Raw genomic sequence first — 144,179 nt, 5'->3', positions numbered from 1 at the left:
CGCAGGCCTGGATAGTGTCCCCGCTATTGTTCTGAAGAGGTGTTCTTTAACGCTGGTAAAACCATTGCGTAAGCTTTTTCATCAGTCCTATTTTACAGGTCTATTTCCGAGTCCCTAAAAAAGTCGTCTCTTCTTCCTAGATCATAGAAACGATGATTAATTGTCTCTTAATAACTGTTAGTATGGCCTTTGTAGCAAAAGATTCACTGGTGATCTCTTGGTTTATCTCACCGAACAGTGAAACAAATTTGTATATCGTTTTGGAGAAAGTAAGATTATTGTTGTTGATATTTCAAACGCATTTCAAATAGTTTTTCAATTCAAGTTGTATTGGCGGGTTTAAATTTGGTATACACAAAATAAACGTTGGTGTGCCACAGGGCCCCGTTTTGTCTCCGCCGATTTTCTTTACTTTTATACATAGAAGATATTTTGTCTAAAATTTTTAACACACTAAATTGTTTCGCTGATGACAGCAATTTTCATATTCATTTGTAGATTTTCATCCTTCTTCTTCAAATGCGAACTACCAACGGCGGAATATAATAAACTAATTGAATTCTTATCTTGAATGCATTGTCAGATTAGGAATAAAAACACGCGTAGAACTTGCTTTGATCAATTTTATGATCACATCTGGCAGTTGTGTACAGCCGGGACCATTATACGTGCTCTAGGCCGGCAAGGAATATTCTCCCTTGCAACAACCTCGAGCTTGGCACCCGGCCAGACTTCTGGCAATCCATTGACAGGAGCCCTGTACAGATCGAAAAATCTCTGATCACCACAGGCGATGAGATTGATATGATTTTGGTACCATTCTGCGTCGGCTGTGTCTGGGAGAGTTGAGAGTTCGATTCCCACCTAATACATTTTTTTTATAAACTTAATTTTTGTTCTTCTTTAAATCACTTTTATCAAAATTAAGTAACTTATTTTCTACTTGAGCGTAGAACTTATCCAGTTGTAGAAGCTGAGGAGTAAGGTCAAGGGTTCTCAAGAACTTTGCCCAGATGAGTCATGAAACCAAAGGACGTTCATATAGTCTACCCCTACACAATCTGTACCCCTCCCACATAAGCACGCCACACAAACCCCCGCTAAAATCAACAATTCACATCCCCCCTTGTAATGGCGGAAAAGCTATCCAGCGTTCCTCTCTCCGATGTGCCTTCTCACCCTACGTAACATAGCTTATCTGCTAACTATATTCCCCTACATATCAGCAATATGTTCATAACATCGTCTGACTTCTCACCCCATTTCTTCCTTCCTACTTCCTAACATTTCTATTGGGCTGGATATAAGGTGCCAGTGCCAATAATCCGCCAGGATGGGGCTCAATTAAAAATGAAGACGGACCTTCATTTTTTCGCAACTCGTGGACCAATAAATAAACAAAACAAACAAACAAAAAAAGAAGAAAATGTTGCGACCGGTACCTTCTCTAAAGCTGCGAGAATCCTGAAGGCCTCTGGAGGCTAGAGGAATACTGATTAAATGGTCAAAAAGTGTTCTTACTGCAGCCGGTCAGCCGGTAAAGTGAAGTTTGGCCAGGTGCGAAACACGAGCTTGTTGCTAAGGAAGACAACCCTACTAGACCGGCAGCCCGCATTTGGTATCCTCCTGGTATCGAAGATCTTCTCGAAATGATCAAGGTTAGCAATCTATCCCAGCTAAAGGCTTGATTCAATATGGGTAAGAGACGATCATCTTTCATATCTATAAAAAAAGGCGAACTCGCGGTTGGAAGGCCTGGGATGTCGTCTCCCCTCCCACCAGAGGTTGGTGATATACCATGGCTTCTCCGATCACGACTCGACCTTCTACAAATGTCGACAACAGTCAGACCTCTATGAATACTGAGGACTACATTGCTATGGTTCTTCTGAGAGAGGACGAACTACTCGGTTCATCCTTAGACTCAGGAGATCAAAACAGGACCGTGGTGAAGGTTGATCTGCCTAATTGTAGCCAAAATCTCCAACACTCCATTAAGGCCTCAGCCTCTCTTCTTCTTCGTCTGGCCAAAAACGGGGAAGATATTTTCCTGATCCAAGAGCCAAGGATTGTGAGATCCAATGTTCGAAGACTCTAGACTCCTGGGTACTACACACTAAAGTTGAACCTTGCATTCGAGTAGCTAAGCTGGAAACAGTCAAAGAAAATACTGTCGGGTGTAGGGGCGTATATTGGCCCTCTTCCTGGTAAGTGCCTTGAACTTGTTAATAAAGTCAATGACCTCACCTTAGCTATGAATAAATCGTTAGAAATTGCTTGATCCCTTATAATTATAAGAGGAAAGAGAAAACCACAATGGTGGCCCTCAGAGCTCTTTAATCGAGCCAAAGCCACAAGACTTGCTTCTCACCGGGATTCGTACAAAGAAGGCACTAAGGAAATTTAAGATATATTGCTAGCGGTCCTTCTGGGGTACAATAGAAGAAACGGTCGAGGACTCTAGGCTACGAAAAATTCTTTTAACTAATTTAGCGATGACAAGCTGTCTGAAATATGCAGATGGCTTCTGGACAACTTGTAACAATCAAATTCGGTCAAGTTCCAATGTAACATATCCACATAGTCTGATCACAAGAAACAAGCTACAATGGACTTGCAACAGCTTCCAACCATTTAAGTCTGCAGGACCCGATGGCATAATACCTGCCGAATTACAAAAAGCCTCAGACGTTATTGCATCAAAATTTGAAGCAATTTTTAACAGCTGTCTATATCTGGTCAATATTCCCTCGGCATGGAGAGAAGTTACAGTCGTTTTTATATCCAAAGCAGGTAAATTCTCGCAAGGCAACCCTAAAGATATACGACCTATAAGTCTATCATCATTCCTTCTTAAAACCTTAGAAAGTTTGATTGATATCCATTTAACGGCAAGTGTTGATACAAGGCGCAGGTAAATCGGTGGAAATGCCGTTACACATTCTAGTAAGCACCATCTAACCCCCTCTATCATATAGTTCACTATGGATTTTTACCCCGCATCGAAGGTGCTTTTAATGCAGAAAACTCAACTCAAAATTTACTTCTTCTGCTAGAAGATTCGTTAGGAAAGGGTCACCATAAAAGGTGGTGTTCTATTCTCTCTCCTCTGGATCTAGTGGTAAATGAAAACCTGATTGGGGTAGAATCGGCTAAGGTAATAATTGACTACCATATTTTTGATAGTCAAATTTGAATTTCACTATCACCCATGGTTATTATTTTAGAAAAAATAACTACGTTCAACTTGCCTACACATAAGCGGATAGCTTCGCACGACCCCATCTGCGGCACTTGATACCATGCTTTACCTAATACCTCTTGATATACTTAGCAAAGAAATAGCTGCAAACTCTTCTATTCGGGTTAACAACAACATTGGCAACTCCGGAATTCTTTAGTATTTAGAATCAATTTCAAAGCACGCAGATGCATCATCCCCCAACTACATTTCGACAGAAACTCAAAAATTCATTAGGCTAATCGATTTTGCTGCGCGGCGAAACGTCATGGCGGACGAAACAAATTCTACAGACCAATCTACCGTCAACTAGATTGAATATTTTGCGATCGCTGCTAGATTGTTTGGGTTATCAACAGTAAATATGTTTGTATCAGAGATTTGTTGGTGCTTTGCAACTGATTTCTTTTTAAGTGGTCAAGAAATAACCTTGAAGCACGACCTTCAACCTGAAGGACTAGGCTCTCAATTTCAACTCCAAGGGCTGGCTCCCGCCGTCCGTATCCGAGTTTTGTTCGAGCTTTGCAACTAACTTTTTTTATGTGGTCAGGAAGTAACCTTGATGAACAACCTTCAACCTGAAGTACCTTCAAAGAAGACCTTAACCGCATCAAATACATAGGAATCATTCTTCTTAACATTACTTACAGAATCTTCTCTGCCGTAATATGCGAACGTCTAAGGCCCATCGTCAGCAATCTAATTGGTCCGTATGGTTTTAGACCAGAAATGTCCACAGTCCATCAAATATTCACATAACGGCAGAACCTTCAAAAAAACTGAAGAACATCAAATCGACACTCAACATCTCTTAATCGATTTCAAAGCAGCATATGACAGAACAGTGTAGATATAATGTGATGCGCTGTCATGACATCGTTCCTGAAAGATCCATGTTTATTACTTTTTTCTTGAGCTCCAATTTCTGATTAATGTGTGATGTATGAGATTATGTCAACGATTTTCTTGCATATTTCCTTTTTTTCTATCTTTTTACTTATAGGATTTCGTATTTCATCTCGTCCACCTTGGAACACAAATTAACAAAAAACTTCTAATGATTTTTTTTTTGGCTTGGATGTATTTGAATAGGATTACCCTTATTTGATTTGTGTGTTCGTTAAGACTGCGGAACCTGTTAATGTAGACTCAGCGACCTCTCCATGGTTCGAATTACACTTACAGACGGGGTTAGCGGGATATTCGCACGCTGGCTTGCTCAAATTCTTTGAGATCAATATTTACTTGTTGTCATAAAAACCCGACTGATTCCTTTTCGTTTCATTTTAACCAACTTCTTTTTTGTTTCAGTTTTCGTTAAATTGTTACTAAATGTATTTCAGTTTTTTTTTCCATGTTAGGCTCGTAGATATTGAGTTTCATGGAATCAACTTTCTAAAATCGGTCAACATCGATCCGGTTTACAGAAAAACCCTTGGCTACTTCAAGATTCTTCTCCAATATCTTGATCTGGACTTCTTTTTGTCCCCTGTTGTTTCAATTGGAATAGGATTGCGCAATTTATATAACTTTCTGTATTTAATTATCTCATAAAAGTTATTTAAACTCACATGTTTGTTTCAGGAAAAATCTGAACGAATGAAAGTTCCATTGATTCCGTGAACGATCGATTCTCAAAATTCAATTTTATCGAATTCAACTAACTTTCTATGGAAAACGAATCTCAAAATAAGCATTCATAACTTTCATTTATTATTTTCGACTGTAAATACTTTTTGGTTAAATTTTTATTTTTATATAACATTCGGCCCTATCGAGGTTCGGCGTAAGTAATCGTGTCTTCCCATCTAGTGCTTATCTTCTAATTCTACAATTCTTTATCTTCTTATTCTCTTCCAGAAAAACTTTTGCTTAAATAAAAATGCATTTCCTTTTGTCTTGGAACATATTTAACACAAATACAAAAGAAATAAGTTTCCGCAACAAGAACCTGTCGGAGCGCTTCAGAGAAATATTAGTTTGTATCTATCGAAAATAAAACCATTACAAGGTAATAATCGCAAAGCATCGCATTTAATTAGCATGCAATGAATCGGAGAGAATTTCCGAGGAGAACTACCTCGAAGCAAAATGTCTTCGATTCGTAGGAAATCGAAGAAAATCGCTCCGACCGACGGTTACCTCAATAAGGCCGATTAACTTATCATCTTTATTAAGTTGCATGTTAGGAAGTTGTTGAAATCTTTATCTTTATAGGATGGTTTGTTTATCAACGTTAACTCTTGCCAACCAATTTTTAAGAAGAATAGTATACTTTTCTACTTTACTTTACTTTTCCGCCTAACTAACGTTTTTTTTAAAAAAGTACGGACCGATTACGCCTCCGGCTAACCCAAAATCCACACCAAACGACGCTAACAAACGGCGCACAGGGGCCCGTATATGTAAAACTGCTTGCAATATTCATTTTTCCAGTGGGTCTAACTGCAAAACTTTTTAGCTAACTGGTTTCACATTTTGTTCAATTTGGGTTATTGGTGTGATTTATAGAGTAGGCCAAAGTTGAAGATTTTTTATGATGATCATTTTTTTTCTTAACTTTGAATGTAAAAACTTGAAAAAGGGCTTCGAAATGCTTTTCGTTTTTGTTTTCATAATATGCGGTGCCATTATTTTGATCGATAAATAAAAAAAAAAAAAAACAATTTTTATTTAATGTTTTTTGAAAAACTCCTTTTTGCACACTTTTTCGACTTCAAATTGTAATTCAAAAGATCAACAGCTTCATTTTGCATCGAACTGAGCTAGGGAGATTTGAATTGATGAAGTCAGTAATTTTTTCCTCTCTTTTTCCATGGAAAATTCTTTGGAAGTACGATTTCTCCGTTTTGTATGTGGTGGATTAAAAAAAGATGATTTTATGTAATAAATATCACCTTACATAGTCTAGTCGCTCAAGGTGCTGTGTTCTCTACTCTGTAATTTATGTGCTGAGTAGAATGTTACAATTAAATTGGGTGGCGCAAAAGTCCGTTGTGATCTGTGAGCGAGTACTTTTGTCAGGAATGAAAGGGTCCTACAATTTTAGGCCGAATCCGAACGGCTAGTTTTGAGAAAGCATTTTTTCATGACAAGTATTACTCTTGAAGGATTTGCCAATTCCTCGCAAGAGGCAGTACCTGCGAAAATTATTTTTTTTTAAATTAAGGTGACACAGGCAGGGATTGAGTCTTGAACCGATCTTAAAGCTAGACAAAAATTCATAAATCTAGCCTAATTATCCATAACTTACAACTAACTTAATGGTCCCATACGGACACTCTAAGCTAAACTATAACACTAACTACTAATGACTTTCGGCCCTAAGATCTATTTTACTTCAATTTAAATTTTATTTATTTTGTTTTTATTAGAAAATTTTGAAAAAAAACTAATATCAAGATCTTTTTTTATTTTTACTTAAAAACTACTTAAAATAAGGTCCTTACGATAAAACTTAAAGCTAACTTAAACTACCTATTCTACCTATAAACTTCTTAAAACTAGAACAACCACAGCAGCAAATCTAACTATCTAACATTTTTGTTTTTCATATTTTTTGTCTTTTTTTAAATTTTTTTTTTTGTATTAAATGTTTTTTTTTATTTTTTTTTGTTTTGTATTTTTTTTTCTATTTCTTTTTGTGCCACCATGCCTATTCTACTTAAAACTAAACCCTAAAACTATAAAATAAGTATGTAGCCGGCCAAGGCTTAACACCAAATCCCGACTACCCACTATCAAGTGCGGATTGAAGCCACCAAAACTGGTTCTCCTGCTTCACCCTATCAGTTCGGTCTCGTTCGGACACAACCCTACTGAACCGAAGAAGCTCTGCTTCGCCTTGTGCCATGACGTCCGGATTGTATGGGAGTCGCCTATCCACGGTTCGTCGTCTGACATGGTAGATTAATGGAACTGCCAATCTATCCTGTATCAGACCGCATTTGTCTAAAAAGAGGAATGCCTCTGGTGGAATGAAGCCGATCAAGCGTGCACTTTAAAAATATTCGTCGTTCGGATAGAACACCCCGAAAGTTAAATTGTTGGTCGAAGACATAGCACTTGCAATGTGACCTCGAACGAGTTTTATCACGAAATTGTCAATTCTGTTGATTCGAGCCCCGTTGTATAGGACCTCGTTGGAATAGTAATGCACATAAGAAGATTCGGCTGTTCTATATAAGTCGGTACAGCGTCGTAAACACTGCCGCTCGAATACCCAAAACTTCTCCATCTGGGAAGGGTCAACGTTGAACCACACAGGACAACCATAAACGATCATTGGCCGTATGAGGGCCATGTAGCAAATTACCTTAACTCTGGGGTCAAGACGACTGCTAAAAAACAGCCGTTTCGTCAGAGCGAAGGCTCCTCTGGCCCTGGTCAGAGCAGAATTTATATGTCTGTCGAAATATAAACACTGATCTAACCAGATACCGAGGTACTTCGCTACACTTTTGTTCGCTAATGGATGCCCGTGAAGATCAACGATGACCATCTTGCGCCAATTCTTGCCACGTATCCCTAGCCAACGGAGTCAGGAACAGAATCGTATCCGACTTCTGGACATTTATTTTCAGTTTCCAATCGTCGCAATATCGCTGAAATGAAATGAAATTGGGCCTAGTGACTTACAACTCTTAACCATTCGTGTGTGCGAGTACTGTTGTCAGGAATGGAAGGGACAACAATTTTAGGCCGAATCCGAACGGCTAGTATGTGAAAGCACTTTTTCATGATAAGAATTATTCTTGAAGGATTTGTCAATTCCTCGCAAGAGGCAGTAAACGCAAAAATTAATTTTTTTAAATTAATATCACTGTATCTTGTCGAAATCACGCTGCAAGAGAATTCTAATAACCTCAACCTTTCGGGCCGTTCTGTACGCAATTAGATCGTCGGGGTACGCAATTGCTTTGTAAGACTACCTATCAGATAGCTGGTGTAAATGCTAAAGAGAATCGGCAAGTTCACCGCTCCCTGTTGAAGACCATTTTTAATTGAGAATGTTGTGGTAGAAGTTACATTGCCACTTTTGACAACAAACTTTCTACCGTTAAGCATATCATAAAGTATTTACAATAATGGCTTGCTTATGCCAAGCCTGCTCAGTTTTAGGTAAAGACCCTCTAACCTGTGCATTGTTGTTTTGATTTATTCCATTGGATATCAGAAACGAGTTTAGACGCAGCATGAATTGTGTCATGACCCGCCTTGAACTCGAACTGTTTATCCGGAATTATTTTGTTGTCCGCAGCCCACTTAGTCAGAGCCCTATTAATGATTTTTTCGAAAACTTTGCTGATGCTCGGAAGAAGACTTATCGACCGAAGATTTGACGGGTTGGAGTTGTCCTTTCCCTTTTTCGGGAGAGGATGAACCACAGCGGTCTTCCAATGTACTGGATAATATGCATTATTCAGGGCATTATTGAAGAGTGTGGTGTGAATGGGAACTTCCTTCATCGGTAAATGTCTTAGTACAACGTTGGATATACCATCGACACCTGCTGACTTTTTGTTTTTTATTGAATTAAAGATGAGCTGAAGCTCAACCTTCGTTACTAACAAGGGACTTGGTCCCATTTGCTCGGAGTCCAACTCACTAACCATCATGCCACGGGTACTACTGAGTAGAATGCAATGTATTTAAAAAAGGTTAATCATTTTTGTTTTATTTTTATTACCTAAGATTTTCAAGAGTTTTAAAAATAATTTTTTTAATCCTGTAATAAAATTTGTAATAATGCATTTGTTCATTATGCTCCAATATGTTAAAGAGACTAGTGACATCATAAATACCACAGTCAATAATCAAGAAGAAGACAAATAGCAGATATTCAACCAACAATATATAAACCTAATGAAGAAACAACTATAACTGTGAATCACGAGTTCTTTTTAACTATGATAGACGGCAAAGTATTAAACGTATTAACGGAAACGAAGTCTACGCGGTCATGTCCGATATACAAAAGGGCACAAAAGAACTTCAATTAAGATGAATCAATTGAGGACAATCATAATTACGAATATGGAATCTCTCCACTGCATGCTAGAATCATGTGCATGGAATTTATTTTGAAGCTTGTTCAGCAAGAGAAGGTGCTGATGAATCCAATTGGATTGGGACTAAGGAGGCGGACAAAAAGAAAACAAGAGATCCAAAGGAGTTTTTGCGATGAGCTTTGACTAACTGTGAATAAACCTAAGCAATGGTTTGGAAACACTTATGACGGAAACACAGCAAGAAGATTTGAAAGCCACAATTTGTATTACCTTAAAAATTTCCTTTAAGATAAAAAATGAAGCAATATCTTTATTCGTTTGGGAGATATGATTCTTGCAACCAAAAAAGTCAAAACGGGCCACTGTGCGCCGTCGTCTATGGTCATGAACTTTGAGCTCCTGGTTCAGTTGGTTCTTCGACACGATGAAATCTGCCAGAGGCCGAGTTCTTGTGACCGTGAGGAATAGACCGCCTCGGGTTCTGCTGGACACTTTCACCGACCGCTGCGATGTTCTCAGCCGATCTTGCGTTCCCTTAACGTACGGGTGTTGGCTGATTGCTTACTGAACCGGTGGCCTCGAACTTGGCCACCAAACGTTAAAAAGTTGACTGTGAAGGGCCACCACGTCTACCGTAAAATGTTCGCAATGCGCGCAACGTTTGTGCTAAAGAACACTCATTTTGATAATAAAGTTTTATCATTTGAACGTGCTGTGCAATCATGTTACTTGCCATGATTATTTGGCATAAACAACTGAATAATAAATAAAAGATTTGACAGATGTCACCAAAACATAAATGGCCGCCAATTTAAAAACCCTATATGTCCTTACTATTGGTCCAAACTCTGTTTTAACTTTATATATTCCTCTTTTCTTTTATTTTCTTTTCTTTCTTTTCCGTTCTCTTTTCTTGGAATCTACACTTAGTTTGTGTTCACTCAGTATGTCCTAGTAAAGTGTAGAAATATTCATGAAATGTATGTAAATAATGTGATACTTTCGGATAATCTAACTCAAATTTTTCAATTCATTTATTTTAGTTTTATATTTATTTATTGCCGTACCACTAAAAGATTTTGCTATTTTAGCTCCTATTTCTATAATTTTCCTCTCATTTATAAGTTGTGGACTAAGTTTTGAACTTCAATTTATTTATAAATTTGGCATATTTTAAGCGTTAAATTAATAACAATAATAATGCATACAAAATTAAAATGAGTACAAAATAAAAAAGGATACAAACAAAACAAAAACAAATTTTAATATGATATATAATCTTATCTTAATATACACAGCTGGTCAAAAAAGGTAGGTGTGAGAACATTTTTGATATCCAATGTTGAGTTGTTGCTGATCAGCGGTTGTTTTGAATGCATTAAAACCATTCTTTAAGACCGAACGGTTATTCTCTCTATGAGAATGCCAAGCTTTTTGCATTTTAGTAATGTAATGCTAAGCAGCTCAATTATTTGTGTTGCAATAAGATTTTGTGTGTTCTAGGAGTTGGCCATACAAATATGTGTCCACTGCTCGCCAGGAGAAAGGAAATTAGTTCGTAGACTTAGAGATTTATTACGGAGGCCCAAGGCAGATCTCAAAATAATTTTAAAAAAATCTCTCAAGCCCAGAAGAGTACGCGAAGAGGCCGGCCGAAAAAACATCAGCTACCACTGACCGCCGCATACTACTTTTAGCTAAATATAATCCTTTTATTTCGTCAAGGAATATAGGTGTACAAATTGATAATTCGGTCAGTGCACGCTCGGTCCGAAGAAAGCTTCAGAACTCAAATCTCCCAGGAAGGCTTACAATATAAGGTCCACAAAAGAATTTGCCTTGAGCCATGCTAATTGGAACGGACCAGAGGGCATATAAAAATGTTGAAATATCCTGTGGAGTATTGAAACAAAAGTAAATATGTTTGTATTCCGGGCGCAATGTATGGTGCAAAAGATAGGGACTATCACCCCCGCTATACACAGAAAACTATAAAATAATAATAATGGAATATAAAAGTGTCATCTTAACAAAATGTGGATGTAGGGATATTTTGGAAGATGTCATGCTACCGTTTTCTATGGAAAGCGTGCAGCTGCGATGTCTCTTCCAGCAAGACAACGGTCCGAAATACTGAAAGATTGGTTTCGAGAGAAAAAAGTACGCATTGTCCCATGGCCAATTCAATCCCATTAAAAACTTGTGGAATGATCTCAAGCGTGAATTAGAGGGTCAATATTACACTAATGGAAACCAATTGTGGGAAGCGCTTCAAAGAGAATGCTATGCCATACACCAGCAAACATGCCTAAAGTTAATAGAGTCAATGCAGCGACGACTCAAAATAGTTTTGGATAATGAAGGATATTCCACTTATTACAGTAAGTAAAACAAAATTGTGATAAGATACAGAAATTGTTATTAAATATTAAAAACTATAATATTAATACTTTAGCAAAACGCGCCAAGTTTTTTTTGGGCGAAGTGAAAAAAACTCAATCGACCGTTTTGGTGCTATATTATCTATAATTGTTATATTTCAAGCATTAAAGTGTTTTTTATTTAATTAATATAAGAGATTTAAAAATATCTACGTAAAATTATTATTTAACATAAAAAGAGGTTGGGATGCGACCCACACAGGTAACTTCCAATCCCGTCTGTCGATATGTCTTGCTTAAAAGTTTGTAGGTTTTCGTGTTTTGTTAAAAAAGTTATAAGTTAAATTATTCTAAAAAAAAATAAAAAAAAAAACCTAACAATATTTTGCATATGATAACATAGCTTGATATCAAAATCTATTTTTGTTAACGAGATTTTTAGTCGTTAACCAATTTTAGTAGCATTTGCGTACTTTTTTTTGAAAATTTTCATTTTTTATGACAAAAACTGACTGCTGGATTTTTTTTGAATTATTGAATGTCGAAAACAACATTTTTTGTGAAATAAAATAAGTTTGATGCCAATATTTTTAAGTATTGGTCGAAAATCAATGTTTACCAACTTTTTTAGGTTTTTAATTTTTATACAAAAAAAACTGTCAATTTGATTTTTCTAAAAACTTTACCAGATGTTAAAAACGTTATTTTTCGTTCCACAAAATTGTTTTAGAGATAAAATCATTTTTTTTTTCGAAAAATTTGGTAGGTGACAAATATATAGTATAATTTTTCTGTTTTTTCTGTTTATTTGATGGGCATGTTACGTGTCAGTTAAACTTTGTAGTGTGTAGACACATAAGAAATCATTATTGACTATAAATGTGACAATAATATTGTTGTAAGTAATTAATGTATTGTTAATATTTTTGTAAACATTTCTTAACATTATTTATCAATGCCAATATAGAAACCATTTGTTCACCTGATTATGTCCATATACATGGACGAAACGTAGTGACAAAAAGAAAATATTTGTTTCATTTGACCTGAAGCCCATTTAATAACAACAATATAGCAACAAAAAGGTCACCAACATCAAAATATATTTTAATATTCGTCAAAGGATAAACAAGGTGATTGAGATATTCTTTGATATATCCACAAAATTGTTTGCTAATTCCGATACAAAGAGGACGGAAAGATTAACTGCACAAGCCATGGCGTGTTATTTGTTGGGCTTAATTGCATAAAGAATGCAACTGACGAAATCACAAGGTTTTTTATTATCTTTTATTTTATATTAATTATAATTGATTTTTGTTTGTTTTTAATATTAAAACGAAATTATGTTTTAAATATAAAGAGCAATTTGAAAAAAGTTCGTTTTTAGTGTACTGAAAGGTTTTGCACGAACCGAGAATTGTCGGTAAGTATAAGCTGACGGCTTCAGATTTCAGGTGTGGTGAAGAGCGTAGATTGTCGGTAGTGATGTCGAGAATATGTCGGTTTTACACTAAAATAAAACCGATATTATTTGCCGCAAACCACACAGCGTCGTTGTTGAAGAAGCTGATGTATACTCGCCTTTAATTATTACCAATCTTACTAATTCTGTTGTAATATCTGAAGCATAGACGGAGCTGCTGTAGATGTCAAACTCACCAGCTGCGCCATCGCGGCAATTTCCTCATAGTGTCTTCACCAGCAAGGAACTTGCTCCGACGCTGTGTGTTTTGCGGCAAATAATATCGGTTTTATTTTAGTGTAAAACCGACATATTATTTACCTACCGAAACACACAGCGTCGTTGTTGAAGACCTGTCTGTTATCTGCTGGTGTTTGCCCACAACGCTATGATGAATGTTTTTTTTTTTTTTTTTTATTTTTATAAATAATTCAACTAATTACAAATAAAGAAATTCATTTTTAATAACATAAAAGTCTCCGTGACTATCATATAACATAACTTAAAATTTTATAATTATATTGGCTTAAAGTTTTTAAAAAGAAAAGTTGAACTTAGGTTAGTATTTGAACTTATCTCTCTGCAGTAATGCTTTCGGAACGTATTCTCAGTACTCCAGTTTCCTCTTGATAAAATTTCATCTAATGGTTGGTTCTCTAGCCAACCCAATGAAGCAACCGCTGCTCTGAAACTTCCTGGAGGAGCACCAACGCCCGCATCTTTTAAGACAGTGCGAATCCAGCTTCCAATTACTGTTCTTGATGCCGGCTTTACCGGTCCATGAATGGTTATGAACAAGCTATCTAAGTTGCTCTGGAGAGCCCTCCTAGCTTGAGAGAGTCTAATCAACTGTTTTATCCAAAAAACAGGACAGACATTCTTATTTTCATGGCAAATTAACTGCCAACTAGACTGCCTGTGTCTGGCTGAATCAGTCTTGGATCCGAATGAGGGATGCAAAATTATATTGCCATCATTCTCTATGTAGTTATCGCATGATATTTTCAAAAGTGTGAGGTCATGAACTCTTCTACCTGACGCTAAGAGTAGAATGGAAGCTGTTCGCCTCGAGGCCTCAAATAAGTTTTCATTTTTAAACTCATTCTCTGCTAACCAATTAAACACGCACCTTGGATCCCAAATGGGTGGTTTCTCGGAAGGTGGTTGAGAAGAACAGATAGCTCTTAAAATACGCCGTACAAAAAAGTCTTTTGTTAGACTATCAACTAACGCTGGATCACAAAAGGTTGCAATCGCAGACTTGTGCACAAGGATAGTACTGGAAGCAAATTTATCCTTTAGGTAAAGATTGGCCAAATATCTCGCTAAGCTAGAACCCTTAGGGGATCTAGGATTGATCCCAACCTTTTCGCACCAAAGAAGCCATCTCTTGATAGCAGGAGAATAGGTTTTAAGTGTAGAATCTCTCCATCCTTTACTCAATAAATTCTTTTCTTCGGAAGTCCAATCTACTAGCTGGCCTCCCCAGCCCCAACTATCCATACTTTCAGGGTTAAATTGTCTACCTGCGAGGGAGGCTGGCCAGTTGTTACATCTATTAACACCTTCCGCAGGTTTTGAATTACAAAGGGGGGCTCCAGCGCTCGAGCTCTGAGGTCGGACATCCAGAAGGTCTGGTCCCATTCTGGTGACACAATTAGGTACTTCCCGTGAGATCGGTTCAAGTGTGCTAGAACCCTCGGCATTAAGTTGGGCGGTGGGAAAATCCAACCTAGGCAATAATCCCAACTCCGGCTGAAAGCATTTATGTAAGCTGCGGCCTGATCTTTGCAGTCTATTGATACATAGTTGTCGAGAACTTTTGCTTCTTTTGAAGCAAAGAGATCTATCTCTGGAATTCCCCATTTTTTGAAAACTTCCGCAGTTGCTTGGGGTAGAAGATGCCATTCCGGCGTCGGGCGACCTCTTGACAATCTGTCGGCTATTCCGTTGTATCTTCCCGGAAGATAAAATGCGGATATTGTTATATTGAGCCGATCGACAAGCTGAAGGAGTTGGTATGTTAAACTTAAAAGGTTCACTGATCTTGTGCCTCCTTCTTTCCGTATGTAAGCAATCAAAGTTCGATTGTCTGACTGCAGAAGAATATGTGCGTCTTTCAGAACTGATGCCCTCTTGTCTATTGCCATGAAAACTGCGTACATTTCCTTTAAATTGCAATGCCATTTTTTCTGATCTTTCGACCACTGACCTGATAAGACTGTTTCGTTCAGATGAGCACCCCATCCTGTATCTGAAGCATCCGTTGCCAGAAAATGTGTCACTTCTTTTTTGTGTATTAACTCGTCCTTCGTTAACGCTTGGAGCCACCAATCTATCTCTTTCAGAGCCCTCCGAGGGATGATGAGTTTTTGTCTCGGACGTTTGTCGTACTGCCTTGAAAAAATCTGAAGGTAACGAGAATGGAGTCGACCTCTGGGCACTACAAAACTGGCGAAATTTAATTGGCCCAGTATCTGCTGCAACCGATGCAGATTGCAAAACTTTAAATTTGACATTACCTGAAGGGAAGATCGAATCTTCTCCACCTTTTTTGCTGGTAGGAACATAATGTTTTTGAAAGTGTTCCAAGTAATTCCAAGGTACTCCAATTCTTGACTTGGAATAAGGACTGATTTTTTGAAATTTATCTCCCAGCCAAGTTCCTCTAGAATTCGAACGGTTTCCGCAACCTGTGTTTCTAGTATGGAGGGGTCCTGATTTACTAAAAGGAAGTCGTCCAAATAAACTAACACTCGCATACCTCTTTTGCGTAGGATCTCCGCGATCCAGCAAGTTAGTGCTGAAAACACTCTTGGAGCCGAAGCAAGGCCAAACGGCAGACAAGTAAGTTGAAGGAGCTCTTCCTTGTACATTAATCTTAAGAAACGTCGAAGGCTCTCTGCTATTGGCACATGGAAATATGCTTGAGAAATATCCACTTTTATCATCCAATCTCTTGGTTGCAAAAACTCTGGAATCGCTGAGTGAGAAATTAGTTTGAATGTTTTTACATTCACGTAACAATTTAGGGCTCGCAAGTCGAAAATCGGACGAAGACCTCCATCCGACTTCCTTATTAAGAACATTTTTGAAAGGAAACTTGGTCCAACTTCCGAAGGGGGTTCTAAGATTTTCAGTTTTTTCATCTCTGTAATCTGCATGTCCATTTTGTCTGAAAATGCTGTTGCAAACTTGATCCGAGTAGCTCTTGAAGGGTATGTTAAATGGGGTTTTTTGCAAAACGGGATTCTTGTTCCTGAAATAGTTTTTAAAATAAAAGAGTTTGCACCCAAATCCTTCCAGCTTTCTTGGTAAGCTTGCAACTGACCCCCTCTGAAAGTTGAACCTGAATCATTTATTGTCTCTGTCGTGTTCTTTGGAACGAAAGGAAGAATTAAACTTTTTACCTTGGCCCTTATTTGAGTTGTTTACTTTCTGGTCTTTATGATTATACTTGTAATGCTTTCGAGAACCCACTCTACTATCAACTGCGTTTCTTCTACTCTGGATGTGGACTAGCTTTGGAGTAAAAGTTTTCTTTTCTCTAACGTGAGACGAAACACTAAGCCATGACTGCACTCCCCCCAATGATTGTATTAAGGAAGACAATTCCTGTTTATCGAAAAGGTTCTCAGCACTAGGATTTACACCTCTAAGGGCAACTTGGACGCCCAATCAATAATAGACTGCAACCCGGACTTGAGTAATGACTTTTGTTCCAATAATGCATTTGACAATGCGGCCATTACTTGTTCTGTTGAAGCGAGGTAATCTTTTCCCTTATTTAGGGTACATAACTCATCGTTCACTTTTAGTTCCACAAAACCCGGGGTCGCAGCTAATGATTTCATAGCTTTAGAATACCTGACGCTCCTCCATGTAGGCAAACCAAAGTGCTGCAATTGCACTAACTCTTTCAGATTTTCTTGTTTAGCTGGCTGAACTAAATTAGAATCGCATTCCGTATGCAACTCACCCAGGTCTAAAGTTCTCCGTGAACTTTCTGGATTATATAAAAAGGAGGAGGTACTCGGCTGGTTGGGTGTCATAATGTCCTGTGGTAAAAGCATACTTACATACTGCGAAAGCTGACAAACCTGGTCCGTTAGATCATTTACCCGTTGATCCATAGAAGAAACATGTTTGGACATGTTTTTCTTTCTTTTATTTGGAGGAGGTGAAGCGACGCCTTCACTTTCGGAAGAAGATGGTGACGATTCCGACGAGTCGCTCCTTTTTCTCGAATGCTCGTCATCACTAATTTTATCTTTAGCTTCGCTCATAATAAATGATAATTTAAACTTGAAAATAATTTTAAAAAATCTGCACTGATCTTATCACAACCGTACAGTTATCGAGTACACAACGCTATGAGGAAATTGCCGCGATGGCGCAGCTGGTGAGTTTGACATCTACAGCAGCTCCGTCTATGCTTCAGATATTACAACAGAATTAGTAAGATTGGTAATAATTAAAGGCGAGTATACATCAGCTTCTTCAACAACGACGCTGTGTGTTTCGGTAGGTAAATAATATGTAAGTTAAAAATAGAATCCAAAACAAAAAGCATGCTCATGAGAAAGTTATCCATTTAAAGACGAATAAGTAATATACAATACATATGGGTGATTACACAAAAGTTGGGTAACTTTTGACGATATTTTGTTTACGATATTTATTAAATCGAACTTCTACAAACTTGGGTGTATTTGATGGCTAATCTAATTAATATATTGTTCCAAATCGTGCCAGTCACTTTTTTGAGTACATTGTAAGATATTTAAAAATTTCAGAGTTTGACTGCCAGGGGATTGACGAGGTAACATAGTACTGATAAAATACACAATTTTGCAAGTATTATAATGAAATTTAATACAAATTATTAAAAATCTTTAAGGATTTAATAATGACCAATGTGTTTTAAAAGTATAATATTCACTTAGTAACAATTAAAAATAATTATTAATATGTAATACTGGGAGAAAATACTATATCAGTTTTCAAAACAGACTTTTGACATTTAACGTAACGTTATTCACTTATCTTTTACTACTTTCACATAGTTTTACTAAATATTTCTAAGTAATCAACAAACAATATAAAAAAAATTTAACAATATTCATCTTAAAAGTACTAATGATCATGAAATGAAGAACAATGACAATATACCTGACACAGAACTGACGCCAACGGACTGACGAAAAAGACAAATTTTGAGAATATAATCAGGACTAATGTTTTTCTTTTTTTAATTTCGAATATCAAAAACTTAATTTTAACAAATCATAGTCTAATATGTAAAATTAAAAATAAATATGTACCTGACACAGAACTGACGCCAACGGACTGACGAAAAAGACACATTTTGAGATTATAATCAGGACTAATGTTTTTTTTTGTAACTTCGAATATCAAAAAACTACATTTTAACAAATCATAGTCTAATATGTAAAAATAAAAATAAACTTTAGATTAACAAAAAAATTACGACTCATCATAGGACTGACAAGTTGACTGGCTTATCACGTGCATAGATAACAAACATAACCCAAACTCTGGTACAGTTATGGTTGCCGTCAAATTGTGCTACCCGCAACTAACTTTATTACCAACATTAAAATTCAAAGTGCGATTTGACGTTTAGTCGGCGATATTTCGCACGAATTTCAAATTTAAATAACACAAAACAGACTGCCGAATAAAACTGAACACAATTTTTTTTTTTAAATAAAGTGGAGAACACTGCATTATAAAAGTTGTAATATATATTTACCTATATACATACATCACAGATTGTAGTAAATTAATAAGTTTTCTCAAATAAATAAAAATGTTTAATAGACAGTCATTTATTTGTTGGTTTTCGAGGTTGTGACATGCCAAAGGATTGACGTTTTAAGAACTGTTTTTTTTTTTTAAATAATTTGTATTAAAAATGAAGAACTAAAATTGGGTGACTTAATAAAGGTCTTTCTATTATTTTAAAATAAATTGTAATATTAATCAAATATAATAAGACTTTGTATATATTGGTCGGTGACATCGGGTTATCCAACTTTTACCCATGTTTTTAACTGAGGACATAAGGTAACCTAAGCTAACTTAGTAAGATTATTTCAAATTTAACCCAATGATATGAAGTCCTATTGTTTTGTCCGGCATTGTACGTCGTCTCTGTTTTGTATAACTCGCGCTTAAAGCATTCTGAAGATACATCTAAAATATCATCTTAATATCTATGTAAGCTACTAGTTTGCTTGATAAGATTTAATTGATTGTAGATATAAAGTTCACTTGATTAGACGAACACATTTTTTTTTTACATAAATTTGATTTTTTTAAGTGTGTGCAAGAATTATCAAGCAATTGTATTTATAAGAAGGCTTATTAAGTTCTCAAACAAAAAAAAAACACCAACAAATGGTAGGTGAGTGTTGTAATAAAAAGGGCAGTTTTTTTATTCACATGATTAGACGCACAATTGGTTAATTTTTTGCGATTTGTTACGTGGATTTGAGTTAGCTTCAAAGTTTAAGTATTTTAGAGTATTTAATATTATTTTTAATAGAAAATGGGGAAAATAAAGTTTTAACCGCGGAAGGAAAAGGAAAAATTGACGTGTTCCATTCCGAAGGGTTTTCTATGAGAAGTATTGCCAAAAAAATAGTTCGAAGTGACCACGTAGAGTGCTGCCTTGGAAGAGTGCTGAATTCGCGAAATGTCGTTTTTTTTGTCATATGATGTAAAAAAAGAGAAAAAGTTTTTGACATATTACCATTCGAGGGAAGTTAGAGGAATGGTTTGGGGAGACATTTCGTACTACGGAAAGTTCAATTTGGTGTCCGTTACCAACAAAATAACGGAAATTTCCTACAAAGCTCTTTTTGAATCAGCCTTCCCCGCTATGTTCGGACCTATACCCTAGATTTTTCAACAAGATAATGCGCCAATCCACAACGCTCGTTTTTTTTCAAACCTTTCTTGCCGCCGTGGAATTGTTGTCATAGCCACCTTAATCACCTGACCTCAATATAAATGAAAATGTTTGGGTATGGTTCACGCGTAAACTTTACTTTATTTTTACTACCATTTTACAGGTGCGTCTAATCATATGAACAAAAAATGCACTTTTTCTTAAAATACTGGCAGGAAATAGAAAAATGTACCGTTAATTTACACTAACTAAAATTTTGTTGAGAACTTAATAAGCTTTCTAATTAATGCAATAGCTTGATGATTCTTGCACGCAATTATAAAAAATTAACTGTATGTAAAAAAATGTATGCCTCTAAGTGAAGAGAACTGTACATGTACATTGTACATACAGTTGTGTTCATAAAAATAGCAGTGCTCTCCAAATAAAACAAAAAGGCCTTCAATATCAACGTTATAATATATTTCATAAAATTTCTAATAACAAGCTAAAATATTTTATTTATAAAAACAGAAAATAAATATCATCGATTTTTTACCGTTAGCTTTGTCACAGTAAAAACCGTTTTAAAATATATGGCTGCTCATAAAAATAGCAGTGCATGACAAAGTACTGGATCTATTACGTAAGAAGTAAGAAAAACTGTAATAAGTTATATAAAAGTATACAAATAATGTTAGCTTACAATTAGTACTATGTTGCATAACCATTGTTTTTTATGATGCTTCGCATCTACGTGGCATCAATTCCACGAAACACGCACTGCTTCTCACAATTCTTTCGAATTCTTTGATTTTGCTTTACGAATTGCGTTCTTAACATCCCCCCCCCCCCCCAAATTTTCGATGGGGTTAAGGTCGGGGGATTGAGTAGGCCACTCCATAACGGATAATTTCTTCTGCGCAAGACATGATTTTGCATTTTTTGACGTATGCTTTGGGTCATAATCGTGTTGGTATACCCAAACCAACGGCATTTCGTCTTCAGCATAGGGTAACATAACCTCCTCGAGAATTTTCACATAGTCGGTTGCATAAATAGGCTCCACCCCGTAGTATTAAAAGCAAGCCCATATCATAATTTTTCCTCCACCATGCCTTACTGTTTTTATAGTGTACCGTGGATCGATTTCTACATTTTAGGGTCTTGTCACGTATTCCCGACGATCGTTGGACCCCAAAAAGGACGACTTTGCTTTCATCGCTAAACAGAACATTCCTCCATTTCTCTTTTGCCTAATCTCTATGCGCTTTAAAAAACTCCATTCTCCTGGCTACATGCCGTTTCGTCAAGAATGGTACCTTGCGTGGACTTTGGGCTGGTAACTTCGCTTATAAAAGACGTCTTCGTATTGTGACAGCGTTAACAGACAGTTGAAGTGAATTTCTTATTTTCCTAGAGCCTATGAACGGGTTCTGTTTTGCTATCTGAATATTTTTTTGTCAGTTCTTTCAGTAGTCATCCTTTTTCAGCCTAGCGTTTTCGGTTTATTTTGCCATTTTAAGGCGTTACTGACCATTTTTGGTGAGCAGCCTGGGATGTCCTGAATATTTTGGTACATTTTCCCTCCCAATGCAGTTTTCTAATAAGTTTTCGAATTTGTTTAGTGCAGTGTCTTGACCGTCTTTGATTGTTTATTTTTGAGCTATTATTTATTAATTTTTTTATATGCTAGTATGTTTAAAATACTTAAAACTTTATATAGTAAAATATTCACTTAACGAAAAATAAAAAAAATTGAATTTTTAACACTTTTTAATTATAAAATCAAAAGCACTGCTATTTTTATGAACACTCTATATCCAGAGAGTTTGAAATAATGGGTGTTCACCGGGAAAAGTAGGGTATAACTTCAAGCTAAAAGTCTCCAATATGAAAACGAAAGACCGTTAGATGCGAGTAACATGGTATTTTGTTTGTAAGAATTTCCGTTATTTAAATAATTGACAATCTAATAAAATGTGACCAGCACTGCTATTTTTATGAACACAACTGTACATATATGCATAGATATATAAATTTTGTTAAGGGGTTTTTAAAATTCGAATCAACTGCGTGAGCCTCTGCAAGAGAGCACCTATAAATAAAAGACGTTTTGTTATTTTTTAATTATATTTTATTCAAAGTCAGAGCTTCAGACCCCTTACGGATGGGGGGGGGGGGGGGTTAAATTGTACGCACGAATGACTGTTGCTGGGCACGATATACTATAAACCAAAAGATTTGAGACACATCGATCCCTTTCTAAAAACTTTATTGCTAACGCAGCATTTTGACTGCGTATGATTAGATTCTTACACAAGTGCTGAGTTAAATGTCTTTCTCATATCATCTTCTGTAAACATTGAAGCTGTGGCAAAATGTTTAATTATTGAATTTGAATTCTAGATTTTGTGTGGGCTTTTGTTCATTTATTATTTGTTGGAGCACAAGTGGGTGTCGATATAATATATAAATATATTTAGTGTCACATTTCCCGTAGTAGTTTATTTGAATTTCATTTACCAGGGAGTTTTGTATTTATTTTATTATTGTTTATTTATCTGTTGACATTTGCTATTACTTTTATATTAGATAAATATAAGATATTGTTAAGCAGTACATTTTATCTTAGAAATTACAAATATTTTTAACATCTGTAAGAAAAATGTATAGCAACTGATACTTTAAAGATGATTTGATAGTTGACTTTATTTTCTTCCATTTGTGTAACAGATGGTTTATAGTTGTTTCTATCTACCTTTTATTTTATTTGTAGATATTAGTCCAGCAGTACCATATGTTTTACAGATGATTTAAAGGTTATTCCATCTTTCTTTTATTTTATCACCTGTCTGTCTTTTTTTCCTTTATTTTGCAGGTTTTACTTGTACTGGTTTTTACACTATTCATTCAACATTTGTCCTCCTTTTTATTATTCATCTCTTCGTTTGTTTTTAGGGAACCCGTTTTCGACTGCTTCAGATATGGGTTTGTTCACCAGTTAATAAAAAAGTTATTTTATTCTCCCAATTAAAAGACAAATTTAAAAATTTACAATTTTTTATTTAAATTTATTCATTTTGTTTTTCACTTTAATTAAGTTTCTGTTCCCTTACCGTGTTGGTCGCAAGATACCAAAGACTGTATGAAATGTTATTTTGAAATGATCAAGATCGGAGTATTGTAAGCTTATTCATACCATCGCTAATAACCTGATAACAACACCAGCATGCTCCAACAGGAATGCTGGTGGCAGTAGTAAAAAAAGTACGTCTCAGCATATTTACTAACTTTTGGTCAAGAGTGTTTTGACGAAAACAGTAATTCACCAGAGAGAAAATATTGTGTTTTTGAAATTTTAAGATTCTTTCATCGTGTTTTTTAAATACCTTGTAGTTATTTATAAAATGTTTTTGAAGCGACACAAGCTATCCAATGTGCAAATTTCGCATTTTCTTATGATTTCAGAAAGAAAATACGCAAAGCGCATAGTTTGTTATTTGCTATGTTTTTTTTTAAATGTATATAGACGGAAGGAGTTATAATTGATATTTTAGCTTTTTATATCATTACATTGCTTTTAATTAACGTGAAAGTGAATAAAATTGTTTACGGAACATTATAAATAGAGTCTGTGCAGAGGGAGCACAAAATAGAAAAAAAAAACACACCAATATTTATTTCTTTTGGCACTTCCTTACTTCTCTATCTTCACTAAAAGATTCTAACTGCCGAATGTATGTTCTCCGTTTTAAATTTTGTGATGCAGCTTATTCATTTGCCAATAAAAAACGACTTATGAATATATGACTAAATTGAAATATATCGATATAATAATAACTTTTTTGCTCATAAATATTGTATTAAACCTCAAACCAGTTTATGAGTTATGTATAAATATATTAAAAACGGCTCACCTTATAGTAAACGTCAGGGACATACTGCTTATCTGTAGATTCACGTATATATCCGAGTTCGGGTGCATCTTTAGTTGGTACTAAACAATCATCTCTTACTAAAGCCATACATTGGGCAGAAACAGCGTAGCCTTCCATGTGTACTTGTTTTGAATGATCACCTTTTTTATGGCAAAAAAATTAATTACTATAACATCATTTACTTAAGCGGTTTCATACAATCTTATTACCTGTAACACAAATAGTTATAAACTTTGATCCAAAAACACCATTTGACGAATATTTGCAAGGATTTGGATGATTATTCTGCAACTGGCCAGCCATTATGCATTCTTGTGCTGTAAGAAAGTGAGTCTCAATGCCTCGAATATGTTTTACAGTACCAACTGCAGGATCTTCGGCTATAAGATCAGTAAAAATCCAACCAATCTAAATAACACATATTGTCACTATGATTTTTCATTATTATTTTATTTAAAGATAATTACTTTTTGTAATCCCAAAGCTTTGGCAACAGCATCAACGTCCTCCATACTTTCATCCTTCAGTAACTTAATGGAGTTCCTAGTCGATTCTTGAGGTGGTTCGTAAATAGCAGCTACTTTTGCTCTTATACCGAGGGGCACATCAGTGTGAGATTCATAAATACCATATAAAAACCCCATTCTCTGATGGCCAGTGGAACGCCAATAATTAAGAAAACGCTCTACAATTGTTGTGTTTTCAAACATTACATTGTCAACATGACGATAAATTTGCCTATTCAAAGTAATAGCTGATGGCTGACATTTTGAACAGATTCCTTTAGGCCAAGGCGGATGTTCCCTACAACCTGGTTTTATTTTACAACTTATATCATCAATAGTAATGTATTTTCCGCGATCAACCCCAGACGTCTGCTTTCTGATATATGAATGAAAAGACAAATGTTTGATGTTTTGTTCTTTAAGGTATGTATCATCGTATGGTTCTATTGGAGAACAGTGTACACAACATCCATTCATATTATGGCGACATCTATTGAAAATTAAACATAAAGTTACTTACTTGTTAATAATTATTAATTTGGCTTACAATTTACTGTCGCGACCACGTTGTATTCTACCATCTTCTTTAGCTAGTGTAAGATCAACATCATCTTCTTTTATTTCGACGTTCTTTTTTGGATTTAATGTTGCATTAGAATTGTTTCCATCATTAAAAGTTTGAGGCGGGGTGCTTGTACTGGATCTCTATTAATTTGTACAATTAAATTGAGTTTTTTTTACAGTATTCTAGAACCTACCCTTGTTGTCCCAGCCATTGGTTTCAGGTAAATCATGTCACCATGATTAAAATTGAATAAACTAATTGTTTGTGAGAGATTGGAACTTAACTGGAACAGTAAAACACTTTATTTAAAATAAAAAAGACTATTAAAAATACTAACCTCTTTGGTAAAGTTTCGTTCTTTAAAGAGACCAAATTCTGCATCAATTCCCATCGATTTTTGTATCGTTTCGTAAAGATCTTTTATAGTGGTATCCATTCCAATTTCAAATCTTTTTATTCCTTCTGGTGATTGCACCCGAATCAGCTTTAAAAATAAATTTAATGGTGTATTTAAAAAAAAAATGATCAGACTAGTCTATACATTTTCAAAATCATTGTGTATTAATTATGACATGTGGTACTAAATATACTTGTATGAATAAGCAACCAAGCTTAACAAGTAAAAAAAGAGATCCACACTTGCAGATTCCCATTGACACCCGGTACAAATTTTCAAATGTTTTTTATTTTGTATTACATTTGTATTAACAGAATCTTATTAAGATGTTTTAAGCTAGAGAAAAATTCATACAATTAACGTACTGAACCATAACTGACCAATACGGAAACTCTAAGTCAAACTTCAAACTATCTGAAATTTCTAATCTAAGACTCCTAAGTCGTTTTAGCAAGCTTGAAGGTAAAAAAACAGGCAGAGAAGGGATATAATATCCCATGTTGGAAAATCTCCCGTCTGCTATAACCAGACTGTTAGAAATAAGCTACACTAATTCCACTGCTAAAACCATACAAAAACATAAACAACGTTAATGGTTATAGACCCATCTCACTAATCTCATGTATGGCTAAGATTCTTGGCCTGGGGTCTTGGCTCAAAAAGTTTGTTGTGTTTCGCTGAAACTAATAATATTATTAGCCTCGATCAAGTTGCGTTTAAGGCCCAAAGAGGTTGCATTGACGCTTTGCTTCACATCGACCATGCCATTTCAAATGCTCTTTTAACCAAAAAACATATTTTCATACTATCTCTTGATTTCGAAAAAGCTTTCGATCGTATAGGTCCACATATTATATTATTTTATATTATTAAATAAGTACATAAAGTGGGGTGTTGTAAGCAGAATATACGTATATAAAATCATTTTTAACAAACTTAAAATTTGTATTAAAAACCAATAACGTCTACTCTTCCAGCTACCCACTTTATAACGGTATTCCCCAGGGATCACCTCTCTCGGTAATACTGTTTCTTATTGCCTTCGATGATATGAACGCAATATTTAGCTTTTCAGCTTTTAGATCATTGCAGCTATGCAGATGATATTTATATTTTATGCAAAACTAATGACCTAAATAAATGTAAATGTTTATTTCAAATCGCATTAGAAGATATAATTGAATGGTCAAAAAAACCAGGTGCAAAATTTTTAATTAAAAAATGTAAACTGCTTCATGTATGTCGCAAACATAATTGTCAACAACCTAACCTTACATAAGCAGCACTATGACAAATAATGTTAGTAACTTAAGTATTTTAGGATTGATATGTAACTGTAAATATTCTTGGAAATAATATTGTTTAGATCTTAAGAAATCCCTAGCTGCACGAACTAATATAATAAGATATTTAGCAACAAATAAAAGCAATCTACATATTAACACCCTTTAAAACATAACCAAAACTTTAGTTCGAAGTAAAATTGATTATGGGCTGTTTATATATGGTCACTGCCAAGAGTATGCTTTAAACATAAAACTCATCTACCACACAGCAGCTAGAAGAAGCATGAACACCTTACCAACAACTGCAACAAAAATATCCTCACTGAAGCAGGCCTCCCCAGCATCGAAGTACGAAGAGACGCACTAACTTTAAGAATACCAAAACACGACATCAGAAAAACAACGAATCAAAAACTAACTAAACGTATTCCATCCACCATCGGTACAATTCTTAAAGAATCAAGGCTTAACAATCTGCCAACCAAAAGAGAACGACTCATCGCCCCACGCTACCCGCCATGGTTCATCAATCCTGAATCGCTGATATTGGATCTAACAAAATATAAAAAATTAAAAACAGCAAACAGCACATATCGTCAACTTTATTTAATATCGCCTCTGACTTAAGATCTGACGGATGGAGATTTATCTTCACCGATGGCTCTAAAGCTCCGGACACCACATCTTATGCGGTGACTGATGAAAACGGATCAACTATAAGCATTGGTATTCTCCCAGACTTTGCCTCGGGCTTTACAGCAGAAGTATTTGCCATACTTCAAGCTACTAAAGCTGCAGCCAATCTTTCTGATAAATGCATTATATGCTTCGACATATCCAGCTCACGTCGGATTCTTGGGGTATTCTGTAAGCAAATTCCAAAACCCTTGATAGCAATTACGTGGTAGATATCTTCAAAATGCAATAAAAATAGAATTATCCAGCCAAACAGACGCCCCAGAGAATTTATAGAGGAATACATTAACGATATCCACACAACAAAAGGACCACAAAGTAAACAAATCAAGGAAAAGGAGTGCAGCAAGCGAAATAACCCTGAGAGAATAAGAGATATTTAAAATTCTTTGTGCTACATTTTTACGACAAATAGAAATTCATTGAAGAAATTTATATTATTTAGTTCTTACTTTTGGTGTCGTTTAAACTTTGTAAGTAATCGCTCTCGATTCTTCAATTTTTGTAGATATGTAAACTTATAAGATGTCTTCGGTCCTTTTTTTTTGTATTTGGATGAGACATCTGCATATGATTATTTGTGCTAATAGTGTATTTATCAAGGTCAGAAGTCAATAGGGTTTCTGCCGAAATTCGCGAGAAGTTGACAGTCTGTTTAGATATCGGCTACTACATATAAGGGAAACAACAGAAAATAATGTTCTTATTCACTGAAAATTTAAACTAAATAAAATTGAAGAATGGTTTGGTGTATAGACCATGTTGTGGCAAGAGCTTAAAAGCAACATCATTCCTGATATATGTATGTGTATGGCGAGGTATGGTGGGTAAAGTATAATTACACCAAGCTATACACATGAATACTAAATTTGACAGGATTAAAATCCTCACATACATTGGTGACAAAACAGCTGGCCTGTTAGAAACAGTAGGGATGTAAGCGGCTAAAAAACTCGCTCTTAGCCAATGAATATTGTAATAATTAGACACAAATCTAAGATAATTCACTGTAAAAGGTTAATTTAAAAATTAATTTAAAGTACAACAACACTACTAGTATTTGTAGTGATTTTGAATTGATCCGAGCCCTAATAATCAAAACAATAATCTAAAAACCATATTTAATTGCATGCTTGCATACGAATCATAAAGAACTTAAATAAAATCAGCACTCTTTTAAATATACTGAATAATTAAATAAATATATAGGCATTTCCACAGAATCTTTCATTTTCAACAATTGAAATATTTTTTTTTTTATTTTGAGGCACATCTATAAACAAACATTTTCTTGGTTGTTTATCATCTAAATAACAAGAAAATACTTGCGTGATTCATTTTGAAACATCGTTAATAAATATCTTCAGTTCTGTGCAGTGCAGTGGACACGTGTACATTCAATGAAAAACCCTCATTTCATACAAAAATTTGATCGTACAAACTTTGAAACTTAAAAATTTCGATCAACGGCTTTTTCTTACTATTGATTATTCGTAAAATTATCATTCACAATCATTTATTTTTCTGTAAGATCTTATCGATAGGTGTGCCGCTAAAAAAATCACATATTCTATACCAATCACGTTTTCAATTTTAAGCTTTAAAATGACAATATTTATTTTTAAATAGAGGCACATGATCCAATTAAATTTTAATTGATTTATTGATTGATAGAGAATAATTTAAGCCTATAAAATACTACCAGAATTGATCGTTGAGAAAGTTATATAGAGAAAAAGATCAGATTTTAATATTTGTAAAAACGGAGGTACTCTAGTTTAATTGCTTTGTACTATTTTTTAAATGGTAGCACACCTTTGTTTCGAGGTTTTTCTATCAGTGTATATTATAAATAATTATAAGTTAATGATGTTAAGTTGGGTCAAAGGTCGTTGAAATGTTTTTTGTTTATAAAACTTAATAAATTTGCATCTGGTACGCTTGAAATTTGCAATATTTAAGCCTATTTTTTATTAATTTTAATTAAAAATTTTAATCCAATAAAGTCAAAAGTAGGTTATATAATTGAAATAAGTCATGATACGAAAATCTATCCACTTAGAAAGTGCCAATTTCATTTCTAAGGCTTAATATACTGCGGTAACATGAAAGTTAAAAATACTGTGGAAATGCCCATATAATAAATAATAAAAATTGTGTTGTAAGCATTATTTAATTTGAATTTTAAAACTAAGCAATTTGTTAATTTGTATATATATAAAGATAGAAGTTACTTACAACATAGTATGCACACAAATAAAAGAAACAATCAAAGTCGAAATAAAACAAAAACTGAATAATAAGGGGATAATTATAGCTATCATTGGTTTTTATCATTGAAACCAATTATGGAATTTTTTTGGCAGGTCCTTTATAGGCGTCAATTATAGCTATCATTGGTTTTCAATTTTAAAACCAATCCACCAAAAATGTTTACTGACAAAAATCTGTCATTACAATTATGTGAAAGAAAGTTTCTCAAAAAAAAAAGATTTTTCTGATTTCCGATCGATCAGTATATAATTTGCGTTTCTAATGAATGAAGGGTCAAATGGTCATTCAACAAATTTGACGGATTGATAGTTTATAACTATGAAATGGAAAACAATATAAACAACAAAAATCAAATTCTCGCAAGAGGCAGTACCCGTGAAAATACTTTAGATGCCACAGGCAGGGCTTGAACCCAATACCTCTAGCATTACTCCAAGGGTACTTAACCTGCACATTATTCGAATTAATATTTATACGGTTATTCTGGAAAAATACCTATATACTTCATGCAAAGGACTCGAAAAGGGTTAATTTGATTACGCCTTTTCGTGGAATTGTCAAGATGTTAATCACGTGCACGAGATTGATATTTTTCAAGTAAGAATTTTTTTCATAGGCTTCTATTCCATTCGATTTGCTTGCATTTATTGAATCAACCATACTAGAATATTTGACCATAAGAGCTTTGATAAATCTGTTTAACAATTATCAAACGTTTGAGAATGAAAAAATAGCTAAATTAAATACTTTGTTCTACAAACTAACAAGAATTGAGTTTATATCGTTTGAAAATGAGGTTTCGAAAATTGCAATTAAAAATTGAGTGCGGAACAAATCGACAAAGAATATTATTTAATCCTTTTTAGAAAAATTGTGAAGAATATTTCTTTAATTGAAACTAATCAATTTAATTTTAAAAGAGAAAACAGAACAAATAAAAATAAATGTTTGCGTAGTTATATGATCATTTTTCATAACATTTAACAAAAAAATCCTTTAATCGAGTTAACGAAATCATCCACAACTGGTCCATCCACATTCGTTCTCCGATTCAAAAATTTAAACATTTTACACAACAGTTTAATTCATTCTAATGTAACGTTATTTAAGAAGTCTGAGATATCTTCAATTTCCTGAATATTAAATATGTATAAATGAGGCAATTCATTATTTATATTTGAACTTTCACTCTTTTGCTAAATTCTATTCTTTTTTTTATTATATTTTCCCTTACGAAACTTAATGTAACACGATTACTTATGTGCGTTATTTTTTGAAAAGTAATTTATTTACCGAATTTTTAAATAGTAAACAAATCCGATGACGAAAAAATGCGTAAACAACATTGCGTTTTTTGTAAAGCATTGTTTCCAAATCAACAATCGTCATCATTATATCTTAGCTAAACAGCTCGCAATGCTTTCTAAAACTACACTGCAAATGGAAATTACTTAATAATTTTTAACGTTTTGCTTTCTAATATATTGTGCAACGTAAAAGAAAAAAACTTAAAAATAACAGAAAAGCTTTTCATGAGCAACTTCTGTCATTGTAATGTTTGCCAATTTTACCAAATGTAGCGAACATTGTAATTGGTAAATAGTGGCAGAATTATCGAAAATTTTGAACAGCTACTAACAAATATTTGTAATGTAGCGTTCGAATTAATCAGCAACAAAGTGATTATTACATGGTGGAGTGACGTGTTTTACGGACGTCAACCGATCATAAAAATAACTTAGTTGTTGGTTCCTTCCTAATGATGAAAGAGAGAAATAATGCCAAAGAGTATTGAGCATTGACTGAGCTGCTTATTGACTAGATGCACTACGCATCGCATGACAGAATCTCTCAGTGCCAGGTCCTCTCAGTGCAAGTGTTATGTTAATATCAATTTCAAATACAGACAAGTATTTTTGTTAGCTTAAAAAAGTTAGGTTATGTTAATTCCATTTCTTTCTGCTTTTCTCTTTTAAAGATTTTTTCAAACAACAAAAATAAAGTTAACTAGTATGTAGTCTAATAAAGAGGATGCAAGTATGATAACACGAAAAACCAGGGCCGGACAAGGTAAATGAAAATGCACAGGGCACTGCATACTATACACATATGTATCTACTCTTTCAAAAGGTCTTGTTTATCTTCCTATTCACACCTACGAGTACACTGCCGCAGTAAAAAAATTGCAATTAAATTGTTTCTTCTATATTTAATATTCCAATTATGATTATTTTCTTGGAGTGAGGCTAACACATACATATTTAAAGTTGTTAAAGGATAATTTGATTCTTAGAAAAACAAATAATTTTGCTGATAGAGAATAATTATGTGGTATGCATTTGATAGTAAAGAATTTATTTACGTAGTGCACAAAATTTAATGAGACACAAGTATTTATCTTTAATAAATACTTTAAATATTAAATATTATTGGGTTCGCAACACACACAAATTATTTTTTTTTTAAGATAAAATACATTTTAATTTTCCATGGTTCATGGAAGACAATTTCTTGATGTACGAATGTCATCATTAGTAAAAGAAGGTTTTTTTCTGTTTTATCACAACATTTTAAACATTCAAGAATCAAGTATTATTATAACAATGACCGGTATTCTATATTGAAAAAAGGAAGGATATTCTATTAATGTTTGGATGAATTTCTGACCCATTAATTTTGTTCCTTATTCGATCTAGATAATGTTTTTAATAAGAGTTTTATAAATTATTTTCGCAACAATTATTGTGATGCAAAATTTAAAGAGATACATCAGTTTTTAAAAAGTTGTAACATTTATATATGTTATCATTTTATATGCGGTTGTTGTTATTTTTGTATGTCTTAAACGCTCATAAAGGCTTCTTTTTGTAATTTCTTTGAGATCATAATTATTTATCTCAGATCCTTGCACGTTGCATAGAAGCATTGGTAATCTGCAATAAAATACAGATTTTAATAATTTTTTGTTTGAAAATTCAAAGAATTTAAATGAACAAAAAGCTTTATATTAAACCGTATAGGTTTCTTCTTGATTTTGATTGTTGTGTTTTGACTGTTAAAAGTAGGTCTTAATTATCTCGAATTGAATGCTGTGAAATTTGTTGTTAATAAACTGAAGTTCTATAGATCTATTTACATATATATGTAACTATATATATATGCATAGATATGTGGATGATACTTTTGCAGTAGTTTGAAAGACCGAAACTGAACAAGTACTTGAGTTTATCAACAACAGATTTCACAGCATTCAATTTACTCATGAGAAAGAAGATCAAGCACATGACATGGGAATTTCAAAAAAATATACAGGAAATTTACATCGACAGATCGCTACATAACTATAAATTTCTATTGCCTATATAGCCAAAAACTTTCTGCTTTTCATTCAATGGGCATAGATTAGCCCTCTCCCTTTATCATTTGATATTTATATGTAAGAGTACCAACCAATGTTACACATGGGTAATGTTAATTGGTATGAAAAGTCTATAGTAGAACATTGAGTCAAAAAATATTCAATAAGGCTAAAACGAAACATTATTAGTACATTTTTTGATCAAAAATATGCACACATAAACACCGATGTCACCAACAAAGTTATACATATCTTTCAAAAAGCTGAGAGAAACATAGTTTAAACCAATAACATCAAACCTAAGTGAAGTTTGGGTTCAACTAAAGACAACTAATCGATGCAGTGGCATTTAGGAAATCTCTTGCACCAACTGTGACAAAAAATATATTGGAAAACGAAGAAAGCGACTAAAAAAAGATTTAACGAACATTTTAGACCAACAAAAAGAAAGAGGCAGAGAAAGTAATTGCAGCCCACATTTATGATCCAAATAATGAAGATCCACACACCATTACATCTTTTGACAATAATTGCAGACTATTAAAAAAAGCAAACCAAACTCATAAACTGGACGCATATGAATTAAGACATATTCACTTAAACTAGAATGTAATGGATTTAGAACCTAGACCAGTTAACTCTAATTTGCTCAATATGATTAAGGAATAAGAGAAATATTTAATATATAACTATTTTAATGTAATTTTTATCCTACCTAATCTTAATTTTTTAATTTTCAACTCAAAAAGTTCCCGGTAGACGGCAGAATAGCCATGACCGTATTCTTTAATGAACTTTATACAAAATTAAATTAAAAAAATAAAGAAGTTATAATAATATTAATAATAATAAAAATAATAATAATAATAATAATAATAATAAAATAATAATAATAATCTAAACTGAGTTCGTAATTAAAACTTTCGAAATACTGCCAAAATTGCATTCATAAAAGTAAACAAATAGCATAAGGCCTGCAGGAGTATGTCAACAGTTGTTAGTAGTAAAACTACAATTAATTCGCGGTTAAGATGACATTTGTTTTAAATGTCTTCGAATTGAAAATGGTGACATTTTTCGACGTTTCAAGATTTTAAACAAAGATTTTTAGAGAAATGTCTGTGTGTACCTGTGTAAGTACTTTCGTACGCCCATACGTTCGTACATATGTCCAAATGTCGGAATGCCCTATGAGTACCTTTTGCTCTATGTCCGTTTTCCGGATGTTCCAAGACATGATGAAAATCAAAACCCTTTTGATATTTATTTTAAGTAAATATTTACAATGAATATTGCACAATATAAAAAATTGTATCGTCTGTGTGTACAATTGCACAATATTTTTTCATTGAATTTTGAAATTTTAAGAGTAAGAACCTCCGCGGGCAAAACTGACGTTGAAAAAACACTGCAGATTTTGTGGAATATAAAGACCAAATACTATGCATCGAATTTCGAAAAAAAAAATCAAAAATAAAAACAATGACATTTTTGATCTCCAGATAGTAATGAGACAGTGTACAAGCTTGTGCGGAAAAACGCATTTTTGAAATTGGTTGATTGATTTTTGATAAAACTTAAAACGGAAAAGAAATAACGGAGCAATACAAAAATATTTTTTTTTATATTAAAAGATGAATAAAAAAATGTTAGTGAAAATTTAAAAAATGTATCGGTTTGTTTTTGAGAAGATTTGAATTTTCTATTCTTGACCAATAAATTTGTATGGAGACTTGGCCAACAAATTTGTTTGGGACTAATGTTATCTGTAGTCTTTAAAAAAATGAAAAAAAACGTCTAACGCGAATCGGCTCAAACCGTTATTTCAAAATTTGAAGTCAATCGACCGAATAGTTTGGGCTGTAGGGGAGAGAAAGACAGACGGAATCGGGGGACCCACTTTTGTATACTTCTGTATTATTTTAAGGTGATGTTTGATTAAAATAGCGAGTTGAACTTTTTTTACGAATGCAATACTTGCCTTATACATATTCCTATGTCGCAAGTAAAAAGTGAACAGTATGAAAAACATACTTTCAAAATACAGTGAAAGAAATCTCGAAGCTGATAAACAGCAAGTACTACAAAAATGTAAATTCTTCCGCACCAATTATAAAAAAGAATTTAAACAAAATTTGGATTCTGAAAAAAGGAGTGCAGTTGACATAGTGTTATTTTGCCGCGATAACGCGATGCAGTTTCTTAAAAACTTACGTTGCAAAGCAGCATCTATAAAGAAAGGATCACTCAGCATGTTTTCTACACGACACAAGTGTCAGCTTTCAACTAAATTATTGCATAAAATATTGAACCGTCTGGCGCGCATAGCCAATAATATTGTGCACTGTTTGCACAATTATTTTGTGCGTGTAAGGATCTATAACCTATGTCGTACTAAAAGTTTCATAGGTATTCAACAAAATTTTACTTTTCTTCAGTTTTTAACTTTTTGTCGGTTTCTTCCACAAAGTTAAGAACAATAAGCTTTAAAATATTTTGTTAATAGCCATTATTTAAACGTATGGAATCAAAAGCTTCTAACAAATAATTTATGTGGCTCAGTTTGTCAACGTTTTTTTTTATCAATTAATTTTAATGAAAGTATGATGAATTTACGCATGCAGACCTAATTGTGTTTATAAACTTTTCGAGTAGATTTTCTTCAGGCTATTGGCAACAAAGCCGGCAATTACGAACGCAGCCATAATTATCCAAATCCAAAGAAAAAAACAAGCAAGTACCAACGATTTCGCTTTAAAATATTTTCTTTGTTCAAGCCAATAGAAATAATACATGCAACTCATTAACAATAATTTGGCAGGTCTTTAAGTGACTTTTACCATTGATAATTATTTTCAAAGTAAAAAAGCGGCTCAATCTTTTATATTGCATTGTTTCCAGCAAAAACACATTTTATACCTTAAATTAAATATTTTGTATGGATATACCGGCATTATATAAGAAATACTCCGATAATTCAAATTCTGAAACATTGCAGCATTTACTAATATAAATTTATCTGGATAGAAAAGCAGATTTCAGCAACGCAAAGGAAAAAAGTAGATTCAATGAATAAGTAAATATGGTAGTAGATCAGAAAGTGCATTTGTTTTTATTTAATATTTTTCATTAGTTAAAAAAAAAAAAAAAACAATTCTTGGACTTAAAATTGATCCAAGACATGTTTGTTTGATTTGCGACAGCTCAAGTAATAGACAAATAAAATATATATAATCATTTCATGCAAAACAAAAATATATATCGTTGCTCTAATGGACTGAATACTGAACAGCCGGTCGTTGTCGATGAATATGCAGATATTACAAATCTAGACAAACTCAAACTTACAATTTTATCAGATGTTTGCGACATACTACAGCTCGCTTGGTTCAGTTCAGATTTAATTAATGTTAATTTAACGTAAATGGAATATTTTTGTTTTAACTTAAAAAATTTTGCTCTTTATACAAAATTTTAGGAAAAGTTATTTTTCTACACTGATGAATTGACTCGGGCGGACATGAATTAACAGAACACAGCTGAAAAGCAGACAATTGCCTTTCAATCACAACCTGTCAAACTCCTTAAAAAATATTGAATTCATTAAAGCGCCATCTAGCTTATCGTAGTGAAATGAGTAAGGTCGTATGCACATTGCTACAACAAAGTTAAACCTAAGTTTGGTGCAATGAGACGATTCTCACTTAAAATTAATTGCAATAATGTACTGTACTTTTTTTTAATAAATTGCTGAAGAGTCATTACTTTGGCTCAACTTTCCATTACCGCAGCACGAATCTCGACTCGCCGTTTTTTTATTTGATAGATTTACGCAAATAAATAATAATTATAACAATATTAGAGCGAGGAAACATTTATTTCTATTTTAAATTAATTTTCAAAGTTCACTTTTTTACATACAAAACACGCAAAAAGATTTGACATTTCAGTGTTGCCATATTTGTTTTTTTTTGTTGGGTATTTCTTCGATTTTAATGATCAAATACAAAAAAGTAATATTAATTCCGAAAAAGAAAATATTTTTTTCTATGACTTAAGGGGTTTTCCTCGCTTTAATATTTAAAACATGTTCTATTGAAACCCCTTCCTAACTGTAAATAAAAATCAGAAGGAAATTCGTTCTGCGGTAATGGAAAGTCACCCCATTACTTTTTCTTTTCTTAAGCTTAGAAAATCTTAGGCATTCTTAACCTTAACTTTTGCAGCAAATCGAAACATTTTTGCATTTGCTTGAATTTAAGTATCACCTCAAGGAACATCTGCGAAATAAATATTGATATAAGTTTTATATAAGTTGTTGGTAAACAACACTTACCTACTAGGATAGTTATTGACTTAAACGCAAACGAAAATGGTAAGCAAAGAAATAAAGGTGCAAAATATATGACATTGTTTTATTTATTTAAAGTATCATTTTATTATCAAATTTTATTATCAAAGAAACGAAAAGCAGAGAGTAGCCCAGAGGCTGTTATAAAATGTCAGCAAACAGGTGCAAAAACCAGATACTGCAACAATAATGAGAGCATCCAATAAAGAAATAAGAGATTTACCCCAAAATAAGCCTCACGTTAAAGGTACCAGACAAACTGCCCCACCTCCAATTATGATTTCCGGTTTGGCAATGTTTGGCGAGCTAAAGAGCATAGTAGAAAAATGCACGAATAAGGCATGTAAATATACATCATACAATAAAGACAATTGGAAAGTCATTGTTGAAGACGCCGATGCGTATAGATCTGTCACTGAAGAATTGAACAAATATCGTACGAAAATAAAGCTACAAGATCGATAAAAGTAGTAGCAAGAGGCATTCACTCTTCATGTGTTGCCAAAGAAATTGTCGAAAACCTTATACAAAAAGGCTTTCAAGCTCTCGATGCCAATAATCTTATTAAAAATGAGATAGTAAAAGACTCCACTGGGGTATCAACGACAAAAAAGAGATCTCTACCTTTATTTATGCTCACGTTTGAAAATAAAGAAAGTCTCGATAAGATTTACAGTATTAAATCAATTATGGGCATAGTGTTCAAAATTGAACCACTGCGAAAGTCGAAAACTGTTCCACAATGTAAGCGCTGTCGAGCCTTTGGGCATACACAAAAATACTGCAATCGCGAGTTCGCTTGTGTTAAATGCGAAGGCAGACATGCAACTAAAAACTGTCCCATGGGCAGAGAACAGAAAGCGAAATGTGTTAATTGTCAAGGCAATCATCCTGCAAGTTACAGAGGATGTCTAGTAGCAAAAAAGTTCCAAGACACAAAAAGAAAAAACAAAACTGGGAACAAGTTTAGAAACTCAACCATCACAAAACCAGTAGTTGAAAGCAAAAAAGTAACGGTCGATAACATTACTAAAAATCAACCGGGAAAAGCAATTGCACTAAGCAAAAGTGATGAAAATAAATGCTATTCCCAGATTGTAAAAAATGTGCGGAAGAATGAGGAAACTTCTATAAAAGAAATGCTGGAACTCATCCTGAAAAGGATTGACCAACAAGATTTAAACATAAAACAGCTAAGCGAAGAAGTCGCTCTTAAAAAACAATGATGGACAGAACACTCAAAATCGCAACATGGAATGCAAACGGTCTTTTACAGCATGTATCAGAACTAAAGATCTTTTTAGACATAGAGCATATAGACATTTGTTTGGTGTCCGAAACCCACCTCGCTATTGAACAAAGTCTTGGTAATAAATTACCAAACTATACATGTTATCACGCTCCGCACCCAGCTGACAAAGCTAGGGGAGGATCAGCAATTCTTATAAAAAAGTGCTTAACACACTGTGAAGAACCAAAGTTTACTGAAGAAAACATGCAAGTAACAACAATTAGTATTGGTATAACAAAGAAAGAATTCAAAATAGCAGCTATATACTGCCCTCCGAGGCGCTCTCCAACTGAAGAAGACTATGCAGAACTCCTACATTTGTTAGGACATAACTTCCTTGTTGGTGGCGACTTCAATGCTTAACACACCCAATGGGGATCTAGGCTCATAACAACAAAAGGTAAACGGCTATACCAATCAGGCCGAAAATACAACTGCGAATTTTATTCTTCTGGTTCGCCAACATATTGGCCATCTGATACTAACAAAATACCAGACCTTATAGACTTTTTCGTAGTTAAAGGTATTAAACGAAATCATATAAGTGTCGAAGGTAATTACGATTTATCATCAGATCATACTCCAGTAATTTTATCACTGAGCGAAACAGAAATAGAAAAAAGTAATCCCAAGCTCGTGAATAACAGAACAAACTGGAACGAATTCAGAGAAAACTTGAAAATTTTATAAACCTAAGATCCCCTATGCAAACAATTGAACAAATTGATCATGAAGTAGAACAATTTATTGCTGATGTGCAGCAGGCTGCAGAAGAAAGTACTCCAACTATTTCGAATGCGAGAGAAAAAGAAATAAAATATCCTATCGAAATAAAGGAGTTGATATTGGAAAAAAGAAGAGCTAGAAGAAAATGGCAATCCACGAGATTCCCAGATGATAAGGTAGTTTTTACCCGTCTTAACAACGAATTAAAAAAAGAATCTGTGAGTTTAAAAATGATTCACTAAGTAGATTCCTGAAAAGTCTGACGACGGATGCTTCTACAGAATACTCCTTATGGAAAGCAGCTAAGCGCCTAAAAAGACCTCAGACACAAGACCCGCCGATAAAATCTCAAAATGGTAAATGGATCGGAAACCCGAAACAAAAGGCTGATCTCTTCGCTGAACATCTCGCGAATGTTTTCAAGCCATTCCCAGCAAGCACAGCTACAGATCCCTTACAGTTTGTTGACAGAAACGACGAATGTGAAATACCTTTTGTCACGCTCAAAGAAGTAAGAAGCATGTGTCAACATAAGTTGTCCAGCAAAAAATCACCAGGGTACGATCTTATAACTGCTCAGGTTCTGAAATAAATGCCTCTTATAGCCTTCAAGAAACTCCAATTTATAATAAACGCATGCCTTAAACTAAGATATGTGCCACATCATTGGAAAATTGCAGAAGTCATTGTTATACCTAAACAAGGTAAGCCACCAACAGAAGTTACATCTTACAGACCAATATCGCTTATACCAATCATGGCAAAAGTTTTTGAAAAACTGCTACTGAGAAGGCTTAGCACAATAATTGAAGAAAGAAGACTAATTCCGAGCCATCAGTTTGGATTTAGAAATAATCATTCCACGATAGACCAAGTGCATCGAATTACGGATGTTGTGGAAAAGGCACTTGAAGAAAAACAAGTATGCTCGTCTGTATTCTTAGATGTTGCTCAAGCTTTTGACAAGGTTTGGCACTTGGGACTTGAGTACAAACTGCATTGGGACTTCCCCAGGCAGTACTACGAAATACTGAAATCCTACGTTACGAACCGACTCTTTAGAGTACGGTACGACCAAAATTACTCGGAACTTATGAAAATTGAAGCCGGTGTACCACAAGGAAGTGTCCTAGGACCAACCCTGTATCTGTTATATACAAGGGATATTCCAGTGGACATCAACCCTATCATGGCCACCTTTGCTGATGATACTGCAATATTGGTGCCAGATAAATCCGTTACGAAGGCTACACAAAAATTGCAAAATGCAGTCGATAAAGTTAGTGATTGGACACACAAATGGCGTATCAAATTAAACGAAACAAAATCGACGCATATAAACTTTACAAACAAAAACATAAACAATGTTCCAATTTTTATAAACAGTACATAAGTACCTTACTCCAATACCGCCAAATACCTTGGAATGAATTTGGATGCAAAGCTTAAATGGAAAGAACACATCAAAAAGAAAAGAGAAGAACTAAAGTTGAAGTACAGAAAAATGTACTGGTTAATAGGAAAGAACCCTGACCTATCTATCCAGAACAAACTAAAGTTATATAAGCAAGTATTGAAACCCGTTTGGACATATGGCATCCAACTATGGGGCTGTACAAAGAAAACAAATGCTGAACCCATCCAAAAATTCCAAAGCAAGGTCCTTCGTGGAATAATAAATGCCCCTTGGTATATAAGAAATAGCGATCTACATCGTGACCTTCAAATTGAAATGGTTACAGAAGTGGTTAAGAAACACGCTGTATCACACAATCAGCGACTGCAAAGTCATACTAACTCTGAAATGGAGACCGTATTAAATGTACGAGACAATGTTGGGAGATTAAGAAGAACCAAGCCTCATGAGCTGATGGGCTAAAAGCTACGGGAAAGTGTTATAACCTTAAACTTCCCCCAATGCGATTTAAAAATTAAGAAATAAAAATCATTTGTCGATCTTTCATAGATTGGTCCTGATTCACCGGTGGTTTTAGTGCGGTAAGAGTCCCACACTACTCGGTACCGATTCTTACATCGGATAAAAAAAAAAAAAATTATTATCAAGTTTGTATAACATAATTTATTAAGATATACCTACTGAACAAAAATTATAAAAGATTTTGTATGCTCTGGCCTACTATATACCGTTCATGGTCATTAGATGGACTTAATTCTGATTTTATGTTTTTATATTAGTTTTTACACACAAAATATTTTCAATTTAATTAAAAGGCATTTTTAGATAGATAGATAGTTTATTGATTTTGTTTAAATTTTACAATGGTTTGTTACCGCACATTTTACAATATAGTGATTTGATACAATGTATCTTTCAGCTAAAATAGTATGTATATAAGTTTTCTAAATTTTCAATAAGGTTTACATAATTATAATTTTAATTTTGACCGGAGAAAAAAACAATAAAAACCTCCATTTAATGTAAGAATATAATAAAATCATTAAGCTAATGACTAGTAAGGGTATGAAATCTATCAGGTTAACAGATGAACCAATAAATGAATAAATGATAGTTTGTTAGCAATAAATATGAATAAATATTTTAAAAATTACATACAAAATGTAAATAATTGAATAAATAGAATAAAATAATATAAATAAATAAATAATTTAAACAAAAATAATAAGTAAATAAATAAATAAATAAATAAATAAATATATAAGTAACTGAATAAATAATAATAAAATAAAATAAATAAGCAAAACAAAAATTAACAAATAAATAAATAAGTAACTAAATAAATAATAATAAAATAAAATAAATAAGCAAAACAAAAATTAACAAATAAATAAATAAATAAATAAATATATCACAGGTAAAAAAAAAATTCAAAAAAATAGAATTTTTAAATTGGATTATTAAGTTCACTAACCAAATTGTTCTCAGCAAGATCAAGTCGATCAAAGAATTTTGTTGTTAGTTTAATGATTCTATCTTCGATCAATTCGACATTCGCCTTTACGTGGAGATCTAAGGTGGAATGATGCCAGGGTAGATTGAGCATCATTTTTAAAAATGTTATTTTGAGCGATTTATAGTTTTTTTATATGAGTTTTAGCTGCGCTTTTCCATACTGGACAACCGTACAAAAGAATTGCCTGAAATATAACCTTACAAATTATCGTTTTATTCTCGATTGAAAGTAAAGACTTCCTATTAATGAAAGGGAACAGCAGTTTGGTTGCTATCTTGACTTTTTTTTAGTGATTGTGAAATATGGTGATTGAATGTTAATTTAGAATCAAGGAAGATACCGAGATATTTCACTTGATTGTCCCAAGAAACCGCTCTACCCAAAATTTGCAAATTATTGCTTGGGAGATAACAAGCTTTTCTTTTTCTTGTGAAAAAGATGGCTTGTAGCTTGTCAAGTTAAGTTTGATTTTCCATCGATTGTAATATTGGTATAATATTCTCATCGCATTATTTAAGTTCGTCTCAATGTTGAGACCAAACGTATGCGAAGAAAGTATTGCAGTGTAGTCAGCAAAAATTGCTGCTTCACAGGATGGTAATTTGGGAAAGTCAGAGGTATACAGGTTATACAAGGTCGGTCCAAGGACAGATCCTTGAGGGACACCAAAATCAAAATGTATTTTTTCCGAGACACTACTGTTTACATGTACCATAAAACATCTATTTGAAAGGAAACTTTGAACAATTTTACACAGATAAGGTGGAAAATTGAGGGAAATCATTTTATAAATAATCGCATTGTGCCAAACTGAGTCGAACGCTTTTTCGATGTCTAACAATATCATTCCAGTAGACATACCTTGGGAGCGATTGCTTTTAATTAAATTACTTATACGAAGCACTTGATGAGATGTACTGTGGTATCTCCTGAAACCAAATTGTTCATTTGGATATAAGTTGTTATCAGTTATTGTTTTAGCAATTTTGTTTTTAATTATTTTCTCATATATTTTGCTGATATTGCTGAGTAAACTGATTGGTCTATAACTTTCAGTCCTAACAGAGTTTTTGCCGGCTTTGAGAATTGGTATTACCTTACCTATTTTCCAAGTAGTAGGAAAGTATTGCATTTTCAAGCAAGCATTTATGACGAATGTAAGGAAGAATATTCCGATTTTCGGCAACCTTTTTAAATATAGATTTTTAATTTGATCGAGCCCACTAGACTTCCTTGTTTTAAGTGTGTGAACAACTGCAGCTACTTTTTCTTGAGTTACGAACATGTTTTGTGGTGTGTCAAAAATCATCTGGTTTAAGTTTTGAATAGTTGTATCTACCATAAATTCACATGATAGTTTGTTATGAATTCGAATTTAAAGATGACGAAACTCATTTATTTATTAACAGAGGATATTAACATATTATGCAAAATATCGGTATTGGTTATGATGCGGGACATTTTTCTGGAAACCCCATTTCGAACAATTTTGTAATGCTTTTGACGGGCTTCTAAGACATCTTTCGAAAGCTGTTTGATAGCCATTGGCAAACAGTCTATTATGTCAGCTCTGTGCACTTGTGGGTATACCAGATATATTTTAATCTTGAAACAATCGAAAAACATTCAACCAACTCCGTATCGAAGTCTATTATTCGAGCGGTTTTTGCTGAATCTTTGAAAAATGGTCGGACCGTGTTTCCGTTTTTTTTAGAAAATCAACTAAATTTCCAAGCTCAGTTCTTATTGCATCCTGCAAAAGTTCTTTCTTTTGTTTGACTGACAGTTTTTTTTTTCAATTTTGTACGATATACGAGTATGCAAAAGATCTTCCATAAATCGTATTTGCACGTGAAGGGTTTGCAATCCAAACGAATAAGAACAAGATTATTCATATCTTTAGGCGAAGCTTAGTAATTTTTCGTTTGTTAGTTTTATTGTTTTGTCCACCTTTTATAAGTGTTTGTCTAGTTTCTTTTGTTTGGTGGAGCCCTACTTTGTCTGTAGTTTTCAGTCTGGTATCTTACAGCAAATACATCAGCATTTCAGTAGCCAACAACAATATTCGACGCTGTAAGGACTTTTCAAATTAAAAGGCTTATTACCTCTGGGATTATTGGTTTGATGTCCACAAGCTTTTTGGAGTTCAAATTACCAGCCATACAAAATTAGTTTTTATCCAAGCCCAGTTTTAGTTCCCTGAAAAGAGTCGCGAGCTCTTAAACAAAGTGAGTAACCTGCGGAGCTTTAACCGCATAAACTGAAATCATGTACACTCGCTTTCGGTTTGTATAACTTTATTACTTATGCCTTTTTGTGTGAAGATGATGACACTGCCCCTTGAGTGGAGTAAGGCTTGGCTTTTCTTATACGATATTATAATTTTAATGAGTCATTTAATGTTTGTGGTTTAGCTTGGTTTCTTTGGCATAAACTAATCAGGACTTAGGTCTTTCAACATTTGAAACAGATTTGCTTTTCATTAAGTTTACATTTACAGCTAGATGATGCTTCTTCGGGGGAGCACCCATCATCATTTCAATTCCTCCACGCTAGACACCAAAGAGCAGAGATTATCTACTCTTCTGCATTGCTCCTCTATCTCATTTTGCAGTCGTATTAGCTTACCTTGAATGTTTTACAACAAAGCTACAATGTGTGGCTGCACCTCTGGTGCTAAGGTAAACTGTGAGGTAACAGTTGGTGCAGTTTTTTGTCTCATATTTCTATTTCCTGACAAAATAGTCATGAAAGAAATGTTAGGATCTACAAATGTTCTATCAGAATTCGTCGTACTGTTCGTCTTTCTTCGGCTCATTTCCCCAAAGGACACACTTAAGCTGGGTTAAATTCTCTTACATTTCACAACTTATACTCTCACTCATTGTGAGCTTTTAACGTAGCGCAACTTCATATTTCACTTGGCTTCGGTATGGCCGAATCTTTAGCATTTCGTTCATTGAAGAATTTCGCCGTACCTATTTAGTTTTTCCCGGTACACTGCTTGATATACCTAGTGTAATATGCCTCAGACTTTCAAACTTGCGTTGACGCGATGATGAGATTAAGGAAATTAGTAGCCTGTAAAGCTCTCGACTGGAATCCACTGTAATAAAGAGCTTGACCCCGTTAAATTCAAGATTGTCACTGGCTTGTCGAAGAGCGCCTCCAGTTCTGTGCAGGAACTTTTGAGGTGTGAAAGTAAGTAAGTAAGAAAGTTTTTAGAATCACCTTATGCTGTGGCTGTTTCTAGTGGTGGTGCTGCTGCTGTTGTTGTTTCTGCTGCTGATTTTGCTTCTTCTGCTGTTGCTTTTGTCGTGATTGTTGTTGTTGCTTTTTCACTTGAGCCTAAGTCGTTGGGCTCTAAAAATTGGGCCTGTTCACGGTGGTGTAACCTTCTCATTTTGCTCTGCTCCTGCTTTGCTGCTGTTCCTGTGGTTTTTGTTTTTTTCTGTGCGCTTTTTGCTTTATTTTGAGGTGGCTGAAAAGAGGCCCTTTTTTTCCTAGAAATTTTTTAAGATTTTCACAAACTGGATAATAGCTGCTTATTTACGTTGCTGGTCCTTCTCGAAAATTTTTGGTCTACCCTTAACTCCTTGTCGATCGGCTGCTCTGATAGCAATGCGAATTTGTTGCTTTCGAAGAACTTAGTAAAACATATCATGCATTCTTTAAACCCTTTCTTTCCCATGTTAGTTATATATATTAATAATGTTGAATGTCATTTAATTTAAGAAAATATGCCTTTTATTAATATTATTAATTAAACAAATTAAACTTCTACAAACAATATAAAAACAATAATTGATAAAGTGTTTTTTTTTATACAAAAAATTATATGCATAAAAATACAAACAAAACCCTTGAAAACCAACAAAAATGTGTTTTATAGTAAATTACGGGAAAACCGTTATTCGCATTTTTAAAAATTATTTATTCTAGTTATTGAAAAACATAAAAATGAAGCATCGTTTCCAGATGGACAATGTTTGGACTAATTTATGAAAGGATAAGACAAATCATAAAAACAGGTATTATTCCAAAAGAAAGTGGAAGGTAGAAAATTTACTCTGAAGTGTTTTGGTTTAAAATTACTTAGGAGCTTATTGTTGTCTCCTGTGGGGTATAGTACACCCTGTATATTTGATTTGTTATTATTTTTCTTTTTGTTGAGACTGTGTTTTCATAATTTTCTAAAAATAAATACACTTATTTTAAATACTCTTAGGAGCTGAGATTTGTCTTTCTTTTTCATACTGTTTCACAAATTATCTGAATTGAAAACGAATTAAAATACCTCTTGGTTATTTAATCCAAAGTAAATTAAATACACAAAAGAGTTCTGTTCTTGTTATTAAATTATCTTTACAAACATATTCTAATTATTTATCAATTTCGTATTTATATATTTATATTTTTCAAAATAATACTTGAAGTAAAGGATACGTAAAGTATCTTGACTTTATTTTTATCATCATATACATCTAAAAATAGATTGTAAGTATTATGGAGATACTTTTAACTGAATATTTCAATTTTTTTCGTAAAAATTTAGACAAAATGTCTGAAAGCAATATTGAAATGGATAATGGAAGCACATCACAAAAGAACACCGGAGAACCTTCAATCGTATACAAAAACATTGATGTGAGTGCCTTTTTAAATTAATTAACTTAAAAAGTACGCTTGAAAATACATTAATTTGAATTATTAATTGTTAATTCGAGTATATAGTTGTTTCCAAATGAGGAATCGCTCTCAAAAGCTTCCTTTATACGGGAATTATTTCCCAAGTAGCACAAAATTACTTAATGAAGTATTCAAAACTTCTAGAACGTTACTTTCACTCTTCTTTAAAAAACGATTTACGTTCCTCTTAATTACGGAAAGGAAAAAATGAGTAGTCCGATAGAAGGAACTAAGCAGATGAAATGTTTCTTAAGATCAAACTATTTCAGTATTAAATATTTTCTTAAATATTTGTTTGTTTTTTATTTAAGCAGTATGAAATTTTAAAAAAAATCAAGATTTAAGAAAATGATTTTTAAGACTACTGTTAAAAAATGGTACAGGGAGCCAAGTCCCGGAAACATAGTCTGAGGGACTAAGTTCCCACTCAGTGAGACCGAAATCCACTTTAGCAATGTTTCCTTAGTTCTCAAGCTAGGTGAGATCTTATTTCCGCAAAAAAGATGAGGTTTTAGTTAGCTCTGAAAGAGAAATTAATTTAATGGAATGTACTTGCTACTTTATTAAACGAATAAAAAGCAATGTCATTCTGTGAAACTTTACCCCAAATTTTATTAACAAAAAAGATTAAATTATGAGCTAAAGGTATAATGTACCTATGTACATGTATATGTACATACATATGTACAATGTACATACATATGTACAGATTTCAAAAAAATTATTTTTTTATGAACATTTGTGTAAACACAACAAAAATCAAAAATAATATAAAAAATATTTACAATTCAAATTACAGAAAACTAAAAAAAATACAATTTGAAAAAGAAACAACATTGAAAAACGAAATTATTTACAAAAACACTTTCGAAAATAAAAAAAAAAATTTCACAGATCATGACGAGGTGACGTGGTAGTAAAAAAATGTCGCGAATATTATAAAAACAAATCTTACACAATGGGACTTTGTTAATATTAAGTTTGAAAAAGACAATCATGTTATGAAAAAAACTATGTTATTAAATTTACATCTAGGAGATACCAACAGGTTCTGCATAAGTGAAATGGGTTATAAATAATTGCATTATGGCCACACGACACTGCGCACTGTCTTCACAAAATGCACTCTACACATAAATCAACCGCACGCATTAGAGTAGGGATGTCGAAAATATCCCTACATCAGAGTTTAAAAAATATAATAATTGTTATCACAATTTGTAAGCTTTTGTTGGAAATTAGTTCCCTGTTCATATTTTTAATTATTTTCAAAGTTCCCATAAGAAAGTGGAGTTGATTCTCTTCTAGTGTAGGAACAAAGATCACTTTTCTAAAAAAGATTTTTTTCTCACTGAGTGGGAACTAAGTCCTTTAAGTGGACTAGGTTCTCGGAGAATTAGTTCCCTGCACCATTTCAAATTAAATTAATCATTTAAAAATAGTTTTGTATACAAAAGTTTTTGAAAGATCGTACTTGTAAGCTTCTGCACGGCAATATTTGCAATCCCCATCCAAGTGGTGCATTTTTTATACTCTTTTTTAATTGTTTGTTATTTGATATTAGGAAATACCAATGCTTGTTTTTATAATTTATTCGAAAATTTTTGGCCTCATCTTAGCGGTTAGCATCATCTGCCAATACCCTAACAAAAGGATTATTTTTTTAAACTCAACAAAAGACCACTTGCAGAAAATAAATCAGCTAATAAAAAAATGTCTTGTTTAAAAATTATGGACTTCAAATAATCAAATCGAAAACTTAAGTCATGAGAAATAACACAAAATAAGATAGTTAGACGAAAAAAATTGAGTACGTAAAAGATTGTATACATATATTTGGCGCGTTCACAAATAGCTGGAGGCCTAAACATATTTAACAATTAGACCAAAGTACAGACAGAATGAAATATGTACATACATATATCATCGAATCTGCTATTCTACAGATCCTTATTTACGGACTACAAGCAATGAATTTGACTACAAAAACACTTGACCAGCTTTACCCAACGTTCCTCTTCCTCCGCCCTTCTACCGGTTTCCTCATCTCTCATTTTTAATGCAAAATCTAGAGATTCATTTTTTTAATCTATTTGACAAGTTTTATTTAAGATTCCAGTTTATCATATTTGTAGTCTAACAATCTTACATTTTAAATTTAATTGAAAAAAAAGGAGTAATTAATCAAAACCTACTCATGTTTTATGATCTCGAACTAGGTTCCTTGAACAGTCGGTCGGTGGTACCTTCTTAGATTTTCTTTCCTTGCTTCCTTATTCAAAGGTGGATAATTTTGAAAAAAGGTACCTACTTACCGACATATCTCAATAAACCACCCAAACAGGATTTTCCAGCCTTTGTCTAGTTTCACACCTACTAGATTACGCATTATTAACATTAATGTTATAAAAACGCAATTCACTTGTTGCAAACGTCTTCGGATGCGAATCGGATTCAATTTGTGATTTGGGTGTCAGCCATAATTCCTCTCTTCCTGATAAAAAGGAGAATATGTTATCATTAAGCTTACCCCTGTAGAGGGGGAGCGAGGTAGCATTGCATATGTCACAATATAAACAACTGCAGTAGTGCAGTGCAGTAGCAGTTGAGTCGTCGTCGTCGTCGGTCTTGTCCTAGTTGGTGTTGTTTTTTTGTTTGGTTTGTTTTGTTTTTTATATGTAATTCATTTTTTATTATTTTAATTATTAAAATACAGCCCATTCGGTTATACAACTAATTTGTGAGGAGAAATGATTAAAAAAAAGGGAAATATCTAAATCGCTAAGAGCTTTTAGTTATGATCAATGAACTTTGTTCTTAATGTAAAATATTGGCTTACCAACAAATCAACTAAAACAAAACGAGATCTAAAATTGAGCTGCAGCAATTAAAACTAATTCCCTAAGAGCCCGTTCACACAATTCGATATTTTCACCGTATCGCACATTTTCTCGATTCGGTGTCTTTCGGTTAGAGTGTTCAGACGGTACCGTAATTTAACCGTACACCTTACTCAACCCTACACCGTACTCGGTTTTCAATTACATTATTAAATTGTAAAACACAAAAATGTCTATTTACTAGCAATAAATTATTCGACAGTAGCCCAGGCGAAAAATGACGCACTATCGGTCAAAATATCGAATCGTCTGAACGCACTGTCTATATATTCATTGCCACCATAAGCCGAATCGGTTTTTTTACCGTACGACCGAAAACGATTTGCAGTGACAAAACCGAATGAGAAAATTGACCTAATCGGTAATTTTACCGTATACAATTAAATGCCGTATCGTGAGCATATTCTCATTTAAATTAGATTGACACTAAGTTACACAGTAAAATCGACGATACGCAAAACCGCCGATTCGGGATCGTGTGAACGGGCTCTAACATTGCACTTAACGGCACGCCGTTGATTTGCTTTGTCAGTAACTTTGATAGTATTCGTGCATTCACCTCAATACACCGTTGTCCGCAATACGATAACCACCGATCGTGGAAACTTATGATTTTATGCTATTAGACAATGATGTTTGGATTGCAGTACTGTTAATAACCTGGTTGAACTTTTGGGTGATTTCCTTCGTTATTCTAAGGATTGTTTTACGACTATGTCGTTCTTGTTTTTAAGCACTTCATCCCAATCTGCTGCGTCAGGGTTACCGGCCAACCACTTCCATGCAGAACCGATCCAATTGATCGACCTTTGCCTTCTATGGGCGTTGTCTTTAAGCATATCGATTCGTTCGTGTAGCTGGGTAAGGTATTAGCGTGCGACGATTTTATTTTTCAGGCAGCTTGATTACAGCTGTGACAGCTTTTGCTCTCGTCAGAGAACTTAAATAAAACTACCGTTTTTCAATATTTAATATAGCCATTACTTAAAGCATCATACCCCTTACCACTGTTGGGGCGTAGACTTTAGCTATACGTCGTATCTTTCTTCAGATTAAACTAAGAATCAAGATTTTCGATACACCATTGCAGAGGGCACAAAGTACTTGTTCACAATTTATTTATCTTTCTTCATATTTGGTTGAATTTAAAGTCAAGATTTTATGTGGGTATTTCGTTACCGATCACACAAGTGGGCTCAGATATAACATGTATATTTGTATATCATTTTTTTATTTTATTTCGTATCTGTTTCACGTTTTTATTACATTAAATTGCATTAATCAAGTAAGTGTTTTTTATTTGGGATTATTATCTTTGGCTACCATCTCCTTCCGATACAGCGGCTTATGTTTATCCTGCATCCTCTTGAAGATTGTGTGTGGCTATGTCAACTTTTTTGAGCTTTTTCGGGATAGATTTCTTCTTATTATACCATTGTTTTTTTATTTAAATTTGTTTCTATATTCTTTCTAAGCTCCTGATTTACTTTTATTCTATAATTGGACATTTTCTGCTAATTAACCCTGGAACTTCTGTAAAAAAAACACGTCAGCCTGTGACAGAGTAAATATTATTATTGTATCGATCCACAGATATATTTATCAGCTCCCTTAGTTTAAGTTTTTTAAACTCAGCTCTTAAACTCAGAATGGAATCTTTCAACTTGGCCGTTAACCTTGTTTCGATTAAAGGGTGTTGGGTACATTTTTATATCGAGCATTTTGATAAAGCTAATTATTATAGGGCTGAGAAAACTTTTTTCATTGTGTGTAACTAATATCCTTGGGACTGTGAAATAGTAAAGTACTTTTATCACTTTATCCCTTAGATATAGAGAGGATTTGTTCTTAATGTGAAATAATTTAGCAACCTTGGAAAATTTGTTGATACAAGATATACAGTTTTCACCCTGGATTTCCATAATATCCATGTGCAATATTTTACAAGGATAAGAGGGATTAGAAATAGGAATAGTATGCTGAACTATTGGGGTCGATCGTACTTATTGTTAAGGCAAATGTCACAGGACCTTACATAGCGTGTTACTAAGCTATTCATTTTCGGGAAGTAGTATTATTCAAAGAGTTGTTCCTTGTTCTCTCGAGCATTTCTATGTGCTCGCCTATGCTCCTTATTAATGAGTTCCCAGACTCGATTCTCGTCCGTGACATCTTCCACCATTCTTTGTGTTATCTTAATGCCTGAATAGGTTTCTAAATGGACCTTCTGAAGCAGTTCCATGCAGAGTTCTGGAATTTTTATATAATTAACTATATTGGGCCTTAGTTTGGCCTTGAGGACGGCTGTTAGGGCAACTATATCTAAATATGGGTTGAAAAGTAGTGTGTTATGTAACCGGGTCGAATCAACTTTGTTATCTTAAGCCTTGATAATTATTTGGTTTCGATAAACATTCAGAGGTGCTTCCACTTCAATATGAGTAACCAGATCCGTTAAATCCTGCTTTGCTCTGTGCATTGTTTCACTTGCCGATACAGTTGAAGCCGATTCTTCTTGTGATCCTAAAGAGGAAACCTGTTCCAAAGCCGTATTAGTTTTGGATTTACCATCAGTGAAGGTTTGTTCGAAAGTTGTTTCTGTTTAGGATGTGTTGTGTAACGCGTTCACTTCATATTCTTTTTCAGCTTTTGCTGAGACCGTCGAGTGGTCGTTAACAATATTAAGTTTCGCTAGTGCATCTGCTATCACATTTGATCTTCCTGGCTTGTAAATTAATTCACAATTATACTCCTTTGGAGGTTGGTGGTCGGTGAATATTTGTATTTGTTTTGCACCATATAAATAAGATCATAGGTTATCTAGTGCCCAAACTATCTTGAACATTTCTTTCTATGAAATGGGTCTTTTTAATGTAGGTATGGTTTAAGAACATCATCAATTGTGCGTTGGAAATGGCTGGAGCGTTTTTGAGACCGAATGGCAATCTCAAGAACTCATACTTTTCATTCATGGTGGAAAAGGCTGTCTTAGGAATGCCTGGGGGTTTCATTGAGTTTTGTTAAAATTTTGAAATCAAGTCTAGAAATTTTAAATATTTAGTGTTTCCCAGCCTAGCGATGGAAGCGTTTATATCGGGTATGGGATACGCGTCCGTAGTCGATGACCATTCGATATTGTTTTTCACCGTTAGCTTTTGGATTTTTAGGAACGACCCAGAGTAGGGAATTGTAGGGACATTTGGAGGGTCTTAGAATCCCTTTCTCTAGGTGATTCTTAATTTCTTCCTCTACGAAAGGTCGTAGGGATGTTGGATACTGATAGCTTCTCGTGTATATGGGTTTGTCCATTCTAGTTCTGATTTCTTCATGAATCTATTATTTCATTAATACTAATCAGTCTAAAGAGCGATTCGTGCTTATCTATTAGTTCCTGCAATTCCTGCCTAACGTCGTCAGAAAGATCCGCATTAAGAACAACGTTGACTTGTCTTGATATCTTTAAGTTCGGTTTAATGGTATGAAGGTTGTTTTTTGCTTTCAATAACAGCCTCCAATTGTTTCAACGTATCATCTTCAATGATTCTAAAAGGTTTTTGTAGTGTTTTGTTGGCCCCTGTATCAATATTCAGGCAGCTTACTAATTTCTCTAAGATCAGCTTCCGTCTTTGGGTGACTAAACTCGAAATAGTTAGCGAAAGAAGGTACGGCTGGGAAGGCTGTCGAAGTTGCTTTCCCTTCCACAACTGGAACTCCCCTCTCGAACCCCTTCAGTTGAGCTATCAATCTGCTCACCGCTCAGGACAATTCAACAATTTCTTAAGCAATTCAGTCTATGTCAAACAATATTTTCTTTCACGTTTTATTTAAAGACATATATTAATAAAGGCTTACCTTAACAGACACCAGGTACGCACAAACTATTTTTTTTTTTAAGAAAAGGAAATTATTATCTTATGTTTTCTTCTTCCTTTTTTTATATATATATTTTAATTTAATAATTTGGTTTTCTTTTTGCACACTTACACACAGCACAATATGTATGAGTATTTTCCAACATACACAAATTTGCAATTTACCTAGGTAAAGGTAAACACCCTTTATTTTCGTGTATGAAATTTTTTCACGTACTCCAATTTCAATTTTTATTTTCATATCAAGGTGAAAGGTAGTACCCGTGGCATGATGGTTATTGCGTTGGACTGTCATGCCAGAGGTCTTGGATTCGATCCCTGCCTGTGCCATCTAAAGTTTTTCACGGGTGCTGCGTCTGGCGAGGGATTGACAAATTCTCCAAGAGTAATTCTTGTCTTGTCGGCATATAAACTCTAGGCCCTCTCCATCCCTGACAGCAGTACTCGCACACAGGAATGATTGAGAGTTGTTAGTCACTAGGCCCTGGTTCTCTACGGTCTGTCGCGCTACCTAATTTATTTATTTATTTTTAACAATATGAAAACCCTTCATTTTTATGTATGACATTTTTTCACATACACCAATTACAATTTTCTTATATATAAAAATGAATCGCAAAATGTTTTGGTTACCGCATAACTCAACAACGCCTGGACCAATTTGGCCAACTCTTTTTTTTAAATGTTCGTTTAAGTTCAAGGATGGTTTTTACTGCGAGAAAAATTCCAATAACTGCGGGAAAAAAGCATAAAAACAGCACTTTTCTTTTTTCCAACTAAAACGCTTTCTAACTAAAACGTAGTCGGCTTAAAGAATTCGACTTAAAGTCATATCAAATTAAAAAAAAAGAAGAAAAAAGTGTTGACGTCGATTTGCTGTTGTTTTTCTTTCAGCAAAATGCTGAAATTGGTAATTGCAAATTTCCTATAGACATGCTGACTGGCTGCATTAACTTTCCTCAAAGTTTTTGGCAGTTAACGCAATCAAAAGACGAACTTATTCAGAAGATGTTTCCAGATGTTTCTCAAAATTACGGAAACCATGATTAGTTGAGCGAACGAGCTATATTGGCTTCAAAAAACATACATACATGTAAATGAATTGAATTTCAAAATTCAAGAAAAAATTACAGGTGAATCGAGGATATATAATTCAGTTGATTCGGCTACTAGCCAAGATGATGACATTTATCCACCGGAATTTTTAAACTATGTGGAGTTGCCAGCATTGCCACCTCACAATCTTCAATTAAAGGTTAGATCAATAGATATAATGTTGCGAAAAATCAACCAACCACGTCTTTGCATTTGTACATGGATAGTGATAAAAAAAATTTACTAAACATCGCGAGGAAAGTATAAAGGAGAGGTTCTTCTTATACCGCACATCCCAATGATTCCGACTGATGTGCCATTTGAGTTTAAACGACTACAGTTTCCAGTGCGGCTTGCTTTTGCTATGACCATAAACAAGTCCCAGGAACAATCATTAAGTGTTTTTGGTAGTAATCTAGAAAACCCATGTTTCTCACATGGTAAATTGTATGTTACCTGTTCCCGTGTTAGAAAACCATCAGATTTATTTTCCTATGCGCCAAGTAATCAAACAAAAAACATCGTATATCACATGGCACTATAATGATAATAAAATAGATTTCTGTTAATAATAAAATATGATTCACATGATTAGCAGTAAAGCGATTACTTACTTTTAAATCATTGTATATGTTTCATTTCATTATTTTTTTTATTCACAACGCCCTATCACTAGTGTGACGGTGCTATTCAGGAGAATGTTTAGCCATGTCTATAAATTAAGGTCAAAACCTTTATTTAAATTAAAATTTAATATCAATTTTTTTTTTTTAATTTTTCATGAAAAGTTTTTCTCAATCACACAATGAACATAATTTTGTTTTCTTCTTATTTTACCTTTCATTTAGTTTTTCTCAATTCTTTCTATATTATAAGCAATATCTTCTGTTAAAGACAAGTACAAAGTTTTAGTTGTAGTACTTCCCAAGGCCGACCGAATAATAGGATTTCCAAGGAATCGTGTTGCGTGGGAGGTGTCGTTTTATTCCCGCTTAGCCGCAAGCAGCCTTCTAATGGAACGATCACCATCACCGTCGTATCCTTTAGCCATACAAATTATCCCCATGTTTTCCTGAAGGGTTGGCCCAATGGTTCGACTTACTTTTCGAATAAAATACTTATTTCGTTTTAATCGTTATAATTATAATTCTTTATTGTACTTGATATAAAATTGAACTGCCACACTTAAAATAAATTCCCTAACACTGCACCTAACGGCGTGCGTATTCATGCATTCACATCAATGCACCGTTGTCTGTAAAACAATACCCACAATCGTGGGAACTTATGATTTTATGTTGTTATGCTGATTTGGCTAGTGACGGTCGCACTAAGCTAACTCGAATAAGCTGACAACTATATTAACATTGGTCAAATTATTTCGTTCAAAGATAGAGAAATAAAATACATAAGACATCGAATGAAAAACGCATGGAAACAATTCTGGAACATTAAGCATCTTCTTAATTTAAATATTTTAAACAAAACAAGTCCTACCAATGCCAAATTTGGTAAATTACTAAAAATGCTGAAACGGAGGTCAAACCGTTTAAAAGAGCAATTTTAAACGTTCGCATCTACCAACAAATCAACCATACGTCCTTAAAACTGCAAACTAATTTTAAAGATGTACGTTTTATAATTCGAAAACTTAAATGGGAATGGGAGGCACATAATATGTATTATGCACCTCTCTGATGACCGTTGGACGAAGCTGTCTACGGAATGGGTACCACTAGATGCAAAGAGTAATGTAGGAGGACAACTCAAACGGGCCGCATGTACACTTTACTGGCGAGAACAACTTGAACGAAAAGATGGAAGATCTTGGGACAGGCTTATGCTGAAACAACCTAATATGAAAAGAAATTAAAAAGAACACAAAACATTATGTAAAAACATTTAAAAACATTATAAACAGTTATTTTCTAATTCACACATATACATAAATATACTTACCCCTGTAATGGTACGAGTTCGATAACTTGGGTGCCAAGATTTTGAAAAGGAATTGTGTAGAAGGGTTAAAACAAGCACTTTTCACTATCGGAGGGGGCGTCTATCTCTCCCCGTTTAGGAGGTAAGGGCTCTTAAAGAAGAAATTAAGTAAATTGAAAAAAAATTTAAAAACAATGGCAACGCTTACAATAAAGTATTATACTGCATTTGAAAGCCAGAAGATTTTTCTATAATCCACTATTTAAGTTAAATTACTCATGTCAGTGGTTTTTGAGAAATTTCTATTCAAAGTCCAAATTTTCATGAAAAACTTGAGGAAAAAGTTTAGACCCATTGTTTTTAAAGTTTTGAAACGGAATTGTAAATTAGCATAAATTTGCACCATGCAAATATCAATTGTGAATCGAACACAAAAAAACCGCATGGTTCTATATCTTCTAGTTTTTGATAAAATCGAAAATTACCAAAACTACTTTTTTATGTTTTTTGATGGTGATAACTACAAAATCCCGTTAATTAATTAATAAGTAAATAAAGCATAAAATAATGTACCTACTAATCCTGGTTAACCAAAAACACATGAGCTCAATTGTTGTACACACTATGTATGCAAAGAAAAACCGTGCCCAATGTCTACAACGATTAAGCTTGTATGTATATGAATGTGTCAGGTGGAGGGAAGGGAGAGAAATTTTACCTATTTCACTCTGTTATCACTTTTCTATTTGCCAATTCCTTGTTTACACGGCGCCGGCGTGGAATTAACTACGTATTGATTTAATTAAATTAAGAAGAGAAAGGGGCCGGTCTATTATGTTCCAAGTATTTGGTTTATTTTGTTTTAAAATTATACAATCAACGATAATAATAGAAACGTACACAACTACATTGGGGACGAGACTCAAAGAATTTATGAATGCTAGAAAAAAATCATCCGCACTTTTTCAAGAACTACGAAACTGTTAGATGAACTGAGGCATTGGGAGCAGAAGTGGCGTAACCCCAGATTGCAATAATTGAGAAAACCACGGTTAAAAAAATTAAAGAAAATCATTTGTTTATTATCGGGTTTCTATTAAAAATAACGGCTAATACACTTTGGCTATAACATATCTGGTGGAATATCTTCTATCTTAGATCTTAATCTTGTCTGTAAATGTGTGATGTACTGGATTTTATGTAGCTTACATCACTTCTGCTTTCTAGATACAGAAATAATTTTAAAAAAGTAAGTTGGTTACACCAATAATTAAAAATACAAGTTATTACATTTTTTTATTATAACTTTCTAAGTACAAAATAGTTACAAGTTTTAAGTTAAGACTGCTATGAAACTATCACTCTGCATCCTCATCTACGTATTCAACTAAGCTAACGTCTCTGTCTGTAGAAACAATTGTCAAGTTCTTATAAAAGTCCTGGTAACTCGGGGGGATACAATTTAATAAATGGAGTTAATCTTTCTTTTTCGCTTCACTTACGATATTTCCTTTTGGAAACAGAAAATCGAGATCTGTGGTTAATGCAGATGTTCTTTTTGTCACAGTTTTAAAAAGCACGTCTTCGCTATTGCTGTTCTTCTTAGATTTATTAAAGGGGGTCTCTTTCAAAAATTGAAGCTATTCCAATTTCCCTTTTTTAACATTAATCTTTGGATTTGTTATATTTTTGTAAAATTTTTTCGTTCAAAACATCAAATATCAATCCATAACCATAATTTCAAATGGATCCTTCTTTCTTGCCGTTGCTATAACCTTGCTTATACCAGTCCATAGGGCCAAAAATGCCTTTTAAATATTTATTTTGCTTTTGGATAAGACCAAAGTCTTGATCACAAGGTAAGTAAGAGAAGCCAATCAATAGAAATTTGTTATCAATTTTATTCACAAGTCACTATGCGAAACAATATATCGGCACAAAACTCAAATCTTAATATTCCTGTTTTGCCCACCCCACTGGTCAGTGTACATAGTTTAATTTGAGATACTCACAAAATGTTTAATATAATACAATAAGCCTCTCCCAGTTTCTCGGGGACCTCTTGATTCCACCGACTCAAACACCCCTTGAAATGACTGGAGTTGGTAAGGTTTTCATCAGAGTATATCTAATTATTAGATTTACTCTGGTTTTCATAAGATCATCTTTAATGCCATTTCTAGCCGACTCCACTTTTCTAAGATGCAGTTCATGTTTGATTTAGCTTACTGTACATTTTTGGTGCAAAATGGCGTATGTGTTTGGAATTGACTAATTAAAAAAAATGCATAATGCAGAAGTTGCGTAAGCGCGTTACGCCATTTCTGTCCTACGAGAAATTGCGCGCAGAAACAATGTTTCAACAATTTTGTGTAAGTTTATAAACAAATATGAGTTAAGCCACTTCTGCATAGAAAGAAAATTTAATTTTGGTCATGTTAGTGTAATAAACTCAAAATTAAAAAAAAAATGATGGTTACGCCACTACTGCTGTCAATGCCTAAACTTAGAAGACGGTAAGTTTGTGCAAATTGCAAGTACAAACAATTATCTCGAAATCACGAAGACTTTGTTGGAGAAACACTATAAACAGTCAGAGAGCAGAATTATTTACTCCCAACTCAATCAATCTCTTAATGAATAATTATTTTCAAGATACTCCCCATTTAAAAAAAGAGGGTGGGATGTGACCCACACTGATAACTTCCCATCCCGTCTGTCGATTTGTCTTGCTTAACAGTTTGTCTATATGTACTCGTATCAATTTTTACCAAATTTGCGTACTTTTTTTTATGAAAAACGGACTGTTGGATTTTTATATAAAAAATACTGAATATCGAAAACAATATTTTCTGTGAAATAAAATAAGTTTGAAGCCAATATTTTTAATTTTTGAAAAGCTATTTGAGTCCAAAGTAAATTTTTACCAAGTTTTAGTATTGTTTTTTTTTCGAGTTTTATTTTTTGTAAAAAAAAACTTTCAATTCGATTTTTTTCAAAATTTTATCGAATGTTGAAAACAATATTTCTTATAAGAAAAAATTAGTTTGAAGCCAATAGCTACAATTTTTGAAAAGATATTTGAGTCGAAAATCAATTTTTCCCATCTTTTGTTAATTTTTTTATGTTTTTAATTTTTTGTACAAAAACTGTGAATTTGATTTTTCAAAATTTTACTGAATGTCGAAAACAATATTTTTCATAAGATAAAATTAGTTTGAAGCCAATAGCTACAATTTTTGAAAAGATATTTGAGTCGAAAATCAATTTTTACCAACTTTTATATATTTTTTTTTAGGTTTTTTTTTGTAAAAAACTGTCGATTCGATTTTTCTGAAACTTTGTCCTAATGTTGAAAACAATATTTCTTATAAGCAAAAATTAATAAGAAGCTATTATCTCAAATTTTTGAAAAGATATTTGAGTCGAAAATCATTTTTTACCAACTTTTGTCAATTTTTTCGGTTTTTAATTTTTTGTAAAAAAACTGTCAATTCAATTTTTCTCAAAATTTATAAGATAAATTAAGATTGAAGCCCAAATTTCAAGTTTGTGAAAAGATATTTGCATCGATATTCAATTTTTACCAATTTTGAGTAATGTTTTTTTTTATTTTTATTTTTTATAAAAAAACTGTCAATTAGATTTTTCTCAAAATTTGATCAGATGTCAAAAACATTATTCTTCGTTGCACAAAATTGTTTTGGAGATGAAATCATATTAAAGTCTTAAAATTTTGGAGGTGACAAATTTTTTTTTAGTTTTTTCGATTTATAAAAAAAACCGTTAAATTGAATTTTTCCAAAAAATAAACTTGTTTAGTATCACATTACAGTTTATTATATAAAATTTAATTCAAGTCTCTAGCGTTTTTGGTTCGTAAGATATTTAGGGTTAACCAAAATGTTCACCTTTTTTCAAACTGCTATGGTAAAAAAACACACCCACGCAATTGTCCTGAGAGCCCTTTCTGCATCTTTCTGCCTTATTATCTGTATAACAAAATTTATTTGAACCCGATATCGCTTCTATTTCTTGAGCTATGGAGGACGAAAAAAACGTCGCGAACGTACAGACGTACGAACGTACGTACACACGCACGCACAGAATTCTTTCTAAAAATCTTTTATTTCGACTGTATGGACCTTGAAACGTCGAGAAATGTCAAAATTTTCAATTTGACAAATCGGACCCATTACAATAACTTCCTAAGGGAAGTTAATAAAATTATCAGTTATATTAAAATCCAGATATGAACTTCGGCACTTAAAGGGAAGTTCATACTACGAACATTTCTAGCAATTCTATTGTTAAGTATAAAAATACCAACGACAGCATTGAAATGTCCAGTTCTTTCCTTTTACATGTAATGCTCCTTGTTTGTTTACCCCGCAATTCGAAGTATCAACAGCTTTATCAATTAGTTGATTCAACTGTTTTTGCAAACTTTGAATGATAGTCGTAATAGATAGTGGGTGACGACGACGAATAACAAGGCTAATCAGCCAAATTATTGCACTTCACATAAAAATAATAAATTCCTTTATTTTTATTAAGAACTTTGATTGAGCTTTAATTTGCATTGTATTGTATTGTATGACAGTTAACATAACACATCGTGGAGTCAATCATGTAATCGCATAATTGGGAGCATTTTCCGCTCTCACTCATTTTGATTATTGCCTTTTGTGGTTGTAAAATTAATTTTAAATATTAATTTAATGCCAAGTATACAAAGAAAATGTAAGTTTACTTCTAGTTCATACACAAACCACTTGTCAGATGAGTTGTTAAATACTAATGACATGTGTCATGTTACTATGTTCTTATATTTAAGGTGGTCAAAAAATTTTGTTTTCATAATTATCTCAAAGTGTATGCAATATATATATATGTAATATGAAGCTGGCTCCCGCCAACCCTCCTGCTTGGCACACTATAGGATTTGGAGTAGGTGCGAGGTTGAGTGTATGCAAAGTTGCCTTGCATTAATGACAAACCACACCGTTGAAAGTGAAATGAAACCTATTTAGCTTTATTTCACTTTACCACGGTACCACAAAATCTAAATCATAATCTAAAAAATAAAAAACAATAAAAGGCATTTGAGATACCACAGAAAGAGCCAACGTTTTTCTTCCGCCATCTTGATTAAAAAATGGCGTTTCGATAGCTTAAGAACTATTTGACAACAAAAACAGCGTTATTAAAATATCATTAATTAGATGTACTGCTTGAAGGATGCCCTAAGATCATGTTGTGAAAAAATACATTTCGTGAGAATCAGTAAATAAAAATAAAATAAATTATTTATTTCAAGATTTAAGGGTTTGCCAAGGGGTATCGGAATTTTTTTCTTTACTAATAAGGAACATTCCTTTCGACATAAAACAAAAAAATCCTTTTTTGTGTAGAATTAGATGAGCTCAATGTGTACCAAACAACTTTTTCAAAAAAAATATACTTTTTAAGTTGTCTGCAAAATATTGTACTTGAGCCCCTTTAGCCTTTTCTAAAATTTGTTTGCTCCGGTCCAAAAGAAAAGAAATTTTAAGTAATTTTTTGGGATGTATAAGTTAGCTTTCCACTAGTATTTAGTTTTATCGGACTACCAATTAATTTAATAAAAATGGCCGTAGTGCCTTAATAGTACCTGAAATATTGGCGTCCATTGCTTAAAAAATTGTTGACATAAAGCAATAACATACACAAACAGTATGATTTTAGTTTTTCTACAAGCGTACAAATAACAATCTGATTAATAATAACAAAATATATACCGTTAAAAAATTCAGATATTTTTATAAATGTAAAAAACCTTTTTTTTTGTCAGGTCAAAACAGAGTTGGAAAGTCTTGTTAAACTTCTAGATGGAAAAATATACAAAGAAGAGGAAATTGCTATGGAAGAATTACATCAATATTTGATCGAAGATGATGGCTGTTGGGCGCTGAGTGATAACTTTTTAAATTTTGTTGGTAAGAATATAACAAATACATATTAGATCGAAATCAAATAGAAGATATTATTTACCTCAGGTCGAATCTTTAAAGATATGTCATTTTCTCCGGAAACTAGAATTCATTTAATAAGAGCTCTAGCATGTGCTGCTCTCAACGATGATATTATTATTTTGTTACACCAAGATAGAAAGGAACACACATTGATGAACTTCGCAAATGATTTTGACAAACAAAGTCCTGATGAACAACGAGCTTGGGGAACTTTTGTATAACTTTAATTTAATAAAAAAAAATAAGTAATGCCTTTATTTCTTATATTTTAGATGTGCAATTTGTTTGAAAATCCAAGTTCATCTGAGTGGCTTTTATATATATCTGAATGGCAATACAATAACCAGAATATTTCGAATTTAACAGTAACAACAAAAGTGACAGTTCATTGTTTGCTTTCGAATTGCCCTACTCTCAAAGATATTGGAACATCGATTTTGTTTAATTTAGCCATAAAAGACGTTAAAACAGTGGTATGTTTATTATAAACACAATTTCTTTTAAATTACTTTTCCAAATAAATACTAACGTGAATAATACTTATGCATAGTACTTATACTCTTTATTAATTAATCGAAGCTGTTAAAGAACATAGTTTTAAATTTAATGAATTTTAGGTTAAATTATAGGTTCTACTTATGCAAAAGTAAAATTTATTAAATATTGAAATTATCTGATTGAGGGATTTGCTTCGTAGTTTGATCAATAAATACTAGTTTATGGCACAATTATTGCTTAAGGGTTATACTTGTAGGACTCAAGCTAAATGCTAACTGTCTTAACTTACTTACTTACTTCAGGTGGAACTACAGTCCGGAGCGGAGCTGGGCCTCAACCAACACGCGTCTCGAGCCAGCACGGTCCCTAGCTAGCTGTGTCCAGTTTCGAACGCCAAGTTGGTTGAGGTCTTTACCCACCTGAGTGCGCCACCTGAGTCACGGTCTTCCTCTTCTGTGCCGCCGTCCTTTGGGATTTGATTCGAAGATCTTCCGGGCTGGAGCGTTTATGTCCATTCGCTCTACATGACCCAGCCATCTAAGCCGTTGGACTTTAATTCTGCTAACAAGGTCAGCGTGGCTGTACAGCCCGTACAGTTCGTCGTTATGTCTTCTCCTCCATTCTCCATCTATGCGTACGGGACCAAAAATCACCCGAAGAATTTTTGTCTCGAAGCATCCTAAGACGTTCTTATCTTCCTTTGACAGGGTCTGCACTGCTCATAAGTCTTGCCCAAGAGCTCGAAGAATATGTCTTTGGTGTCTTCATCTTTCTCCTCTGTTGGGCCGTGCGCGCATATTATGCTTATGTTGGTGAATTTAGCCTTGATGCGGATTGTCTTTATTGCGCTCGCTCACAATGTTAAAAGTCAAGACTTTTTGCCTGAGTCTAGTTCCAACAACAAATCCACACCCTAATAGACGCTGTCTTTGTTCTCGCTAGCAGTTTTCGTAGTATACATCGCAACATTCCACGTACAGATCTGGAGTCCTCTTGAATGCACATTGGACCATAAATAATTTCAACTTTAAAACAAAATTATAATACGTCTTATGATTACTGAGTGTTGGAATTGGAAGGTTTATTAAAGCGTGTCTTTGAGGGTAAGAGGTAATTGTATGTTCATGTGACCATAAAGAAATACGAATGCAAAAACGCATAAATTTTCTCCGAACTGCTTCAAGTCTTGTTATATGAACGGAGTAGTAAGGTAAGGACACTTCATAATTACATTCAAGTATTGGTCTTACAAATGAAACAGTGAAAAGCTTTAGAATTTAATGGCTACGAAAATTGCGACGGAATTTTGTATGGATCTTAAGAGCTTATTAGACTTTATTTTTTAGTTTAAATGCTCATTAAAAGTTAACTTGGGATCAAGAATAAACTCTAGTAAAAAAAGAAACTTTACTAAAAGGAAATGTATCAAATGTATAATTATAATCATAGGGAACCTTTTTGGGTGTACAAATTATGATTTTACACTTGTTAACATTTATAAGAAGACGATTTTTATTGTATCAATCTCTAACTATTAACAAGTCTTCTTGCAAAAGTGAACAATCAGAAGGAGATTTGATACTTTTCAAAAGCTTAATATACTCGTACTCGGAATATATAAAAACGGAGGTATTTTTTATGATTGAATACAAGAAATAAAATTGGAAAAACGGCGAGATCCAACTAAAATAAATTGTTGTTAAAACATTGGTTTTTAGCTTTAAAATTATTTTACTATGACAACACTTGTCGAAGGCTTTACTAAAATCAGTAAAACAAAATAGGCTGAACTTATGGTGATTATCACCTTGTTATGCACAGGCCTACTAGATATTCTTTCAAGATATTATGAAAAAGTGAACTATTTAAGGACTCGTTAAAGGGAACATATAACGGATATGATAAATAACCAACACATTTTTTTAAAAATAGAGGATGGTACACCATCATTGTCTGAACTAAAACACTCATCCAATTTTATGACATTTAGAAATATTTTGAAATTAGTTGAATTCAATTGAGCAAAACTTACTTCAGAAGAAGAAGAGTATATTGTCATCGTTGTATCTATAAAAGCTTCTTTGAAGAAGTTTGCGATAACCTTAGGCTCATTATTAGTTGATTAGATTTCAGATCAATTTATATGTAAGAAAAGAATTTAAATACTCTGTGAATAGTGATTTTAGAACTACAAAATTTTCATAATCTGAATATCCAAAGTATTGAAAGCCCTCCTCTTTTTCCACTGTTTGTTAGAAAATATTAAGTTGAGAGGATGGTCGGGTTCCATGGCTGATAATTTTTGTTTTGCTGGAATTAATTTTCAACTGTAGCTGTATGCAATCTTAGGGTAGCTATTATTAAGTGGTGGTCACGGGCAAGCCCCATGTCGGCGCCTCTTTTGTTTCGGACATTCAAGGGACTGCTTCTAAAGTGTCGACTAATCGCAAAGTGGTTAATTTGGTTCGAAGACGCTTGCTTGTCCGTCGACACCCAGCTTATTTTATGACACGGGTTGTGTTCAAATATTGTGCCACCAATCACAAGGCCATTGGCGTTGCAAAAGTTAATTATCATTCTCACAATTATCTGCAACTGCCGACTCCGTGAACACACAAATTTTCTCTCTAATTGTAGGAATTTGGCATGGTGCTGACCTTCACTTTCTGCGTCCAGAAGCGTCCTCACATTTCAAGAACCAATCTTTGTCCGGATACAATAGCCAAAAGCCGTCAACGAGCTATCATTAATTATCTGAGGTGGAGTTTCGGTTTCCATAGCGGAATGGAGTTCAGTTACGAAGAGCGATAATCTCCGTAACCTATCCTGAAGAGTCAGGAAACTTCGCATTTGCAATTTTAGCTAACTTATGTATAAAAAAATATATAAATAATTGACCGGGAGCCACTACGAGGCAAGCGCTTTGAATAAGCGAATTTGGAATGTCTTGCCAAGCTCTATTTTTAGGAATTCAAAATCAATGTACACCGACACCTTCTATCCAAACCTTCCCTCTTTTCCTAAAGCTCACACAGTGTCTTTGGCATATTAAAGGCTTTCAAAACCTATTTAGTGTTCATATCAAATCGATAAAAATTTCAGAATTCCTTCAAATGATAAAAATCGAAATGCATTAAAAACTCAAATAACTGTTTTTTTAGGGAAAAATAGAAATAAGATCTGTTTAGTATTTACAGAGAACATTGGTGTGTTGGTACATAAATCCACCATTTATGCAAAACATCAAACGGTTCAATAGACCATATCTCGGGTTTGCGGTAGTTTTTATACCTGTTACCATAAAATGAAATTATATTGTAGTCATAAGCTTTTGTTTGGTAGATATTTGAATTCTGTTAGTACTATGATAACATCAGTATTTACTTGACTTTATTAGATTGAATTGGAACTGGTTTAAAGAAATATTATTCCTTTCAGGTCTTCGATGACGTTGCTGTAGAACTGACGATGGCAATTCTTCAATTTTTCAATAGTAACCCCAGTGAAGTGCTAGTATACAGAGCACTCCGTGCCTTGGTTCGATTTATGGAAGTAAGTATCAAATACATAATTTAAATAATACATGTTTATTATAATTTTGACAGTAAATAACTGCATGAATGGACTTCTATTTAATTCGACAAGTTTATAAGACAAAACATAACCAGGTTCAAGTTTAGTATTTTGCCATCGAAGGTCGAAGATATGAGATAAAATATTTCTTAATTGCAATTATTTTAAATTACGAGTAAAATGCACTAATAGTTATTTAATACAATTTGAATTGCTTGAAATAGATTAGAGTGATTAGATTTTAATTAAAAATGTAAAACAGTTACATTGATATTTATGTTTAGTTAATTCATCAATTTATTTTTAAATGAGTGTCAGCTTTAAGAAAACTAATGGGATAGGTGAAGCAAAGAAGTACTTCCTATTTTCAGAAGACCGAAAACTAACTGTCAGTCGGCACGAGTAAATTAAGTGTTGAACTTTCGGTTTTGTGGTTATGGTTTTGAATAGATATGCTTTATATTTAATAAAGGGATGTGTATCCCTTTGGGATACTCTTAGGGTCAGATATGTGATCGTGGTGGTGTTGCGATTTATTTAAAAGATAGTTTATGTAAAATAAGATTCTACTCATCACCTAGTATTTCTAGTATCTGTTGTTAGAAACTGCTTACAGGCTAAACAAAAATGTCCCATTTACATTCATATGTATATTATTGTGTGGTAACTTAAACACTCTGATAATTTTACTTCTATTTATTAACATTTAGTTAACTCACCCGTACCTACTCATTTTACGCATTCATTAAGCATTTTTTTGGAGATCTTCAAGGACTTGGTCTTGTGTTATAATCTTTTTTGTCTACCTTTTCCATTTCAGAATTCAAAACCGTTTAGGAAGTCCTACAATTTGATTCTGAGATTCTAAAAACAGACAGATTAAGCAGCATATTTGTTTTTTACATGGAGAAGTTGAAAACATATCAGGTCCATACAATACACAGTTAGGTTAGGTTTGGTTAAGGTGGCTTTTGACCGGAAAACCAACACCACACTGAGACCAATATTTGTTTCGTTGTGGTGCGACATGGATCTTAAGATCTGCCTTACTCGTTGAACTAGCTTTTGAGACAATAGATGTCAGAATTGCTAAGATCACAAGGATTGTTTTAGTAACAGTCTCCAAGGTGGAGGGCGTCTTCTTTTAACTCCTCTTCTTCTTCATCCATTCAGCTTGTTGAAAATAGAGTATAAGAATATCAATAAATATCATATGAAGCTTGTTCTGGATTTTCCATTACAACGTCCATGAAGCTCAGTTGTAACTTTCCATTGGCCATATGCCAATTTTCCACAGAGATTGTGCCATCAATATCGTGCGTGTCGATTATGCGACTACGATCTTATCTTTCACAATATCACTAAAAGACTGTTTTACTTCACTGGAATACGATTACGTTAAGCATATTTGGGCATTTAGGTGGTGGAGTTTTGCTCTTCAGGTTGTTGAAAAGGGACTCCACCTTCTCTTTAAGCTTTTTGAACTCCAGATACCTGTACCCCTCTCTTTATTCATTTTCTTTTTCTAGCATTCAATAAAATTAAATTTGTTATGATTGTGAAACAAGCTTTCAAAATTTTAGTTTACCCATCTTTTCTTAGTTAAAGCATTAGAACAAATTTGCTGCTATATTAGTTTGAAACTTAGCTCTTAGGGAAATTAGTTAGGATGTCTTGAAGTAGTTAATATTTCAAAAATACAATAAAACAATTTTGAGAATTGAGTTAGGTATTTGATATTTATGGGATAAAATACAATATAAATTGCGATCTCAAGGAAACCTAGCCTGAGATCCAATTAGCGCTGTAGTGCGCCGTTTTGATACAATAAAATGAATAAAATGCAATAGGAATAGCATTAATTATGCACGAAAACACAATTAAAACAATTACAAATTACAATAATAAGAATATGAATTTAAAAAATACTGAAATTGGAAGTAATGCTGTGCACAAACCCAAAACTCAAGACCAATGAGACATGTCCATCCATTTCTTTTCCTATCCATCCTTTATTTAATGTCAGAAAATGTAAGTTTAATTGCTAACCAACACTATTAATTATAATTTGTGCTACTTTTTCTCGGGCAAACGGCTACTTTCAATATTGTGGTTAAAAACGTTTCTTATGCATCAACGATTTGCCAGCCCAGGTATAGTCACTAAAATAATTTAAAAAAATGCGAATTGAAAAACTATTTGAATTCTACAGATTTGCGGTATTTTGCTTGGTTGTTGGAAATGTCAACAAAAAAAAAAAAACAAAAAAAAATCGACAAAATTTTAAAGGGCATTCAATTACCTATAGAAATATATACACATTAATTCTTTTAATTCAACGATTGAGATGTTTTGACTCTAAACATTGAATTAAAATAAAAACAGCAAAGATACACAATTCGAGTTTTAATTTTTAAGATAATTTAACATTTCGAACAATATTTCAAAGGTTGTATTTGAAAATAAAAACAGTCTTAAACCCAAATTTAATGTTTTGGATTCTTTCTCTTGTTTCTATACCATTTTATCTTATTCCGATTTTACTATAACAATGTTTAAATTGTTATATATTTACTAAATTAAATTTATATTTTTTTTAAAGGTTTCAAAAGACGTGGGTTCGTTTATTCAAATGATTGGACCTCATCCAAAAACCTTCTTAGGAATGAGCGAGCGTATCGACGAGTTGGTGAATTTAGTTATTTCAAAGATTCCTGTTTAAGAATGAATAAACTGTAAAATATGTTAAGTTTACTATATTAAATTGTTTTGGCATTTCTCTTAGTTGTGTTTTTTTAATAATCATTAATAACTTGTTTGTAATATTTATATAAAGCGTCCTAATCCAAGCACTTTTTAACACTTTATGTATAACTTAATTACCAGGAAACTTGACCAGGAAAATTCAATATACAATAGGGTACACCATCTAACGTTATTTTTTAATCTAGTGCTTATTTCGTGAATATTAACACTAACCTCATGTCTGATTTGACAAATAATTAGTTTTATCCTTCCACTGAACGTCTATGTTTGTGTATATGCTAAATGCTCGAACAACACTGGGAAATATTGCTTGCGATCGACTTAGAGAAGTTGCCGATTTTGCCAAAAAGTCATCTTTTCAGATGAAGCTCATTTTGATCTTGGATGGTATGTAATCAAGCAAAATTGTCGAATTTAAGGGACACAGAAAACAGGACGGCGTTACGTGCCACCAAGCCAATGCTACACTCGATGTTTTGCGTCCTTTAAAAAAAAAGTTATTTATAAGCTCTTATAACCGTCAACGATGGATTTATCTAAAAACTGCATACAAAAATAAGATATTCAAAAAATTTAATTTATGAGGAGATATGTACATTTGTCGGATTTTTTAGACTTTCCACTGCGTTGGTCTTTCGAACAAACATATAAGAGCACCAACTTTGGAGTCGTGCAAACCTTATAATTTATATCATTTGTATAAGTTTATGCAACTTTTAGAGAATTAGTACAGTCACATGTTATATATAAACGATGAAAACAATTTTAAAATTTAAATATCACATTTCGATTGATAATCACTTAGTTTATATGTACATGTCCCAAAGATTGGAGCAATCAATTAAATTTTGTTTAGTTTTTGAAAAGCATGCTGTCGTTTGTGCATTGTTCATTACAATAGTTTTTAGAAAAGCGTATCGCTTGTATTTTTAATATTTTTATATATGTAGTTGGCCCACAAACTATAGAATCTGAAAATACTTATTATGTATACAGTTCGATTGATATAATCAGTTAGTTTACATAATATGTACATATGTGCCAACATTTTATTTTGCTAATATTTGATCCTGGAAATCGTTGGTAAATTTCTTAAAATAACTTTTCATCGCAATAATTTTAAGAAAATTATCTTCCTTGAAGTTTTAATGTTTATTTTTTTAAATTTTGATAAAATGAAAATTGGCCATTTTGATGTTTGTATTAGATGCAATTTAAACCATTTAACAGCAGCTGGCCCAAAAACTTTTGGTAAATACTTATGTATATATGCATACATGTATATATATACATATATGTTTTTATATAAAAATGCAACTCGACTCGATAAATCGAGAAAACAAACACAAATTTCTTTGAAAGTTTAAAGTTTCTTTGAAAGTTTAAATACTAATATTTGCGCATTTTAAACATCACTTTTGATTGTAAAAGTTTGTATAAAATGTTGTTTCTTGTATTTTGTATTATTTTTTTTAAATTTTGGGACATCAGTTAGCCTGCTGAAATGAAAACTCGTTTATTTTGTTTGGAGATACTTTTATTAATGATTTGAGAAATCACGTTTGTATAAGTGCTTACATACAAACGTTTTATAAATAAATGTTAATTCACCAATCAATACCGCGTTGAAAAGCATGAGCTTTATACCCTTTGCGCTAGGCAGCAACATAATCTTGAGTAAAGATATTATTATCTTATCATCATCACTTTTCAACCTGAACAGATCTTATTAGTTATTCTTATTATTATATCAACACAAGACGAACAAACCCTTCCGATATAATGTACCAGACGATTCAAAACTAAACCAAAATAAACAAAACAAACAAAGATACCACGTAGCGACGATCATAAACAAGCAAGGAAGAAATATCATCAGCACTCTATCCTACACATCTCAAACCAAAAAGTATAAAAGAGAAAGCCACAATGCCACGGAAAAAATTGTTTTATTAACAAATTAAACCAACCAAAATCCTCACGCGCTGAAAATTTTCGAAAAAAGTAGAATCAGTAATTGAGATCCTGCCAAACATAAGATGTCAAAGTATTCAGAAAGCTTACGTTAGTTGACGTGAAGCCATTAACAATTCCATGTCATTATATACACCAGATAGTAAGAGATATTTTGCAGCATGAACTGAGGAAAAAAATGTTTGATGCAGCTAAAGATATTTCAACAAATCACGGTACCGTCCTTAATCTAAATGCCATTTTATTAAGATGAGATTTCGGTTATGCAGACAAAAGACCTCTACATATCATCGAACTAGAACTCAGACAGGGAAATAACTCTGTATTAGAATACTAAAATTTTCTATTTGTCCTTAAGACCTACAAAGCGATTTAGATAAAGCACAAGACCTCGATTCTCACGAATTATAAACAGAAAAAAAGAGAAGAGATTATTTCTCATGATATTTCTTTTTATATTACTTAAATGACTACCGTCTGTTGGAAGCATCGATTCGTTTGAAGTAATTTTCAGCCATAACTTGACGAATGTTGGTTTTTAGGTGCTCAAGAGTTAAATATTTATCTGCATAAACACGTTCTTTCACGTGGCCAATTTATATCGCCACGACGAGAAATTACGCCACCAGGAAATGTCTCTTAATATAATATTCGCTCGAGTTGTGTGGCACGTGACACTGTCTTGTTGATATCACATATTCTAAAAATAGTATTCTTCAATAGCAGGCAAAACAAAAGTCGGTAATCATATGACCATAACGCTTCGAATTGACGGTGATACTCGTTTCATTGTCGTTTTCGAAGAAGTAAGGTCCAATCACACCTCCGGAAAGTAGAGCGCACCAAACTGTGACTTTTTGTGGATGTAATGGCGTTTCTTCAAGTACTTGAGGATTCTCAGAACCCCAAATACTTCAATTTTTTCCACTAACATACCCACCGAGTGAGAAATGTGCTTCGTCGCTGAAGAAAAAATTGTTAAAAAATTGCCATCCACTGCCTGTTGTTCAAGCACCCATTCGACGTATCTAAGATGCACGTTATGAATGGTCAGATGGCTTCAGTTTTTGTATGAGCTGAACTTTAAAGCTGGATGTAGGTATACTAGCAAATGCAAAATACGCCATAATGTGCGATCCATTTTCTTAAACGTCAAACCTTCAACTGTAATTAAGTTAAAAATTGTAACATATAATTTAGCACAATACGAGTCACAATGGGATTATTAAAAATAAGCGCCCAGTGCTGTTATCATATAGAAATATACGACCGGAAACTCGTACTGCCTGAAACACCCTCAAATTCCATTAAAAATCAATTCTTAATGTTGCTGCATAGATACTTATTAATGCGGAACCAACTTTACTAAAGGGTTTTTCAAGGGTCGCTGGTAGATTTCGGTACCAAATCATCATCGCAGGTAACACGATTGAACAGCACCTTAAAATTATAAAACTTTATTATCAAAATGAGTGTTCATTAACGCAAGCGTTGTTCGCTTTGCTCCCCTTTTACGGTAGACGTGGTGGCCCTTGACAGTCCACTCTTCATTGTTTGGTGGGTAAATTTGTGACGACCGGTGCAGTAAATAATCAGCCAACACCCGTACGTTCAAGGAACGCAAGACGCAAGTATAGCAAAACCCGAGGCATCTATTCCTCTCAGTGCACAATAACTCGTCCTTTCGCAGACTTCAGCACAAGATCCAACTTAACCAGGAGCTCAAAGTTCATAACCATAGACAAAGCTGTTTTATCGCTTCCAGTAGTTTGGTGTGGATTTTGGGCCGGCGGTGGCGTAATTGATCCATACTTTTTTGAAAACGTCGTTGAGGTCACAGTCAACAGCGAGTGCTACATAACGATGATGACTAATATCTGGTTCCAGCAGGACGGCGGCGGCGCTACTTCCCACACAGTAAACACGACGACATCTACCCATAACATCTACCCGCCCTTATTGAAAAACCCTTTACATTGAATTCATACCTAAGACAAGAAGATGTATGAATAATCATTTTCATTTCGGATGCTGCTATTTATATTTGTCTTCATTAAATAATATCAATGTTTTTAACAACATAGGCTAGCTTTTATTGATAAATTGTTGTTGGAAGCCTGTCGAAGTAAAACATATATTTCTATACTCAACGACTCTTGCAGCAGAAAATAAAGCAACATCTTCTGGTCCCAGATAGTGTAACAGCGTACGGAGTACAGTTGTGTAAGAGTGAATCAAAACATTCATATCGTCATCAATTTGCTTAATCTCCAACTCCAGGTTTCTAGCTGTCAATGAGGCTGAGACAAACGAGATAGATGAGGTAGCTGACACCAATGTGGATTTTCCAGCAACCTGCGAGTAGCGTATATTGACCCTACCAAGAAAACTGACGAGTCTTTTAATCAAGAAAATATTAATAAATTCAAACCACTTTCATGGTAAGGTAAATAAACACCTCACTTCCGTTGCTTTACTCCAACGTCAAATCAATATTACTCAGCATAAATAAGTTTATAGTTCATAATATCAATTGTACGCAGTAAGCATTAATTTTAGATACATATGTAAATAAAATACTTTTCATTAATTTAATTTGGCAATAAAGGATTGAGTTGAGTTTGGAACTCTAAACAATACGGTCGTTTTCTATTCTACTATAAAATATATAATTGGCTCAGTCGTAAGGAACCCGACTTAAAAAAAATATACTTTTAAAGAAAGTTGATACGAAGTGGTCAAAATAAAATTTAGTGATCGCGAAGAAACTTACTAAAGTAAAGTGTTTTGTGTTTGTCCTCACCCCTAGCCAAAATAAAACGGAAAAGCATGGCAACTCCAATAGAAACGGAAAGATGTTTGGCGTTGTTGACCGAGTTGGTCAGTAGATAGATCGAACCATCAGAGCCGATAAGAAGGAAGATTCAGAGAGATGTGAAATTTACACCAACCTTTGATGGCACTAAAGGAACATTGCGATCGTTCATCTAGGCGATGAACCGAATTTTTGCACAATACCCAGCAGCCCAGTCAGCAGAGGTTTTCGATGTCATTTTAAATGAAAAGATTACTTGTGCGGCAAAGAACTTTTTAACGATATCACCACCAACATCAAGGGATGAAACAAAGACCCGTTTGAAGCAAACCGAGATGCAAATTGTCCAAGAGTTCAGTGTTAGAGTTAAGTGATAAAATAAGAAACATTGTAGATGATATTACAAATTGTGCAATATATACTTCAAGTTCTTATAATGTTGTGAATAATTTAAGCAGTGTGGTGATTATTAAAATTAAAGAATTAACGGCAGGAACATTGCTTTCAGAAATTTTTAATAACTATAGTTTAGGAGACATAAGAACAATCATCAATTATTACATTAGTCAAGATCAATTTAATTTGAAGTATTTTAGGTGAAATTCAAATTTTAAAAATAATAATAAAAACAATTTTAACATTAACTCGAACCAAAACAATAACCAGACTAGGAAGTACAACAATAATAATAGTCAAAATAATTCATATCAATCTAGACAAGGATATGTTAATTACAATAGTAATAACATTAGTAATAATAATAACCAAAATAGACAACAAAAGACAAAAGTCTTTTAAAGCCATGCTTTGTATATATTTTATTATGAAATATTGTACTTATAAGAAAATTGAAAAAATAAAGAACTTATCTATCTATCTAATTAGCGGAAGCCCTAAACTGCTGCAAGGCATATATTACCGCTATCCAAGAAGTGCAAACTAAAAGACTGGAATGTATACTACGGCGCCTGCTACCGAGAACAAATACAGCATCTATTTGTGTGTGGATTTGTTGTTGCAACTAGAATCAGGCAACAAGTCTTGAGTTTCAACAGTGTGAGCGAGCGTAAGGCTAAATTTGCCAACATAAGCGTAATATGCGCACATGCCCCAATAGAGGAGAAAGATGAAGACACCAAAGACATATTCTTCGAGCTCTTGGACATGACTTATGAGCAGTGCCCTGGCTATGACAATACAATTATCTTATGAGATTTTAACGCCAAGCTAGGAAGAGAAGACATATTTGGTGATGTTTTGGTAGCTAGTACGCAGTTCATACTCCTGATCTCCTGATCAATCAACTGTAAACCAGATTGACCACATTTCGATCGACGCATGACAGTTCTCCAGTATACAGAATACCCGAACTTTCCGAGGGGCCAACATTGACTACCTCGTTCTAGCCAAGGTACGGCTACGGATATCCCGTTCCAAGCCGAATTAAGGAAGTACTGTGAGAAGTTTCTACGTAGACTGCTACAATCGCAATAGACTGCCATGTCCTTCTCCGATCGAGTCTCCTGTAACCTCTTAAGGAGTCCTATACTGCCTGCATTAAGCAATGAAATCCAGTGGCAACATTGGTCGGAAGAAAGCATGCCCGATTAGTGGAATCTTGGCATATTATGCCGGATACATAAGAAAGGAGATCCTCTAAATTTAGGATGCTTCGAGAGAAAAATTTGTCGGTTGATTTTTGGTCCCGTACGCATAGATGCTGTACGGGCAAGTGGGTGAAGACCTCAACCAACTTGGCATGCGAAACTGGAGACAGCTAATTAGGGATCAAGCTGGCTGGAGAAGCATGTTGGTTGAGGCCCAGGTCCGAACGGACTGTAGTGCCACTTTATGCTAGTAAGGAAGCTACTTAATACATTTTATTCATTCAAAGGACTTCGAAATATGTTGGTTTGCGGTGTTGTTTATGTATTTTTAATGTACATTTAGTTGTTAAATTAAATAAGTATGATACAAATTAAGAATGCATAAGCGTCAACGCAAGGCAAAATATTTCATTTTACCAATTTTACTTGTAATACATATGTGTTTGCCTACTCACTTTTAAATTTAGCCAAAAACTGATGAAATCTGTTAATTTTACTCGTACTTACCATTTAACTAGGAGCAACTTAAATAATATTCGTTTTTCAAGCAAATAAAGTATACATATGTATAGGTATTAAACAAAGCTGTGTAACTATAAGCTAAATAATTTTCATCCTTAACAAAATTCTTGCATCGTTACCTGCTTATTTACAAGCAGCATTCTTTTTTTGAAGAAAAGATCTTTGTTTAGGTCAATCTTCTTCATAGGCGTAAGACATATGTATATGATTATTTGTAATATAAATCTTAAAATCAGACCACTACTTTTTTTTTATTTCCGAAATATAATAATGCTTGCAATATAATAAACGAGATAAATTAATATTCAATGCAGTTTGAAATATTTTTTAAACATCTTTTGTTAAAGGCGTATAGTTTGTTCGGCTTCCGTCTATGAGTTGAGTTGTTTGTACTTGTAAGTAAAATATTTGCATGTCGGCTGCTCATTTCGTTTCGCGTAAACATTGCTTTTCCTTGGAGCATTATATAATCCGTTAGTTTTTTATTTGAAACCATTTTAATGGACTTCACATCAGATCTTTTTCTTAGATAATTAAAACAGCATGACCTAGTTACAAAAACACATACATATTGTTTTTAAAACGAATGGTATAAACTTAATATTTTTGTACCTGAAATGTTTTGTTCCACAAGCACTAGCACACTCATTTCCACATGAATCACAAGGAATAGCAAAGCAAGACACAAGAGTTATAAACAGCACATCTTAAATGAAAATATTCAACATTTTAACCAACATTTATCAATTAACGCTTTATTAAAAGCTTTTAACTGTTATTTAAATTTTTTAAACTACTCACAAAGGAAAATACAATGGCAATGCATTTTATGTATGCATGTACTTTCAATAACCCGTTAATAAACAAATTCACGTGCAATAACTATATTTGTCTGCTTTTGAATAAAATTTATATTATCAATATTTTCGTCTAACTATGATGAGGCCAGATGACCAACTGCAAACAAAACTAAAACAAGAATGCTTCAGATGAACACATCTCCTTGTGAAAGAGATACTGCTTAGAAATGAGTTTAGAAGATAAAAGTATTCATCTTTTATGCTCGCAATGAAATTTTTATCCACAAGACAGATTTATTTTGTGCTACTGGTTATAACGTGTTCATAAAAGGATGGTACTTTCATGCATATAAATGATATTGAGGACAAATAGTCCAACTTAGGCGGCTCATGATGTAATACATTTCAAACAGGGAATGGTATTTAAAAGAATGTTATAGGTAAGTATTGAACAAGGCATATCTATGACTTGAATAACAAATTTACATAATTTTTTACGCTCAAAAGTTCGAATGAGTTTTCATCCATTATATACACTTCCTTCCTATTGAAAATTACCTTATGTTAAATTATTATTATATTAAGGATAAAAGAGATAAAAAGAAAAACTTAAGCCAACCACTTGCATCTGCTATGCTATTATTGGCTTTATGAATGTTATCAGCTAATAAAATTAACATAAGACTCAAGTAATATTTTTAGTTCGTTTCTGTAATTTCTTATAGATGCTAACATTGCAAGAGGGTATCAAAGTATGATTTATGGAGATTTTTTTGTCAAGTATAGAATAAATGTGCCTTAAATGAGCACCAGATGGGCTAGCGTTTGATGACGTAATCGCCACACTAAAATTTATGTGAAAGCCTGAACTATTTAAAATCCCTAAACATTTATGATTAAACCTATGTATTTATGGATTCTATTATTCTAACTGTAAATCTTCCTGGAATAAGTTGGAGTTTTTCAAGATTATTGAATAAGTGTATGCCTACGAATTTGTTTCTAATGTTTATAGTGCTGAACGGTAGCATAGAAATTGTAGTCTTGTTCTTCCTCATTAATGCATTATGCCCATGTAATCGTCGCGGGTGGCAAGCTGCATTTTCTTCTTAAGGTAACAGAACTGCTTACAAGCAGTTGTAATTTGTTTTTGTCTAGGTGCAGAATTGAACGGGATTTTATTTTATCGAACTTTCGAAATAGTTTCCTGGCTGTCTAACATGTTTCAAGGCATTTTCATCTTTCTTTGGTTTCTTCTAGTATTTTGTTACCAATGAATGGTGCGTCTTAATTCATAATGGGATGCATACAGTTGTAGCTATCATCGCCAGCCTATCAGCACTTACGTTCCCAGGTACATCGCTGTAATGTTACTTGGCTATTAATGGTTATGATAGTCATCAGCCTGTGATAACTCCAACATTGAGACATGTTTTGCAGCGTATGTCACTGCCAATACCTCAGTTTGAAAGATGCTGTTTTGATCGGGAAGTTTGAAGGATTTTACAAGATTGAGAGTCTCAGAGAAGAAACCTTCTCCTACTCCAGCCTCCGTTTTCTATGTATGTATGGATATTGACGACTCATTCATGTGTGAAACATAGTTCACCTATTGTCCATGCAGTCTGTGCTAACGTTGTTTCCTATGCACTTCTGCAGAATCTGTGAGTGTCAGCAGAGACTGGTTTTGCAGCGACTAGTGTTGCTCGCGAACTTAAATTGAGTATTACTACTATTCCTGCACTAGGAATTTCTAAAAGGTTAATGTTAGTGCTATTGAACATGGCGTAAGTAAGACACTCCAAGACCAGTCTGCTCTGATAGATAAGTTCTTTCTACCTTTATATATAAAAACAATAGTCTCTCATGGTAGAAGTCGAATAAGGCGAAATATAGACATTTGTTTGCGAAAATTTTAGTGAAGAAATTCATTTTTGGCCGGAAGACTTACAAATGTTATAATTCGAGACAGTCGAAAATAGGGACTATAGTATAGTAAATTAACTCGAATCTGAGTGAAAAAGGAAAATACATTTGTTTCAAGGAATACTCATATAATTTATAATTTAATATTACTTAGTTATCAAAAATATATTTTGTCAAAGTTTTTAAAATTAATATTTGTATTTATTAGTCTGAATCTTAAGTTCCTTCCACCTGTGGTAAGGGAAATCTTTAGCTTTACGAATAGACGTAAAACTACTCTACTCGATATCAAATGATCTCTGCTTATATAGCAGTATGCAATAGTAAAAAAAGTATTTCCATTGTTTACAAAACACAAGCGATCTAATTCCTGTGTTTTGTTTAGATTAAATTTTATGGGAACATACAAGCGTGCCCTGATAAACTCCGCCCTCCTTAGAATTTTCTAATGGTTGAAATGAGACCACTATAAAATTTACATTACTTATTATCTTTCTTTTACAATTTTTATTTTCATGTAAACATAAATTATATTACTTATGAAAATGATTACAATTATTAAGTACATTCTAAGGTTTGATTTGTTAGAATTATACTTCAATTCTTCTATTTTATTTAAATTTTTAATGTTTTCGTAAATTTGTTGGGTAAAATTGATGCTTAATATAGTGTTTGGAATTAATTTTCATATTTATAATAATTTCTTTCATAAATTTCGTTTTAATTTATATTTTACAATTTTGAAATTTTAGAAGGTAATTTCCTTCCAAAAAAATCTTTTGTTTAGGCTTATGTGGTTGAGTTCTTGTTGTTCCACATTGATAAGTACCAGATATAAATATAAAATATTTTCTTCAATGTTTTGTATAATATTACATTGCATTTGTTTGTTAAAATGTTTTCAATAAAATTGGCTTTTATTTTTTGTAAGTTTTTGAGATATTTCGTATCTTCATTATATAATTTGATCATTAGTTAAATATTTATTTTTACTTATTTGTAATTGCATTTTATTATCCATATTATGTATTGGTTGCATATGTAATTTCTAATATGTTTTATTTGTGAATACGAGTTATTTAATTACAAAAATTATATTATTTTTATATTGAGCATGACTCTAATGTTTGTCTTCTAAATTGTTCAATTGAATATTATGTTGTTCTATTTCATCTGTAGATAATATGTCTCTGCTAAGTAATCGTTATATCTCAGAAGCGGTGGCTTTTAGGGACAAAATTATTGATACCTTTTTTATAGGAAATTCCCTGATCTACAAATTATGTCTGGGGTAATTTTGCGATAAAACTTACCGTTTTCAAGAAAATCGCGAAAAACTCATTTTTTGGACCTTATTACCCCGCTAAAATTTTTTTTTAATTTATAATTATAATTTAAACAATTTTAAGAATTTTCAGCTTCCCCTGAATTTGTCGTGGGTTTACTGATTTTTTGGTCTAATTTGACCGGACTATTGGTGTTTTTTAAGCCGAATGGTATTCATAAGAACTGAAAATGACCAGAGAGGGTACTAAAAACTGTTTTTTTTCTGTATCATTTTCTTTAATTTAGATCTGATAAATCCTTTAGTAATATGTAGAGGGGTGAAATAATTACAATGAGTAAGTGTATCGAGTATTGCTTTAATATTAGAAATAGAAAATGAATCTTCTTTTTTTGAGAATTAGTTTACGGTAATCGATAACTATTCTTCATTCCTTGTTTCCATTGGAATATTCTCTTTTAGGTACTACCCAAATAGGAGCTTTGTTAGGAAATTTTGAGGGTTTGGTAATTCTCTTTTTAAACATTTCTTTAATTAGACGATAAACTTCTTTTTTATGGAAATCGGGATATCTGTATATTCTAGTATATAAGATCGGATTATCATTAGTGGGTATTTTATGCTTAACATAATTAGTGTAATTTAAATTATCACCATCATTCGTAATTTATTCGTGAAATTTGATATTCTAAAATCTTCTTTAATCTGATTTAAGTGGTTATTTAAATTTTCCTATTCAATTTTTTTAGTTTAACTAAAGAAAATTGAAAATGTTTGTTCATTTAATATTAAAATTTTCATAGTTTTTCCTTATAAAATATAATTGCATTGTTGTTTATAAAGAACTATAAGATTATCTTCAGTTTTAATTGTTAATGGGGAAACTCTCTTTTTCAAATACTATGGTGTTGTATATCTTCTTCGTTTATTATGCTATTAGTTCCACCAGTATCTATTAGTAATCTAATACTTGGGGTTTCTTTTGTTAATCTGATATAGAGCAAACCTTGTTTGGAGTCTCCGAGGCAACATATTGAAAACTTGCAATACTGTCACGTTCCTCTTTAGGCGCCAGTTATAGCTATAATTGGTTTCCATCATTGAAACATTGGAATTTTTTTTGACAGGTCGTTTATATATGAAATATGTCATTGAAATTAAGTGAAATTGAAATACAAATCCTTGGAACGATACGTTCCATTTTTGGACATAAAAGAATCAGCTGTTCAGGAAAATGAATTTCCGTCCCGAAAATAGAAAAACACATTTTAAGCGAACAATAAATGTGCTATTTAACCTTTTTTTCTCGAACAAAATTCTTCGTGTGATTTCCAATCGATCAGTATATAATTTGCATTTATAATCATAGTTAAATATCGATTCAAAAATGTGTTCAGATCGATTTCAATGATACCTATAACTGGCCCCTTAATAAGATTATTTTTTGAAGTATTAGGACGCCTAATTTGTGAAATGCTGACTCGATACTTAATGATATGAAATCGTTCCCATGTGAATTGGAAGTTTTTCCTTAAAAAAAATCAAAGTTGTTTTATTATTTCTAGGAATATCTTAGTGGTTTCCTTCTTGAAGACATTTTTTATTCAAAAGTGAAAGTGTTTTTTGAACGTAACTGTACATTTTTGAAACATCCCCACGACATTGTGAGCTTCTTAATCATTCAATTAATTGTGGGAAAACACGATTACTTAAGCGACAAGATATTATTACTGTTGTTTTTAGAACAGGTAAAACAAGCATTTTTTACTACAAGAGGGATACAATAGTAAATAATCTTCAGGTTTTGGAAAATTACACTTTAAACCTTTCCTTAAATTTTGAGTTTTAAAACAATTTTTTTTAAAAACTATATCAATTTTTGACTTGATTTAAAAACTGGCTAATCGAACAGAATGTTGGCTTTAAAAAAACGTATAATACTCAATTGTTAGTGTTACCGCTATTCCTTAATTTTTTAAATTACAAATTACACAAAGTCAAAAATGTTTGTTTGAAACTGTTCTATACAAATCCGTCATTAAACTCTGTCGCCTGAGTTATCGTACTCTTCCGTAATTGTGTGTATTTGTAGCATTTATACAGACGCTTTGTATATCAATTTGAATAGTACTATCATGAAACACAAAATTTTGGTACGAAAGGCGGACCATGGAGGGGCTGACTGTATAATTTTGTATAACTTGTTATTTTGATTGTTTTATTAACAATGAAATCATTTAAAAAAACACACAGAACAAAAAATAGAAGAAAAATTAGAATATAAACCTTTTGTGGTTGCCAATTAGAAAAATTAAGGTTTTCCCTATTTTTTCGAATCATTTTCAAAAGAGACAAATATTTTTAAACATTGCTAATAATAGTGCGAACATTTTTAACTTAGCATAGGAAGTTATTGTAATGGGTCCGATTTGTCAAATTGAAAATTTTGACATTTCTCGACGTTTCAAGGTCCGAAATAAAAGATTTTTTAAAACAATACTAAAACTTGGTAAAAATGTACTTTTAACTCCATACCTTTTCAATAATTAAAAACATTGGCTTCAAACTAACTTTATCTCACAGAAAATATTATTTGCGACATTTACCTAATTTTTATAAAAAATCCAACAGTTAAGTAATTAATCGAAATGGAAAGTTATCAGTGTGGGTTGCATCCCAGCCGCTATATTGAAAATATATTCATGTTCAAATAACAGCTTTAATGACCACTTATTTAAAAGCTCTTTTTAGTTGATTTGATGTTAGCAGCACCATACAAATAACAACAACAAAAACAACCTGCCAACCTAAACACATACTATCGTACTTATTCATGTAAATATTTTAACTCCAAAAGGATAGATATAGAAAAATATGTTTTAAAATAGGTAAACATGCATAAATTCTCATTTGTTTCCAATTTTAACACAATTGTTTCGCACTGCAAAATATTAAAGAATAAAGTCTGAAGCTACTATAAGAAGGTCAACGTTAACGGTCAACGCGTTGACTCTTTGAAGTAAAATAGACGTCATTTGTAGACCTACAATAATTAAAAATCACACAATATTTATGTAATATGCTTACACTGTACCAATTTTAACATTCTTTCACACCCTTATATGAAAAAAAAAATAAAAATAACGTTGGCTTAAATAAATATTCTTTTTTGTCTAATCGTGTGATAGTCAACATCTTAAGCATTGACGCTGTGAAGGTGCGTGCGTTGACACAGAATATTTATAGAATATTTATATGTTTGTATGACGTCACAAAGTCAACGCGTTGGCCCTTTAAGTTGATTGTTTAATTCTAGCTTGAGTCATGACCTAACTCCAATTACGAAACGACTTAAGTCCTTACAATTCAGTTAAATACACACCAACCTCCTTAATATTTACTTTTCTACTTACCCACATTACAATAAAAAAAATAAAAAATAGCTACATTGAATGTATTTGCTATGGTAAAATTCAAAATATGGCAACGAAGCATTGTATCAAAACTTAAATTTGAAAACGTTGCTTTTAAATTTTCAGATTTCACAAAAATAGAAAATCTAAAATCGAATGAAATCTGCTAACAAATCTAAAACACATACAACTTAATGTATTGTATATGAATAATCTTCTATACATTGAAAGGTATGAATAAAAGGTATGAAATAAAGTTGGCAACGACTGATTTTTGTTTACATTTGAGTAATTTATTTTATTTATTTATTGCCATGTTTTTATACTTTCATTCCAGTCGCTCTTAGATTCCACACTTAATTTTCGTACAGGCAGCGCCCCCATGGTCCGCCTTTCGTACCAAAATTTTGTGTTTCATGATAGTACTATTCAAATTAATGTACAAAGGTGAGTATAAATATAATATTGAACAGTTTTTGATATATAGAATTTTGAAAAAAAGTTCAATATTTTTTAAAAATTCAAACAAATAAATAAAATACAATTTTAGGGAAAATTAAAAAAAAACTATCACTTTGTGTTTGAGAAAATTAGAATTTTGGTTTTTTTACCAACAAAATTGTATGGTGGGCTCTCTAATTCGGAATTTTGCACCAATGCAAAACTTGGCTGGGATGCGCATGCGACCAACACTGATAACTTCCCATGCCGTCGTCGCGTGGTCTGTCGATTGGTCTATGCTTAAAATGTTTGCAGGTTTTCGTGTTTTGTTAAAAAAAATTATCAGTTAAATTATTCTAAACAATTTAAAAATTACCAACAATTTCTAATATAAACTCTTCGGTTTTTGGAATACTTTTATCTTTTAAAAACTGTTCATACATCCTATAAACATCTTTTTAAAGATGTGTAGTTAAAATCTTAATACTCTTTGTCTGTTTCTTTCCTACAGTAATTAGATTCAAGTTTTGGGAGTGCTATTAAGAAATCATGAACATTTTCTCTGTTTTTAAGTTCATTGGGGATGCTTTTTTTGTTGAATTTTTAATTAAGACAGGAAAACCAGAATCATTCTGGTCCATTCTCCCAAACAAAATGTATTTAAAAACATTTTTTTCTAAATACTGGCACGGTAACATTTTCAAATGTTTAGCTTTTATTTCAAAGTCATATTTTGTCTCGTGTTTATATCACTTGTACGGCCGTTTCTTTATAAATGAATTATGATCTTGTTATTGTTAGAATCCTCATCCTTGGAATCATGTACCTTTATTGGTTATTTGCGTGATTTTTTTTAATAAAACAAACAACTGCACTTTAGCTAACACGGTGAAGAACTAAAAGTACTTAATTGATAATTAGGCTTCAAGGTTAACCAACAGAAAAACAATGCCACTTATTTAAATCGGGATAAAGGTACTTTCAGGATAAGCGATGTTCTGGGATTAAGGCTGACAATTTAACCTGATTTGCTTACACTAATCATTCGATTTAAATTGAAAAGATATGCATTCAAAGCAGACATCAGCATTATGTATCGTTAGGTTTTAGTTTGACCAGAAGACAGAGCTTTTCAACTTATTCTTTTCAAAACAGAAAATGATCAATCCCTGAACACTAATAACCTTAACACCTTGTCTTAAGGTTCGGCTTCCGCTCCATGCTTAGCAACTAAATGCCTCGTCCAACTTGGAAAAAAATATACACGTGGATGATTTACTTGTTATAGCAGACTTATTTTCAGAAGGTAAAGAACTTCTGGAGTACCTGTGGCATAATGGTTAGTGCGTTGGACTGTCATGCGGTCTTAAGTTCGATTCTTGCCTGTGCCACCTAAAGTTTTATTAACGGGTGCTGCCTCTTGCGAGGAATTAACAAACTGTATATAAACTGTAGGTCCCCTCCATCCCTGCAGTTACTCGTACATAGGAATAGTTGAGAGGTGTAAGTCACTAGGCCCTAGTTCTCAAACGGACTATTACACCACCTAATTTAATAATATAAATACCTTTTGCAGAAGCTATAGGGATGAGGAAGATAAAGAAACAGTTTTTTCTCCTCTGTACATGCCCTGCTCTAGCTGAAAAACGCAAAATAGAGGGTTCACACTCCAAAGAACTCACGCTGCATAAGACCCCAAATACAGTAATAAATAGTAGTCATGAAGAGTGTATTCTTGCTAAAAAACAGTTCAGATAAATGTATTAAGTCAAACTTTATAGAGCTGGTCTTACCCCGCTTGCCAAACCGTCTTGGATATACCGGACCGATTGGAAGCACCACCGGCAAAATTACGAAGTAATTCATCGAACGTGAAGTATGATGCCGTTGTACGATACCATTTTCAAAAGGGAAGCACTGAAAATAATGTAAGCGATGAGTTTCTTTTTGAACTTATTATAGAAAACAAAATTATAATAGCTGATTGTAGAAACGAACCCCATCTTAACCCTAAAAAGGGTTTCTAAAGATAAATCATTCTCTGACTAAAAGCTCATAGAATTTTTATTACCGAACCCCCTAAATGAAAGTAGAGACCAAACTCAATACAAAGGATTAACACTGATGTGTTTTTAGATAAACATATGATAAATTTTCTATCTAAAAAAGGTTCACTAAATCCTTGTGGACTAGGTAAAAAAAAAACAACAGGAGAAAATTTCACTGTTGCCAAGCGCAAAAGAACAGACATAGTCTGGGAAATGTATAAATCTAGACGTAAGGACCTTCAGAAGGAAATACAACGAAAAAAACGCAACTCGCAGAGAAAATTCCAAGCTGAAAGTACAAATGAATCAGCAAGACTAACAAAAATACATGCTAAATAACCGATTGTACTACTATTCCTTAATGAATCCACATTGGATAAAATCATGTAGACTAAAACTTTTAGTAATTGTGTATTGTACTTCTAATGATAACACGAATACAGAAGACGAATCCTACATCGAAAACACATTACGAACTTAGTTAATTATGAAAGAAAGGATTAAATGGACTATAACATCCGCCTTTTCTATGACAGTGGATTGGCTATTTAACAAACCTTTAATCTGCTTCTATATGGAAACCGGTTTTCGTCCAGGTTTCTATTCAGTTATCTTTGGACAAGCCAGCTCATTTATACTTCCCAATTATATTGAAATCTATGGTCTTGTCAGTGAAGAAAGCCAGACAAATCTCAAAGACGCGATGACAATATCACAGGCTGATTTTAACTTTTTCATTGATATTAACACAATAGTGTTTTAGGAATGAAAAATCTTATAAATAATTGGTCTAAATCAATCAGACCCCAACTCAGAACCCCTCCTGTTATCTGAAGCAAGTGATCCAGAGAACAATTCTCGATCTAGGAAGCAGGAGATCAAACTTGCCTTCTACCTATGTTACAACCAGGAAACTAAAGCCTAACCTGAGTAAACATAAAACTGAAAACATTACCCAACTGAGCAAAAAATATATCTCCGTCCTTGTAAGTCTTACCCCTAAGAACAACCTTTTAGTTTGTTATAGTTTAAAACGCAGTACGGGCTACTAATGCAGAAGTTGTTTGGATAAGGATGTCCATGAAGATACTTCTTATTTCATTGGAGAAAAAGTTATTTAATGACCTGAACGAATTCGATGCTTTCCAAGCAGAATAGCTTACATTGAAATAACAAATACAATAAATATAAGATAATAGATACATTTATTTAATTATTATTAACTTCCCATAGGAAGTTATTGTAATGGGTCCGATTTGTCGATTTGAAAATTTTGACATTTCTAGACGTTTCAAAGTCCCTATCTCGAAATAAAAGATTTTTAGAGAGATTTCTGTACGTGAGTGTGTACGTGCGTTTGTACGTTCGTAAGTTTTTTTTTTTTTCCCAAATTCATTTTTATTTACTCAATCTTAAACCTATCTTAAAGCTAGACAAAAATTCATAAAACTAGCCTAATTATCCATAACTTACAACTAACTTAATGGTCCCATACGGACACTCTAAGTTAAACTATAACTCTAACTACTAATTGTAAGTTTTTTTTTTGTCGTACATAGCTCAATAACCAGTAGAGATGTCGACTTCAAATACAGATAATAATGCAGAAAGGACTCCCAAGAAAATTGAGTGATTGGTTTTCTTACCATAGCAATTTCAAAAAAGGTTACAATTTTGCTTAACCCAAAATATCACACGAACCAATAACACTAGCAAAATTTATTAAATTGTATGTTACATATTATGACGTGATACCAAAATAGTGTATTTTTGGAAAAAAAATGCAACTAACTGTTTTTTTTTTTATAAATAAAAATAAAATGAACAAAGTATTTGTGGCCTCGAATATATTACGAACAAAAAATGATTTTATCTCAAAAAAAAGGTTGTGCAATGTAGAATATCGTTTTTGATGTCTCGTACAATTTTGAGAAAAATCGAATTGATAGTTTGTTTTTATAATAAATATAAAAAAACTAAAAACCATCACTAAAAGATGGTAACAATTGACTTTCAACTTGACAGTTCTCTTACAAAAAATAAATACCTAAAAAAAACAATACTAAAACTTGGTAATAATTTACTTTTGACTAAAACTAATATTTTAAATTATAAATATTGGCTTCAAACTAATTACATCTCTCAGAAATTTTTTATAAAAATCCAACCGAAAATATTACACGAATTTGGTAAAAATTGATGTTCGGTTCTTGATATCTTCTGAATAATAGAGGATAGTGACTTCAAATCAATTTCATTTATCTAATTTGTATTTTTTGTGTATAAGAAATAGAAACTTTTAAGAAATGTACCTATAATTGGTGGAAATTAGTTTTCGACTAAAAATCTCGTTAACCAAAATAGATTTTGAAATCAAACTATTTCATTATATGCAAAATATTGTTGATAATTACTAAATTTTTAAGAATAATTCAAGTGACAACTTTTTTAACAAAACTCGAAAACGTACAAACTTTTAAGGATGACAAATCGACAGACAGAATGGGAAGTTATTAGTGTGGGTTTCAAATCACTTTGTCAAGTGTTCATTCAAATAAATAGCTAATGCAATTTCCGTCCTTGGAACAACTGCACAATTGAATAAGAATTTTCGGTAATTATACTTAAAATAATATTGTTTTTTCATAACATCACCATTTTTCTTTAAAGTGAAATTTCAGTTTTTTTCTGAACCGAAGTTCGTTTCTCAGAATCAATATTAAATATTTCTATATGATATATGTATACGTTGTCTTAGGAGACTTAATTTTCTATTATCCAATTACAGCGCATTTGTTTTTATTCAAAGTAATAATTAAATTTGTCAATAAGCGCATAATTTGATTATGTTGTTTGTTGAAATTTTGACATATAAAAGAATATTTTGTTGTAGTACTATTATATACTTTAAACTGTTAAAAGACCGTTAACATTAAGTTTAAGTCGCGTTGATTCGGTATTTGTTCTTCTTTGAAATGAAAAATTAATAATTTGTAAAAAATTGTACGTTTTATATTAAAAAAGAATTTTATAATGGAAAACTTCAACTTTCCTAATTTGAAAATGTACAACAACAGCAGAAATATATCCGGTATTAAAAATTTAGCCGAAAGTGTTCCAGCGGAAATTTTACACATGATAGATCCATATTGGTATCAGTATCCTCCAATGGAACCAATGTGGTTTGGAATAATTGGTTTCGTTATCACAGTGCTTGGTGTTATGTCATTAATCGGGAACTTTGTAGTTATTTATGTTTTTACATCGTCCAAACCGCTTCGCACCTCTTCGAACCTTTTCGTTGTCAATTTAGCTGTGTCTGATTTCTGTATGATGTTTACAATGTTTCCACCAGTTGTTTTAAATGGATTTTATGGAACTTGGATTCTTGGACCTTTCTTATGTGAACTGTATGGGCTTTTTGGTTCACTATTTGGCTGTGTATCAATTTGGACAATGACAATGATTGCTCTTGATCGATACAATGTTATTGTGAAGGGTATTACTAAAGCACCATTGTCTATAAAAGGAGCTATACTTCGTTTGGCATTCGTATGGTTTGTTTGTGGATGTTGGGCTCTTGTACCTTTATTTGGATGGAACCGATATGTTCCAGAGGGAAATATGACTGCATGTGGAACAGACTATTTTGCTAAGGATTGGTTTAACAGATCTTACATAATAGTATATTCAACATGGGCGTATGTGATCCCTTTAACACTCATCATTTTTTCGTACTACCACATATTGAAGGTATGTATTTGAATTCGTGAGTATATAAGACAATAATATACCTATGACCGTTTGTATACGTATAAATACATTTACTTGAAATTTAAGATACATCAGAGATTTTAAGATTTCGCTAGGTCATTCTTATATCCTATTTTTTTATTAACATCATTAGCAATTTTAACAAGTTACTTTATTTTTTAGTCTGTACGAGATCATGAAGCTGCTATGAGGGAACAAGCGAAAAAAATGAATATTCAGTCTTTTCGAAATGCTGACGACAAGGCGAAATCTGTTGAAATCAAACTGGCCAAAGTTGCGCTATGTACAATTGCATTGTGGTTTCTTGCATGGACTCCATATTCAATAATTAACTACGCAGGAATTTTCAATTCACTTAATTTGTCACCATTAAGCACTATTTGTGGGTCAGTGTTTGCAAAGGCAAATTCTGTTTGCAACCCTATTGTTTATGGATTGAGGTAAGCAAAGAAAGAATTCTGCAACTACTTAAAACTTTATAACTCGTATTTTTAGCCACCCAAAGTATAAACAGGTATTAAGGGAAAAAATGCCATGGCTAATATGCGCTGACCCTCCGAGCACAGCATCAGATTCAAAAACCCAGGCTACCACAGAGATAATGGAAACTACAGCGTAATTTTGGATAGTTTTAATTGAACTTTTGCGAGCTTAACTATTATTGAAAAACAAATTACCGCGACGATGTGATCAAACGAAGTTCCTTAGTTTTACTTAAGGTTCAACTCTTAAAAAGTCTAAAAGTGGATAATAGGAACAAACTATAATCATCTTACAGGATTTTTAATTATATTTTTAAATTGAACATAAAAACCTCACAAATTTCTTTTACATATCTTATAAAAAAAATATTTTTTTTATTAAAATTTAATAAAAATTTCGATTCTTAAAAGAAACAAATTATATCAATAAATTTAATTTTAATATTATTTTAAAATTTTTCGAAAATTAAGTTGCATTTTAGCGTCCGGTTTTTTGTTTTCTATAAATAACAATAATAATTTATTACGTGGCATGAGGAGAGGAGGAGGTAGGTATAGTGGAAGGGAAGGATGAGGTAGGAAGAAGGGATAAGTAAAGTTTGAAAAGGGTAGGTAGGAATGACAATCGGTTTCAGATCAAATCATCATTGACCACCTTGCTACCCCTGATCTTGAAATGTTAATTCTTATCCTCCATTTACTATAGTATTTTTCAATTAGGTCAAAATGTTTTGATATTTTACGAACGCATCATGTGGATATCCTCCGCAAAAACGAAAACCTTTAGTGCGTGATGAATTAAAGTAAGTATTTATGTGTGTCAAGTCATTACAGAATTTGTTTAGTATTATAAAGCCTTTTCTTTGATTGATCATTAATCCAATTGGCAACTTTTTCCCTAATATTTTGTCTAAGCAGTGAGATTCTGTTTGACAATTCTCTATATTCGTCATTCGATGTGTTGTAATTATTACAGTAAATTTGTTTAAACCTTTTTGCCATTTCTGTTTATGTGAAAAGAGAATTTAAATGTTTTCAGGTAATAAAGATACTTTTTGAAGGATTGTGTTACTTTATTTGAATTATAATCTACTGCCGAAAGAAGAGAAAGGTTGAAGTACTTAATACTATTTAATTCCTTTTCCAGCGAGTTTCTGAATTTGTTTCAGACAGTTTTAATAAAAGACCTATTTTAGGGAGATTTACTTAATGGAATTTGAGCATCAGCAAGTTTGATGTTGAGCAGAAAAGGTAAGTGGTCAAAAAACGTATGTAAAGCTTTGATGCTGCAATTAGGGTTTATATCATCAATTAAGCTGTTTGTAATTAAAAACTGAGCACAGTATGAAATTGTTCTTTGGTAAGAGGGGCATTTGTGTGTTACATTTACTAAACTGCAAACTAGAGCAGTAAGCCATTTCTCTAAACCAATACAATTCATATTGGTGAAACTATCTCCCAATGAAGGATTTCACCTATTAAGATCCCCTTTCAAAACACAGCTATTATAAGCTTCAGCTAACTGATTTATTTTTTATTTCGCTTATTAAGAACAATGATGACATGGCAGAAGTAATATAAACCGAACTCAATAAAATGCTCTAGAACCGTTTCATATGTATTTAATCGATATCAGTTGACATACATAGAATATTTGTGTTTTTGTTTTCTACTTTTTTATAATTTATATTGTTTTTGACAGCTATTTCTACTCCTTGTTTATGTAATTTCTAATCAATATATAGGTATAAGAGGCAAGATGGAGTTTATGTCTTTTATTTATATGGGTTTCCTGTAAGAAAGCAACTGCTACATTGTTATTTAAAAGAATTGAATGACACTCAATTCTTCTACTGTGTTTAATTAAGGGGGTATTCTGGTCTAGAAATTAAAAAAAATCGATTTTTTTTTCTTTTCATATTTTCATAGTTTAACTATTTAAGAATATGTCTACTAGAGGATTTTCCCAAATTCAAATTATTTTCGGAGAAATAAGTATTTTGCTGAGCAGCCATCCAAATCGGTTGGGCTGCAACTAATAGAACAAAAGACATAATGGGGTACTTTAAACGCGTTTTTCTCAGAACTGTCTTTTTGAATCTGATACCCACGATTTCTCAGGTTCTGCCGAACCGATTTACTTGAAATTTTAAGAAAGTCTTCTTTAGGGACTTGTCTACGTCCGGAACTACGGCCATCCCCAAATTTTTATTTTTACTATTTTTAACAAATCGAAGAATGTTCAAAAAAATGGTAAATTTTTTGTATTTTTCTTTAGACAGCCGCCATTTTGTAAAAAAAAATGTTTGTAACTTTTCCGTAGTTCCAGACATTGCGACATTATTGTAGATTAATAATCTTTTTTAGTTTTTGATTTCAGATTTCTAGGAGAGTTAAAATCGTGGGTATGGTCACGCACCAAATTTTTGAGACGCACTACTCTATCAGCTGATAACTAACGGAATTTTTATTTTTTTTTTACTTTTTTATTTTTTTTGTATGCTTCTAATGTGAATAAATAATGTATAAAAAAATTGATGGTAAAATTGTAGCTTGCTTTTTTCTACAGCACTTCAAAAATTACATAAAATTCATGTCTCTAGACCAGAATACCCCCTTAAGGACCCAACGTTATAACTCAAATTTACATGGCAATTATTTAGAACTAGAGATTGGAACTTACTTAAGAAGCCTTGGGTAGGCTTACCTTTTTTCTTCAATTGAGCCAGCGTTTTGTATGTTTTCCATAAAGTATTTCATTTTCAATATACGAACTGAAACATTTGTTCCAAATATGCAATTGTAATTGCGAGCACAATTTTTTGCAATTTGACCATATGCATGGCACCTCCTGCATTGTATCACTACACGATTCCCTCTTGGCCTTTCCCAAGTGATTTTGGAATACAAAATATACTTAATACCTATTACTTCTTTGGAACGCAAAGTTTCGAAACTGGTTTTCAATTTCAGATATAATTTCATCTAAATTGAATTCGAAATTGAATTAAAATCAAATCAACTCTTTTTAGTTCTTTAGGAGTAAATGAGTGGGCTTTAGGGTCTTTAGAATCTCTAAGAATGTCCATTAGTTAAGAGTGTGCTCCAAAATCACTCAAAAAAAGTTTGCTCTTAGAGCGTTTAATATTAACAACTTTTATTTAAAGGCATCAACTGACTTTTTACTATTCGCTTTGTACAAAATTATAGGATCGCAAAATTTATTTGTGTTCTAAGTAACATCGGCTAGTTTAACATTGTGTTCATTTATATTTTTTATTTTTAAATTTTGACTACTATTCGACTTATTAACAAAATAGTTAATTTATCATTAAATCAATTGTACGGTGTACATCTGGTTTGAAGAGTGTCTGCTGGCAGGTTCTGAAAGATTCCATATTATCTCGTCTTGTGTGCATGTTCTTCCACTGATGTGTTGTTGAAAAGTCCCAACTTTGTTTTGAATTACTTAAAAATCCGCTCGGCACTTTCCTTGCTCTGTTTTTTCTTTCATTTAACAAAGGAAAACCTTTTCTTTTTCCACACAAATATTTAGCTCAAGCATTGTTCGAAAGGTATATTTAAAAAAAAAATGCTGTTAATGATTAAAAAAAAATGAACGAGGTATACCTCTATGACTCTATGTCCTTATAATACGGCAGAAACGATCTCATGTATATGCAATGTTCAGGAGACTGCATCTGAAGTTGGCGCAATTAAGAGGATTATTCTTTCTTATATATTGGGCAAACTATGCTGAGATTCCACTTATCGTGCATGCTTTCTTCCGACCATATTTTCCAGAAGAGTTGGTGCATTCTCCGTACCAAGTCATCGCCTGCTGCTATGAATTATTCTGCAGCGATACCGTCAGGCCCAGCAGCTTTGTTTGACTTGGGTTAAAATGTAGCTATCTTCACTTTGTCGAGGTTGGCTGGCGGAATTGTTGATTATTGGAGAAGTGGTCTTTCCATATTCTCAACAAAGAATGTTGTTCTCCTACGACGTTCACTGATCTTCCCGTTAGGATGTTTTTATATATTTTGATAAAACTTACGAACGTCATTCCTGTTGTGACATCCTTCTTTCTTCTAGATCGCGCGATTCTCATGCTCCTCTTCTGATTGTAGAGTTCGCGAGCAGCTCTGGTAGTTTTCTGCTTGTTGTTTCGCTGCGTGTGCTTGCCGGCATTTGTCGTCAATCCAGGGGGTTTGCCGTGTGTCCGTGTGAAAACTAGTACTTCAGTGGCGGAATCTCTGATGACTTCAAGGCAATGTTGCCACTGGTAAGCGGTTATTAGAGCCTCGATCGGAAAAGGACATGGCAGTCTCTTGCGATTATAGCGGTCTAACGTCGAAACTTCTCAAAGTACTTCCAAATTCTCACCTTGGCTACAACGCGGTAGTGGTCCAAGTCAATGTTGGCCCCTAGGAAAGTTCGACATCTGCCCCTAAATATGTCTTCTCTTCCTAGCTTGGCGTTAAAAACTAATACAATAATTTTAATGTCATAGCCAGGGCACTGCTCATAAGTCTTGCTCAAGAGCTCTAAGAATATGTCTTTGGTGTCTTCATCTTTTTCCTCTGTTGTGGCATGCGCGCATATTACGCTTATGTTGGCAAATTTAGCCTTGATGTGGATTGTCGCGATTTACTCGCTCACACTGTTGAAACTGAAGACTTTTTCTCTGAGTCTAGTTTCAACAACAATACACACCCAAATATGTGATGTCTTTGTTCTCGCTAGCAGTCGCAGTAGTATACATCGCAGTCTTTAAGTTTGCACTTCTTGAATGGCGGTAATATCTGCCTTGCAACAGTTAAGGGCTTCCGCTAGTTGTTAGGCTGCACGTGGTCTGTTAAGGGACCTAACATGCCACGTACAGATCCGAGGTTCGTTGTCCTTATTTCGTTTGCTTGGGTTACCAACAGTAAATCCATCCGTATCCGAAGCTTGTTGGTGCTTCGCAACTATGATGTTTTCACGTGGTCAGGAAGGCACCCCAACAGCACAACCTCCAAACTGGAAGGCGTGATACTTAGTGTAACTCCAATGAGGGGAAGCTGAGAAAAACCGCTCCTTATAGGCCTGGGCTCCGAATAAGTCGTAGAAGCCCTATACGGTGTTCACTTAGTAGATAAACCTTAATGGATCGGTAAGCGCCACCGTTGATTCCATCTAGAGAATTCGTCCGCTGCCGTCCGGATAAGGAGAGGTGCCTTAGTGGAAACACCTCTGTCCCTCTCTCGTTTGTTGTCCCGAACAACTTTCCAATGGGGTAAGAACCCAATTTCCAGTTGAGGTACTAGTTGATAGACAAAGGTGGGTTTTTAAAAAAAACCTGTGGACGCTTGTGTCCTCTTGAATGTACATGTCTATCGTTGCAAAAAAGCTATTGGTAATAAATAGGGTTCACAAACCCTAATCACGAATTGGTGAAACACATCAATAAACAGATCTTTCTGGTAGGATAGGGCATTCCTGGAAGATGAGTCAGTCCATTTTTATACAGATGGATCAAAAACAAAAGAAGAGGTTGGTGAAGGTGTGTACTCTGAACGACTGAAATTAAGCTTCTCATTCCGCCTTCCCAATCAATCCAGGTGGAACTTTTGGCGATAAAATGAGTCTTGTCCTGGCTTAAAGAAAATGTGACAGCAACATCTAATATCCGTATTTTCTCAGATAGTCAGGTCACTATTAAATCTCTGAACTCTGTCTCTACAAACTATATAACAGTCCATAACTGTCGATCTTCTTTAATCGAGATGACACAACAGTTTAATATTCATATTTGCTTTGTACCAGGCCATAGAGATATTCAAGGAAACTGTATGGCAGATCAACTTGTCAAGAATGGTACAGTACAAACCATTCTATCACATTTGGCAAATGCTGGCATACCAATCGCATCACGTAATTTATTGGTACTGGAGGACGCTATGAAGAAGGCAAACACCAGATGGAATAACATCACTGCGTGTCAGTTCAGGTATTTGACTATTGGTAGAAAATTAGACACCTCAACCGTCATCACCTGCACCTCTATGGCTACTGAGATGGGTGCAGATGTTAGCGATCATGGTACAATAGCTTTTGAGTTGTAGACAGAAAAATGCGCCTTTTATTAATGCACGTGCATGTGTAGAAGTGTTTGCTTTCGATAGGCTTCCAAAATAAATGTACACAGAATGGCCAGCGTACCGTTAAAAATGTTGATATTATTTTGTTTTGAGAAATTTAATATAAAACACATACTTCAAATCAGCGCCATTGTTTCGATTAAAGCTTTGTCTTCCACATTTCTTGAGGGAAGTTGATTCCTTCTTATAGTATGTAATCGGCAGCATCCAAAATGAAAACTAACACTATTAAAAAAAAATAGTTGTCACATCCACGTTTTTGTGGAATCGTATTTGTTCAAAAATATTTGAATAGATAATAACACAAAACTTGGACCATATTTTATTTTAAATTTACGTTTAAGTTCAAATTGTCTTCTTACTGACCCTTCTCAAAATTCCGGTGGTTTTGAGGCCGATACGATAGTAGAGAGTGTAGGAAACGCCAATACGATTTTTTACGCTTCTTAATAAAATACCCTGTCGTATTGACTTCTTGTAAGTACCCATGAATTTTCATATGGTTCACTGTGACGTATGTGCAACTTTTTTTTTAAGAATTGAAGATTTCTGGAAAGTTTTTATTTTCATTCAATTCTTTTTAATTAATGAAAATTAAAAGCTTAAAATCTTAACAAAGTTCCAAAAGGTTATTTTGCATGTCAGATTCGTCAAATTTAGTCTTTGCCCATATAAAAAAAAATCAATTTATTCTTTCATGAGAGCTACATAATTATAAATAATTTTAGAGACTAAACAAAATGTGCACAAATGTACATTAAATACGCTTATGTAGCTCTAGCATAAAATGGCCCAGCTTAAACTTTCGGCAAGTGGTACGTTCGGAAGGGAATCTCATTCCGTCCATAAAACGTGCTATATCCGGCCCATTTTCCAATTTGTTTGACAGGTTTTATTCTTACTGGTTAGCCTAGCAGACAAATCGAGTAATACATTTCTTTTTCTCCAAGCCGTCAACCGAAGCAGTAGCTAGCTAATAAATAAGAATAAAATTTGAGTTAAGAGACTAAAACTCAGTATTCTTCTTAGTTGAGCTTCACTAAACTTTATTTTACGCTCACGACGAAAATAAAAAAAAGGAAATCGGTAAGCTTAGACCTGAGTTTTTATTTTAAGAAAGAGATAGGTTTTGTTAAAGAAAAATTGTGTCTTCAGGCAACAAAATTAAATGGACCGTCGGTTGACAGTTGTCCTCCTTAATTTAAATAATCGGATGGCCAAAAATTTGGTCTACCATTAATACAAGAACTGGTAAGATTATATTTTCAGTCATGTTGAATTTTCACGAATTTATATCGTCATATTGGTTAGGTACGACAAATCATCCACGTTGGCCTATGGCCACACGTTTTCGTTCGTGGTCGAAAAATACCAACCAAGAAGGACTGATCAAAATTCAGACCAGAACAGAAATTCCATCTCGGAAATCTTCACCTCAATTCACTCGGGGCTTAGCAAAATCTTTCATTTCGGAAAGGGCACAAGCGCTCCCAGAAAGAAAGGAGTGAAAGGCCCAAGAACCAAATTAAAGGTCCCAAATCCACATAAATAAAAACGACAACAAAATTAGTGAAACCCAACCTAAAAATAGTAATTATTAATAAAATAGTGATACCATAAATGGCTAAAAGACTTTTTGGAGTAAGATAAAGAAATAGAAAATATAGAAAAAAAAGGCCGTGAATAGAGAGAAAATAAATGATTAGAGTAAATTAGAGAGAAATAAGTGTGAAAAGAAAGAGAAAGTATGATAAGCAAACAAAAAAGTCAATAATCAGAAAAAGAATAATAATTAATTAAGATGTAAAAAAAAGTGTACTATCCCATTCATCGTGATTTAAAATTTAAAATTTTGTTTTGTTAATTTTCAAATCTTAAATCCATGCAGTTTCATCATTCTTAAAAATGTATTCATCGTTTAGCATAAACATACATGGTCACCAAAATGCTGTGCACAGAATTCTGGATACCGGTAAGTTTTTTTTTTGTTTTCTTTTATAAATTCTGCTTAAACAAATTTGAATGGATTTAAAGAAATGATACAAAGATTGAGAAAAAAAATAAAAATTATAGAAAGAGACAAACGTTTAGTTATGTCTAAGTTGCATAAAAAAAAAGTAAATTACAGACATATGTACATATAATGAAAGAAATGAAAACAAAACGAAAGTTTTTTTTGTTCCTTTGAAATAATTGACATTCCAAGTTAAATTGAATTTCATATAAAAAAAAACTTTATAAAGATCAGATTCAAGATCTCGGAGGATCTTTTAATTTAGAACTTTATCGATGCATGGGAATGATTTCAATTTTTGTTTTTATTTGCATGTTTAGTTTTAAGAATTGCCACTTGAATTTTTGTATGGAATAAAATATGTGATGCTTTAACATAGGCTAATGAAATTAATCCGTCGTTTAAATTTTTTTTGAACATTTGAGTGGTCCGACAACTAAGTAAGGTTGTTGTTCAATTTTCAAGTGACAGGCATTCACAAAATACACGGATGTGTGACGGATGAGTCACAACGAAACCTTCCCAAGGATATACGGTTTAGTGATAATTTCCCCTAACATATAATCCAAAAGAAAATCCCCAAATCCATCGCTCGCGCAATTTAATCGCATGCTACTTGAACATAATTGTTTGGAATACATATATTAAATTTCATTTAGGTATGTTGCATGACATACAATCCAAAGATAACAATAACATCATCCATTTCAATTTTTATTCCAAAACAAAAGAAATACTCGGAACTAAATAACAACACTTAGCGAGCACTACAAAAATAATGAATTTCTATGACTACTAAAGTCAGACTGAGAAGTGCATGCCTTCATAGTGATTTTTTGTTTAGAAACTGTTTATCATTGGGCAGGTTTAAGCATCATAAGGGACTTCATTTGCAGTCAAATTCAATCTTTGAAAGTTAATTTTGACTAGTTCGTTTTCAAGTGTCATGAATTTTAAATTCAGAACTTTACTTCACAAACCTCAACTTTAAGTTCATAATACAAAAAGTACCAAACAAATTACTGTCTACAAAAAACTCCTTAGGCATGCTACAAGTCCATCTCGATTTGCATTTTGTATTGTAAAAAAATATGAGTTATTTCTTTTCCAAATTGACAAGGAATCCTTTTTCAGAAAGCATTAAATGAAGTTGTACAGAAAATAATTAAATCATTTAGTAATAAAGGTCAGCTTTCAGTTGAATGAAAAACATGATCAACTGTCATATTGACATCAGTAGACTTGACTTGATAATTGGGTAGACTTTTTTTGACTAACTTTCCATTAATTGGAAGGTAATTTTTTGGCAGCTAGCCAATCAGATACTAGAAACTTACCTAACTTTTAAGTCCCTTATATCGTCTGAACCTGCCCATTATCATTTATTATTATCACAATAAGAGAATTTCATGGGACTTTTTCAAAAACTGCATACATAAATGAAGATATGCACGGATACTGGGGATTTGGAGATTTCATGGGGATTTTGGTAAAATGAATTATTTAGTTGGGGATTTTAACCATTTGTCTTACGTATCTGGGAATATTATCAAAATTGATAAAATTTGTTTGGGGATTTTATCCCTTGGGGATTCAATACGAAACCCAGGATATACACATTGTGCGACAGATGGTCCACACGGGATTACAAAACATGAAAAAATTGACCCATGTTCAACGACATGTGTGATTCCAAGTTCACACCGTCATATATTTAGAATGGCCTTCGGCCCAATTTTAAGTGTCTGGCACACTGAGAAAAATCACGTTGCGATGTGCTTTCCTATACCCTTAAACCATCGGATCGTTTCTCACCATTTTTGTTGATAAATGGCATGGGATCCCATCTAACAGAGTGCTCTCTCCTAGTTGTAGTGTTGGGCCGGTTTGGGATGGGGACTTTATTCGAGATCTTTTAACAGGTTTTACCATACTAGCGTGTTAGGTTCGACAATGGCAGGCAATCCAGTGAAAAAGCCGGGTTTCGCAGTTAGACCGTGACACAATACCAACATGAACTAAAGGTAGGATGGCAAATATATAGTGGCCGCATGGATGAGGGAAGTTTTACTACCAGTTGGGGAGTTAAAAAAAAGAACAAATAATAAAGGTGTCATAGTTTTAGGTGATTGGAGAGCATTTGTTGGAGGAGTTAGGGCCATGATGAGAGAAAGCTAAGCATACCTTCGAAATAACATACAAGTTATACGTAAAAAAAGAAAACTTTTATTCGTTTCGTTTGGTTTTGTGGCTATAAAATTGCCCTAAAGATAACCTGGTTGTGCTTTCGCTGCGATTTTTGTATCCCGAAAGTGAGGGACTCACGACCGTTATAAGGATTCTGTTATTGTTTGGGTACTTTTCCAACGTGATTTTCCTTTGTGACCTGCTGTTGCACAAAACATTTGTTCTTAATTCTGTTGTTTCGTCTTCGGAAAAATCGCATTTAAATTGTTAACTTTACTTACGGTTGAAAAAATTCTGGGTTTTATCCCTATATCTTATAACGGTTTCCCAGATACACTTTAAAAAAATTATTAAAAACGAAAATCCTATTCAGGTTAATATCAAATACTTTGTTTTTCTGTTTCTATCGGAATGAGCTTTCCCTTCAGCATAGAAAAGGTTTTGTAATTTTCGCTTTCTAACAAAAACAAATTACTGGCACCCACTTCAATTGCGGAACAACTTATCATACAATTTGTATCTATTAATTTTTTAAATAATATCATCTTATTAGTTTGATCAACAAACCCCACCAGTTACTGAACCCACCCCATCGCTGAGCTAATCAGGTGGCAGCACTTTTATGTGCTACCTGCTGCGCAATTGGAAACGCGCCCACTACCGATCTGACAGTTGTCATTTATTACATTCTTTCTTTCGTGTCTCAATGCACTTCTTTTCAGTGCTTATAAAGTAATATATTATTTAATAATCATTGTGTTTTCGCGGATAGTTGTTTCGCCAACCCATTCTCCATCGTGCATAAGCAAATATTTGCTACAATAGTCAAGGAACATTGCATCGTAGCCAAAATCTGCAGTATATTCGATTCGATGCCATTTCATAATCGATCTAAGAAGGATCCTCAGGTTGTTTTTCACCACGGGTCTGCCTACAATATTGATTATTTTAGCTTAAATTGGTCAGCGCCTCCTGCTTGCAGCGGTTCCATCCGTCCCTTACTTGTGTCAGCGATGATGCAAAGAAACTTGACTGAAATCAAATATTAATACACTTACTTTTTTTATAAAATATTACCACCAGCAATAACAACAAATGTGAACTCATTAGAACTGAAACTTATTTTTGTGTTTGTGGAGTCAAAATGAGAGTGAAAACCACATAGTTTAATTTAACTATCTGCTTTTAGTTGAGTTCCCAACTAAAAAAATTAACCAAGCGTTAGCAATAAAAATGGTTTTGGTATGGTGAAATATTTATAACCCAGCTAAATATTTAAGTTAGATTTAAATGGATTATTGGTAAGGTCCTTTAACTGTAAGCAAATAGATAGGTTAGGTTAGGTTAGGTTATAGTGGCTGTCCAAGATGGAAACGGACACACTTAGGCCAGTTTGATAGCCCATTGTGATACCACATGAATCTTGAGGCTTCCTCCTAAGCTCAATGGAACCAGCTTGAGTCCCTTACGAAACGTGAGAGGCTGATTATACCGATATGATTTAGATCATTTAGATCGTTTAGATCGTTAAAGAAGAATTCTCCTAGGTAAATAGGAGAGCTAGAACCTTGAACGTTTTAAATCCAGTGTTGGCCAGATGTTTTTTGTAACTTGACCCGTGGTGATGTTGTTCCACCTGGTGCCTGCCCTCCTCACATCGTCTTGCATTAGCAACAGCTTACAAGTAGCGATTGGTATGCCAGTACTTGCCAAACGTTGCATCTGCCTTACAGTTACCTGAAATGTCTCTATGGCCCGGCACCCAGCAAAGGTGAATATTAAACTGTTGTGCCAAATCCATTAGAGATGATCGACAGTTATGGAGGGACTTAATTTCAATCGTACAGAGTACATACCTCCACCAACCCCTTCTTTGGTTTTTGACCCATCTGTGGAAAAATAGATTGACTTATAGTCGAAGAATGTCTTAACCTCCCAAAAAGATCTGGTAGGTATAGAAATCTGGAAGTTTCTAATAGATAACTCTTACACCTTCTTGACTACGATTTACCTTACTTTTTACATAGAGAAATACACCTACCAAGAGAGCCGACCGCTACTCGTCTTTTTTTATACACAATCAAATTCCATGAGTGGTGAAAAAAATCAATATGTGAAATTGGACTACAAAAACAAATCAGTGAATTCTTGTGACTTGTCAAAAATGTCAGTTACACATTTTCGATTTGCAAAAGAAAAATTATATTTGAAATTCTTAAAGTAATTTTTTGTAAATTATGTATTTTTTCTAAATATTTAACAAAATTTAGTTTAATATAATTTTTTTAACTCAATGCTGTTATTACCCACGTCATAAGGAAGAAGTTGTATACACTAGAATCATTTGCTTGTCAGGCGCTGGTTTAAAGAAGTGCTTTGCATAGCACGGATAGTGATACATGACGTGCATGTCGTACTGCTATAAAACGCTTTAACTTGTATTTGATCCTTTTGGCATGGCTATGAATGCCCAGGGAAAGTTTTAACCGAGGCTCCACAACACAGAATACAACACCCGCACTGAGATAAAATGCAGAATTACTCTTGCTAATTGCTGATTCTTTTGGCTATGAAAGCAATTGAGTAGCAAAGCCCTATCCTGAGTGACCAAAGTGTTGCTATGTGAGTCCCCATCATACCCGTCCTGCAATACAGTGCAAAAGCATGGACAAAAGCGGATGAAAGCACCTTTGTGCGTTTCGAGAGAAAAGTTCTTAGTGTGATCTACGGTCCAGTAGGCATAGGAGCGGAGTGAAGGAGAAGATGAAACGACTTGCTGTACGGGCTGTACAGTGACGTAGACTTAACCAGAAGGGTAAAAGTCCAACTACTGAGATGGCTGGGTGACGTAGAACGCATATAAACCAATGCCTCAGCCCGGAAAGTCTTTGAATCCACATCCACAGAAAAGCGCATCAGAGGAAGACCGCGGACCAGGTGGCGCGACGAGCTGTAGGGACTGTACAGCGAAGTAGACTTAACCAGAAAGGTACACAATGAACGACTGAGATGGCCGCGCCCGGGGGACGGAAATCAATAATCCGGCCCGAAAAGTCTTCGAATCCAAACCTACAGCAAAGCGTAGCAGAGAAAGACTGCAAATCAGATGGCGGACACATGTACAAAATGACCTCACCCAACTTGAGTGCGCAGCTGGAGACATGTAGGTAGGGACCAAGATAGATTGAAAAGTTTCTTAGGTGAGTTCCTAGTTCAAACAGGACTGTGGCATTTCCTTTAGTAAGTAAGTGAGGTCAGTTTTCACTGAAAAGGAGTAACTTTTTTTTTCAATTATTGCATTTATTTTTCTATTTTTTATTCCTTATGGCTGTTTATCTCACATTGTATTTATTTAGCTATAAACAAGATGAATTAAAGATTGTTATTCATAACCAAAATTTGATGAGACCACATTCTATGCCCTGTTTAGGATAATCGCGATAGAATGAAGTATTTGTTACTAGTCCAAATTTCTTGAGGGTAGTTGCTTACTGTGTGCTAAAATATCAAATTCACACTGATCGTGTATGTAATTGGAAATATCCATAGCTGAAATAAAAGTAGCTCTTAAAATATTATTTTTTTTTTGAAAGATTTTGGTTTGAACGTACTTGAACTTTGAGTAGATTTGTGTTTAGATGTTTCGAGATTTAAAACGAAACTAGAAAAAGGAAAGATAATTTAGAAAAAAACTATTTGTATATAGCATTGTTATGAATCAAATTTATTTCAGGCGTCAAATGGGCCTACGCTATGAGTATTTTTGTAATTAATTTAATTAAAGAAAATTTTGAACGCCTTCAAACAGACGACATTTCCAATCATGACAGTTAAGTGCTCAAGTTGTTTCATACTTAAATCAGAGAGCTCTGAACATACTCTCCTCAGATCTCTACTCTACTATGTTCGCTCAGACTGTGATCAGCAGTGTTGGGACTTCTACCACTTAAGTGGTATTTCTACCACTTTTTGGTGCTCATAAAAATCTACAACCTAAAAAAACATATTCTACCACTTAAACTCATTAAACTCTACCTTCTACCATATACCATACGCATACGACTACAACTCCAGGCGTCCAGTCTACAAACACAACAGCATATAAAATCACTATGGTGCATGGGAGAAGCACTTTTTCACCTCAGTTATCTTTCTTTTTCTCTAGAGGACTCAGCAGCCGAATAAATTTATAATAAAATTGTAGAAACATTAAATCATATTAATGTTCCCATTCAAAATATGATAGTATTCGTTATGACGGGTTCATCAAGCGTTGTAGTCTCACGTTTAAAAAATATTTAACCTAATATTTTTACCATTTTATGTACCTGCCATAATTTAAGTTTGTGCTCCACTTATGCTGCTTATTGTTTACCAGAGCAAATAGAGGAATCAATAAGGGATATCTATTTCTATTTTTGCCACAGTGCGAAAAAACAAAAGGATTTCTTTACCTTCCAAAAGGCACTCGAGGTTAATGAGCACCAAATTTTAAGTTTTTAATTTTTGGCAAATTAGGTGGCTTTCAATGGAAATGGTCATAAACAGAATTATAGAGCAGTGGGATCCCTTGTTTCATTGCTTTATTTTGCTTGTATTTGAAGAACCTTCTTCTAAGGCTTCACACATTTTCAATTTTTTAAAAAACAAAGACAATTTAGTATATTTAAATTATAAACGAGTTAAATAAAACATTTCAATCTGAGAACACAAAAATACACCTGATATTCGAAAGTATGACTACATTAAAATTAAATATAATGAAAAATTTTGTAAAACCAAATAATATTAATGTAAACACAAATATAAAAACAGTGAAAACTATTTAACATATTCTCAAATCTATTTTGGCCTTTACTTTGAAAGGTACTTACTTGAAAATGATGTTGAAAGGTTTAACCTTTCAAACGATGAACTAAAATTTTTCAAATATTTAAACCCGAAAAACGTCATTGATGGAACAATGCCATCAGTTTTAGGTCTCACGAAACATTTTTCACCAACTATAAATAACTTAGAACTAGAGTAAGTTAATAATGAGTGGAGAAAATCAATTGGAAAAAATCAATTACTCCAAATTTTTAAAACTGATGACATTGTTTCACAATGGCTTTTGATAAAAAACTTAAGAGACGGAATGGACAATTTAATTTTTCAAACAATATCTTCTTATATGTGAGCTTTGTTGCTTACAGCAGCGCTGCTGCTGAACGCAAATTTTCAGATTTTAAAAATATAAAAATAAAAAAAGAAATAAATTAAAAACTACAACCGTTCACAACATTTTGGCTGCAAGGGAAATTTCAGTAAATTTTCAGAATTTGAATCCTCCAGAAGCATTAGTGAAATATGCTTCAAAACTTAAATTTTCCGGCGGTCTATATAGCAAAAAATAATTTTAAGTTTTTCTAACTAATTTAATTATTGTGAATTGTGATATTTGAAACTGAAAGAACTGAATTATTGTTTATTTATTTTTTTGTATTTTTTAATAAGTTATTGAATATAAGATTTACTACATAAAAATGGGTTTTAATTTCTACCACTTTTCTACCACCTTTTTGACATCACTTTTTCACCACTCTTTTGCTTCTGCGAGGTCCCAACACTGCTGCTCCGTGCTCATATGCAAATTGGGCGCACCTTAATAGCTTTGACTCTCTCTATTAGTTGTTTTTCTCTGGCTGAATAGATTATATATTAATTTAAGCTAAAACTCTCTGGTCTCTAAGATAGATTGTTTTTGGTTCAAGAAACTATCTGTTTGTTTTGTATTTTATGTTTTATCTCTGGTAAATAGACGAATTGTTGGCTGATTTCTTGATTCCAATTTACATTTTGTAATCAATTATACATGTACATTGTTTTAAAATTAATGAAAATACAACTTAAAATGGGTGAAGTCGTTACTTCTACACTATCTCTTAGTGTTGTTCTTAAGCCAGTTTTTTCACAGGTCGGGACTTTATCAAATAATTTTTTTATTTTGCATATTGAGTTTCAATACTATTTTTGATTTATTTAGTTGGAGTGCCATGACAAGAATGTCTCCGAAACGCTTCTTACCATATTTTGCAACTTGGAACAGCACCATCCAGGATTTTGTTACAATTTACTATCAGAAATAATTGAGAAAGCAGATCTTAAAATAAATATTAATGAAGTGGTTCTACGACTACAAGAATGTAGAACTGATATTGATAGTACGTTTTAATATCCAATACATGGAACACTAAGACATATTTTTTTTTTAGTTAATGAGCACTATCTACTCTGCAGTGAAGAACCATTTCAAGACCTTAATAGGAAGTCTGCAGCGCTGAAAGCTATCCTTAGTAGAATTCCTGATGAAATAACAGACCGAAAGACGTTTTTAGAGACCATTAAGTATTTATTTCTTGCAGAATAAACCTTAAGTTGGCTACACTTATCGGATTTCTAATATTCTAGTGATTTATGAATTACCCTGGTCGATAAAATATAATTTTTTTAGTTATTGCAATTTCTTAAATTCGAAATTTGCCTTTAATTTTGTCTGTCACATCAGACTTTGAAAATACAATACACCCTTTAAAAATGCTGAAAAGAACAAAAAATGTGTTCCCAAGGCTAAGTTTAATATCAAAATATTACTTAACACTTAACTGAATGATGATTTTGCAAAGTACAAATCCTTCTCTTCTAGATACAATTTAAATAATTTTTCTGGAAATGTTCATTAGTTACGACAATTTACTTGACGCCATATGAAGTCTTGAACACAAATTTAATTTTAACTATGCTCAAGTTACAAGATTTCAATACTATTCTTACATTTTTTAATATTTCTCTAAAACTTAACATACAAAAATTGTTTAGACAACAGATTCGTTACAAGATCAAAAATTATTCTCAAACCGTTTTGCCTTTTTCTGTTGAAAACCTTTTCAGCATAAATGGGTTTAGCGTGTTTTTCAGATTTTTGTAAGCCCGGCCGGTTCATTTTGATCTTTTGAATATTAGGAGTCCACCGAAAAAAATTGACTAGCCAGCTCCAGAGAACTTTCTTAATTCATTGATATCATTTCAGAGAGATCGCCAGTGCAATAAAAAAGTTGCTGGATGTTGTAAATGAAATAGGAGTTTTTGTACCAACCTTATCAGGGAAACAGTCTATTGAGCAGCGTAAAAAGGAATTTGTAAAGTATTCCAAGAAATTCAGTACAACATTAAAAGAATACTTTAAGGAAGGCCAGTAAGTATATGCAACTTTCGAAATCTATAATGAAAATTCTTTAAATAATTACTTGCTCAACTTTTGTCTTAAAAAAATAATGAAATTATTTTGTAAATGGTAATCTGTTTTTGGACAACTTTTTATTAGGCCTAATTATAAGTTTACCCTCAACATTTTTGTTCGCCCGCATTTTTTGGCTCTGAATTTCTTCAGAGTTGTATAGTAAAATTTCGAGTGACATGCTTATCCTTCGATGTGGGTTCAATTAAAGCTTCCGAGGCTTCAGATATTGCAATATAACTACTTTAGCATTTAGGAATTATTTATTACAATACTCTTCCATTCTACGTTCGTAAAAAGGTATACATTTATTTAAGCAAATAATGAGTGCTTATATTATAAATATTGTGGTTTAGCCAAAATATTGAAATAAATTTTATATAATGTAATATTAATGTTTTTATGAAAGAGTTATTAACAATTTAAATTTATTTTACTTATTCTTTTGCGATAGTCGGGATTTTAAACAGATTTTTTTTATATAAGAAATCAAAAAAAAAAACTTTTAATTATAAATTTACCAGTTATACCTTTGTATTTGTTTTAAACCAGGCTGATAAAAAGAAAACTTTTAATTAGTAACCAAGCCCACATTTTTTTATTGTATTTGTAATTCTAATATTATGCCCCCAGAAGCTTTATTCAAAGAATTTACTTACTGTACAAGTTTCAATAAAAAAACCTATGAGACTGACCCTTTTTTATCAAAATGTAAAAAAACTTCGAGTAAGACTGCTGAAAAGATCGCCATCCGGGATTTAGCAAATATTTCCCCAGCTAGCTATTATCATCAGTTTTTGATCGTTGCTAATCAAATATATATTTATATACCATATATGATGAGAAAAATATTATTTCTGTTAGGATTTTTTTTTACAATGCTAGAGACATCTTGTTTCCATTTCTTTGATTAGGCTCATCATCATTAGTTTAGTACAAGCTACATCTACTACTTTTTCTGAAGTATATTTTAAGCCGGAAATAGTAAATCAGTGCCGGTGGAGTGATGATTAGTGCATAATTCTGTGATGCCAAAAGTCTTGGATTCAAACCCTACCTATTACAATTACAAAACAAAGTTTTCTTACGGGTAGTGTCTCTCAGTGCTTTCTCAAAATTAACCGCTCAAATTCAACATATACATCCCTGAAATGACTCACACACAAGAATGCTTTGAGAGTTGTAAGTCACTTGACCCTGGTTCTGTACGGTCTGCTCTGCCACCGTATTTATTTATTTTATTTTAGTATAGCAGTTTATATTACCGGCGACGACGAAACGAATTAAGCTGTCAGGCAGGATGATCCATTTAAGTTAGACGACGAAAGCCAACAACCCGGTCCACCCGACTTAGATGAAGTAAAAGTCGGCATATCTAAGCTAAAGTCTAACAAAGCCGCTGGAGCAGATGGCTTGAAGGGCGATCTCTTTAACGGAAGTTGGTTATGAACATGCACCAACTTATCTATAAGATATGGTCGGAAGAAAGCATGCCCAATGTTTGCCCGATTCTGAAAAAAGAGACCCTCTAAACTGCACCATCTATAGAGGAATCCGTCTACTTAACATCGCTTACAAAAGTCTCTCTGCCGTTATTCTAAAGTGTGGTTTTATACCAGGAAAGTCCACATTCGATCAAATATTCACATTACGACAGATCCTGGAAAACCCCTAGAACATCAAATCGACACACACGATGCGATGCGCTGTCATGCGATTTTTTTAACATTGTACTTAAAAGAATAAAGCTAAGCTACCACGTCAAAGGTCTGTCCAATTACTAGAATATGCTGATGACATTGACATAATCTGAAGAACTCAGCGTGATGTAATTTGATATAGAGGCGGTAAAATGGGTTTAATAGTTAATTGGGGCAAAACAAAGTACATGCTTCAAGAAAGAACTTACAACACTGACGTCTCAGTCAAAACGTCACCATCGACAGACTTAACTTTGAGGTGGCCATCACCACCGTCTTGCTATACAGTGCAGAAGCATGGAATATGACAAAAGCGGATGAAATAAATTTGCTATGTGAAATTTTAAATGGATAAATCTATTAAGACTTCGGAAAAAAGAATTGTGGTTTCAGCAAGTGGGGTGTGCAATTATAAAAGAAAGATAAAATGTATGCCCAGGCAATACGCAGTGTTACTGAAATAAAAATTGAAACAGTGCTGAGAAAATAAAAAACCCAAAACATCCCATACGTTTAAAATGACAACTTTTCAAATGGAAACGTTGTCGAGCATTTTTACATGCATTAGGAGAGCATTTTGAACAATTGCTGTAAAAAAAGATGCGTGGAAGAAGTATACCCCTTTTTTAACTCCCAAAAAAATTAGATGATTTCCTACCATTCATGGTAGTGGTATTCTAAATACTCTTACAATATTTAAATCCTTGTTTCGAAAAGGAAATAAATAGTTTCATAAATTGAATAAATTAAAGTTAAGTCATAGGCTCTCACAAATTTATCAGATATCTTTTATCTTACTGTGAAAGCTTTATAAATAAATAAACTGAAACTGAATTGGGTGGCGCTAAACCGAATCTGAACGGCTAATGTTGGAAACCACTTTTCGTGACTAGAAGTTTAGAGCATTCGTCAATTTCTCGCAAGAGGCAGTACCCGTTAAAAAAAGGCAGGTGGTGCTGGTAGGATTTTACCTCTAGTATGACAGTCATCCCAATTTTATTGAATTTTTGTGATTTTCTTCTACTGCCTGTCCTGTGGGCGTGGATTCTAATACTTGTAGGTCCTTTCTTAATGACAGCATATACTTTGTTTTGCCCTCATTAACAGCGTAACCTATTTTTGCCACCTATGCATCAGTGGTCACTAAAGCACCATTAACAACGCTGAGTTCTTCCGATTATTTCAATGTTCTCGGCATAAGCTCGTAATCGGACAGACTTGAAAGTGCCCCTCAGTCAAAGTCGTCAAGACTAGATCGTTGGCTTTTGTCGTCTATATTGAATGGATTATCCTGCTCGACAGCCGAATTCGGTTCGGTGGTTTTGAATATCCTCAGCATTAACTACGGTTCCACTATGATGTTTCCACTTTCGTCTTTACAGCCTTTGGTTCGAGGTTTATGTACCTGTGAATTTCGATTCATCTTTGATTAAAGGCCCCACTTCTTCTTCCTTCTTAACACGTTCTTCAATGTTTAATTAACAGTTTAGTTTGGGATCTAAAATGACTCCTAGTTGTTTACAAGACCAATGAAACAAAGTCATCGGCATAAGAGCTCCGAGAGGAAACTCCAATTTTCATACCTCAACCGCCCTACTTATCCGAGCTCGAAAAGACTAAGGTGGTGAGTGACGTTGCTTTTTTACCACCTCCTCGGGCGGTGATTGCCGGTCTACGTCTGTACGTCCGCACGTTCGCGAGGTTTTTTTCGTTGTACATAGCTCAAGAACCAGAAGAAATATCGACATCAAATAAATGTTGTTATACAGATAATAATGCAGAAAGATGCAAAAAGGGATCTTAAGAAAATTGGTGGTTTTTTTACCATATCAATTTAAAAAAAGGTGAATATTTTGGTTAACCCTAAATATCTCGCGAACCAATGACGCTAGAGACTTGAATTTAATTTATATTATATATTGTAACGTGATACCAAACCAGTATATTTATAAATAAAAAAAAAACTGAAAAAAAATGTGTCACCTCGAAAATTTTATGAATAAAAAATGATTTCATCTTCCAAACAATATTTTGCAACGAAAAATAACGTTTTTAACATCTGGTAAAATGTTGAGAAAGATAAAATTGACAATTTTTTTCAAAAAAAAAAACTAAAAAGCATTTAACAAAACTAGATTTTAAAACTAAACTATTTCTTTATATAAAAAGTATTATTGGTAATTTAAAACATTTTAAGAATAATTCAACTGACAACTTTTTTAACCCAACACAAAAACCTACAAACTTTAAGCAAGACAAATCGACAGACGGGATGCGAAATTACCAGTATGGGTCGCATCCCAAGTTCTTTTTCAATTTGACACGGAACCCTTATACACAAAATAGAATTGTGCAGAAAATAAATACACCATGAAGTAATAAAGTTCAGCTTTCAGTTGAAAGCCAAAAATTGATCACATGTCATTTTGACATAAGTATCCTTGGCTTAATAGCTATATTGACATTTTTCCTAATCATGCTATTTCTAGAAGAAATTGGCCACTGGTCTCTTGTAATTTATTACCTTTAGATGCTTTTCTTTGGTGCTATTCAAATAAAGTCTATTCCAATGCTCTTTAGTCGATTCAAGCTTTAAGACCTTAAAGGCGGAATTCGTTATGTTATTTTGGATATCCGAGTTTGCCATTAAAACGAAAAGTACGTTGCGCTGCAGCCATAGACGTTTTGGCTGTTTAGCTTATATAGTTTTCCAATGTTATCGGCAGACTTTTGGTTGTTTAAGTAATCCGAAAAATACGGACATGAGTAGAAAGATGTGGCAAATTTTATATTAAAACTCGTAGTAGCGGGTAAAAAACCCCAACAAAATCACCTTTGCCAAAAATAAGGTTAGCCACACCAGGCAATGGGAAGTTATCAGTATGGGTCGCATCCCAGCCTCATTTTTTGTCTTCTAATCTAACAACTCTCAGAACCGGATTACTAAAATAAAAATAAGATTACCTTGGTATTGGTTTGAGATTTTACTGATAAGATCGTTCTGGCTGCCTATGCGGCCCCGCACTCAGAGGCCATATACCCTTTGTTATTAGGCTGATGCAGACGTTTTCCTTCCTCAGCAGCACTCTTAGATTATCCGAAGCACACTTAGAGTGCTTCAGATTAGTCTGGACGAACGTTCAGCGCATTTAAAACTTTGGTCGAGCCTGGTAACTACACAACATAGTTATTGTATATGTCCGCTTTAGGTTCTTGGTTTTGCAGGATTTTGATCTTAACACTCCTGATGCCAAAACGTAATTTATTAGCTTTCTTCGCTTATCCTCAAAAGGTAAGAGGCATTGGTGTTCTGCGGCTCTTCTGCATTAATGACGATCCAGTCATGTATCGAGACCTATGAAGACCGTGGATCAGCTCCTGTCTCGTTAGCTCAATCCAAGCCTTCGGCTGTCTAGGGATAAGTTTCAACTTTAAGTGCTCCCAGTCATTGGTTACCTTAGCAATTCTTTTTCTAAGACATCTCGTCTGCGCACTTTATTACCTTGTATCCCCTGAGCATTTCACCAGAATCAAAGCTTGAATAGGGCTCATCATTTTGTACAAGGTTTTTACAAATTATTTTTCTTTTAATTTTTAATACGAAAAGTCGATATTTAAAATTAGAGGCATATTCTTTTTGTATTGAATAATTTTCCTAAAAATATAAAATATTTGTTATTCTAGCCGAATTATTAAGACTTGTAATTAATTTGGTTTAAAAAAACATATAAGAGTGCGATAAAAATAGTTTTTAAGTTCGGAAATAACACGTCCAAATTAAAAAAGGATATATAAACCAATATTGTTCTCTAATGACCATATTTAAATTGCATGCAGTACGAAAAAAAGAATAACAAGAGCCGTGTTTTATTTTCCCCGTGATCCAGAACAGATCATATACTCATTTGCGTTACAACAACGAAGCCAAATCCTGCTTTATGCTTGATTATGTTTTTGTGATTGAAACATTTCACGAAAGGTGACATTTTGGCTTGTAAAGTGTGATACCACTATTTTTTTTTTCAATAAACACAGTGTTCAGTGTTTCTTCCTTACCATTTTCATCAATCTAAAAATAAAATATTTTTAATTAAAATTTGTATGTAATCGATAAAATATTGGGCCGACTTTCCATTACCACAGCACGAATTTCCTTCTGATTTATTTTACAGTTAGGCAGGGGTCTCAATTGAACATGTTTTAAATATTAAGGGTAGGAAACACCGTTAAGTAAAACTGTTTTAACAGCTGGATATGTATGCAACCCCCCTGCTTGACTCAGTATAGGATCTGGGGTGGGTGCTATGGGCAAAGTACTTTTTGCATTTGAGCACTAAAATCAAAGAAATCCCCAATAAAAAAAATCTAGTATGACAACACTGAACAAAAAACAGGTAAGAAATGTCAAAATCAACCATTTTTGCGTGTTTTTTTTATGAAAAAGTGATCTTTGAAAATTAATTTCAAATAGAAATAAATGTTTCCTCCCCCGAAATTGCAATTGCGAAATTCGTGGTGCGCTCATGGAAAGTTGAGTTAGTAATTTAAATGTATAAAACAAAACATAACTTTGTGAAATTGAAATGAACAAAATCAAAAAAATATATATATTTGACAAAATATATATGTACAGCAATATCGGAAAATAGTTTCATTTATATAATAGACGAGTCAATCTAACTCAAAAACCAGCCTAACCTAGAACTAATTGCAATACAATTTGTGTGAATGAGGTCTTATTGTAAATTTTCCGCAGAACACGATGCCGAAAAGTCTACCTCTGTACACGGCGCGGATTTCCAAATATGGCGTTTTTTTTCAAAATGGCGTCCCATTATTCTACTTTATAGTGTATACCTCCTTATATGCCCATATGGGGTATCATTTTATATGTTTTTAAGTACGGGGAATTCAAAAATTACATCAAAAATTGGTTCCGATGAAAATTTTTCCAAAATACACTGAACAAAATAATTTTTTTTATATTTAAAAAAAATTTTTTTTTTATTTTGATTGGTTTTATATTTTTTTGTATTTTTACATATTTTTTTAAACTGAATTGTAAATGGTAAAAATCCTGAAACTATTTATAAAAGCTAAACGAACAGGTAATTGGAACTTACATCTGGCAATGGTTAGAGAGATGCTAAATTTTTTTGCAGCATGAGGCCATAATACATATCCAAGTTCTGCTGGACTGTACTATGAGAGAATGGTTGAGCTTGAACTTGAAGCTCCCAATGTTCACACGGCATTTATGAATGGTCTTCATGTTGTCCGAAGGAGTAATAGGTCTTGGTGTTTCCTTTCAACTGATCTGATAATCGAACAAGTTCTAATGAAAAACATAAAAGGATTTGGCGGAATGACACATGACAGAACAGCAGCAACTTGTTTGGGTTATGTCGCGTCCCATTTGCGCCATTTAAATGAATGCATGCAGGAGTTTACTTCAGTAAAAACATTCATCGAATGAGCAACATAAAACAATGACAAGTTCAAGAATTGCACGTGATAAAGACGATACCCAAAAAGTTCTGGCTTATGTAGAACAACTCAACGTTTTTGAAAAAGACATAAATCTACGTAATATTGTCACGGGAGTTAATTATAGCAATGATTTTAATCCTGAACGTGCCAAAGAAATCAGAAAACTAATACTTGATGAGATGACAGACAAAAGAGCCTCCGAGTTCACTTTCAGAAAAATTAAACAAGTGAAGCCAATAAAATCAGGTCAATCTGTACAATTAAAAGACGAAACATTTGTGATTGAACCTGAACTTTTGTTTCAGCGCCTGTTGCTTTGTGCACAAACTAATGGCGTGAACTTACAGGAGGTGTTTTGTTATGAGCTTTACCCATACCCAGCTAGTTTTTTTGATAAGCACGGCCTTATGAGGAATCCGGGAAGTCATAGCTTGCTAATTATATCAACGAGCAAGTATCAGAAGTTTCTAGTATTCCCAGAGATAAATTATATCATTGATGGTGGTTGGCTACTACATCGCCTTCCTTGGAGTCAGAATCAGACCTTTCATGAAATTCTTTGTGCTTATGAGAGATATGTGCTAGTAAAGTATGGCAAGGCAATAATAGTATTTGATGGATATGGTGATACATTCTTCATAAAATCAGATTCCCACCAAAAAAGACACCGAGGTATTGTAGGACCAAAAGTAAATTTCTCAGCTTCTACCCGTATTGCCATCCAGAAGGAAGTAATAATGAAAACAAAGAAGCCTTCATTGTTCTGTTATCGGAAAAGTTACAAGAAGCTGGATGTAAAACAAAACAATCTCATAGTGACGCAGACGTCATGATCGTTATGGAGGACACTGATCTTCTTATACTACTCCTTCATCATTTTCAAAATAAACTTTTATGATATTTTCCTTTGCCCATAACCCAAGAAATCTTCTAAAAGCATTACTGTATATGATATAAAAAAAATAGCAAATACTTTAGGCGATGACGTCTGTTCTAACATCTTATTTGCTCATGCTGTATTAGGATGTGATACTTATACCTCTAAACCATTTGGAATAGGCAAAAGTGATTCCATAAAATTGGTTAAAAAATCAAGCAGTTTTAAAGAAAGTTCTGCAGTATTCCAAACATCACAGAAATCAATAGAAGAAATTGAAATTGCTGGTCTTAATGCCATTATAACGTTGTTTGGAGGAAAAACACTTTCAAGGCAACAAAATCAACAATATATGTTAATCCGGAAGTCTTGCCTTCAACAGAGGATGCCTGCAAATTTCATTCATTCAGAGTTTATCACCAAGTGCAGCAGTGGATGGGTATTCATCTGGATCCACTACAGTGGGGATTTCAATGGAAGGATGGAAGCACGGGCACCAGATTACCATTTAAAATTTGTGAAATGTGGCTGCATCAAAACTAAATGTGCAACTCTGCAGTGTACATACAATGATGTGCACAGATGCATGCACAGATTGTCTGGAATAAAGCTCCTGCAATTCCATTGAAGTGGACATGAATGATGATTAAAAGTAGGTATTATTATTTGTTTGGCTTATGACTTTTTTATGTTTTTTGTTTTAGATGCTTTATGAATTCAGTTTAAAAAAATATATAAAAGGTACAACAAAAATATAAAACCAATCAAAATAAAAAAAAAAAAAATTAAAAAATATAAAAAAAATTATTTTGTTCAGTGTATTTTTGAAAAATTTTCATCGGAACCAATTTTTGATGTAATTTTTTAATTCCCCGTACTTAAAAACATATAAAATGATACCCCATATGGGCATATAAGGAAGTATACACTATAAAGTAGAATAATGGGACGCCATTTTGAAAAAAACGACATATTTGGAAATCCGCGCCGTGTACAGAGGTAGACTTTTCGGCATCGTGTTCTACGGAAAATTTACAATAAGACCTCATTCACACAAATTGTATTGCAATTAGTTCTAGGTTCATCCTTAATTTGACTCGTCTATAAAGTGGGCTACTTTGTCCGATTTTTTGTTGAACTACAAAAACTGGTTTTATTTAGTTTTATCAGTTGAATTAACCGTTAACATTTGAAAATGTTTATTTTGTTTGTTGTTTTTTGAACAAGTAAGTGTACTTCTTTAAATAAGAACAAAAAAATACAGCACAAATATAGCACATTTTATATAAATGAAACCACTGTCCGATTATGCGTTAAAGCAACTGTATGTGCATACATATGTATGTATTATTTTTCCCTAAAAACATTCATCGGTAAACAAAATGATCAAATGGCAACTCACGCTTTAAACGTCAAATAATATAATTTAAATATGACCTGATGTGGAATGGATTATTGTGAAAATAAAACTCGGCTAATATTTACTTGTAACTATTTAGTTTTAATTTATATTTTCTTTTTTATTTCAGCTCAAATGCAGTCTTTATAAGTGCTTTATGTTTAATCCGCCAAACCAATCAACTGATGATCACTGTAAAAAGTATATGTGAATGAATATTACATATCTTTAATAAAATGTACTAACAATCTGTTCTGATTGTACTGAGCTGACGTATATAGCTGTCAAAAAAAGTTGAATTTAATTTATTAGAAATAAAAGTAAATCTGTCGAGAAAGAGCACATTAAAAATAATGTAATGTAAAGTATAATCATTTAAAGAAAATGCTGAAATGTTTGGTATGGAGAGTCAGTACAAAAATGTTTTTATTAAATAGAAAACAGAAAATATATACATACATATATATTATACATATGTATGAGTGTGTATAAATGATCGGAAAAGTTTATCAAACACTTAAATCATTTTGAGTCAAAAACAGCAACTGAAAATAACTATTTCGAATATCCTAACGAAACCTTTACTATAAACGTAAAACAGGGGTAAAATGACGTATCATTTTTATTCCATCTGTGTAGGATGATTCAACTCAATTCAACTCGATTACACGATTTTTGGAAATGTTCAGTATTTGACTTTTTATTCCAATTGTAAGTAGTAGTAATTTGTTAAAAATTTATAAGAGATAGATAGATAGAAAAAACTTTTTGTTAAGTTGTGGGATGAAAAGAAAAGTCTAAGAAAAATCGCTGATATTGTGAAAAAACCACATCCCACAACTTAACAAAAAGTTTTTTCTATCTATCTATCTATCTATCTCTTATAAATGTTTAACAATTTAATTTTGAGATCCCACAAATCACAAAATCTTATGAATTTATTAATTTGAAGCTGTAAAGATGTGGGGTTATCATCCAAAATAACAATGTCATCCGCGTATAAAAGCATCTTTATAAGTGTATCACCGACAATGACTCCCCCCAGAAATTCTTTAGATACATCGTCAATAAATAGTGAAAACATAATGGGACTCAATCCACATCCTTGAGGTACACCACATGTTGTATTAAAAAAGCCAGACATCGAATTTCCATTCCAGACTGCAGCAGAGGTGCCAGTTATAAGGAGTTTGTACAGATTTAGAAATTTAGTGGATAAACCCAAAGTAGATAATTTATATATTAAAGAGTCTCTGTTCAACGTGTCAAATGCCGCCTGAAAATCAACGAAAAAGGCGTACATTTTCTATTTCTTTTCTTCAACACATTTTGTCAACCTTTGGTATAAAAGATGGGTGAATATTTTCCTAAGACATGGCAGAATCGAAATGCCCTTGTAGTTGCTCGGAAGTTGCAAATCCCCTTTTTTAAAAATAGCACAGATCCATGCTTTTAAGAAACTCTTTGGAAGTTCTTCTTCTTCAAGAAGTCTATTAAAGAAGTCATTAATATGATTTAGAATATTCGGAGTTTCGTATTTATAAAATTCACACGGTTTTCATTTTTCATATTTTCTAGAGTTCCTCGCAACTCTCTTGTTGTGATTGGCCCATCTAATTCTGGGATTAAAACTAAAGGAAGGGCATACTGAAATTTGTTGTCAAAGGGTTCATGAGCTGTTCGAAGTGCTCGGCGAGTTTTTCAACATCAATAGCTGAGGCTGACATACTCTTGCAACCACCTCACGTTTGACCAGAATATTTTTGCGTCCTTACAGCTTGAAAGCCTGGTTGCTACAACATTTACATATTTTTTTTCTTTTTGAATACAGAACTTTTTATACAGTTTATTGGATTCTATGTAAAGACTTTTAAAAAAATTGAATTGGTCTTCCTAAACAGATTGAGATTTGCGAAAGATTTGTTGCGGAGTTTTCTACATTCCCAATCAAACCACTCAGCTACGAATTTATCTCTGGATTTAGGTTTTAACTGCTGCATGTCTTACACTTTTTAAAATATTTTCAACGGCCTGGTCACAACTATAATGTTCTAGGGAGGAAAGGCAATTAACCTGAGCGTCGAGCCTTCGTCTATACACTTCAGCACGATTTTCTATCCATTTTAATCTATTTAATGTGTTAATGGGTGATAGAGTTACATACATCTTGAAATTTTATAGAGGTAACAACTGTTACTGACCAACTGTTAAATGACCAGAGAAATTTGCAGATACAACCTCGAATTCCTCGACAACACTAAGCCAATTACCTCTCGCAAAAAACTAATCAATAACTAAATGACCTTGACCCGAAATGAAAGTGAGATCGCCTCATCTGTCACTGTTAGTAATACCGTTAAGTACCAATAAACCAAAATCTTCAGCGAAATCCATAAGTTTCCTTTCAAATCTATTTAAAGTTCCATCCATAGAATTCCTAACACTTGCATATACATGAGGAACATTTCGCACCAGAGAATCTGGGTTATAAAAATTACCAATTCTACCATTGAGATCACCGAGTACCATGATATTTTGCAATTCATTTTCATTAAAAAATATATGCAATTCATTAAAATAATTTGCCCAATTATTGCAGTTTAAATAAGTTGGTACAATATAATAGAAGTCATGCTTATGGTTTATCTCTACAACTGTTACCTATTGCACAAGGAATTTTAAATCGTAGTTTATCATTTTTTTTTATTAACCTTGGGTGGAATCGGCTTCGGTGATTGTTGAAAAATGACATTCAAAATAATCGAATTTCATCTATGTACATATGTAAGGTGATATTCAAGTTGATACCTTAAAAGCTGTCACAACAAAAATGTAATAGTTATTTACCTACAAATATGCCGTTTCTGAATAGGGGTACCAGACGCTTACAAAAAACAAATGGACATTTTTATTAGTTACCTTCTTTAGGTACAAAAACACATTAAAGACACGGACAAGTCTTACGACATTCGAAAACCACAAGAAAAGTAAGAATTTTATTAAAAGAAAGCCAATTTAATACTTTTATTTAGATATCTTATAGGAATAATTTTAAAATGTCAACATAGCAACAATGAATTGTGACAATTCTAATCTGAAGTTGTTCAATCGAATTGAATTAAGTTGACAAATTTTACACAGACGGAAAACTCGGTGATAAGTCAATTTTTGTATCTTTTAATAATTTTATTATTGAATAATTTTGAAGTTAGTTTTTTTTTTTAATTTCGTTAATATTTATATTTAAATTTATTTTCATTTTACCTGAATTTGAATATTAACAAAAAAAAAACGATAAAAATGGAAGACATTACGCAAAAGTTTGGGTATACGGTATACCCCAGCGTTAATCAAGCAACCCTCATACACTAGAAAAACAAAACTCGTCAGTAAACCAGTTCCCTACACCAAGGAACTCGAGCGGCTCCTTGTGGATTAGATCGGTGAATAGAATGGTTCCGGTAATGTTTCGGATTTTCTATTGAAAATACGAAAGGGAATGTAGTGTTCACTATTTATTAGAAATCTACTTTAGATCATTCTACTATTACTTTAAAATATAATAATCATTATTGTTTGTAATTATCGCCTTGACAACTTTATTATTAAAATCAAACATTATAAATACGGAGAGAAAATATATATAATAATTTGAATTTCGAAGTGAACGGTTGTGTTTTAAATAAATCGTTATAAGGAAGATAGTATATTTTGGCGACGAGGAAGAAAATTTGTAAAACCAAAAAGGAAACATTGGAGGAAGAAAATCAAAAATAATTCTAAGTTCGTCAAGAAAAAACGAAAATTAAGTAAGTCATAATTTGCAAGATCTTTCTGGAAAGGAGGAAAAGAAATCTTAATTTGATTAAATTCATATTGATTTATAAAGATGCATTGGTTATTAAGACGATTTGTATAATATGTCTGAATTTATTGTTTTGTGGATTAAATTCGAAATGATTAAATTCGTATTGATTAAATTCGTAAAGATTAAATTCGTAACGATGAAATTTGAATGGATGAGTTAAATTCATATACATATGTAGATTAAATTCTAAGAATTGCATAATTTGTGTTGATTTGATTCATTAATATTGATATATTGATTAAATTCATGCCTCTGTATTTATGATTCATATCAATTTGATTGACAGGGATCAATTTGGAAAATGGAAAATATACCCCATTTAAGAACATTTGACTGTTTCCGAGATTCTCAATCTTTGGGAATAAACTGGGCAAAATGGAAACAATCTTTTGAAATTTTTCTTCAGATTTCTGGAACCACAGAATCTATTAAAAAGAGGGCAACTCTTCTTCATTGTGGTGGACAAGATCTCCAAGAAATTTTTTACAATTTACCAGGTGCAAATGTTGATCCAATTTTAGATGCCAATAGAGACATTGATGTCTATGAAGTGTGCGTTGAAAAGTTAAATGAATATTTCAATCCGTGTCAAAATAAAACATATGAAAGACATATTTTTAGACAAATGTTTCAAGAAAGAAGCGAAAAATTTGAAGCTTTCATTAATCGGTTAAGGCGTCAAGCATCGAAATGTAAGTTTGAAAATCCGGATGAACATATTAAAGACCAAGTGGTTGAGAAATGTTTTTCTGAAAAGCTTAGACGGAAAATATTAGAGATGGATGATTCTAAAAGTTTAAATGATGTTATTTTTCTGGCTAATTCGTTAGAAACAGTTAACATTCAAATCGAAAATTTTAACAGCAAACAGAATAATAGCACCATTGAAATTAATAAAATTAATAAATTTCCTTCTCGAAAATTTGAATGTTTTCGATGTGGTTCAAAAGATCACTCAGCTCAAGACTCAAAATGTCCTGCGAAAATGAAGAACTGTCGTAAATGCGGATTAAAAGGTCATTTTGAATCCAAATGTCGCACCAAATCAAAACAAGGTTTTACTGACAGCACATTCCGAAACAAAAAGTTGAAAAGGGAATCGATACGGTCAGTAAAGGTAAGAAAAGGTAAAAGACGAAGAGTTTATTTTTCATTTTTCTAGCCAAAAGGAAGATGAAATAACTTGTTCGGTTGGCGGAGTTTCCATTCAAATGATAATTGACTCTGGTAGCACATCAAATATTATTTCAGAAGGAGTTTGGCTGGAAATGAAGAAGAAAAGAGTTTTGGTTAGAAACCAAATCAAAAAGCGAAATAAAATATTTTTAGCCTACGGTTCAAAACAAGCACTTGACGTTTTAGGATCTTTTGACGCCGATATACAGGTATTAAACAAAATTGTTGATGCAAAATTTTATGTTATAAAAACTGGTCAAAGATGTTTACTGGGTAAAGAAACGGCGAAAGAAATTGGAGTTCTCAAAATAGGTTTACAACTTTTAAATTCAATTGAAAAAACAACTTTTCCAAAAATAAAAAATTTAACTATCAAAATCTCTATTGACGAAACGATTCCTCCAGTAATACAACCTTGTCGAAAATTACACATTCCTTTAGAAGAAAAAATTAAAAATAAGTTAAACGAATTACTCGAACTAGACATCATCGAAGCTGTAGATGGACATTCGCCATGGATATCTCCTATAGTACCTATTTTGAAAAAAGATGGAGATCTTCGTTTATGTGTGGATATGAGAAGAGCAAATACAGCAATATTAAGGGAAAACTATCCACTGCCTACGATGAATCTTATCTTGCCCAAGCTTCGGAAGTCGTCAATTTTTTCTCGTTTGGATATAAAGAACGCTTTTCATCAAATAGAAATTTGTCCAGACTCAAGGTACATAACCACATTTATTACCAATAGTGGTTTATTCAGGTACAAGAGGCTAATGTTTGGAATGAATTGCGCTCCAGAAATATTTCAAAAGGTAATGGAAAGAATTTTATGTAAATGTGAAGGTGTAGTTAATTTTATTGATGACATAGTTGTTTTTGGTCAAAATGAAAAAGAACATAACGCACGTTTAAAAAAAACTATTGGATGTTATAAACGAAAATAATATTTTACTAAATGATGCTAAGTGCGTATATAATGTCCGACAAATAGAATTTTTGGGACATCTTCTTTCTGCAGAAGGCGTTAAGCCATCACCTTCAAAGATAGATGCTATACAAAAAATTCGAGAGCCTAGGACTGTTGAAGAGCTTGAAAGCTTCTTAGGGCTCATAAACTACGTAGGTAAATTAATAGCAAATCTGGGAACTCTAACCGAGCCATTACGTGACGCATTAAAAATTGAAAATCGTAATCGAAAATCAGAACTTTCTTTAAGTGAAAATCAACGGCGTTCATTTCAAGAGTTACAAAATATTTTACAAAATGATAAATATTTAGGTTACTATGATCCTTATGACAGAACTCAACTGATTGTGGATGCAAGTCCTGTGGCATTGGGTGCGGTTTTGATACAATTTAATAACGAAATGAAGCCACGAATAATTGCATATGGAAACAAATGTTTATCAGATTGTGAGAAAAGATACTGTCAGACAGAGAAAGAGGCATTGGCTTTAGTTTGGGGAGTTGAACATTTTCATATATATTTGTATGGATTAGACTTTGAACTTGTTACTGACCATAAACCTCTAGAAACAATTTTTGGCTTAAAGTCTAAGCCATGTGCACGAATTGAGAGATGGGTTCTTCGATTACAGTCATACAGATATAAAATCATATATAAACCAGGTAAATCTAACATTGCTGATCCACTTTCAAGACTCTGTATAGTTGATCCTATAATTAAAAAGAATTTTGATTCCGAAGAACATGTTCATCACATTGCCAGCAATAGCGTTCCCAAAGCATTCACCTTGAAAGAAATTGACAGGATTTCAGAAAACGATCAAGAAATACTACGCGTTAAGGAAGGAATGTATGAACAAAATTGGAACAAAGATGTTCTTAATTTCAAAGTATTTGAAAATGAACTCTGTTTTTATGGGAATATACTACTACGGCAAAACAAAATAGTAATTCCACAACAGCTTCGTAAAAAAGTAATTGAATTTGCTCATGAAGGACATCCAGGAATAGTTGGAACAAAAAGACGGTTGCGAACAAAAGTCTGGTGGCCAAAAATCGACCAAGATGCCGAAAATATTGTAAAAAACTGCAGAGGTTGTCTCCTTGTTTCAGCGCCAACTGTTCCTGAACCGATGAAACGACGAACAATGCGAACAGCTCCATGGGTAGATATTGCAATAGATTTAATGAGACCTCTTCCAAGTGACGAACATCTATTTGTCGTCGTAGACTATTACAGTCGTTATAAGGAAAACGTTATTTTAAAAAATATAACTTCAACGTCAATTATAAAATCTCTGAGGAAAATGTTTTCTAGATTAGGATATCCCCAAACAATAACTGCAGATAATGGTAAACAATTTTCCAGTAAGGAGTTTAGAGATTTTTATGAAGAGTTCAACGTAAAATTATATAACACAATTCCATACTGGCCCCAACAAAACGGTGAAGTTGAACGACAAAATCGGGACATACTTAAAAGAATAAAAATCAGCAAGGCTACAGGCTCCAATTGGAAAGAAGATTTAATAGACTATTTGCTTATGTACCACAACACTCCACATTCTACTACAGGAAAAGCTCCGGCTGAACTTTTCTACGGAAGACTTCTTAAAGATAAAATTCCATCACTAATTAACCAAGATCAAGGTTTTAATCAGGAATTTACTGAAAAAGATGCAATTGAAAAAGAAAAAGGAAAATTGTATGCTGACAAAAAGCGACGAGCTGCTCAAAGTGAACTTACCATTGGTGACCCAGTTCTGGTGAAGAAAATGCGAAAAGAAAACAAGATAAAAAAAATACCGCATGAAGTTATCAAACAGAAGGGAGGCGATGTTTTAGTTAAGAATTCAACAACTGGTGAAGTAACAAGACGGAAAATTGTTCATTTAAAGAAAATTAATGGAAATTGGACAATTCAAACTAATAAATCAAACTCGTTTGATGATTCAGCGTATAATTGAGTTATATGAGCATCAATAATTATTTTCTTTCAATTTCATGTTGTGTTATTTTTATTTATTTAAACTTTTAAAAAAAGGAGAGAATGTAGTGTTCACTATTTATTAGAAATCTACTTTAGATCATTCTACTATTACTTTAAAATATAATAATCATTATTGTTTGTAATTATCGCCTTGACAACTTTATTATTAAAATCAAACATTATAAATACGGAGAGAAAATATATATAATAATTTGAATTTCGAAGTGAACGGTTGTGTTTTAAATAAATCGTTATAAGGAAGATAGTATAGGGAAATTAGGCAAGATTTTGCTATCGGCTGAGATTAAAAACTTAAGGCTTGCGTACACTAAAACCGAATTAGCACATAAGCATCGTAAAGAGATGGCAAGTTGTCTTCGTCGAGCGAATCTAACGATCAACGGCATTCTTGCATTGCATTACAATTCTCAAGAATTCATGTATCCGAGTAATTGAAGGGATGGAGGGGACCTACAGTTTATATGCCCAATTCGAACGGCTAATTTGAGAAAGCACTTTTCATGACAAGAGTTACTCTTGGAGAATTTTTCAATTCCTCGCAAGAGGAAGTACCCGTGAACACTTTTTTTTTTAAATTCATTTTTATTAGTTCATTCTTAAACCTATCTTAAAGCTAGACAAAAATTCATAAAACTAGCCTAATTATTCATAACTTACATCTAAGTTAATGGTCCCATACGGACACTCTAAGCTAAACTATAACCCTAACTACTAATGCCTTTCGGAGCTCTGCTCCGCCTTGTGCCATGACGTCCCGATTGTACAGGAGTCGCCTATCCACGGTTCGTCGTCTGACGTGGTAGATTAACGGAACTGCCAATCTATCCTGTATCAGACCGCATCTATCTAAAAAGAGGAATCATTGGCCGTATGAGGGCCATGTAGTAAATTACCTTCATTCTGGGGTCAAGCCGACTGCTAAAAAACAGCAGTTTTGTCAGAGCGTAGGCTCCTATGGCCCTGGTCAGCATTTATATGTCTGTCGAAATATAAATACTGATCTACACTTTTGCTCTCTAATGGCTGCCCGTGAAGATCAACGATGACCATCTTGCGCCAATTCTTCCACGTATCCCTCGTGGCCCCATTATAATTAATGCCCTATGAAGAGAGCGACACCGCCCCTTTGAGTAGAGTCGGGCCGGTCTCTTCTTACGATATTGTAATTTTTATGAGTCAATTTGTGCTTGTGGTTTAGCTTAGTTTCGCTAGCCATAAACACATCGGGACTTAGTCTTTCAACAATTGGAACGTATTGGCTCTTCGTTCAATCCTAATCAGTGAATTTACATTCACAGCAAGGACTTTTAGGCGCGTCTCCGGCAGCGCGCCCATTATAGTCTAAATTGCGCCAGGCTAGGCAACATAGAGTAGAGATGACCTACCCTTTTGCCTTGCTCCATTATCTAACTTTGCAGCCCTGTTAGTTGACCTTGAAGGCTCAACAACAAGGCTACAATGTCAGGCTGCATGGTGGTTGGTGGAGCCTGTCTCGTGTTCCCATTCCCTGACACCATTTAAGCGTAAGAGAATTTGGGATCAACGAATTTTTGTATTGGAGCCTGTCGAACTGTTCGACTTCTTTCGGCGTTTTGACTGGCCTGTTTTTGTTTCATTTGTTGGACCTTAGGCCAACTCCTATAGTTAGCTGGGTGCCCTTGGTTTCCACAAAGGACACACTTGAGTAGGGTCAAATCCTCAACCCGCTCATTCCCCAGCTTACATTCTCCTACTTTGTGGGTTTCTCCGCACCTGACACAACGTAACTGCATATTGCAGTTGGCATTGGCATGGCCAAACTTCTGGCAGTTAGTACATTGTAAAATGCCGTCGTGCCTTTTTAATGTATCCCAGCGTGCAGTTTGATAGTCGAGAGATGTGATTTTCTTCACACTCTCAAAACTGCTTTGGGGCGATAGTCCAACGCACTAACCATCATGCCACCGGTGCTACAGGGTCAAACATGTGCGTACAGTGGTATATTCACCACAAGTCAACATTTCTGAGAGGGTAAATCGAAGTTTACTAAAGAAACTAAGAATTCTAATTACCAAACACACAGACCGACTGGGAAATAAATCTGTCCAGTATAGCCTATGCCTTGCCATCCAACATTCTGAACCAGCTAAAATGTCATCTCCTTTCAACCCCTCTCTCCCTTTCCTAGTGCTCACACTGTGTCTACATAATAAGGGTAATATATCCCCTTGAGTGTGCGCTTAATATAAAAAAAAAAAAAATTCAACCTTATTTCACTATATTCGATCAGAACATGGGTAATTACGGTCCAACGTATTCACTGTTTAGAAATATTAACGCTTTACCCGATTCCGATAAGTTGGCCACTCCATGCGCACTGAAATTTACCTTGACACGATATATGTTATCGAAGAATTTGGACGTGTGCCCTACACGTCAAGTCAAGAGATATGTACAATAATATACTAAAAAAAAGTCACTTACCAAGAAGGTCAGAATAGTTTTCCACATTAGTTTCGTTGCGGTTATAAATGCGAAACTGCTACCTAAATTTGTTAAATCAGGGAATTTCTAACGGCAGGGACAGACGGCAAAAAGAAAATATAAATATTTCACAAACTATCGATTTTTTTATAAAGTAAATCAAGGTTCTTATCTGACGATCCTTGCATTATGTTGTCCGTCTACCCTAAGTGGGTTTGCAATCCACACTGATTGTTTTGACCTCTGTTGTCACAAAAAAATCAAAATATTCTCTATACCGTCAACGTTCACAGAGTCAAAGATTTAATTAAAACGTTGACTATCACAAGTTTTGACAAAATAATGTTTATGTGAGCCAACGTCATTTTTATTTTTTTAATTTTAGGCTGGGATAGAATATTAAAATTGGTACAATATAAGCATACCAATATAACATAGGTAATATTTGTATAGTTTTAAATTGTATTCCTACAAATAACGTATTTTTTAAGTCAAAGAGTCAACGCGTTTGACCTTTTTATGTAGCTTCATCCTTTTTTTTTTTAAATATTTTTACGTTAAAATTGAAAATGAGTGCATGTATACTTATTTTGAATCATATTTTTAAATATTTATCCTTTTGGAAGCAGTGAGGCTGAGAGTTTTAATAGTTACATGTATGAGTATGATAGTATATGTTTAGTTTGGCAGGTTGCTGCGTATGTAAAAAGGTAGTTTCTAGATAATAATTGTGTTAAGTTGATGTACCAAACCAAAAAAGTATAAAAAATTAATTGAAGAACCTACAATCCTCCTCAACCTTATTTTGGTTGTTTCCAAATATGATAGATAATGATAGAATAATGGCCTTTTCCAATCTTAGGAGAAAATGCATATACAAGAAATTCTTTTTAAGTACAAAATTTAAGAATTAATATAAAATAAAATTTTCATTTACTTCAATCTGTTTGCATTAATTTTAAACTTTTGATTTTCACGTGGATTAAATGTTCGCTTGAACTAAAATGACACTTTTATGCACAAATTTGTAAATTGAAATGAAATGTTATCAATTAAAAATGATTTCGTATGTTTGTCATATTTAAAAAATAACATTGGAATTTTAAAATGGAATTTCCGAACTTAACGTCTCTGGTAGCTTCTTTTAATTTATTTATCCACAACTAAAAGAAAACTAAAAATAAAGTTCGCACTATTATACGCATTGTTTAAAAATGTTTGCCTCATTTATAAATGATTCGAAAAAAGTAAGTAAAACATAATGTACAATTCGTTTTATTGTTTTTTCAATACATTTTTTAGGCAGTTGTTGCCTTCTACGAGTATATGTTAATTTTTTGTTTTTCATTCTTGTGTTTTTATGTATTGTTTGGTCTTTATTTTCATTACTAATATCTAATTGTAGACTATCTTAATTTGGTAAAAGTTGGTTCTATTTTAACTTGTGAACATTTTCTATTGTTATATTATTTTGTTTGAGTTAAGTTTCAGGAAATAGTATCTTTGCTCTCACAAAATAGTATTTTTGCTTAAAATTTCTAACGTTGATGCTAAAAAATGGCGTAAAATTTGAAACAGTTATCGTTTAAGCAAATTAAGTTAAAGCAGCTTTTTTTTGAGGAGCAAATATGTTTGACAGAATAACAGCAAACTTTTTGTGAAACATCAAATCAAAAACAACGAAAAATACAATTATTCAAGACAAACAGATTCTTCTGCAAAGTAATGAAAGTTAATATATCCCACAGACAAATTTTAAATTTATACAAATACATAATATAGTTTACATTTTATTCCTCTCATTCTGGTGTTTTTTTTACAATCTTTCGTATTGCCACTTAAATATTGAACAATCCGCAATCAACTTAGTGAACATTTCATCTTAAAAAATGTAAGCTCGCTAAGATTAGCAGTTCTAGTTAAATAGGAAGACCGCGATTTGTTATTGGCTCCCCAATATTTAGATTTTCAATTAAAAAGCAAACAGTGGTCTTTTTAAAAATGGTACCTTGAGTAAAATTCACGATCTCCAAACTCTTCGAATTCTTAAAAGCTCAAAATCTTAGAATATTAAAATCTTGCTCTTTATTAAACATTTGTTTAATGAAATAACAAAACTGGAATGGAAAACGATAAAGCAGCATTTTTCTGACTTGAAGGACCAGTGCTTAAGCGTTACAGTAAGACTCTTAGACTCATTTTTAGAGTCGATTTCGAACTGTATTATCCTTTCGTGCTTGTATCTATTTTTAACTTACTATAGGAAGTTAATGTAATGGGTCCGATTTGTCAAATTAAAAATGTTGACATTTATCGAAATAAAAGATTTTTATAAAGACTCAAATAACTTTTCAAAACTTTGAAACATTGGCTTTAAAATAATTTAATTTTTTTAAATATTGTTGTTGAGTAACATTTTGAGAAAAATCGAATTGAATTTTTTTTTTACAAAAAATTAAAAACCTGAACAAAATTAACAAAAGTAGGTAAAAATTGATTTTCGACTCAAATGACTTTTCAAAAATTAAAAATACTGGCTTCAAATTTATTTTATCGCACATAAAATATTGTTTTCGACGTTCAGTAATTTTTTTTTATAAAAATCCAACAGTTAGTTTTTTCATAAAAATTTAAATTTATAAAGAATAGTAAGCAAATGCTATTAAATTTGGTATTCGACTATAAGTCTCTGTAACAAAAATATATTTTGGAATAAAACTATTTCGTCATATGCAAAATTGTTGGTAATTCAAAATTTTCTTAAATAATTCAACTGGCACCCTTTTCAACAAAACACAAAAACCTTCAAACCTTTTAAGCAAGACAAATCGACAGAAGGGATGTGTTATCAGTGTGGGTCGCATCCCAGCCTCTTTTTCTATGTAGACTTGTCATTATATTGGTCGTGCTTTTCTTTAACTGCGTTACATCCTCTTTTAAAAATTGCAGAACTCGTGGATTTCTTAGAACCGGACTTTAACTGGCCATCTTAGTTTTACAATATTCTTGGTTGTAATCCTACGAGTAAGGTTTCAATGGCAAAATAAAATTCTAAAATTTTAGAAACATTTTGATTTAATTTTTTAAATTCGTCGTTGTCCAGTGGTCCTTCGTCGCAGATGTTTGCAATTTTTTTTATCGGTCTCACGAAAAATTTGCTGGTACCTTTTATTTCAATATATTTTATAATAATTTTTCTTAATTCGGTATCTCGTAAATGGGTCAGCAAATAATTACGAAATTCAAATGCAAAACGTATATAAATAGGCTCTAGTACCCGGGAGAGGATAATAATTTATTTCTTTTTTAAAATAGTATTTGGTTTGCTACCGCTCAGTTCACACAGACATTTGATTTAAAAACATATCTTTCTTCTGAATACGTTATTTTTACAACATTATAATTCCAAATTTAAAAAGAAAACATTTACATATATGTATTTTGAAGGAAAATATGACAAAAACCTTCATTTAAGTACAAGAAACATTTCGATTGAGAAATTGATTGAATTTTAAAACACATAAGTTACGTAAAGTAAAAAAAGAGAAATTCAATAAATATAAATAAACAGATAATACACAAAATATATATGTATACATATATATGCATATATATGTATATTACATTTAAGTTAATAGTAAATAAATAAATAAACATGCAAATTATTTAACAATACAAAAATGCAGAAATTAACTAATTAGTACATAAATAAACAACAAATAATAAATAGTAAATAATAAATAACAAATGACAAATATCAAATAATAAATAATAAAAAAAAATAATTAAACATAAGTAATTAAAAATAAATAATTCTCAAATAAATAAATAAGTAATAAATAACAAAAATAATTTTTTAAATGTTTAATTGCACCACCAAATGGTTGTCAGAAATATCACAGTTCATTAAGAAGTTATCAGTTAATTTACGAATTCGTGTGCGAATTCATTAGTTGAACGAAGCATCATTTTTAACATTTTGTTTTGATACACTTACAGTTTTTTAATATGGGAGATTGCGCAATTACCCCACACCTGACATCCATACAACAGCATTGCTTGAACACACAATATTTTGTATATTAATTTTATTTTCAACACTTAAATTAGGGTGTCCATAACGTGTTTAAAAAAAAGAGAACATTTTCAAAAATTCAAACTTCTACTGTTATACTCCGCCCGCTCACCTCACCATCATCCAAATAAAAGATATGATCAAATGTTCGTTTTATAAAAACATATATTTATGAAAGAAGCATTAGTTACAAACTAATAATAATAAATAATAATAATTAGTAAAACTTAAATGAATCTAGGTACCTCCACTACATACAATTAAATTTATTCGTAGATAAAAAAAATCTTAAAATAAGTTTAATAAGTCAAATTTAATTTACCGATAGAATATTTTGTCACAAAAACAGCAGAAAATATTGGGTCAGTTTTATTTATGTATGAATTCAGGTCTAGACAATATTGTTTGCGTTTAAATAAAATAAATTGGGTGGAGCAACAGTCCGTTGAGAACTAAGGCCTAGTGACTTACAACTCTCAACCATTCCTGTGTGCGAGTAATGTTGTCAGGAATCGAGGAAACCTACAGTTTTAAGCCGAGTCCGAACGGCTAAGCACTTTTTCATGACAAGAGTTACTCTTGGAGAATTTGTCAATTCCTCGCAAGAGGCAGTACCCGTGAAAAGACTTTAGATTTATAGGCAGTAATTGAACCGAAGACCTCTCATATGGCAGTCCAACGCACTAATCATCATGCCACGGGTACTACTATTTTTTGCGTTTAGATTGATGAAATGTCAAATGGAAATGGAAAAACAGAAAAGAAACACCAAAAAATGCAAACAAAATTGGGTGGTGAAGGTTAGAGGAAATTGATGATAAAATTAGAACATTTGAATGTTTCATCAATGAGGGGGTTAAGGCGAATGTCCCTTTGCATTCTGCCTCCCATAAAAACAAAAGCGAAATTTCATTGCTTACAAATGACGTACGAAGGACGATAACATTTAGGAACTTAATTCGTAGACGTTGTCAAAGGTCAAGAGACCTATTTCTGAAATTTCAATTGAATTTGCTTAACAAATTAGTTATACAAAAAATGCAGGAAATTCGTAATAAAGACTGGAATCGAATGTTATACCAAATTGATAAACATGACCAACAAATATGGAAACTTTCGAAGATTTTTAAGAAGAAAAATAATAGAATCCCATAACTCGAATGTAATGGCCAAATTCTTCATACGAATAAAGAGAAGGCTACAGAATTCGCTAAATGTTTTCTGTCTAGTCACTCAATAACAGATTGCTTTAGCGACATTCAAGCCAAACAAATAGTACAAGACAGTATTAACTCTACTAATCTATCTTCAATAGAATTAAATAATATCCATATACCAATATCTCTTGTTACAGACACCATTGCTTCTATTCGCATAAAAAAAGCTGCTGGTAATGATAAAATTTCAAACAGGGTCATTAAAAACATACCAAAAAATGCCGTTCAGTATTTAACATCCCTATTTGAAAGTTGTCTTCGACACGGATATTTTCCAAGAAGTTGGAAGATTGCTGAGATAATTCCCATAGCTAAACCTATACACAACCATTCACACAGGCATCTAGTTATAGCCCAATAAGTTTACACAGCTGTTTAGGCAAACTTTTTGAAAAAATTATCCTTTTTAAGATGAATGAATATGTAGAATTAAACAGTCTTGTTCCAATAGAACAGTTTGGTTTTAGGAGGGAACACTCGACGGTTCACCAAATAAAAAGAATCACAAGTATAGTTAAAGAATCGCTTTCAAATAAAAAATCCTTAGGTATATGGTTTCGTTTGACATTCAAAAAATCTTTCTTACAGATAGGCTTTTTTATGTCAAAATTTTGTCTGATACATCACCTCTGTTCCCCATAAAAGCAGGGGTTCCACAAGGTTCAACCCTATCGCCCCTTTTATATAACTTATATATTGCTGATTTTCCACGAGATTTACACTGTGAAGATGCCTTCTTTGCTGATGATACAGCTATATTTTGTAGTTCAAATGACTGTCAAAGTACTCGTATATTAATTAATCTACAAAATGCTTTATTTAATATTGAAAAGTTTTTTCACAGGTGGAAAATCAAAATAAACCCATCGAAATCTCAAGCAATATTTTTCTCACGAAAGAGAAAAGCCTCAAATCTACCTCAATATAATTTGTCGATCTGCAACACTCCCATTGAATGGACAACAACAATTAAATACCTTGGTATGACTCTCGATAAGACGCTGAGATTTTCAAATCATATTACTTCCTCTAACAAAAAAGTAAATGTATTAATAAAAATTTTATTTCCACTTTTAAATAAAAATTCTTATTTAAGCAAAGATAATAAGATTCTTCTTTATAAAGTCCTAATTCTACCTTCATTAGTATATGCTGCCCCTTGCTGGTATGAATGTGGTAAATGTCACCTGAAAAAACTTCAAATTTGTCAAAACAAAACCCTAAAAATGATTATTCATCTTCCAACAATCAAGTCTAAAATTACAACAATTTCAAATAAATTTGAGAACAATTGTTCTATTCACGATAATGTATTAATAAATTCACTTGTTTAAACATGCCAATTTAGTTAAAGTTACTATTAAGTTAGATTTTAAGATTATTTTATTCATAGTTTTAAGATTTTTTTGTTTGCTTCCATTGAGTTTTTTTTTGCAATTTTTCTCATAATAACTACCACTTTCATAAGAATTTCCTATATTATAAAATCTTTAGTTACTAAGAATCATTGTATTCTAATCTCTATGTGTTATAAATATTCTACCATGTAACACGAATTCATTGAAAAAGAAATAAATTTGAATTTGAATTGATTTTATGAGAAAATTTGGAATCGCGAATGTTTCCAGTTCGTAAATAAGAGCATTATGCCAAACAGAGTAGAAAGCTTTTTCGATGTTTAATAGGACCATAGCTGTAGATCTCCCTTCCTAAGGACTTGACGTGAAGTACTGTGGTGGCTCCTAAATGCAAACTGTTGGTCAGCAAAAATATGTTTTTCTTCAATTAATAAGTTAAGTTTTTTTTATATACTTTTTCGAACACCTTACTTAAACTACTAAGAAGACTGATCACTCTATAGCTTCACTTGAAAACATCTTCCTTATAAATAACTTTGAATTGTTTTTATGAGAAAATTTGGAATCGCGAATGCTTCCAGAAATAAAAGCATTATGCCAAACAGAGTAGAAAGCTTTTTCAATGTCTAATAAAACCATACCTGTAGATCTTAATTCAGAACGATTATTTTTTATTATGTTACAAATCCTAAGGACTTGACGTGAAGTACTATGGTGGCTCCTTAATCTAAACTCTTGGTCGGGAAAAATACGTTTTTCTTCAATTAATAAGTTAAGTTTTTTTTTAATACTTTTTCGAACACCTTACTCAAACTACTAAGAAGACTGATCGGCCTATAGCTACTAGGATTTTTCTTGTCTTTACCAGCTTGCAATATTGGTATGACCTTCGCTATTTTTCAGATCTCATGAAAGTATTGATTCTTCAAACAGTCGTTGATAATAAACGTCAGATACTTTCATCCTGTCTTGGGTGAATGTAAAATGTTTGAGGTATAGATTTTATATGCTATCAAGTCCATAGGTTTTCCCTACTCACAACCCCTTTATGAAAGCGGAAACATCATCAACAGAAACATATTCGTCTTGGGGTGTTTCTGTTACAGAAGATAAAATTCTATGAGAGGCATCGTCTACCAAACTTATGGTATCTAAATCACTTAGCTGTTGAGATACTATATGTTTTTTTTTTTATAAATTCTTCAACGAAAGCATTCGCCTTTTCACAATCAGTATAAAGGACCTCATTGGAATTTTTAAGCGCAGGAATTAATCTGGTTTAGCAATGTTCCAGAAAGGTTTATTATTGTTCTGTAACTGACTAAGTGCTTGGTTCCATTGGATGTTTTGAATTTTTTGAAATTCCATAGAAATAAGTTTATTAAAAAGTTCAACTGATGGCAATGTATTGGCAAACGATGTCGTTGCCATTGACTTTTAATACCATTTCTGACACGAATACATTCAAGAATATAATCAGGAATTGTGCTAATTTGATGCTTTTTGAGTAGCTTTTTCAGGTTTCTCTGATCAAATTTTTAGTTCAATAGATTCGGTACAGAAGAATTTGATCAGAATTCGGTACAGAAGAATTTGATCAGAGAAACTTCTGTACCGAATTTATTGAGCTAAAAATTTGATCAGAGAAACCTAAAACAAGTATGTCAATACCTTCTATCGATCTAACATTATCTATTTCCGTAGGCATTTTTCTTAGTTTAAGTTTTAATTCTGATTTGAAAATTGACCAATTAGTATTTTCAAAATCAAAAATAATATTCCTCTATTACTTCCGAAGGATGAAGAACTTTTAACAGTGCAGGGTTGTGAACCGAAGGAAGTTTGTCAAAAAATATAGGATGAGACGCAATATCAGCAGTGTTAGTGACATGATAAAAAGGTCTTACACTGAAGGACTTTTCCGTTTTACCAGCGGGTCTTTAAGCAGTATCTGATGGAAACAATATGGAAAAAGGAAATATATTTGTTAGATCCGACAGAATGTTACCCCAATCTTTGGTATAACCCCAATCTCTGTGCCTGCAGTTCAAATCACCACCAACAATATAATTTTTGTTTTTTTATTAAGAGCTCCAAAAGTATGCACAAATTATGTCAATGGTTCTATCGTTACATAATCTAAGTTCAATTCCAATATTTTTTACACAAAAAGTACGCATAAGCAATAAAACAGAATGTTGAATTGATTTTCGTACTAATATTGCAACACCCCTCTTTCATCTATTCTATCAACACGATGATGATGGTAAGTGCGTTAGAATGTTTAGCCAGAGGCCTGGGTTCGATCTATACATGTACCATCTAAAGTTTTTTCCGGTTTATTGCCTCTTGGAAGGAATTAATAAGTCCTCCAAGAGTAGTTCTTTGCATGAAAAGTGCTCTCCCACACTATCCGTTCAGATTCGGCTTAAAACTGTAGGTCCCCCGAGTCCTTGACAGTACACGCACACAAAAATAGTTGAGAGTTGTAAGTCACTAGACCCTAGTCCTTGTTGTGCCACTTAATTAATTTAATTTATTTATTGATACATACAATTAATTTTACTCTTTCCGTCGGTGGGAAAACTAACCACCTATTTCAACCTTTTTTTTAAATTTAATGTTGAATTGTATTCTTTTTAGACCACATAGTTTTTGAAATAGTACCGTTAAATTGCATCTTTTTTTCTAATAGTGCCCCGGAAAGAGTTTAAAAATATGCTCCAACGCTTTTCGAAAAAGAAAAAAATAATAAATAAACGTCTTTTTGATTAATGAAATGGCATTTTAATTTGTGGAGACATTTCATAGGTAAATTTTAAAATATAGGTACAGTTTGTAAACACAGTTTTTGGATATAGGGAAAGTTCGTCCCACCCAGACGTGCACTTTATCTGTTTGACGTAAAAATTGATTTTTTAAATTTAAGACTAGGAGCCCTATTTATAATCTTAAAAATGAGGACCATGCCAATTAATTATTGATAAGATGTGTATCGAAATGGCATAACTGTATCGTCCGAGTCCGACCATATAAAGCAAGTCCTTAATTTTCATTTTGTTTCATTTCACAAACGAAAAAAAACGCTTTGTTTGGGGTTATTGTCGTGTGTATTGGAATTGAATATCGAATGAACGAAAAACGTTTTGTTTGATCAGGTGTATCAGGTGTAGCAGGTGTGTGTTTCGGCCCTAGAAGTAGAGAAGGGTTCTGATGATGATTCACAAATGGCTTCTTTTGATTCAGTTACCCCTGTGAAATGAAAAGTTTCTGTACATTTCTTTCGTACTGGAAACTTATATAAGTGAGCTATTCTACTTTTTTTGTGTATTTATTAGAAAGTTAATCTAATAATTCTATCTTTTTGAGTTTAGGTTGGATAAGTTTTTATTTTTTCGGGTTAAGTTATTTAAATTAACTGTTCAGTTATTTCTTTATTATTTCGTACCCTGCTAATTTTATTTCAAATTTGCATTGTGTTAATAAAGCTAAGCGATATCGCTTTCACTATACATGTATTTAAGAAAGTTAAGATACATGTTTATGTTTTGTACTTCCCTGTCGTATATAAGAGGAAAAACCAGAACCAGAACCAGAAGAGATATCAACTTTAAATAAATTTTGTTATACAGATAATAAGGCAGAAAGATGCAGAAAGGGCTCTCAAGAAAATTGCGTGAGTGGTTTTCTTACCATAGCAGTTTGAAAAAAAGGTGAAAATTTTGGTTAACCCTAAATATCTAAGACTTAAATTAAATTGTATATAATAAATTGTAACGTGATACCAAACAGGTATATTTTTTGAAAAAAAATCAATATAACGGTTTTTTTATAAATCAATAAAACTGGAAAAAGAAAATGTGTCACCACCAAAATTTTACGACTGACATAACGAAGAATAATGTTTTTGACATCTAATAAAATTTTGGGAAAAATTTAATTGACAGTTTTTTTTACAAAAAATAAAAACCTAAAAAAAAATGTATAAAAAGTTTGTAAAAATTGATTTCCGACTCAAATATCTTTTCAAAACTTTCAGATATTGTTGTCAACATTCAGTTAAAGTTTGAAAATAATCAAATTGACAGTTTTTTTTACAAAAAAATTAAAACCGAAAAAAAAAATTAACAAAAGTTGGTAAAAATGATTTTCGACTCAAATATCTTTTAAAAACTTTGATATAATAGCTTCTAACTAATTTTTTCTTATAAGAAATATTGTTTTCAACATTGGGACAAATTTTGAGAAAAATCGAATTGACAGTTTTTTGACAAAAAATAAAACTCTAAAAAAAAACAATACTAAAACTTGGTAAAAATTTACTTTCGACTCAAATAGCTTTTTAAAAATTTAAAATATTGGCTTCAAACTTATTTTATTTAAGAGAAAATATTGTTTTCGATATTCAGTAATTTTTATATAAAAATCAACAGTCCGTTTTTTCATACAAAATAAAATCTACAAAAAATAGTACGCAAATTTGGTAAAAATTGATACGTACGTATAGACAAACTTTTAGGCAAGACAAATCGACAGACGGGATGGGAAGTTATCAGTGTGGGTCACATCCCAGCCTCTTTTTTGTATGTTATTTTGGCTGGTAAATTAATTATTTCCCTGACTATACTAGGTGATTATTAGACTGAAAATAATACACCTCCACGCTCCAACTGCATTTCTCACTTCGTGGCACTAGTAACAATACCGCATCTGGTTTCCCTAAAACTGATTGCTCATGGTAGTACTGGTTTTCATATACAAACGCTATACACAAGCTATGTTGACATCTTTTCATTTTCAATTTAATAAAAATGTATTCTTTTATGCCGAAAAATAAAGCATAGTGATCAAAGACCGACTTTCAAAATCTGGCCTTATTTACTTTTTAATACTAAAATAAAGCCAATATTGCATGTAAACTAAGCCCAAATCGTTTTGACAGTGTGATCAACTTATTTTTATTTTTATTGAAAAAGAGAGGCTGGGCTACGATCCACACTGATTTCTTGTTTAAAACTTTAACAAAATGTTTAAAACAATATTTTGTGTGAACAAAATAAGTAATTTATTTTGCATATGATGAAATAGTTTGATTGCAAAATCTATTTTTGCTAACGAAATTTTTAGTCGAAAACCTATTTTTTTCAATTTTAGTAGAATTTCTTGAAAGCTTTAATTTCTTACATACATAATATGTAAAATACTTAGAAAATTAAGCACATAATGAAATCATTTAAAGGTTAATACCTTCATTTATGCACAAAATATCAATTGAAATTAGTTTGAAGCCAATATCTTAATTGTTTCAAAGATATTTGAGTCAATTTAATTTTTCTCAAAATTTTACCAGATGGCAAAAACATTGTTCTTCATTGCATGAAAATATTTTGGAGATAAGATTGTGTTTTGGTCGTAAAATATTCGAGGTGACAATTATTTTTTTATTCAGTTTTTTTTTTTTTGATTTATAAAAAAACCGTTTGTTACATTTTTTTTAAAATGGCTTGTGTATCTCACAACAAACATTTTCTGTGTTAACAAACATTTTCACGTTTTAAACTGCTATGGTACAAAAATCACCGACTAAATTGTCTTGAGAGCCATTTCTGGATCTTTCTGTGTTATTATATGTACAAAAAATGTATTTGAAGTTGATACCTTAACTGGTTCTGGAGATAAGGACGACAAAAAAAGCTTTACGAAGGTACGGACACGTACGGACGCACTGACGACGTACAAACGCACGAACATACATCTCTATAAATATCGCATATAAACTGAATAATAGATGTTATAACCGGCCAGGCGGCTAGGTGTATTCTCAAATGACTTTTGCACAAGCTGTACGGAAGAGGAAGAGGAGGAAAAAGTTCTTCACTTTCTCTGTAAATGCCCTGCACTAGCTCAAAAACGCAAGAGAATACTTCTAAAACGTTCTAAATCATATATAAGTATAATTAGCATCTCACGTTTTCTAAGGGATTCAAACTGGTTTCCTCGAGCTTAGAAGAAAGCCTCAAGATTCATGTGGTATCACAATGGACCATTATATTGGCCTATTCCATCACAGACAGCTACTTTTACCTAACCTAACCTAACCTAGGGACCTTGAAACGTCGAGAAATTTCAAAATTTTCAATTCGACAAATCGGACCAATTACAATAACATCCTATGGGAAGTTAATAAAAACTATTTAAATCTTTTAAATTCCGATAGGAAGTAATTAAATTATTGAAATTGTCAAAATAGAGACGAGACTACCGAATTGAATTTTTCTTTAACAAAAAAACCAAAATTTAAAAAATGACTTAATACAAATGGTTCTTGACCTTATGGTCTTGAAAACACAAAATTTGGCTTTTAAACTTTTTTTTTTATATTGCAATGTTGTTATTTATATTTTTGTAAAACTTTTACATGAATCGACAGACGAACATGAACCGAAAGTTATCAGTTCATGTTACATCCCAGCCTCTGGTTTAATTGTAATAAGAACAACTCCTGCAAAAATAAAGTCATCCAATCGAACAAATTAAGTTTATAAAACTCAAAAGAAGGCAAAAAGATGTGTGTAAATGCATATAATTTTATATTTTATTAAACACTTGTGCCTTATTTATAGCAAAAAAACTGTTAAATTTGTTAATGCCTTAACTAAATAAGTTTTAATATCATACAAACTTATAAAAAATAACTGAAGTAATGATTGAACGAACCTCACAATTTTTAAGTTGGTGATGTTAATTCTTTTAAGAACATAATTTTAGCCGAGCATATATTTAATTAGCCTGATTTTTACTTTTGAAACGACGATATCATGTTTGATTAAAACTAAATTTAAATTAACCCATACTGATATTGTGAGTAAAATGTTGTGCTGATTCTTGCATTTTGTTCCTACTTCTAAAAACAAACAATAATTGAAAACAAATTAAATCTTTAACACCCTATTACCTACACTAAGGAAACAGGCCATTGTACACGCATCTCCGAATTCGTCTTATAAGGAAATAGTATTAAACTTTAAATATTTGTTTATTACAGTATTTTTAGACCACTGTTTTATTTAATAGCCCTGTTCTTCCGCTGAGTAACCTTGAAATTAAAAGTTATTTTTACAATGTCTCGACTCTTAATCCATCCTTCTAAGGTTTGTTTCTATTTCTGGATGACCACCGATGTCTTGATTGTTTTCACTGATTAAATTGGCAATTATATATTACAATAGATTTATTTTGCATGTGTAAGTGTCTTTTGCGATTGTAATGCAGAAACATGCACCAAGAAAACTACATATTAGGATATTGTAATTGCTTTGATAATATGCGTTTGTTACATGCGTGTAGTTGGTTAAAACAAAATTGATATAAAACTGAAACTTTTGCATGAGCAAGTCATTTGCTGTTGAGTTAGGAGGCCAACACGTTTAATCTTTATTGCATTTCAAAGGTAATTAAAAAATCAGTAGATAATTAACTAAAAGATCATTTATTTTATTTCACTTCATTACCTTTATTAAAGCCCCGTTAAAATATCTACTATATTTGAATTTTAGCTCTGAGTACTAAAACAAACTTATTAAGATGTGTGATGATGATGCAGGTGCCCTCGTCATCGACAATGGATCTGGAATGTGCAAAGCTGGATTCGCTGGAGATGACGCTCCAAGAGCTGTGTTCCCTTCTATTGTTGGCAGACCAAGACATCAGGGTGTGATGGTCGGTATGGGGCAGAAAGATTCATATGTTGGAGACGAAGCTCAAAGTAAAAGAGGTATTCTGACTTTAAAGTACCCCATTGAGCACGGAATTATCACTAACTGGGATGATATGGAAAAAATTTGGCATCATACGTTTTATAATGAGCTACGTGTTGCTCCTGAGGAACATCCTGTTTTACTTACTGAAGCCCCTCTTAACCCAAAAGCAAATCGGGAGAAAATGACCCAAATTATGTTTGAAACATTTAATTCACCAGCCATGTACGTTGCCATTCAAGCAGTCCTGTCTTTATATGCTTCTGGTAGAACCACCGGAATTGTATTGGATTCGGGTGATGGAGTCTCACACACTGTACCAATCTACGAAGGTTTTGCCTTGCCTCATGCTATTCTTCGTTTAGATTTAGCTGGTCGGGATTTAACTGATTATTTGATGAAGATCCTTACTGAAAGGGGCTACTCATTCACCACAACAGCTGAGCGTGAAATAGTCCGAGACATCAAAGAGAAATTGTGTTATGTTGCATTAGACTTTGAGCAAGAAATGGCAACAGCTGCTGCTTCAACCTCTTTAGAAAAGTCTTATGAATTACCTGATGGTCAAGTTATAACAATTGGAAATGAAAGATTCCGCTGTCCAGAAGCGCTCTTCCAACCTTCATTCCTGGGAATGGAGTCTTGTGGCATTCATGAAACAGTTTATAATTCAATCATGAAGTGCGACGTTGATATCCGAAAAGACTTGTATGCCAATTCCGTTTTATCAGGTGGTACTACCATGTATCCAGGTAAAATTATTTTGTTATGTATTTTTTATATTTAATTTAATGATAAACGATTCCTCTAAAGGTATTGCGGATCGTATGCAAAAGGAAATTACTGCCCTAGCACCCTCAACAATTAAGATTAAGATTATTGCTCCACCAGAAAGGAAATATTCAGTATGGATTGGTGGTTCAATTTTGGCATCTTTATCTACTTTCCAGCAGATGTGGATTTCCAAACAAGAATACGATGAGTCAGGCCCTGGTATTGTTCACCGTAAATGCTTCTAACTTGTTTATATATAATATGTTATAAAATGGAAACGCATGCCATTTTGTTTACTTGTAATGGAAGGTGTGGCCTTATAGTAGCCATAGCAAAATATTAAGAAAACTAATGTGCTGAATAAAAATCAAGAGCGCCAAGTTTTAATCTTTAAATTTGGAACTCAAACAAATATTATAAACTAACATTCTTTTATTTCGTATGTTTCAAATAATTGATATAAATACTGATCTATATACATACTTAATTAAAGTCAGTCAAAAAATTGTCAGGTCTTTGATTTTGTCCAACTATTTTTGTTTAGCAAAATATCTGATGCATTTCGATTTTTGTCAGAATCGATTCAACTGTAGTCTGGGAAAGATAGTTTTAAAGGTACAAATAATCAATTCATAAATTGTTTGAAATCAACGC

General features: G+C 32.9%; 6 protein-coding genes across 6 annotated transcripts in view; 4 read left to right on the top strand and 2 right to left on the bottom strand.

Annotated features, from left to right (window-relative positions):
- The window catches only part of LOC129938716 (nuclear protein localization protein 4 homolog), a 49,918-nt gene extending 18,791 nt beyond the window's left edge, over nucleotides 1-31,127 (bottom strand). Inside the window, exons 1-7 of the mRNA XM_056046431.1 lie at nucleotides 30,973-31,127; nucleotides 25,364-25,510; nucleotides 25,220-25,309; nucleotides 25,009-25,166; nucleotides 24,423-24,951; nucleotides 24,165-24,363; nucleotides 23,935-24,095 (exon numbers count right to left, since the gene is read on the bottom strand). Of these exons, the coding sequence (XP_055902406.1) occupies nucleotides 23,935-24,095; nucleotides 24,165-24,363; nucleotides 24,423-24,951; nucleotides 25,009-25,166; nucleotides 25,220-25,309; nucleotides 25,364-25,510; nucleotides 30,973-31,071 (1,383 nt within the window). The 5' untranslated portion in view covers nucleotides 31,072-31,127. The remainder of the gene's footprint in view (nucleotides 1-23,934; nucleotides 24,096-24,164; nucleotides 24,364-24,422; nucleotides 24,952-25,008; nucleotides 25,167-25,219; nucleotides 25,310-25,363; nucleotides 25,511-30,972) is intronic.
- A 15,459-nt stretch (nucleotides 31,128-46,586) lies between these two features.
- On the top strand, nucleotides 46,587-69,701 carry LOC129938721 (uncharacterized). Its single transcript, XM_056046439.1, has 7 exons — nucleotides 46,587-46,835; nucleotides 46,894-46,985; nucleotides 62,666-62,810; nucleotides 62,871-63,061; nucleotides 63,119-63,319; nucleotides 66,783-66,896; nucleotides 69,520-69,701. The coding sequence occupies exons 2-7, from the start codon at nucleotides 46,899-46,901 to the stop codon at nucleotides 69,637-69,639; spliced, it is 858 nt and encodes a 285-aa protein (XP_055902414.1). The 5' UTR covers nucleotides 46,587-46,835; nucleotides 46,894-46,898; the 3' UTR covers nucleotides 69,640-69,701.
- Nucleotides 69,702-76,818: 7,117 nt separating this feature from the next.
- LOC129938724 (trissin) lies at nucleotides 76,819-77,609 on the bottom strand. Its single transcript, XM_056046441.1, has 3 exons — nucleotides 77,403-77,609; nucleotides 77,214-77,307; nucleotides 76,819-77,149 (listed from the first exon to the last, which is right to left on the bottom strand). The coding sequence occupies exons 1-3, from the start codon at nucleotides 77,425-77,427 to the stop codon at nucleotides 76,900-76,902; spliced, it is 369 nt and encodes a 122-aa protein (XP_055902416.1). The 5' UTR covers nucleotides 77,428-77,609; the 3' UTR covers nucleotides 76,819-76,899.
- Nucleotides 77,610-89,434: 11,825 nt separating this feature from the next.
- On the top strand, nucleotides 89,435-91,191 carry LOC129938719 (opsin Rh6). The gene is made up of 3 exons (XM_056046434.1): nucleotides 89,435-90,267; nucleotides 90,451-90,728; nucleotides 90,784-91,191. Exons 1-3 carry the CDS (start codon nucleotides 89,548-89,550, stop codon nucleotides 90,905-90,907), a joined length of 1,122 nt encoding a protein of 373 aa, XP_055902409.1. The 5' UTR covers nucleotides 89,435-89,547; the 3' UTR covers nucleotides 90,908-91,191.
- A 15,666-nt stretch (nucleotides 91,192-106,857) lies between these two features.
- On the top strand, nucleotides 106,858-118,331 carry LOC129938722 (programmed cell death protein 10). The gene is made up of 5 exons (XM_056046440.1): nucleotides 106,858-107,070; nucleotides 107,140-107,317; nucleotides 107,369-107,501; nucleotides 108,184-108,348; nucleotides 117,987-118,331. The coding sequence occupies exons 1-5, from the start codon at nucleotides 106,969-106,971 to the stop codon at nucleotides 118,069-118,071; spliced, it is 663 nt and encodes a 220-aa protein (XP_055902415.1). The 5' UTR covers nucleotides 106,858-106,968; the 3' UTR covers nucleotides 118,072-118,331.
- Nucleotides 118,332-142,307: 23,976 nt separating this feature from the next.
- Nucleotides 142,308-144,032, top strand: LOC129938718 (actin, indirect flight muscle). The gene is made up of 3 exons (XM_056046433.1): nucleotides 142,308-142,444; nucleotides 142,551-143,503; nucleotides 143,565-144,032. The coding sequence occupies exons 2-3, from the start codon at nucleotides 142,579-142,581 to the stop codon at nucleotides 143,768-143,770; spliced, it is 1,131 nt and encodes a 376-aa protein (XP_055902408.1). The 5' UTR covers nucleotides 142,308-142,444; nucleotides 142,551-142,578; the 3' UTR covers nucleotides 143,771-144,032.
- Nucleotides 144,033-144,179: the final 147 nt, after the last annotated feature.

The sequence above is a fragment of the Eupeodes corollae genome, chromosome 1 (assembly GCF_945859685.1).
Source record: "Eupeodes corollae chromosome 1, idEupCoro1.1, whole genome shotgun sequence".
Taxonomy (NCBI): domain Eukaryota; kingdom Metazoa; phylum Arthropoda; class Insecta; order Diptera; family Syrphidae; genus Eupeodes; species Eupeodes corollae.
This window is presented reverse-complemented; position numbering and strand designations above follow the sequence as displayed.

Bases quoted from the DNA above. Each gene is read 5' to 3' on its own strand.
- LOC129938721 (XM_056046439.1), top strand. From the start codon at position 46,899: ATGTCTGAAAGCAATATTGAAATGGATAATGGAAGCACATCACAAAAG. The intron at 62,811-62,870 runs GTAAGAATATAA...TATTTACCTCAG, and splicing joins TAACTTTTTAAATTTTGTTG to GTCGAATCTTTAAAGATATG. The intron at 63,062-63,118 runs GTATAACTTTAA...CTTATATTTTAG, and splicing joins AACGAGCTTGGGGAACTTTT to ATGTGCAATTTGTTTGAAAA.
- LOC129938724 (XM_056046441.1), bottom strand. From the start codon at position 77,427: ATGCATTGCCATTGTATTTTCCTTT. The intron at 77,308-77,402 runs GTGAGTAGTTTA...TTTTCATTTAAG, and splicing joins TTGCCATTGTATTTTCCTTT to ATGTGCTGTTTATAACTCTT. The intron at 77,150-77,213 runs GTACAAAAATAT...TTTTGTAACTAG, and splicing joins TGTGGAACAAAACATTTCAG to GTCATGCTGTTTTAATTATC.
- LOC129938719 (XM_056046434.1), top strand. From the start codon at position 89,548: ATGGAAAACTTCAACTTTCCTAATTTGAAAATGTACAACAACAGCAGA. The intron at 90,268-90,450 runs GTATGTATTTGA...TTTATTTTTTAG, and splicing joins CGTACTACCACATATTGAAG to TCTGTACGAGATCATGAAGC. The intron at 90,729-90,783 runs GTAAGCAAAGAA...TCGTATTTTTAG, and splicing joins CCTATTGTTTATGGATTGAG to CCACCCAAAGTATAAACAGG.
- LOC129938722 (XM_056046440.1), top strand. From the start codon at position 106,969: ATGTACATTGTTTTAAAATTAATGAAAATACAACTTAAAATGGGTGAA. The intron at 107,318-107,368 runs GTACGTTTTAAT...TTTTTTTTTTAG, and splicing joins ATGTAGAACTGATATTGATA to TTAATGAGCACTATCTACTC. The intron at 108,349-117,986 runs GTAAGTATATGC...TTTTTATTTCAG, and splicing joins GAATACTTTAAGGAAGGCCA to CTCAAATGCAGTCTTTATAA.
- LOC129938718 (XM_056046433.1), top strand. From the start codon at position 142,579: ATGTGTGATGATGATGCAGGTGCCCTCGTCATCGACAATGGATCTGGA. The intron at 143,504-143,564 runs GTAAAATTATTT...ATTCCTCTAAAG, and splicing joins TGGTACTACCATGTATCCAG to GTATTGCGGATCGTATGCAA.